Source organism: Pyrus communis, chromosome 14, assembly GCF_963583255.1.
Source record: "Pyrus communis chromosome 14, drPyrComm1.1, whole genome shotgun sequence".
Lineage (NCBI taxonomy): Eukaryota > Viridiplantae > Streptophyta > Magnoliopsida > Rosales > Rosaceae > Pyrus > Pyrus communis.
In genome coordinates this window covers 17641920-17783708 of record NC_084816.1, presented here as the reverse complement: position 1 = coordinate 17783708, position 141789 = coordinate 17641920, and the positions used below count along the sequence as shown (strand labels likewise).

At 36.7% G+C, this 141789-nt stretch overlaps 16 protein-coding genes, 1 long non-coding RNA gene and 3 pseudogenes across 20 annotated transcripts in view; 14 read left to right on the top strand and 6 right to left on the bottom strand.

Moving 5' to 3' along the window:
• The first annotated feature begins 3688 nt into the window (after window positions 1-3688).
• LOC137714481 (late embryogenesis abundant protein At1g64065-like) lies at window positions 3689-5457 on the top strand (annotated as a pseudogene).
• Window positions 5458-9273: 3816 nt separating this feature from the next.
• LOC137714480 (uncharacterized) lies at window positions 9274-10093 on the bottom strand. Its single transcript, XM_068453686.1, has 2 exons — window positions 9464-10093; window positions 9274-9327 (listed from the first exon to the last, which is right to left on the bottom strand). Exons 1-2 carry the CDS (start codon window positions 10091-10093, stop codon window positions 9274-9276), a joined length of 684 nt encoding a protein of 227 aa, XP_068309787.1.
• Window positions 10094-13271: 3178 nt separating this feature from the next.
• LOC137714479 (uncharacterized) lies at window positions 13272-14056 on the top strand. The gene is made up of 2 exons (XM_068453685.1): window positions 13272-13492; window positions 13594-14056. The coding sequence occupies exons 1-2, from the start codon at window positions 13272-13274 to the stop codon at window positions 14054-14056; spliced, it is 684 nt and encodes a 227-aa protein (XP_068309786.1).
• Window positions 14057-19640: 5584 nt separating this feature from the next.
• LOC137715518 (adenylyltransferase and sulfurtransferase MOCS3) lies at window positions 19641-24629 on the top strand. The gene is made up of 11 exons (XM_068454867.1): window positions 19641-20076; window positions 20834-20926; window positions 21063-21118; window positions 21352-21416; window positions 21907-21981; window positions 22129-22207; window positions 22410-22448; window positions 22582-22690; window positions 22970-23088; window positions 23775-23891; window positions 24035-24629. Exons 1-11 carry the CDS (start codon window positions 19671-19673, stop codon window positions 24425-24427), a joined length of 1551 nt encoding a protein of 516 aa, XP_068310968.1. The 5' UTR covers window positions 19641-19670; the 3' UTR covers window positions 24428-24629.
• A 2698-nt stretch (window positions 24630-27327) lies between these two features.
• On the top strand, window positions 27328-28480 carry LOC137716589 (uncharacterized). The gene is made up of 2 exons (XM_068456036.1): window positions 27328-27548; window positions 28065-28480. Exons 1-2 carry the CDS (start codon window positions 27453-27455, stop codon window positions 28329-28331), a joined length of 363 nt encoding a protein of 120 aa, XP_068312137.1. The 5' UTR covers window positions 27328-27452; the 3' UTR covers window positions 28332-28480.
• A 9587-nt stretch (window positions 28481-38067) lies between these two features.
• Window positions 38068-38509, top strand: LOC137714085 (histone H3.3-like). The gene has a single exon (XM_068453374.1). The coding sequence runs from the start codon at window positions 38068-38070 to the stop codon at window positions 38476-38478; it is 411 nt and encodes a 136-aa protein (XP_068309475.1). The 3' UTR covers window positions 38479-38509.
• A 3656-nt stretch (window positions 38510-42165) lies between these two features.
• On the bottom strand, window positions 42166-44682 carry LOC137716472 (endoglucanase 11-like). The gene is made up of 5 exons (XM_068455932.1): window positions 44467-44682; window positions 44093-44305; window positions 43737-43937; window positions 43286-43540; window positions 42166-42822 (listed from the first exon to the last, which is right to left on the bottom strand). The coding sequence occupies exons 1-5, from the start codon at window positions 44665-44667 to the stop codon at window positions 42166-42168; spliced, it is 1527 nt and encodes a 508-aa protein (XP_068312033.1). The 5' UTR covers window positions 44668-44682.
• Window positions 44683-48249: 3567 nt separating this feature from the next.
• Window positions 48250-115654, bottom strand: LOC137715753 (small ubiquitin-related modifier 1). Of its 2 annotated transcripts, XM_068455096.1 has the most exons (4): window positions 115650-115654; window positions 49307-49430; window positions 48625-48774; window positions 48250-48521 (listed from the first exon to the last, which is right to left on the bottom strand). In XM_068455096.1, exons 2-4 carry the CDS (start codon window positions 49385-49387, stop codon window positions 48456-48458), a joined length of 297 nt encoding a protein of 98 aa, XP_068311197.1. In that variant the 5' UTR covers window positions 49388-49430; window positions 115650-115654; the 3' UTR covers window positions 48250-48455. The 2 variants fall into 2 exon arrangements, with proteins under 2 accessions (XP_068311197.1, XP_068311196.1); XM_068455095.1 differs by lacking the exon at window positions 115650-115654 and having other exon boundaries at window positions 49307-49465.
• Window positions 69189-71347, top strand: LOC137715507 (glucan endo-1,3-beta-glucosidase 14-like). The gene is made up of 3 exons (XM_068454856.1): window positions 69189-69326; window positions 69579-70871; window positions 71109-71347. The coding sequence occupies exons 1-3, from the start codon at window positions 69257-69259 to the stop codon at window positions 71141-71143; spliced, it is 1398 nt and encodes a 465-aa protein (XP_068310957.1). The 5' UTR covers window positions 69189-69256; the 3' UTR covers window positions 71144-71347.
• LOC137715699 (ethylene-responsive transcription factor 3-like) lies at window positions 80383-81763 on the top strand. Of its 2 annotated transcripts, none has more exons than XM_068455039.1 (2): window positions 80383-81239; window positions 81463-81763. In XM_068455039.1, coding segments are annotated over exons 1-2 (675 nt in total). In that variant the 5' UTR covers window positions 80383-80566; the 3' UTR covers window positions 81465-81763. The 2 variants fall into 2 exon arrangements, with proteins under 2 accessions (XP_068311140.1, XP_068311141.1); XM_068455040.1 differs by having other exon boundaries at window positions 81473-81495.
• LOC137715588 (nascent polypeptide-associated complex subunit alpha-like protein) lies at window positions 89125-92868 on the top strand. Its single transcript, XM_068454930.1, has 5 exons — window positions 89125-89273; window positions 90060-90120; window positions 91512-91593; window positions 92106-92233; window positions 92346-92868. Exons 2-5 carry the CDS (start codon window positions 90061-90063, stop codon window positions 92676-92678), a joined length of 603 nt encoding a protein of 200 aa, XP_068311031.1. The 5' UTR covers window positions 89125-89273; window position 90060; the 3' UTR covers window positions 92679-92868.
• Window positions 93296-98599, top strand: LOC137715331 (EH domain-containing protein 1-like). The gene is made up of 16 exons (XM_068454617.1): window positions 93296-93495; window positions 93644-93723; window positions 94163-94231; window positions 94328-94385; window positions 94583-94641; window positions 94759-94801; window positions 94882-94943; window positions 95421-95534; window positions 95692-95794; window positions 95896-95945; window positions 96846-96974; window positions 97058-97309; window positions 97425-97504; window positions 97627-97753; window positions 97875-98018; window positions 98105-98599. The coding sequence occupies exons 1-16, from the start codon at window positions 93411-93413 to the stop codon at window positions 98288-98290; spliced, it is 1641 nt and encodes a 546-aa protein (XP_068310718.1). The 5' UTR covers window positions 93296-93410; the 3' UTR covers window positions 98291-98599.
• LOC137716165 (upstream activation factor subunit UAF30-like) lies at window positions 102424-103899 on the top strand. The gene is made up of 3 exons (XM_068455571.1): window positions 102424-102562; window positions 103159-103364; window positions 103630-103899. The coding sequence occupies exons 2-3, from the start codon at window positions 103191-103193 to the stop codon at window positions 103756-103758; spliced, it is 303 nt and encodes a 100-aa protein (XP_068311672.1). The 5' UTR covers window positions 102424-102562; window positions 103159-103190; the 3' UTR covers window positions 103759-103899.
• Window positions 103858-105077, bottom strand: LOC137714478 (GDSL esterase/lipase At4g26790-like; annotated as a pseudogene).
• LOC137715658 (mitochondrial pyruvate carrier 4-like) lies at window positions 107869-109916 on the top strand. Its single transcript, XM_068454995.1, has 5 exons — window positions 107869-108034; window positions 108752-108850; window positions 108940-108992; window positions 109431-109504; window positions 109688-109916. Exons 1-5 carry the CDS (start codon window positions 107980-107982, stop codon window positions 109731-109733), a joined length of 327 nt encoding a protein of 108 aa, XP_068311096.1. The 5' UTR covers window positions 107869-107979; the 3' UTR covers window positions 109734-109916.
• LOC137716150 (MATH domain and coiled-coil domain-containing protein At3g58370-like) lies at window positions 111871-114944 on the top strand (annotated as a pseudogene).
• Window positions 115655-117652: 1998 nt separating the features above from the next.
• LOC137715749 (grpE protein homolog 2, mitochondrial-like) lies at window positions 117653-120978 on the top strand. 2 transcript variants are annotated; one of them, XM_068455089.1, is made up of 6 exons: window positions 117654-118123; window positions 118811-119012; window positions 119100-119293; window positions 119434-119601; window positions 119969-120097; window positions 120602-120978. In XM_068455089.1, the coding sequence occupies exons 1-6, from the start codon at window positions 117986-117988 to the stop codon at window positions 120683-120685; spliced, it is 915 nt and encodes a 304-aa protein (XP_068311190.1). In that variant the 5' UTR covers window positions 117654-117985; the 3' UTR covers window positions 120686-120978. The 2 variants fall into 2 exon arrangements, with proteins under 2 accessions (XP_068311189.1, XP_068311190.1); XM_068455088.1 differs by having other exon boundaries at window positions 117653-118123; window positions 118811-119293.
• A 100-nt stretch (window positions 120979-121078) lies between these two features.
• LOC137715750 (uncharacterized) lies at window positions 121079-123513 on the bottom strand. Its single transcript, XM_068455090.1, has 3 exons — window positions 123046-123513; window positions 122421-122567; window positions 121079-121481 (listed from the first exon to the last, which is right to left on the bottom strand). Exons 1-3 carry the CDS (start codon window positions 123325-123327, stop codon window positions 121338-121340), a joined length of 573 nt encoding a protein of 190 aa, XP_068311191.1. The 5' UTR covers window positions 123328-123513; the 3' UTR covers window positions 121079-121337.
• Window positions 123514-123637: 124 nt separating this feature from the next.
• Window positions 123638-127940, bottom strand: LOC137716389 (uncharacterized). The gene is made up of 4 exons (XR_011065666.1): window positions 127729-127940; window positions 127474-127497; window positions 125039-126969; window positions 123638-124570 (listed from the first exon to the last, which is right to left on the bottom strand). It is a non-coding gene; the product is annotated as an uncharacterized lncRNA (long non-coding RNA).
• Window positions 127941-140098: 12158 nt separating this feature from the next.
• The window catches only part of LOC137715103 (65-kDa microtubule-associated protein 1-like), a 4469-nt gene continuing 2778 nt past the window's right edge, over window positions 140099-141789 (top strand). Inside the window, exons 1-4 of the mRNA XM_068454328.1 lie at window positions 140099-140234; window positions 141145-141238; window positions 141340-141543; window positions 141665-141789. The exon at window positions 141665-141789 is cut by the window's right edge and continues 124 nt beyond it. Coding sequence (XP_068310429.1) covers window positions 141167-141238; window positions 141340-141543; window positions 141665-141789 — 401 coding nt within the window. The 5' untranslated portion in view covers window positions 140099-140234; window positions 141145-141166. The remainder of the gene's footprint in view (window positions 140235-141144; window positions 141239-141339; window positions 141544-141664) is intronic.

Sequence of the window (141789 nt, the reverse complement as noted above, 5' to 3'; positions counted from 1 at the left end):
TTCTACTGCCACAATTTTTTCTCCATAACTAGCCCCACTAACAACCATTTACTGATGACAATAAGTGAGAGAAAATGCTAAAACAATTGTAACTCTTTGGGCAACCTTTATGCCCATTACTCCCACTTAATTTTCCATTTCCTCTGATATTTGAATACGTGTCAGCTGGCTTGTTCTTGGCTGCATCAGTTTTGGCTGCTAGTTTTATTGGATTTATTGCTTTCAATGCTTTCTTGTCAGTTACAAACTGCTCAGCCTCTTGGGAACCCTTCAGTGTTAAAACAGCCATAACTTCTTCTAGAAAAATGATATTAACAATCCGTGAATGCTCCAGAAAATAGACATCTGTAGCTTTCCAAGCATATAAGGCTCATTCTCTAATTCAGTTTGAGTTGTCCGCAACTTGCTTCCAAAGTCAGCTGACCTGCACAAGAAGTTTTGACGAATTTGTTACTTAAAATTCCACTTGTGCTATTTCTTTTTTCTTTGCTTGACAAATCCCACAAAACACAAAAAGAAAGTAAATAGCTCAAAAATATAAGGAACTAACTAAGAAAAGACAAGTGAATTTGATGTAAAATATATATAAATATAAGCTTATCATCAGGTTCTTATTCAAAATATGACAGAAAATCAAGTTACTCATAGGGAAAATAACAGTGAGGCTGCACATAATATGTCAATCTCTATGTCTAAACGTAGTGCTAATTCTGCTGGAAGATCATTATTTGGAATCAGCATTTGTCTCAGAACATTCATCACTTTCACAGGGTTCTTCATCAACTCGAGATTCCCATCCCCTCACTCTTAGTTCCCCTAGTGTATCACAAATGTTGCCTGTCCACAATGACACATAACTCGAGGTAATTCTTCCTCTTTCATCCCCTATATCATCAATCCTGGTGAATCAAGTAATGTTTCTTTTCATCCCCTATACATACTTTGGTGGAGGTTTCTCATCTTTTGTTGTTAATAGTGATGTTGCTGAACCATCTACATTTAGAAAAGTTGCTACAATACCAAAGTAGCAAAGTGCAATGCAAGAAGAGTATGACTATCTTAGGGCTTAAGGAACTGATAGGTCCATTATTGGCAGCAAATGGGTATACAAAATAAAAAAGAATCTAGATGGTAATGTTTCAAGGTATAAGGCAAGGTTAGTGGCACAAGGAATTTCCCAAGAGCAAGATGTTGACTATTCATAAACTTTTAGTCCAATAGTGAGGCATACCACAGTTAGAATTGTCTTGGCATTAGCTGCAACCAATCATTGGGACTTGAGACAACTAAATATTAAAAATGCATTCTTCCATGGTGAATTGCAAGAAGACATTTACATGAAACAACCTCAAGGTTTTGTAGATGTGACTAAGCCAACATATGTCTGCAAGCTAATTAAATTCCTATATGGACTTAAGCAAGCCCCAAGGGCTTAGAACTCTTAGTTCACAAGCTATCTACCTGCAATGGGATTTCAGGCTTCAACCTCTGATTCCAGTTATTTGTCAAACAGTGTGAGAGTGATATTGTTATATTACTTCTCTATGTAGATGACATTATTATCACTGGTTCTAATTCTAGTAAGTTAACATATTTTCTTGGTCTGCAAGTCAATTACAAACAGAATGGGGATATTTGTGTCAATCAATACAAGTATATTAAAGATCTTCTTCACAAAGCTAGTATGGACTCATGTAGACCAGTATCAACACCATGTCAACCTCATAATCCTTTGCTTGTTATTGAAGGAAATGCATTGTCAGATCCAAGTTCATATAGGAGCATTGTTGGATCATTGCAATATCTAACCTTTACAAGGCCATATATTGCATATGCAATGAATACTGTGTGTCAGTTTATGGCTACACCAACTGAGATACATTTTGGGCAGTTAAAAGAATATTAAGGTTTTTAAAAGGAACTATGCAACATGGAATCACCTTTTCAGCTAATACAGAAGTTGGAATTATTGCATTTAGTGATGTAGATTGGGTTGCAGACTTGAATACAAGGAGATCTGTCACTGGATATGTAGTTTACATTGGAAATAATCCAGTTTCATGGCAATCAAAGACATATGATTTAGTGTCAAGAAGCTCTACAGAAGCTGAGTATAAGGCCTTAGCTCACACAACTGCTGATGTGGCTTGGATAAGAAATATTTTGAAAGATATGGCAGTGGTGTTACATATTCCCCCTGTGATATAGTGTGATAATAAATCTGCCATTGCTCTTAATGCAAATCCAGTGTTTCACTCAAGAAGTAAGCACCTAAACACATATTATCATTTTGTAAGAGAGAGAGAGAGAGTCCAAAAATGAGATCTTCAAGTTCAATACCTGCCAACTGAGGATCAAACTGCTGATATATTAACTAAGGGACTCCATAGTCCCTCATTTCTCAAGCATTCTTTCAATCTCAAACTCAGGAACCCAGTTGAGATTGAGGGGGGATGTTGACATTAATACATAGTAATGATACACATCAGCAAGGTTGTTCATTCCGTGTAATGCAAACTTTCATTCAGTTTTCTCTCTATCTCTTTCTCTTTTAATTCTTCTGCAATAGTTCTTCATTCAATTCTTCTTCTTCGATTCATAGATTAGTGTTAATACAAATTTCACATATTTGATTCACTACTGAATTTCATCCTCGAGCTCTTTCCACAACGTCTTCTAGACCTTATTGATGCTCAATTTCAACTTCTATGGCTCTAGCCTCCACAAACTTTGTTCTAGCAATTATATTCGACAACTGATGTCCGACCACTCCTTCCCAAACCCCATCACCACCATTCGCTCCATGATCTTGTGGAGGTTGTTGATGTAACTAGAAGGAATTATGTCAATCATGATGTCATAAACACAAATGGACTGAGCATTTGAGATTTGGTCGTGCTACTTGCAACCATTAATGACCTCTTCTTTTTCATCACAGAGAAAGATAGGAGAGAGGAAGGAGAAAGAATGGGAGAGAGTGAAGAGAAAAACATGAGAGAAAGTCGTAGGGTGTAGATAAGAACAGAGAAAGGCAAAGAGAGAAGGCAATCAATAAATTAAAGTGAGAAAATGATAGAATAGCTATTTTCTAATAACCTAAACCCATCATCAAAGGCGAATTCGACTCACATTATTGTTCGCCCATTATGAGGCTAAGCCCACCCCCTCCCTTAGTGTAGAGAATATCGTTTGTTAAATAAAACTAACCTAAACTCATGTGGCCTGCTTCATTTACTTGTGTATAATTATTATAAATATTTTAATGACATATTCAAAACCAAAATTGACAGTTTGATTTCTGGCTAATTAGTAATTTTGACTTTTGGCTAAATAACCTTTTTTTTTGTCCGTGTGTAAGGTATGTCACATAGACGACTTCTTCCTAAAACCTCTGTAAGTTGTCACATAAAAGACTTCTTCCTAAAACCGTCTACATTGACTATAAGTCTATACACTACACACGCGTTTGGTTACATTATAGCCATTTCATTCTTATACCACTAAACATCATATGTCATCTTAAATCCTTATATATAACCCACTACTCTCCCATCATTTCCACAAACAAACTCCTTCCACTTACAAGCTTTCATTGCACATAAAAAGAAACCAACAAAAGCAAGCAGATAACTTTTGTTTCAAGTTTCAACTTTCAACTTTCATATCAAAAATAGAGAAGGATACTAACATGGCTAGGAAAAATAATGATGTCGAATCTTTGCAATCTAATGATGAGCTCAAACGCTAGAAGAGAATCAAATTAGCTATCTACATTGGTATTTTCATTGTGTTTCAGATCAGCGTCATAACAATGATTAGTCTCACTGTAATGAAAGTTAAGACCCCAAGGGTGCGTTTGTTGCACGAGATTGTCTCGGATTGGACTAGGTGCAGGGATTAAACTGGATTGGCTTAGACTAGACTAAACTGGACTAGCTTAGTGAAGTGTTTGGTGCAGTGTCGGACTAAAAAGCATGATTATGAAAGCCCATCCACAACAAAGCAACCCATCACAATTTTTCCCAAAAGAAATTAAATTCACACAAAAATAATCAATGTGGATTTTGCGAATAAGGATAGAAAGTGTACCAACAAGAACAAACAATGCTAAAGCTGTATACCAAATCAAGCAAAAATATACACATATATACAAACTCAGCCAAACATATATATATATATATATATGCAAACCCAGTATACCAAACGATGCAATTGATCATTTCATCTTAAATTAGAAAGAACCCACCATTTTAAACACCATCACACCAAACAAAAGATTTTCAAAAATCTGAAATTTCATATTATATTTACCAAAAAATAAGTAAATCTGAGAAAAATTAAGGAGGAGATTTGATGCATACAATTGTTGTGTCTTTTGAAAACGTGTCTTTTTATCAATTTTTGGTGCCTAGATGGCCTTGGCGACCAACATCATTTAAATGTCAGCCTCCTTCTGAGATAGCTGAGTCTGTGATGCGACGATGGTAGCCATCATTGAGACTTCGACAGAGAAAGTGGGAGATAACCTTTAGAAAAGGAACGGTGGCGCCGACAGCAATTTTAGCCTCAGATCGAGTAGACCCATTGGTGGGTAGTTATCGAATTTTGGAATTTAGGCGGTGGGTGAGACTGTCAATGCAAAGATAGAGCAAGGGAGAGAGAGAGGAAGATCCGTGCGGGGAAGGATCGTGAGGATTTGACGGCAAGGTCGTGGAGCAGGAAGAGGACACGATGCGAGCAGATGAAGCAGACGACGCGAAGAGCGAAGGTCTTAGCAGTCCTCTTCATTTTGGGGGGTCTCGCTAAGACCCTCTAGCGAGCTCTCTAGTCGGGACGAGTCCCCTGTAGTCCCACTTAACTTAGTCCCAGCACCTACCAAACATGGAACTGTAGTCCAGTCCAGTCCAGTCTCATTTAATGAGGCCAAACAAACGCACCCCGAAGGTCAGGCTAGGCAACATCAACGTCCAAGCCCTTAACTTCGTACCAGCAACATATTCATTCGACACTAAATTCACAACCCAAATCAAAGTCAAGAACACAAATTGGGGTCCATACAAGTTTGATGCAGGCACTGTCACGTTTTTATACCAAGGAGCGACTGTCAGACAAGTTGTTATTCCTAAGAGCAAGGCTAGAATGCTTTCCACCAAAAAGATTGATGTTGAGGTGAGTTTGAATTCAGATGCATTGCCAAGCCGTTCCGCTATTCGAACTGAATTGAGCAGATGGGTTCTTACGCTGAGCAGCCAAGCTACACTGACTGGAAAAGTAGAACTGATGTTTATCATGAAGAAAAAGAAATCTTCCACCATGGACTGCACCATGACATTTGATTTGTCAGCAAAGATGGTCCAAACTTTACATTGTGCAGGAGGAAGAATCGCGGTAAAGAGGAGCTCCAGGCATAAAACAAAGTTTGGATTAGTTTTAAATGTCGACTTGATTGAGGGATGAAAACCAGTTGCTTAGGTTAGGACTCCCATTCGATTCAATCTCTCAACAGGGAGATCAGAAAAGTTTAATAGAGGTGTATGAGGATTTAAATTGCAAGTGAACTACACAAGTTCTTGAATTTTTATTTTTTGTGCAACATATGACTTTGTATTTTATATGATATTTATTCATTCTTTAACCAGTTATATGCAAAAAAAAAAAAAAAAAAAAAAAAAAAAAAAAAAAAAAAACAAAATTGTTTGCCTCGCGTTTATATATGGGCCAATGAAAATTTGGGTCAAGCAACTGTAAAGCTAATTTTGGTCAAAATATTTCTGTATATACCCTAGAAACTATAGAAGCTTGGACGATATATTGATTAGAAAACAAAGTGAACAATTCTGACAAAACTATACCATTTAATGTCTTAGTCAATTGACTTGAATAACTACTACGTACCAATCAAAATATTGGTACTATGTGACTAGAAGTTCATAACTAATATCCAAGGTTATCCTTTTCCCTTTTCCTTTTTTTTTTTTTTTTTTTTTTTTTTTTTTTTTTTTTTTTTTTTTTGTGACATTTTTTTGATACAAAGAATCAAAAATGTATTTTTAGTTTTCATTTTCCACAACTTGCATTTACGATCCAAACTAATACTTATGTAATGAAACACAATAATTTATACTTGAACGTTGAAATTACCAAGAAAAAAAATATCTTATTGTTCATATAATCTTCTGATGAAGCCTAAACCATCAACCTTGTAAACCAAGAAGTAGAAGGTTGAATATAGAGATTTTAGAGACAGAAGCTGAGAGAAATTGAAGAGAGAGAGAGAGAGAGAGAGAGAGAATAGTTTTTTCTGATTTTCTTACATAATGAGGAAGTTATTACACTATGAGAGTATTTATACAAGAACCTTTATAGTTGCATATTCTAACAACTATAACTAACTCTCCTAATCTTATTACAAGTGTCACAATCCTATTTCATACAAGTTGTACATTATCTCTATCATCCCCCCTTAAACGCATGATTGGTGGAATAACCAAGCATGAGATTGTTGTAGTGAGTTCGAAACAATGGAACACTGAGACCCTTGGTAAGAATGTCTGCAAATTGCTCCCGAGAAGATACAAATTGCATAAACAACTTCATATGAGCAATCCTTTCACAAACAAAGTGAACATCAATTTCAATATGTTTGGTCTTTTGATGTTGAACTGGATTGAAAGAGAGAGCTATGGCTAACAGATTATCACATAAGAGCACAGGAGCGCAAGGCATTTGAATATTTAGAAAAGTCAAGAGTTGTTAAATCCAATCAAGTTCAGTTGCAGTGGATGACATGGCCTGATACTTTACCTTTGTGGATGAGCGTGAAACAGTTTATTGTTTCTTGGAGGACCAAGATATTGGATTTGATCCCAAGAAAACAATTAACCCTGTTGTAGACCTTTTGTCATTTGGGTCATCTACCCAATTTGCATCACTAAATGCCTTGAAACATACCTCACCAGCAGAATATGTAATCCTAGGAGACATTGTTCCTTTCAAATATCGTAAAATGCGTTTGACATCAGTGTAGTGAGATAACATAGGTTGTTTGCATAAACTGACACACTTGATGCACTGAGAAAGCAATATATGGGCGAGTAAAGGTTAGGTACTGCAAAGCACCAACTATACTTTTGTATGTACTAGGATTTGGATATGAAACTTCATCCCTCAGTGATCGATTATAGGGCAAACATGGAGTGTCACAAGGTTTGGAATCACTCATTTCTATCTTGTGCAACAAATCTTGGATGTACTTGGTTTGTGATAAAAACAAACCAGTAGCTGTTTGAGATATCTGAATGCCCAAAAAATAATGGAGGGTACCCAAATCTTTAATATCAAACTCATTAGTAAGAGAATGAATGACAAGTTGTATAGCAACTGTAGCACTCCTAGTTAAGATTATGTCATCAACATATAGAAGTAAAACCACTATCTCAGAACCAGCATGCTTCACAAAGAGAGGGGAACCTGAATATGTAGATTGAAAACCCAGAGAAGGAAGGAATTTTGTGAATCTTTCATTCCAAGCCCTTGGGGCTTACTTTAAGCCATACAAAGACTTATGTAACTTACAAACTAAATGAGGGTACTTGAGGTCTTCAAATCCAGGTGGTTGTGCCATGCAGACTTCTTCTTGCAAGATTCCATGCATAAATGCATTTTTAACATCAAGTTGCCTTAAAGGACAATTAAATTGAGCAACTAGTGCTAAAACTATTCTCATTGTTCTAGGTTTAACAACAAGAATGAATGTTTCTCCATAGTCCAATCTTATCTCTTGACTAAACCCATTTGCAACTAATCTAGCTTTGCACCTTGCAACTGAACCACCTGAATTCTTTTTTATCTTAAAAATCCATTTACATCCCACTAAGTTCTTCCGAGATGGAAGGGATACAAGAGACCAAGTACCTTGAGAATAAAGGGCATCAATCCCTTCCTTTATAGCAGTTAACCACACAGATGATTTTATAGCAGATTTATATGTAACTGGTTCAATGAGAGACATATCAACCTCACCAGATGTCCCTAGAGCACTTAAGAAAGCCTTGTGTTTTATTATACCACTTTTACTTCTGGTCTGCATCGGATGCATATTTAATGGTGCAACAGGTAACATAACTTGCAAACATTCTGGACTAAACTCAGGATCCATAGGGAGTTGAATATTTTCACTTGTTGCAACAATAATGGACTGAGACATATGTGATGATGAGGATTGTGGTGATGAACAATGTCTGAGGCATGAACAATATGACTAGGAATAAGTGCACTAGAGTTTGAAGCTTGAATAATAGGATTTGAGGATGGTGTATGGGGAAGAGAGATAGGCAACACCAATATATTGTTAGTATTGGGAATTGGTGTGGTGCATGGTTGTTGTGTAGAGACAGATTGAACACTGCTTTGTTTTGACAATTGAAGTAAACTGAGATAAGGAAACTCAGTTTCATCAAATACAACATGTCTAGAAACAAAAAATTTCCTTTTTAACACTTCATAACAGATGTAACCCTTACATTTGGAAGCATACCCTAGAAAAATACACTTGGTTGTGTTAGCTTAAAGTTTGGTTGTGTTCTATGACCTAAGTAAAGGATAACAAGAACAAACAAATGCCTTTAGGTGAGTAATGACAGGTTTATGCCCATATAATGCTTGAAAAGGTGATTGATTGTGTAACATTGGTGTTGGCATCCTATTTATTAAGTAAATGGCTGCTTGGCAAGCAAAGGTCCAAATCTGAAAAGGAAGTTTGGCATATTGTAACAATGTAACAGTAGTTTCAATAACATGTCTATGCTTCCTCTCAACTAACCTATTTTGTTCAGGTGTATAGAGACAAGATTTATGATGTACAATACCCTTGGATTGAAGAAAAGTTTGTAATTTATGACTGATGTATTTACCCCTATCACTTTGTAAGGTTTTCACAGAAGTATAGAATTGAGTGGATACAAAAGCACAAAATGTAACAAAAACATCATAAAATTATGATTTGTTGTATAAAGCAAACAATCAACAAAACTGGGTACACTCATCTATGAGAGTAACATAGTATTTATAACCATCAATTGATTTACATGGTGTAGGACCCAAATGTCACTGTGTACAGTATCAAATGGTATGACAAACTTGGTATGAGTGGATTGAAATGGTAACTTTGTAAACTTTCCCTCTAGATAGCTTTGACACACATTAGAGACTGTGTCTTTATTACATGTAATCTTTGCTTACTTAGTAATGAACCTATATGGTTGGTTGGATGTCTTAACCTAGTATGCCATAAGCTGGAACCAACAAGTTGTCCAAGATAAGCAACAACTGAAGATTTGGAACAATGGCGAAACTAGGAATTAACGGGGGGAGGGGCGAAGTTAAAAGATTGAAAGGTTATAGAAAATAGCAACAACCAAATCCTTTTATATAGTAATGTCTTCCATAATTTATCAATACAAACAAATTGCAATTGTTGCCGGCGAGGTTTCATATCATGAAAACGTCGCATAATAGGCTCATTATCAATAAAAGCAAATACATCACTCTCAATGTAAACAAGCATGCTATCACTCAACCATTGATATCCCATTTTGTTACGCAATAGTGTTTTCACAATCTTCATAGTAGAAAAAGCTCTCTCCACCGAAGCAGTTGCAACCAGTAACACCAAAGCCAATGTAAGAAGCTTATACACTAACATATAGCTTACACACCTCCCGGTCTTCACCAACTTCTTTGCAAGATCACCAATTCCTCTCAATGATGAAAACTCACTATGCATCTTCATATCGTGAATATAATTATCAAGTTGAATTGGAAGATTCATGAGGTCCATACGATCAAGATCTTGAGGATAAAGTTGGGGTAGACGAACAATTTTTGCCGTGTCAAAAGATGCAAAATTATTCACCGGACTCAAACATGTCATACAAAGAAGCAACTTGGTGTTTACCTCATTGAAACGATCATTCAATTCCTTTAATTGCATATCAATAACTTGAAAATAGAGGTCCACACGATAGTAATGGAAGTTTGTGAGTCTTGGAGCTTTACGCCTTGATTTTCTAGGTACAAAATACAAATCCTCCATGTTAGGAACGACAATATCATGCTCTTCACAAAAATTTTGTATATCATTAAGCAAGTTCCCAAAATCATCATCTCTCAAGGTTGAAAATTCAATTCCAATTAAAAAATATTTCTTTTGTTGCTGCTGGGACTTTAGGGGGCCACTTTGCTATGCTCTCTGGTAGAAAGGTTGAAAAAACAAAAGGGGGAGGGACACGGTAGCATTGAGAGTCTGAGAGGGATTGAGAGTGAAAGGGGGACACGAGGTCCCCCCCAATATAATATATATATATATATATATATATATATATATATATATATATATTATTTTGAAACGTACAAACGGTGCCGTTTCAGTTATTTTTTAATTTTTTTTATCAGTTTGGCCTGAATGTTAAAAAAAAATAGAAAATGCAGTATGCTGCGAGCAGAGAACATCAGACAGTAGGGGGAGCTGAACCAGTGAGTTTTCCGGCAAGGGGAGGCGCTGACCTATAGCTCCAGTCTTGTTTTCCGGCAAGGGGAGTGGTGGCTGCCACTCCTCGCCCTCACGTGGCTTCGCCACTGATTTGGAAGATTGGTATATAAGTAAACTAGTAGCAAGTGAGTGGACGAGATAGAGTCCATTACTGCAGAGTCCCTTGTACAAAATTCTCCATGTGGCCTTGTCTTGAATAAAAAAAAAAAAAAAAATGTATCAAAGATTAGCTAACAATTCTTATCCAAACAAATCCTATGAACTGACAATAAATTTGTGTCAGTTTAGGAACATAAAGCATGGAATTCAATTTGATAGGATTGATAGGAGTTATAAGTATGGAACTGCCAATATGAGAAACTCTCAAACCTTCACCATTAGTAGTTTGAACAACTTCATTGTTGGAATATGGAGAAGCTGTTGGAAATGTGCCCTAAAGCCAATCATATGATGACACTTTATAGGTATTTCACATGTTAAACTAATCTAGCCCAAATTTTAACAGATCATCGCCACACCCCAAAGATGGAACATTCTTCACAATCAAATACCTGCCACAAAATGAATATATAAATGAAACACAGAAACAAGTTTCTACTTTCTGAAAACATAAATAAGCACCATAAGGAGACCTTGATTCATCGCAAACTGAGTAAACGCCAACTATCGGAGGTTCATCTTTGTATCAAGGCATTTTGTTCTACAAAAATCCGAATGGAGTAACTACCAATTACTTGTGCTTATGAGCTGAAGACACTCTGGCTGCCATTAAGGTGCCTCTACATGCTCTTATTAGTTCTGCTCCTCAAAACATTTTTATGAGTGCCTAAATGCACACATACAATATCCAACTTGATCAAATATTATTATCCACATACTTCCGGCGGAAAACAATTAACTAAATTTCCAGTGGAAAACAATGAGATTGACCGAGTAACGTAGACAAAAAGCTTTTCACAATTCTATATTTCACGAGTTAGGATTGAGATAATTAACCAAACTCTGTATTTTTAAGGTGATGCAACATCTTCTGTATTTTTGCATGAAATCTTATTTCGATTAATTACTCTGCTAGAAAAATGCAAGTTACCTTCTGACAACAACCATTTAACTTCAAAAAATCACTAAAATTCATCTCCACATGTATAACACACCTATGCATACATACATAAATATTAACACCCCACATTCAAATTTGCACCGAAATCCCTTGCTTCTGATATTAAGAGGAGTTTTCACGAACACCTAATAGGCAAGTTGTTCAAACACCACAGAATACCCAGCACAACCAATTTTAACACAAAACTTCCTAATTTTTTTCTTTTTCTGGCAATTAAGAAATTTATAAAACCAAATTAACTCATTAGTATACAATCAATGGATGGTTCTCGGATGTTCTGTTGTGTTTGGACTTCACCGTTGTTGGGCTCATTTTCTGTGTTTTCTGTTGTAAACAGTGGGTATGCTTGCCCACATGTATACAGTAAAGATTCATATGCCAAATAGTAAAGTTTTTGTAAGTTTTCAAAGTAGTTACTCTATAAATAGAGCACTACAAGTGTTCAAAACATATGATACAAAAGCAATAAGAAAAGAAAGATAAGTTATAATATTTTCAGTATCCTCTTATTTCTCTCTGATCTGCAATCATTTTGTGTAATATTTTGCAACAGCCTCGCTCCTATCCCTAGCAAAAGGTCATTTCTTTAACTTTTGCCTATTTATAACACGTCAGCACGATTCTCTAACCCTAAAACATTTTCTCATTTCTCTTCGCCAAAAAGAAAAAAAAAATGCTTCCTCTAAGGTTTTTACTATTCTTCTTCTTCATCTGCCTCAATTGCTAGATATATCCTCGCGAAGAACCGTATGCACCATGGTTACTTCTAGTTCTCAACCTAACAGTTACTTATATCTTTGATTTCTTGTTTGGTGTAACTCTTGACTACTAACCCAATGTTTATTTATGCAATCCAAAATGGTGCGGTATCATTGCCTATCTTGGACTGTAGATTTAATTTTACTGCAAATTTTAGGTGGAGTGGTATAATCGCCCACCCTATCTTGCATATTTAAATTTGCCTGCTATTTAATTTTATTGCAATTTTAGGTGGTGTGGAATAATCACCCACCCTGCTCTGCATATTTAAATTTTATCGCAATTTTAGGTGGTGTGGTATAATAGTCCACTCTGCTCTGTATATTTAAATTTTCCTGTTGTTTAAAGTGGTGCGGAATTAATCGCCCATCCTATATTTGTTTAGATGAAAATGGTGCAGTACAATCGCCTTTCTCATTAATCATGTAAATCTTGAGCCTGAAGATTCAAGTACTTATCATTTTGGCCTAAAGATCAAAATTTGTAAGAACCAGAAATTCTAACAATATATTCCTCCAGAATACATATTATTGCAAGTTCTTACACACCTCATTTTTTCTTTCAGAAAAGAAAATGACGAACTTGGCAAAACTTGATTTTGTCGCCCTGGATATTACTGGAAAGAACTACCTTACTTGGGTAATGGATGCCAAGATCCATCTGGAGGCAGGAAATCTTGGGGATACCATCAAGGAGGATACCAGTGCATCCTCTCAAGATCAGGCGAAGCCCATGATCTTTATCCATCGCCACCTTGGTGAGGGACTAAAAAGCGAGTACCTCACAGTTGAAAATCCATTAACCCTCTAGAAGGCACTGAAAAATAGATATAATCACCAGAAAATGGTGATTCTTCCAATGGCTCGTTATGAATGGGCTCACCTAAGGATCCAAGATTTCAAGACGACGGCTGAATACAATTCTGCAATGTTCAAAATTAGTTCCCAGTTGAAGCTCTGTGGAGAAACAATAACTGAGGAAGATATGCTGGAAAAGACTGTCAGCACATTTCATGCCTCAAACGTGCTCATGCAGCAGCAGTATAGAGAAAAAGGCTTTACTGAGTACAACCAGCTGATATATGTACTCCTTGTAGCCGAGCAAAACAATAAGCTTCTGATGAAGAATCATTAGTCCCGGCCTACTGGATCTGCACCATTCCCAGAAGTGAATATTCTTCCCTTGAAGAGAATACCATATCCTTTCGTGGTAATAATTACAAACGAGGACACAGCCACAAGCGAGGTCGGTGGAATGGGAAAGGCAAGAACCATGGTGTCCAGTTTCACAACCAGGTTCCAAGGCATAATACAGGCCCGAGCTTTAAGAATGCAAATTGCCAGAAAGGCAAGGCTCATATGAACACTCCTAGAAATCCTAAAGGAGTTTGCTATAGGTGTGGTGGCAATGGGCACTGGGCGCGTAACTATCGTACCCCAAAATATCTGGTGGATCTATATCAAGCCTCCCTCAAGGAGAAAGGTATCAAGACCAATTTCCTCGACCAGGCTCAACCAATGGAAATACCTGATCCAATGTCCAATTTATCAGGACAATTGAATACAACCCACCTGGATGTTTCAGACTTTATTACTGAAAGAGGAAATGAAGTTTATGGGTCCGATTAAATCATTTATGTTTAATGTACTCTTGTTATTTGTACTTGTGGTTTAGTGCTCGCATTTTCAATTCAATAAAAGTAGTATTCCAGTATGAATAAACTATTTTTTAACTGTAATTTCTTTACTCAGAGAACATGGATAAAAATTATGGTTATTCTCAAAACAAGAACAATGGCAGAGATTTTTGTCTTACAGACTGCGCAACCATGCATTCAATACTTCGAGATCGAAAGTATTTCTCGAACTTGGTACTTGCAAAAGTAAAGGTAACAACAATATCAGGGCAATCAAATGTAATTGAAGGCTCAGGAAAAGCCCAGATTATGTTACCAAATGGAACAATATTGTTCATATAGAATGCGTTGTACGTTACTCAATCCAATCGAAATTTGTTGAGTTTTAAAGATATACGTCTAAATGGATACCACATTGAAACGAAAAGTGCAGAAAATGTGGAATATTTATGCATTACCTCTAATGATACCCAGAAGCGTATATTGGAGAAGTCGCATGGTTTATCGAGTGGATTGTATTATACATACATAAAGACAATTGAGGTACATGCTGTCATGAACCAGAAGTTCATAGATTCAAAAGTTTACATGCTTTGGCATGACCATCTGGGTCATCCAGGATCCACCATGATGCGTAGGATCATTACCAACTCTAATGGACATCCATTATTGAGAAGACACATTACTACCTCAAATGATATCCCTTGCAAAGCTTGTTCTCAAGGGAAGTTGGTAACTAGACCATCACAACTAAAGGTTGATGCTGAATCCCCATCATTTTTGCAAAGAATTCAAAGGGATATCTATGGGCCTATTCAACCAACTTGTGAACCATTTCGGTATTTTATGGTTTTGGTTGATGCATCTACCCGATGGTCACATGTTTGCCTATTGTCTACTCGAAACGTAGCTTTTGCGAAACTTCTTGCTCAAATATCTAAGTTGCGAGCACAATTCCTAAATCATCCTATTAAGTCAATCCGACTTGATAACGCTGGTGAATTTACATCTCAAACCTTTGATGATTACTGTATGGCACTAGGCATTGATGTTGAACACCCTATTCCTCATGTCCATACTTAAAATGGTTTAGCAGAGGCATTTATCAAGCGGCTTCAGTTAATAGCTCGCACTATGCTCATGAAAACAAAATTGTTAGTCTCTACATAGGGACATGCCATTTTACATGCTGCATCATTGGTTCGATTGAGACCTATAGCCAACCACCAATACTTATCAATACAACTCGTGTTTGGACATCAGCCAAACATTTCACATTTACGAGTTTTTGGTTATACTGTTTATGTGCCTGTTGCATTGCCACAACGTACTAAAATGGGACCTCAGCGAAAACTGGGAATTTATGTGGGTTTTGATTCACCATCTATTATTAGATATTTGGAACCCTTGAGAGGTGATATGTTTACAGCTCGTTTTGCTGATTGTCATTTTGATGAGGCAGTCTTCCCGTCGATAGGGGGAGAAAAAACTGTTCCAGAAGAACAGCAAGAGCTGACATGGGTTGTTCCCACCTTGTTTCATTTTGATCCGTGAAGCATTCAATGTCAAAATGAAGTGAAAATGATCGTTCATCTTCAAAGTATTGCTAATCAAATGCCAGATGCATTTAATGATGCTTCGAAAGTGACAAAGTCACATATACCAGCTGCAAATGCACCTGCAAGAATTGATGTCCCTATTGGACAAAATAAAGTAGCAGCGAATGATTCATCTAGTGCACACCTGAAGCTTGGTAAACCCCCAAGTTCAAAAGATTCAGCCCCTCAAAAAAGAAAGATAAGGGCACAGTTGAACCCAAATGGAATCATTCAGGAAAAGAAAATGAATGATAAATCCACAATTCATGATTCTATACCTCCAGAAAAAGAAAATGTCCTTGATGAGACATTTGTCCCTGAAGAGACAGAAGTACATGAAAGCAAAGAAATACCCATAACTTATGCATGTACTAATAAATTGTGGGATCGAAATGAAATAATCATCGACGACATGTTTGCATTTGCAATAGCCACTGAAATTATATTAAGCAATGACATTAAGCCCCGCTGTGTTGAAGAATGCAAACAGAGACAAGATTGGCCTAAGTGGAAAGATGCAATCCATGTAGAATTAAATTTTTTGGAAAGGCAAAGTGTTTTTAGACCAGTAGTCCAAACCCTGCCTGGTGTAAACCCCGTGGATTATAAATGGGTATTCACAAGGAAACGCAACGAGAAAAACAAGATTGCAAGGTATAAAGCACGACTCATTGCACAAGGTTTTTCACAAGGACCTGGAATTGATTATGAAGAGACATACTCTCCTGTAATAGACGCAATTACGTTCCGTTACCTAATAAGTTTGGTGGTTTCAGAAAAACTTGACATGCGACTTATGGATGTCATCACCGCGTATCTATATGGAGAATTAGATATTGACATATATATGAAAGTCAAAGAAAGACTTAAGTTGCCTTAAGCAACTAACAAACCACAAGGTATGTTCTCAATTAAATTAAGGCGATCATTATATGGGCTGAAACAATCTGGACGAATGTGGTATAATGGTCTCAGTGAGTATTTGATTAAAGAATGATATACCAATGATGTCATCTGCCCTTGTGTGTTCATTAAGAAATCAAATACTGGATTTGCTATAGTGGCAGTATATGTCGATGATATGAACCTCGTTGGAACCCCTGAAGAGCTCAATAAAACTACTGAATATCTGAAAAGCTAATTTGAAATGAAAGACCTTGGGAAAACAAAATATTGTCTTGGCCTGCTGATCAAGCATTGTGTTAATGGAATTTTGGTCCATCAATCAGCTTACATTGGAAAAATACTGAAGCGATTTGGCATGGACAAGGCTTATCCACTTAGCACCCCAATGGTTGTTCGTTCTTTGGACATTAAGAAAGATCCATTAGGTCCAAAGGAAGATGATGAACTGGTCGTTGGTCCAGAAGTACCATATTTGAGTGCAATAGGTGCTTTATTGTATTTAGCACAATGTACTAGACCAGATATAGCTTTTTCAGTCAACTTGTTAGCAAGGTATAGCTATGCTCCAACAATTCGTCATTGGAAGGGAATCAAAGATGTATTACGATACCTTCGTGGAACAACAGACATGGGTCTCTTCTACTCAGAGAAATCCACAAATGACCATATTCTTGTTGGATATGCAGATGCTAGTTTCCTCTTTGATTCGCACAAAGCCCGCTCACAAAATGGATATGTGTTCATAATGGAGATACTGCAATTTCACAGCGATCAACAAACCAAACATTAGTTGCTACATCTTCCAATCACTCGGAAATAATTGCTTTACATGAAGCAAGTCGTGAATGTTCTTGGTTAAGATCAATGATCCATCACATCCGGAATTCATGTGGTCTACCTTCAAAGACAGACAATCCAACTATCATCCATGAAGATAATGTAGTCTGTGTTGCCCAAATGAAGGAAAGATTCATCAAGGGCGATAAAACTAAACACATATCTTCAAGATTTTTCAGTGCACGTGAGCTTCAGAATGCCAAAGTGATTGAGGTCAGACAAATCCATTCCAATGAAAATTTGGCAAACTTGTTCACCAAATCTCTACCAAAGTGCACATTTCAGAAGTTAGTGCAGGGAATCGGATTAAGTTAGCTTACAAATTTGAAGAATGCGGAATCAGGGGGAGATACAATTCAGGGGGAACATCCATAATACATGCATGTTGTACTCTTTTTCCTTCAATTAGGATTTTTTCCACTGGGTTTTTCCTATCAAGGTTTTAACGAGGCAACATAAGCATGCTCAACACCATATCAACAAACTTGGTAAAGTTGTACTCTTTTTCCTTCGCTATGGTTTTTTCCCACTGGGTTTTTCCAAGCAAGGTTTTAACGAGGCAACTGATGTTGATATGTGGGCATCCAAGGGGGAGTGTTGTGAACAGTGGGTATGTTTGCCCCCATGTATACATTAAAGATTCATATGCTAAATAGTGAAGTTTTTGTAAGTTTTCAAAGTAGTTACTCTATAAATAGAGCACTACGAGTGTTCAAAATATATGATACAAAAGCAATAAGAAAAGAAAGATAAGTTGGAATATTTTCAGTATCCTCTTATTTCTCTCTAATCTGCAATCATTTTGTGTAATATTTTGCAACAACCTCGCTCATATCCCTAGCCAAAGGTTATTTCTTTAACTTTTGCCTATTTATAACATTTTCTTTGTTTTTAGGCCCGTACTTTGTTTGTTTATAGGAATAATTTGGGGCTTTGTTTGTTTTGTAAGTGTGTGTTTGTTTTAATAAAGAGTAAATTACACATAATTACCTCAACTATTGGGTCATTAACAGTTTCATACATCGTCTTTAAAACGTTTCAATGTCATAACGTATCTTTGAATTTGTTGCAATGTCATACCTTCCGCCAGTTGTCTGTCAATTCCTCCGTTAAATGTTGGTGTGGCTTGTGACGTGGCACATTTTCTATTAAAAAACTAAAAAAATATTTATTAAAAACTAAAAAAAAATCATTTAATATTTTTTAATTATTAAAATAATAATTAATTAAAGAAAAGTTATTAAACCACCCCCCCGGTCCAACCCTTTTCTCCCCCCCCACCCCCACCCCTGCAACCTAGAAAGAAAGAAGAAGAAGAAGAAAAAGAAAAAAAAAACCCACCCTATGTTCATCTTCCCCCCCCCCCCCCACCCCATGCAACCTAGAAAGAAAGAAGAAGAATAAGAAGAAGAAAAAACTCATCTTCATCTTCCCCGAGCCCCTTCCCTACAACCCACCCATTTCTTCCTCCTCCCATCTTCCCCTTCCCTCCTCCTCCGCACCTACCCTCGCATCCACTACCTGCAACCCAGGAAAGAAAAAAAAACCATCTTTATCTTCCCCGATCCCCCTTTTGCTGCACCCAAGATCCCGTCTTTTGCCGATTCTGCGGGTGGAGAAATTGGGCACAGAGAAAATGGGGGGAATGAGTGTGGATTTAAGGAGTGGGTGTGTAGAGGAGGGAAGAGGGTGGGTGCAAGGGTGGGTGCAAAGGAGGAGGGAAGGGGAAGACTAAAGGGGGAAGAAAGGGGTAGGTTGCAGATCCCGTCTTTTGCCGATTCTGCGGGTGGAGAAATCGGGCACAGAGAAAATGGGAGGAATGGGTGTGGATTTAAGGAGTGGTTTGTGTAGAGGAGGGAAGAGGGTGGGTGCAAGGGTGGGTGTGGAGGAGGAAGGAAGGGGAAGACAGGAGGGGGGAAGAAAGGGGTGGGTTGCAGGGAATGGGGGGTCAGGGAAGATGATGATGGATTTTTTTCTTCTTCTTCTTTCTTTTTTTCTAGGCTGCAGGAGGTGGGGGAGAAGGGGGTGGAGGTGGGGGAAGACAAAAATGGATGGGTTTTTTATTTTTATTTTTATTTTTATTATTTTAATATTTCAATTTTTTTTTTAATTTTTAATAATATTTTAACTGCGAATGAGCCAAATGACAAGATTGCCCTTTATAGGCGAAACCATACGCCACCCTTTGCACAATGGGAGAAAAGAGAACCAGAGAGAGAGGGCTTTTAAGTTTTAACGGCGTCAAGGACGTGACGGCTTGACCGAATGAGCCAAATGACAGGATTGCCCCTTATAAGTGAAACATCGACAAAACCCGCAGAGACTCGCGCGCAGCGACCGGCTCTTCCAAACCTCCAAAGCTCCCTGCTCAGCTCAGCTTTTACTCTCTGTGACTGCGAGTCCATGGATTCCGATCCCGGCGGCGAGGCCTCTGTGATTCTTCGCCAACTCCAAGACTTGAAGGCCAGTAAGAGCGAAATAGAGCGCCAAATATCGGCCCTCGAAGCTCAGCTCCGAGAGATTACCCTTCAGAAACCGAACGGCAGCGTTTCTAATGGCTCTTGTCCTCCCCATATACCGTCCGTTGATTCGGGCTATGGTCACGATTTGTCGCCTCAGATGATTCACCGCTACAGTCGCCACCTCTTGCTCCCATCTTTCGGAGTCCAAGGTAATTTTACAAGTCCCCATGTGTGTGTATGTGTAGTATGTATGTGTACATGTATGGCATGCATAAGTTACAAAGTTATAACCTTTCTAATGTAAGTAGGGTCTAGAATTATCCAAAAGTGTTCACTTCTAGTAGTAATTTTAGAGGCCGTTTGATAACCATTTCGTTTTCAGTTTTTGTTTTTAATTTTTTGAAAACTTAAATCTTGTTTAATAACTATTTTCAGTACTGAAAACTAAAAATCAAAAATAAAAAACTAAAAACTTAAAACGAAGTGATTGTCACAAAAGAACTTAGTTCTCGTTTGTGTTTAGAATTGAATTGGAATGGATAATCCACTATATTTATATGAAAGGTGGATTAAAGGGAGTGGTGAATGATTTTATATTTGTGGGATTTAAAGGGGTTAGACAGGAAGGAAACTTGTCCATTGTAATTCTACCATTTTGGGGGATTGAAATGGATAAGTTTACTTAATGAGTAATCTGTCTTCGACATTCAAGTTGGACACAGTTTTTTATTTCTTCCCTCAACATACTTGTTGAATTAGTGGGTTATGTATTTCAATCCAATCCTAGATGCCAAACGAGGCCTCATATTCTTGTAAAATAAATAAAAGTTGAGGCATTGAGATGAAAGAATGAATTTTGAGCTTTGTAATTAATTCATATAACATCTATGTAAACGATGAGATGATTTTTGCATCTTTTTTAATGGCTGGGATTTTCTAATTGGGCTTATATCCTAACTGGCTCAGGGCAGTCAAAGCTCTTGAAGTCATCGATTTTGGTGGTCGGAGCTGGAGGGTTAGGCTCGCCTGTCCTGCTGTATCTTGCAGCCTGTGGTGTTGGTAATGTTTCCAGATAATTGGGATTTTAACAATGGCTGCTATAGATACTGTATTTATGATGATTTGATACCATGAAACTGAAATTGAACTCTTATTATTTTCGGGAACTGTATACTTGTAATGGGACTGTATCTAGGCCGCTTGGGGATCGTTGATCATGATGTGGTTGAGCTCAATAATATGCACAGACAGGTACAAGTTGGAAATCATGTTCCTATTCTTGTTCTTCATATTGTTCACTAACTTTAATATCATGTATTTAATGGTATATAAGCTATAAATGCTGACTGGTAATGCTCAGTTAAATTACTGTTGGGAGCCACACTTAAGTGTGTTTTTTAGGCAGAGTTTGTGCGTGAGCGAATGTATGTGGATATTTTTTCACTTTATTAATGAATTTTTACTTTTTTTTTTTTTCTTATTAGATTATCCATACTGAAGGTTTTATTGGTCAGCCAAAAGTGAAATCTGCTGCAGCGGCTTGTCATTCGTATGTTTGTCTTTTGGTTATTTTTCAGCGTAAAAGAATGACCTATGTTGAATTAGTATTTCAAACGATACACTAACCTTTGTTTTCTATTAAAATTTCTGTTTGAGGGCTTCTGTTAACACTCAGAAGGTGAATGAGTAAACGAGCACTAAGTTTTTTCTTTTAGACTTCCAATTTTACCCTTCCCCCCTTCCCCCCCCCCCCCCCCCCCCCTTTTCTTCTCCCCTCCCCTCTTCTCTCTTCCCAAAAGAAAGCCAGAGAGGAAGAGAGGAGGGGGTATTTAGCAGTCGAGTTAACGGGAGGCGGCTGTGGACAGGGACAGGGGGTAATTTTTTTTCAATGAGTTGGAAGCTTGTTGGAAAGAAATTTGTGCTGTGTCCACTCATTCAATTGCTTCTAACAGGAAAACTCTTCTGTTTTTTATTTGGTTGAAACCCTCCTGTTTTAGCATAATTATTTTGCATCATTCTAACATGGATTCATATCCCAGGATTAACTCCACTATTCAGGTTCTGGAGTACCAAGAACCATTACGTACATCCAATGCTTTGGAAATTATAAGCAAGTATCCTTGAAAATTTCCACTTTTTTAATTCTCTTTTGTTTCTTTATCGTAATTCAGAGATACACTTTTACAAACAATCCTACATATTTATTTTTGGTCCCAAATTGCTGAAATATTGTATCATCCTTAACTGTTGACATCTCTAAGATATGATATAGTCGTAGATGCAACAGACAATGCTCCTAGTCGTTACATGATTAGCGATTGTTGTGTGGTGATAGGGAAGGTACATTGGCTCCTTGAGATGATGTTACAAAGGCACTATGTGTTACCTTTTTCATTACTAGCTCATGATTGCAACATATAAGTATATGTATATATAATTGTATGGATTTGTAGGCTGTTCTTGTATTGTTTTAACTTTCCATTTACTCATTTATTCAATTTTCTCCACTAAGTACTAATGGGTATCATATATACTCTTACAGCCTCTTGTATCTGGTGCTGCAGTGGGATTAGAAGGGCAGGTACATTGTGTAGAAATCTTATTTGGTCCTTTTGTAATATATGATTGTCTATAATGAGGTAGTATAAATTGTCATTTGCAGTATTTTATCATGTTAAAGATTCCAAGTATTTACTCCAAATATATTTGTGCAGCTCACAGTTTTCAATTTTAATGGTGGTCCGTGCTATCGATGCCTATTTCCAACTCCACCACCTACAACCGCATGCCAAAGATGTTCTGACGCTGGTGTCCTAGGCATTGGTATGTCAATAAATTGTTTATATTAAAAAATCATGGAATACAAAGTTATGAACTGCTGGAAAAATGCCTATTAATATTCCCAGTCTGCTGCAGTACAAAGTGAAATGTTTTATGAAGAGAGAGTAGTTTGATGACTTGCATGGTGGTTAGGAGGAAATTTGGTAATCAGGAGTTTAATCATCATTCATATCTTGTTTGATTTAAAGTATCTCACGTAGTATTTCATTCCTTACTTGAGAAACCAAGTCCTTCTTTCTTACTACTCCTCTATCATTCCAGTTCCAGGTGTCATCGGCTGTCTTCAAGCCCTAGAAGCTATTAAGATTGCAAGTGGAGTTGGCGAACCACTCTCAGAACGCATGCTTTTATTTGATGCATTTTCAGGACGGATACGAAATGTATGCTTCTTTGTCCTGTACCTGACATTACTTCCAGCTGTGATTCCTAGACTTTAATTTGCTTTGATTTTATGAATGCATTAGTCTTGGAACAAGAATTGTTGAAGCCAGAGTGGCTTTGTATTAGTGTAACCTCAGTATGTTAGTTATTTAAGACGTGTTTGGATGTGTTTTTAAAATGGCTAAAAGTGTTTTTAGAGAAAATGTTTTTGGGTTCCAAAAGCACTTTTAAGTGCTTTCAGCAAGAAGCACCAGTTATGTGCTTCTTCCAGGAAGCACTTTATGTGCTTTTTCAGGATTTACTTGCATTTTTACTAAGGATTGGTTCCAAAAACATTTGGTGAGCGCTTTCAGTTATTTTAAAAGCACATCCAAACGAACCCTTAGGCTTTTCGACCAATGGACCTCCTGCACAATGACCATTCGTCCTTCCTTCCCCTTACCACCTCTCAATTCTTTAAATATTAGATTACATGTTCAATTTCAAATCAAATTGTACCAAAGTCTTATAAGAAGATGGATATCATCCTACTACCTGGACTTGTTGCCTCCCTTTTTGGTATCTGGATTTGTTCTGTTCTTTTAGAACTGAAGATGAACTAGATTCACAGTTGAGTTCTCTCGCTCATCAGATATGGCACATTTTTCTGCTGGTGTGTGCTTTATTTATTTTATTTTCATTGCAGGTTAAGATTCGAGGAAGGTCACTGCAGTGCGTAGTGTGTGGTGAGAATGCACCATTCTCTAAGCAGCAGTTTCAAGAATTTGATTATGAAAACTTCACTCAGTCTCCACTGACTCCGGTATATATTTGTCTTATAATTTTTTTTCTTGAAGGATTTTGAAGTATCTGATTTTTAAATGTATAATTGGATTCTTCACCGTATAATGAGAACTGGTATATTTTTCTGGTCACAAACACAATATTGCTGTTTGCTCTATGCAGTTACCCTTGAAGTTAAACCTACTTGAGCCAGACTCCAGAATAAATAGTAAAGAGTACAAGGAGAAACTAGTTAGTGGCGAGGCACATGTTTTGGTTGACGTTCGTCCAGAACATCACTTCAAGATTGTTTCTCTGCCCAATTCCTTAAACATCCCGCTCCCACGTTTGGAAGCTCGGTTACCAGAAATAACTTCAGCCTTAAAGGAAAAGGAAGACCATAGGGGTACTGATTCTGGTTCAGGTGGGCAAGTATATGTAATATGTAGAAGGGGTAACGATTCTCAAAGGGCTGTTCAGTGTCTCCACAAGATGGGTTTCACATCGGCCAAAGACATCATCGGAGGACTGGAGGGCTGGGCGCATGAGGTCGATCCAAACGTCCCTACTTATTAGCAGGACTAAGTTCTGGAACTTGTGTGCACTCTATACCCTCTGTCTTTCCCCGTCCGAGTGTGCACGTATATTTCGTGATATACAGTATTTATATTGGGTATTAGTGTTGTATTTTCATGTATTGTACACATAAATTGGTAATTCGGTTGGAATTTTTTGTCCTTTTTCCTCGTAGACAAGCCATTTACTGGCATTGACGTTTCGTAGTGTTCTCTCTGCTTATGTGTAATTTTGCATGTTTTACTCTCATGGAATCTGTTTTTTGATACTTGTAATCGTGGCCTGAAGGGAATACAAAAATTAAAATGCAAATTAGACAAAAGAATCGAAACTTCATTCCCAAGTCTTGCGAGACTCCAAATGGTTAAAAATAAACCACTCACAGGATGCCATGTCAGCATGAGTTTGACCACTCACAGGATGCCATGTCAGCATGAGGGTAAGATTTCACACCGGACAAAATCTAAAAGGAATAGGTATTTATCCCTGTCTATGTAAACTCAACTCTATAAAGAGACATGTGTTTGAACATTTGAATTGCGACAGTCAAAGTTTAGTCATGCAAATCCAATCGTCCACTGTTAGAACCCGTAGCCCCAGTTTAGGCGACTTTTCACCTCATTTTGCAGGCCTTAACCAAAGAGGAGAGAAAAAGAGCTTCAAACTATCCACCATTATTGAATTATCAAAGTTCAGTCCTTAATTTAGAATTATTCTACACTAGTATGTTAATAAAAGCAGTAGAAGTGGTCAATAATTCCATGAATCATCAATTCAAGTAACATCAAATTAGCAAGGGAGGATTAATTTAGATTGAAGATCGGTCATATGGTACTTGGATTTCCATCAAACAAAAGATCTAGGGGGATTTCTAGAGTTTAATAAATAGTTTAATGGTTCCTCTTAGGATCTATTTAGTTCATAGAATGGGATATTTAGAAATAAATTCTTATGTACATTCCTAGTAGATTCTTAAACTTGGGGCTTAAATAGTGTAATTAAAAAACAAATACATATAGATCGCATGAAAGGAAATTGATCATCTATAATATGGGCTACGTGCATAGACAAATAAAATAAACTTACATGTGCATGGCATTGTTCGTACTCTTAACAGCATCGTCAAAACATGAAAGCCCCAGCTCCTGTTTCCATGCATGGAACTGCAAGTTGAGAACCAAATACTCCAAATAACCAAACTATCTCACATGGCACACAGGACTCTAGATTCTAGAAGAGAGAGGTGACCAAACTAAGACTACAAATTTACGCACGAACAATTCCAAAAATTAAGAACTCTACTACTCCACCAATGAGGAAACGGAGGACAAATCTGCCAGTTGATCCTCGCTTAGCAAACGGTGAACATATTAATCCAGGTTACAATTCTTCTTGGACAAAATGTCTATCTATTTTAACATGTTTAGGCTGATCGTGTTGAACTGGATTGTGAACAACATCAATCGCAACCCTTATACCACATTTCAATTGCGTAAGCTTTTGAGGTCCAAATCCCAACTGAATGTTGTACAATTATCAAAGAGACGGGCGAATGCCTACTTCCAACAACACCGATATTGCCTTTAACTTGGTAATTAATACATGCACAATCAGTTAGGTGTGAGGTTTTACCACAAAAAACCTCGGTGTTAGTTAGAATGGGGAAATCTATTTCAATTGCTTTTCTCCTTCCCCTCTAGCCGATGTGGGATTCAACACGCCCCCGTACGTGAGACCCCATTTTTGTGATCCACACATCGGCAACCACGTGGAGCCAAGGGGACTCACCCTACACGGGGGCCAAGAGACACCCCATCATCATGCGAGGCCAAGGGGGTCCACTCATGACGTGGCAGTAAGGGCTTGCTCCCTAGCTCTGATACCACGTTGAATTTTTCAAGTCGATGGTCCGAGGGCCCCACTCCATCAACACCGATATTGTCCCCAACCCAATTTTTGTGATCCACATATCGGCAACCACATGGAGCTAAGAGGACTCACCCTATAAGGGGGCCAAGGGCCCCACTCCATCAACACCGATACTATCCCCAACCCCATTTTTGTGATCCACACATCGGCAACCACGTGGAGCCAAAGGGCACACCATCATCGCGCAAGGCCAAGGGGACCACCCATCACATGGTAGTACGGGCTGCTCTTTGACTTAGATACCATGTTGAATTTTTCAAGTCGACAGGCCGAGGGCCCCACTCTATCAACACCGATAATATTCCCAACTTATTAATTACCACATGCACAATCAGTCAGGTGTGAGGTTTTACTACAAAAAACCTTGGTGTTAGTTAGAGTGAGATAATTTTATTTAAATTGCTTTTCTCCTTTTCCTCTGGTCGATGTGAGATTCAACAAATGTCAATTCCAAATCCCTTAAAGCTCAACCTCACCAATTTATCTAGCAATAATTTTTTATTTCTTGCCCCAACTACAAATGTGAAAATAATCTAAAGTTGAAAATCTATCAATAATTGAGCATGCCAAATTTTCATTTCTATATCGAAAAACATCTAAGTGAGGATGCTTTAAATACATAAACCATTTACACTTCTAGTGTCTCAAAAACAATCAACAAAACTATTATGTTTAATACTAACCACACTTTACGAAATATCTGGCCTCCACTTTCGAAATCCAAATTTTGTTCAAAATTGGGGATTGTGAATGTGGTGGGGTAATGCACGGTTAAGATATTTTCATACAAAGTGTTGTTAATCCTCTGATCACTAATCAACAGGGGGACCAAATTTCCACACATCCCAAGGGAAACAAAAGATGGTCACAATGTTTGCATGCCTCAAATGACATGGCAAATTTACACAGGACCACGTGTCTATATAAATCATTGACATGACTCAGAAGAGAAGACGCGTGTATTGGCATTTACCTCTGCATTATTGTCATTGCATTTCTGACCTTCATCCATATATTGGCACTTCCTTTCCTTCTCTTTGTATTGCAATCTGGAAAATTAGTACATCAAAAGCTAGTTAGTGCGTTCGACTTCAAGATGGCAGGCCGTATTTTTACTCTCCACACCTTCCCATCAAGGTCAAGATCCACGGTTTTGAAGTCATTAGCAGCATGTCATTACACAACCAAGCAGGTTAGTTTCGGTTCATCACTTGTTCATTTACTTCATAAATTATGAATGATTTACACACATGTTTTGCGTCAAAGTAACTAATTAATTGTGCTATAGTTTGTATTTTTTTAAGCAAATTACTTAATAAGGAAATGATTTGAACTTCGTGATTTCTTATTCTGCACTTTCCTCTTTATTTTTGTCGATTTTTCTAATTTGTTCAATCTATGTTAATTCTTCGTTGATTTTACATCTTTAAACAAACAAAAAAGTGCATGAGGCGACATGCAAAATCACTTGTACTATTTCAATATTCTCTGGTTTACTGTAGCAAGTTTTGAATTCAAATTTCATGAATTATGATACATTTCGAATCGAAAGAAAAATGATCTTTTGAATCAAAATAAGATAACATTCATTGAGTGGTGATATTTGTACTATATATGATTGAGTGAATCAGTTGGAATTGGAACTTTTCATTCTGGTCAGTGTTGGAATTGGGACTTGATTGCTATGCTATCTGAATTTTGAATTCAGAGATATAGCAGCCAAGGGAGCAAGGGAGAGCACCACCGCTACATAGATATAGAAGAGAGAGCATCTTCTACGGCTGAGGAGTTCAAGAGAATGGCCGAGGAGAAGCTGAAGGCGGCGGAGCAAGGTGTGGCCAGCCAGACAGTGGACAAGACATACGATGGGACAGAGGAAGCTACCGTGGGTGACTCTAACGTCGACTCTGTCAAGAATAGGTACAAGGATCATGAGCCCGGGGCTGACTACAAAAGGAGGCCACATGACGACTAAATTAAATCATATTCATGTATAATTTGCATCCGAAAAGAAACAGAGAGGCAGAGAGCGACCTTATTTGTGTTTCAAAACTATGTAATGTGGTAGGTTATTTACATAAGAAAGTCACCAAGCGCCTAGCATAGTTGTTTTTGTACACCTTGCTATAATTTGAGCAATAAAACGACGGGTTAAACGACAAAAAAGGGTTCAAGTACGAAAACTGTGATTTCAAATTGATCCTAAATTGAAAATCGTTTAAAATGTTTCACATAACTATCATACATTTTGAAAATCATCATACATTTACTAGGTCACGGACAAATATTAAAGTGGGCAATTTTAGGTGCGTGCAACTTGGCTGAATAACTAAATCGATTTGTCAAGCAATTTTGTTGGCTAAAAGGGGTTGGTTTAGGAACTTAGATCTTAAAAGATCACCATGAGTGAAAATTAGCTTCAATATTTGTTTTCGCTATAATAACATCCACTTAATGCTTGTGATTTCATGGATGTTTAATTTTTAAAACATTGGCTTCGTTATTATGGGAGCTTTATATAGAGAGACAAAAAATTCAAATATATTTCAATGAACTCTACTAGTTTTTAAACATATCAATGAAAGAAAAAAACATAAAAACTACTAAAGCCCAGCCTAAAAATATTTAAACAATATTTTAAAATACCAACCATACCCTCAAGGCTTTATGGTTGTAAATAAAAACTAACCCTCACAACTCCAATAAAATTAATATGTGCTAAAAACTCAACTTATCCTTGACTATTTCTGCATAATCAATTTTGAAACTATATGCAGATTCAGTTTATATCCTTTTATTACTAGAATCAATTCAACTCCTCCTCGACCATTTTTGCAGAATCAAGTCAATTAGTTCTGACAATTTTTGCAGAATCAGTTAAACCTCTACTCGACCGTTTTTGCAGAACCAGTTCAACCCATCCTCGACTATTTTTACAAAATCAGTTCAACCCATCCTCAATCATTTTTGCAAAATCAGTTCAACCCCTCAACCATTTTTGCAGAATCAGTTCAACCAGTCTTCGACTATTTTTGTAGAATCAGTTCAACCCGTCCTCAATCATTTTTGCTGAATCAGTTTAACCCCTCGACCATTTTTGCAGAATCAGTTCAACCTCACTTCGACTATTTTTGTAGAATTAGTTCAACTCGTCTTCGATCATTTTTGCATTTTATGCAGAATCAGTTCAACCCGTCTTCGACTATTTTTGCAAAATTAGTTCAACATGTCTTCGATCATTTTTGCATAATCATTATAACCTGTAAATATAAATATTTTGTTTTCATCACCGTAAATGTAAAAAAGAGAATTGCTAGCTAAACTCACTGCTATAGAGGGTCCTGCACAAGTCGCTGGACACCTGTTCCGCAACTTAAAGCATTTAATTGCAATACGGGGCCATTTTAAGAAAAGTAAAATAAAAGTACGAAAAACTGGAAAGCTATCCATTTTGGGCCCATTGTTTTCACCTCCATCACCCTTCACCGTCTTCATGCAAGATTGCAACAGAGTCTCCACCTTTAACCAAAGTGGTTCCACCTTCACCACCAAACTAACTCATTTTTTTCTTTCAATTTTCGTTTCTTAATTTTTCTTTCTTTGTCTAATTTACAGTTTAATTTTATAAACCAATTAAGATATTCCAATTAAAACAGCGTGTCTTGCTGCACATTTCAAACTTGGTTTTGATGTCTCCCAACACATTTAAAATTTGAAAGGTGGTGATAAGTAGTGACTTGAATCAAAACCTCTTATATGAACCTAGTGTGGAAGTTTAGACGGAGAGAGAAAGGGGCTTGGCAGGGTGAGGACTAATGAGATATGGGAGTGCGAGTGGTGGATTGGGTGGGGGGGAAGTTTTATTGACGGTTTGCCGACGGCGGAGCAAAGTGGGTTGGGTGGGTGGAAGTCTTATTGGCGGTTTGTTTCCTTCAAAATTCATAAAAAATTCTAATTCGATGAGATAACTGAGGAAAAAATGTTTGATCTTGAAATAAAGAATGTACGCAGAAATGGGATGACCAAATTGCCAGGCAAGAGACCTTTAACTACAGACTCGCTTTCATATCCTCCAACTGCTAATGGCAATTTTTAGTATAAACAATTTGTATAGGGTATTTGTGTAACTTACATTCTAGAGAAAAGAAATTAAAATTAAAAATTAAAATTTAAAAAAAATAAAAAATAAAAAAAAAGGAGGCAATGATGTCAATGTCATTTATCACATGTATTAACTTTTATCTCTCCTTGAAAGTTTAAAAAGTGTTGTCTCAATATAAAATTAAGTATTAAAAGTATGCTTTGTGTGTAATTTTTCCTTATTTAAAATGTTTTAAGAAAGGGGTTTTTTAACTTTAATCCTTGAAGAAGATTAAAATTCAATAAAAACTTGGTGTTAGATTGAATATTGATTTGAATCCTCTAATGTGTACTTAATCCAAATTCATATTATATTTTTGTTTTAATATTTAATATATATCTTATTTAATGTCATTACATTAAAATTTATAATTATTATACACATTTAATTCATTAATTTTATTTTACTTCCTTTAATTAGTGTACGTAAATGTCCGTGTCATAATATATTTTACTAAAGAGTGGTGATATGCCCACTCCAATGTCTTATTTTGCCACCTACCTTATATTTACACTCACCATAAAAAGTGAAAAAATACATCAACTCTTTTCCCACCCACCATTATTTCTAAAATAACCCTACATATTCCTTTTTTTCTTGCTTTAAAAAAATAATTGCAAATTAAAAAAAAAAAAAAAAAATATATATATATATATATATATATATATATATCACTAAATGAAAATACCCAAGAACTCCAAATATCACCAGTAGCAGCCCTCTCCCCAGAAAATTTACAGAATTGTCACTATCGACTCCCCAAATCCCCAACACCAAGCGCCCCTCCTCTATCGCCAACCATCGCAACACCATCACATCTCGAAAACCGCTCGACTACCTAATTTCTATTGTTTCCAATTTGAATTCAGACCACACAAGAGAGAGTGTGATTAAATTGGAAGAGCATCACTCATAGTTTGGTGCTGCACTAGCTTTCCTTAACATTAAATTCCTCCAAATTCAGTATATGGTAGGTATCCAAATTGTTCCAAAACACCAAATATGATCAGAGTTCAACAAGTGTCGGATCTGTCAGTACCCTAATGTAATCTGGACTATGAGCTTCTCTCCTCATCTATCTCAACATTATAATAGTCTTGAAGACTAACTTGCTCTGCTCTCTGGTGAAGCTTGATCACACCTTCCACAATATGCGCTTTATTGTGAGCCTCGAGGCTTTTCTTTATCAAGTCCAAATTCACCCTCTTCCTGATAAGTTTAATTTCTGAACTTCCTTCCCCAGGAAAGCTTGTGGGGTTCATGATATTTTTTTCTTTTTCTTATTTATGATATTTTAGTTTTTTTTTTATTTTTATCAGTATAACTAATAATTTGTTTAAAAAGAATCAATATAACTAATAATTATGTGGCAAGACATGATTGGTTGGTTTTAGGCCTTTAAATGCCATATTATACTAGGATAAATTTGTCATTAAGAGTATCAATTTATAGTGGGTGTGGAAATAACACAAATGGGGTGGGCTTAATAGCACTCTTACTAAATTAGTGTACCGAGATGTTTGTACCTAAATATATTGTAGTGAATTAGTGGCACATAAGAAAATATGCAAAAACGTAAGTGTACCGCAAAATTCTGTACCTAAATATATGATACTAAACTAGTGTACTAAAATGTCGATACCTAAATATATTATACTAAACTAGTGCACCAAAATGTTCATACCTAAACATATTATACTAACCTAGTGTACTGAAATGTTCGTACCTAAATATATTGTAGTGAATTAGTGGCACATAAGAAAATATGTAAAAACATATAGACCCAGCAGTTTCTGACACGATACGAAAACGACACGAAAATAACAGGTTTCGGGTCAACACAATAACTAATCAGATCATTATCGAATGACCTGTTAAAAACCCGTTAATAATGGGTTCTTAACAGGTATACACACGGGTAACACGTGGGTAACCCATTTTAACCCGTTAAGAAAAAAATTATTTTGATAATTTTAAAGTTTAATTACTAAAAGATTTAGTATAAAATACGATAGCCATATTAATATATACAATATATTCTGTATTAAATATATAGTTTTCTATTATTATTCTATATAAGTTTAAAAAAAAATTAGTCATTATTTATTTTTATTATGAGAGTTCCTTATTATCATTACTAGGATAAATTTTACTTAACATATTGTTGTCCAAAAGTATTGGTATAGGCAAGAACTAAGAAGACATACATACAAGTATGAAATAAGTGAAAGAATATATAAACACTCGTGATTCATCATTATTCCTCCACGAGTAGATAATGGTTACACTTACATAATCGTTTAGATTTTTAAAATGCCCTAAACCCTCATGAATAATGTTTTATATTTGAGGCCAAAATTAATAATAATTATTGTAGAAGTGTAAAAAAATGTAAAAAAAAAAAAAAAAAAAAAAAAAAAAAAAAAAAAAAAATTCAATCACTTATAGTGATAAGCTTTACAACTTTCATGAAGGGGTCAGCTTCAAAATCCAACACTATAATCTATAAACCTTAAATTTATATTTAACCGTCGATTGTCATTTACGCTTCATTCTTCTTACTGAATTTCATTTTTCAAATTTTCTTTTTTTGAAAACATGATCATCTGGCAGATGTAAGAAGATGAACGGTTCAGAGTTTTGAAACATGATCATCTAGCAGATGTAAGAAGATGAACGGTTCAGAGTTTTGAAACATGATCATCTGGCAGATGTAAGAAGATGAACGGTTCAAAGTTTTGATATCACGTTTCGATATTTACGGTTAACTGAAATATGAGTCGATGTCATATAGTTTGTAGAAACTTTATAAACATCAAGCAATATTTTCACTAACTGTAGAACTCTGAATATAATATCAACGATCCAAACCATTCATCTTCCTACATCATCTAATAGATCATGTTTTCAAAAAACAAAATCTAAAAAAACAAAATTTGATGAGAACAATGAAGCGTAAATGTAAACAACAATCAACGGTTAAATTTTGATATATGATTTATATGATTATAGTGGCGAATTTCGAAGTTAAGCTCTTCATGAAAGTTGTAAATTTTGTCATTACGACCCTTTATATATTTTTTCTATATTTTTTACATTTTTACATTAATTAAAAAACTATTAAAGACTTTACTTAAATAACAGCCGTAAGATAAATGAGAGTTAATCTGTACCGTTGGATTCTATTTCACTTATATTATTAGAACTTTTTTGGACGAAAAAACCCCTTCTCTATTCCAGTAGTTTCCAATTTTACCATTTGATCAATTTAGGTAAGCGAAAATATACTTAAAAGAAAAATGTGTTTTTATGTTTTGGATGTGACATTATGGTATGTATATACTTATTTAGTATTACATTTTTCATTTGATTATTTATTGGTTTAAAATATATTTTTCTTAACAGGTAACGGGTCGGGTCATAATACCTGTTAATATTATAGGGTCGATTTCGGGTCAGGTTATTTTACCCGTTTATTTTAACGGGTGTTACACGACACAACCCTTTAAGATATCGGATATGACACAAAAACAACACAAACACAGAAAACACGACACAAATGCCAGGTCTAAAAACATAAGTGTACCGAAAAATATCTACGAAATATTTTCTTATATAAGTTACTTACCATAATAAGAATTAAAATTGATAATATTTTCATAAAATTTAATTTGAACACCATAAAATTACAAGTAAAAAAGAAAGACATTAAATACATATGCTGGCATTAAATAGAGTCTAGGGACTAAAATCAATTTTTAATCTTCTATAAGACATTTTTCTAAACTTCATCTTATTTATGAATTAAAATCTACTTTTCTATTTAAGAAATTGAGATGCGTATAAAATCAACCCAAAAGGTTGGGAAGTTAAACTTGAGAAATTTTTCAATGTGACCGGAACACAGGTGGTACACTACGTGTTTTTATATAAGTGGTGAAAATTTTTATTTTTAAGTAATTAATTTTTTAACACACATATCTCATCATTTACATAGTGATACGTGGTGTACCACTTTGTGTTCTGGTCACAATGAAAAATCTCTTGTTAAACCTAAAACAAAAACCTAGAAATAACGAGTGCATTTTGTTTCTCAACTTGCTATATATATGTATGACACACCTTGACCTGGAATGTCCACTTAGACTCCGAATCGAGCTGTGATAGCCGGCACCTAGAAGGTGACGAAGCCTAAAGTGTAGTATGGTGGAAATGTTAATAAATTTGAACCTAAAAGTGCCTAAATACAAGAGTGCACTGTAAGTGGGAATGAACCCATTTCACACATGATGACAAAGCATAAATACATTACAGTAAAATAGGGTGAGAATTATACCATCGAAGGTAACCGTCTACCCTAAGATTTGCCAAGAATCCTTGTTGATATGAAAGCTCAGCTACTAAAACCTAGAAGGGCGAAAAATAAGGGTAAGTGGGCCTGAAAATAAAGTTTTAATAAAAACCTTTGAAAATGTCATAACTCTCGACGTAAAACATGTATAGTTTCCAAAATACACATACTACGTATAGTATGAAAATACTTACCATAGTCTGCAAAACGTAAATAAGGCATGACATCCCAAAATCACAAATCTCAACAATAATATAAGTAAAATCAGGTGCTCAACAACCTATGCTAGCACACCAGTCGAAGTCGACTAATGCGATCTGTACAACTGAACCTATTGCTCATCAATCTATGTTAGCACACGAGTCGAAGTCGCTAATACGACCTGTATGATAGGACTAGGTGTAATCATAATATACGCTCTAGTGCTACAATCACGTTGGCGATAATCGCAGTCACCTACGAGTCGGAGTCGCCTAATGCGACCTATATGACAGGACTGGCATCTACTTGGATCCAAGGCGAGCATGTTGTGCGGAGGTGAACATACACGTGAAGGACTGGCCCTAACCCGAGCCGAGCACTAATTCCGGGGTGCAACAATGATTAGTAGACTACATGAATATAACCATGCCATAATGATGCAATAATTCTAATCAAAATAATAAACTTACTTGCGCATGGCATTTCACAACAGGGCAACATTTCTTATAACATTATTTAATTATGGAATCAAAGATTATAAGTATACATGAGTCAATCACATCACCTTGCAGGATGCGCAAAGTAACCCCGACTCTTTATTTTTGTGCCTACTCACCCTTCTATTTTTCGCCCCTCCAAGTCCTAGATAGCTGACCTACTATGTGGCACACGAGGATCCCCCGACGATTCTAACATATCTCTATTTAATGTAGGAACTATTTCCAGTTGTGTACTAAGTACTTTTCTAGTTTCAATTGCACTATTTGTTATCTATGTAGTTTATGGGTTCTACCCACTACTGTGCACTCACTTTATTAGTTAAATAAGTTCTAGTTTCGGTTTTAATTTATTAACATTTTTACATCATTCACACTTTGATTACATCACCTTCGGGTGACGGCCAGCATGCCTCGACTCCGGTTGGGATGTGTCATGTAGGTGGCAAGCAGGTCGTGTTCGAGTTACTGCTTATATCTTATCTCGTATTCCTGTTGTGATCAACATGTAAATCAATTGCAAAATATCCATAAAAATAGAAAACTTATGTGAGTACGTTAATTGAGTTTAGTCATGTTATCATGTCTGTTCGGAATTGCCGCCCTACTTTCGTACTGGAATCTTCCTTCAGCACACCATGCAATGTACGCCACCTTCCTTAAAGTTACAGTTTCTTGCCTTTGTGTTTTTGGACGATTTAAATGGCGTGAGTAGGGAAAATTAACTCTGGGGTATAACCAGTTGTATACATAGATTTCTGAGCCAGGCTTGTCAAACTGATGGGGAGGAACCACGAGATTTCTGGAAATGGTTCACACATAAGCGATAAGCCGTGTCCACTCCAGGGTCAACTAGTAGTACATTATGATTCCTCAAACACAACCCTGCCTTTGGACATCCTCTTGCTTTTATATTTACCATCCTTATAACATTAGATGTCTTTAGTTAATCATTTACATCTGATTCCAGAAAGGGAGGGAGGGAGGAAGTTCAGACTTATACTTGCGTCGGCTTCCCACCATCCGAAGATATTATCTCCAAAGTACTCAAATTAGGCAATAATCTAAAAAGAGATACCACTGCCGGGACTAGGTTATCACGAAACAGATAATCTGCAAACACAAATAAGAAACATTCTCTGGTGCTGGCATGGAACCTCCCTTAGCCAGAACATACAAGTTATAAACACAAAACTTAATAGAATAAGGAAGAAACCCAAAAATCAATTCGAATGGTATAGTTATATTTTGGTAAATCCAGTCGATTGAATGATTCTTAATCATTATGGTTTACAGTTCAACCATGTTTGTCAGTTTCCTTAAGCTCTCAAAGTTTTGCAAAGCATTCCCGACAAACATTTCAAACCAAACTAAAAGCATAAACATGAATTTATTCTTCCTTAAGGTACATGAATTACCCAACTTTGATTGTTATGCAGTTAGAGATCGATGATAGTCCACCTAAAATACTAAATATTTTTCCAAAAGTAAAAAAATGAGCTACAAGAGTAATTTCGTTTTACCATGGCAATCTGTTGGTTTAGAGTAAGATGTTTAACCCTGCATATACTGCGAAGAACCTCAACCAAGCTCCCAGCGTCATCTACTTCACGTACCATAAGAAGATCAACTCTTTTTAAACAAATACATTTCCCCGGATTTAGGGGAAGTGCACACGTACATTTCTCCGGATTCAGGTACTGCAGAAGTGATCTTCATAGAAGCATTTGAAGGAAGATGACAACCATTTTGAGAAACCCCTTTCTTGTCTCGACATATCCCAAGTCCAAGCATTCCAGACTAGAGGAAAATGTGGAGGGCTTATTAGGAACTACAGAACTGAAGGTGCAACAGTAGAGTCCTTAGAGACGCACAACGAAAGACACAAAATGGTACTGACGGAATCTGGAAAAATTCTTCTTCATCTACATTGATATGAAGATCAAGCATTTCCTATTTACACCTCCCTGCAATTTCGACCCGTGTCATCAGCCGAAATTACTCGTTCCTGCAGATGTAGGATGATCTTCTATGAACACAATAGCTCTCTCTCATCATCCCAGCCCTTCATGCTTTCCTCGTCACATTGACACATCCATCTAATACGAAAGCGCTGTATCTTATTACCTTGGAGATGAATCTAGAACATCCAAAGAATCCAACAACCCAATTCGCTTTTAAACCACGTGGAGTCTTGTTAAACTTGGGTTGGATGGGGAGGGTGCATGGAAAGGTTGGACCAATAGGAGGCCTGTTTTAGTTTCACAATCCGTGGCACAGGCAAAAGATGACATCCCATTCGTTAATTAAGGGTCGTAAAAAACACAATAAGCGGATATAATGACCATCTGATCAGAAAGCGAGACAAAAATGTAAATGTGAAACCAGGCGACCCACAACTCCACCGCCTCTTTGAGCACTATATATAGTTTACGCACGGACGAAACACAGCGACAGGTGCGACCTAAGTTTATGAGAACAGAATCTCCTATCTTCTCCAAACCTAATTTCGGTTTTCGAGATGGCCCGTACAAAGCAAACTGCTCGCAAGTCCACCGGAGGCAAGGCTCCAAGGAAGCAACTTGCGGCCACGATATATAGGAAAGCAACCCCAACCACCGGAGGCGTGAAGAAGCCGCACAGATACCGCCCTGGAACCGTCGCTCTCCGTGAAATCCGCAAGTACCAGAAGAGCACAGAGCTTCTGATCAGGAAGCTGCCGTTCCAGAGGCTGGTTCGTGAGATAGCGCAGGACTTCAAGACGGATCTTCGTTTCCAGAGCCACGCTGTGTTTGCACTGCAGGAGGCTGCGGAGGCGTACCTTGTTGGGTTGTTTGAGGACAGTAACCTGTGCGCCATTCATGCCAAGCGCGTCACGATCATGCCCAAGGATGTCGAACTTGCCAGGAGAATCCAGAGAGAGAGGGCTTAAGGAAGGAAGAGATTGAAGCAAGATTTGATTTGATTTGAAGGAAGAGATTGAAGCAAGATTTGATTTGATTTGGACTAGAAGAATATGTTTTGTTTTTTAAGGTTAATAATTTGTTTGGTTAATTTGTAATCTTTAACAATTCAAGACTTGTTTTCTTTGGTTGCAATTGCAATTGTGGTTGAACCTCTTCCAAGTTCTAATCCACTTGATAAATGCAGTTGTGTGTGTGTGTGTGTGTGTGTGTGTGTGTGTGTGTTTTTAAAACAAAACCATAATCTCTTTAACCAGTTTCATCCCTATCCTCAAATACATTCTATTCAAATTCCTGTTATATAATTTAATTGAAAAATAATTGAAATTAGAAAACCGAAAGCCACCCCGCGGCGGCAGGCGATTGGTTCCTCTATCGTCGCCGGGAGCTCTTAGTGCGGAGACGTTTGAATAAGAAATAAAATAAAATGCTAAAGAAACTCAAAAACATTAAGGTCTCGTTTGGTTGAAATCCCTACATATGGTTTATCATGCTGCTCTGCTGCATGACGACGTTCTTTTCATTTTTGTCTAGAAAGATTGCATTAGTGGGTTAAACAGTTAGCAGTTAAGAGGGAGGAGAATTGGTTAGGATCAAACCCACTTCACAAATCATAAACATGGTCAATTTCCGCCACTAGGTAAAAACTCCACCTATTTTCGCATTTACATTCTCATAAGTTGGTACAAAATGGTCAGTAACTGACATAAAAAATTAAGACATATTAATTCGCTCAAATCAAATACACGAAGGCCAAATCAGTGAGGAAGCACAAGAAGAACAAAGACCAACCAAAATCTTGGAAGTTTGAGTTGAATCTAAAATCCGTTATATCATAAGTTATTCTCCAGCTTATTGAGTTTGTGCTATCATTACAACCACATTATCTTTGTTGTGAAGAAATGTTTGTTTCATTCAATTAACAACTAGATTGAGTAGCATTAGATCTAATATTAGTTGTCTCAATTTGGTAAAAGAAAGGCCTTAGATGTTGTGAAATGGCTTATTAAAAAATTTGGTTTATCTACAAATGTAGAACGGTTACAATGATATACCAGTTCATGAAATGATCAGTTCCTTTTGTTTTTTCAAAAAGGAATGAATTTGAATTGATGGATAGAATCCCATTATTTAAAATGGAAGATGGAATGGCTTCATGCCCAGACAAATCATGTCTTGATAGGGAAGATGCAAAACATTCCATATGATTTAACGAAGCCATATATGGGCTTGATATGCCAGGGTGATGTTTTTACAACACAAAATTCCATGAAAAGGCATTTGGTGGTGGAATGGATGTATATGTTGCCAAGCAGTATTGTACTTGTGGTGGCAAGTTTAGAAGTTTAAATTTTAGTTTGATTGATACTATGCCACTTGTTTCCAGTACATTTCAGGTAAGGATAAGCATGGCATACGCATAAATACTTGAATTTGTGCAAGAATATTTGAGAAGCATGTAGTGCTTGCATTTGTCCAAGTTGTTGATCATGAGAAAGATACAATATTAGTAAAATCGAATGGGCATGAGGGCCTGGAGGTTTTTTAATGTATTTCCTCTATCACCAGATGATGTTTGAGGTTGTTAAAAGGATGCACCACCTAGCAGAAGGCACTAGAACGCGGTGCCATAAACCACAGAGATGTAACCTTGTAGTGCAAGAATGATTATGGCCTAATGCTTCTGTCAAGACAAGTTATTTCATGGCAACTAAAAATCGGGTGTTGCCATAAGTCAAGAGTATAAGTTACTTGAGAAATCCAGAATTCATTTGAGATGAATTAATTAACATTGTTTTGGAAGGATGACGATTGAATTGTGGGGGCCAAGGCAAAAAGTGAGATAACATTCTTGTGTGGGGATTTGAGACCCGTGGCAATTTTGAAATCTTATAAGCTAAAGGATGAAAGCCAATAGGTGCTTTTCCAAAAACTGCTAGTGAGGCATTAAGGCCCTGATTATAAGAAGATATAGTCTTCATTGCTTCCTACTTAAAGTACGGAAAAAAAATGATCAATTGAGTGATAGCATTAAAACAACCACAATTATGAAAGAACACTTGGGGTTTGTTAGAAGTAATTTGCTAATTGAATGACATTTAAGATGTCATCTCTTGTAATGAGTAATTGTTTAAGGTATGGCAAGGTTAGAGACCTTCTGACAAATACCTTAAATGTGGGGGAGTTTACCCAAGTGTTAGCCAAACACTTAGTAATTAAGTCCTAATATAATTTTGAGGACTTGACATTTCAAACGACTACTCTCATATGAAATATGATTTCATAACAACATAGTGAAAGTCAACCTCGTGGATCCAATATTAAAGGATTGACTAGAGAGTAAGTTGATCATCGAGGGGAATGAGGCTAAAGCTAACATAACTAATCAATCAGCCAGGCGGAAACCTAACTTAGTTGATTGGAGATCCCATGGTCTAAGTTCAATAGGCAAACTGGTTGGGCATGATTCAAAGAAGTTAAACACTATATACGTCATTCCTATGATGGAAGAAGTGTGTTGTCTGCAGAAGTTTTAGGGTGTATATTTATACTTATAATGACAGTGATATCTTATAAATAAGAGGAATAGAGCAGACTATTCTTAATCAGTGGTCACCTATATGAGAGTAGAATTGGGGCGCTTCTATGAGTATGAGATGGCTAAATTCTTTAAAGCTCTCATGAATCCGGGATTTGTTCAGGACCAAAATGAACATAACCGTATGAATTGTAATATATTAGGATAAGAGATGTGTGTTGCTTATTGTCTTGGTTTACTGTTGTGGTGAACAGTTCAAGATCTTCCACATCCACTGCATCACCAAGTAAATCCAATAAGTATTCACTAGGGTAGGTTCAAGTCCAAAAGACACCTCTCCCGATGCATCTCTTGTCCGCCTGTATACTCTCAAATTCTTCCTGATTTTTCATTCATGTGGGGGATTGTTAGAAATTATATATTATAGTATAAAATATTGTAATATATAATTTTAATAATTGAATGAAAAATAGTGTTAACCATATTTCTTAGAAAGGTTATGTTATTTAGGTGCATTCCCTTGTCAAATGATGTATACTTATAGATGAAAAGTTACATCTCTTTAACAAGAAGTACTTGGGTTCTATATAAACTCATAAAACCATTATCATTAAGAATAGAAGAAAAAAAAAGTTAATTCTTACTCTTGAGAAATAGGGTTTCCCCGCTCTATTTCTCTCATTCTTCGTTTGTCTATTGAGTCATGTCTTGAGAGTACGGAATATATAAATTTCGCCAAAGTTCGAAGATTGAAGTGCTTTGACTTCGGATTATAGATTGTTGAATCATGTGAGACAGACGCCTACCGAACTACAATCAAGAGTGGGGACGAAATTCTGTCATTAAGATATTGCATTTATGCAGGCCTCAATCTCTAATTTTGTTAGTATTTCTAACTTTCTCTCTAGTTGTTTATATTAATCTCATATATAATTGATGTTGTGAATTTCTTTATGATTATTGCTATTGGAATTCTTGTGTCATTTCCATATTTTCTATTATTGTTCCATCATTTGCTTCTTTGTATATATAGATATAGCACTGTATGTTGAGTTGTTTATCAAAACTATGAGGCCAATTGAAAGACATTTTCATACATACACATCTTATTAACTAGCTAGCTTGAAGCTATTAATGGTTGATTAGGAGACAGATAATCACCTTCTAACCTATCCAATTTAGCAAGAACTCCCACTAATGTTGCAGTATTATAAGTGCATGCCTCAGTCTGCATGTAATTCCACCTTTCATCTCTGAATCCATCGTTGCCATCAGGCCCACCAACCAGTGCCCCAACAAGCACGTTAGGGTTTGGACCCCGCCTCCCATACCAGTTATCGTACCCCTGAGTGCACCCAATGAAACCCTTGTTCTTCTTATACGAATCAACGGATGCTCCTCTGTGATGCAGCCTTCGAGGGTATTTTGGTCCATACTCAACCAAGTAGCTCATGCCCATTGGATTGGACCCCAGAATGTAATCAACCTGTGATTTGGTAAAAGATAAGATTTCTTGTGGGCCCACCTGTCCTTTGTCGCAAGTAAGATTGTGATGAGAGGCTTGGATGTAATCAGAGTATATTGTGAGTAAAAACGCTGCGTTTGAAACGTATTGCATGTTGTTCCATTGGCGGATGTACAATAATCCTCCTGGGGTGCGTTGCACGTTGGTTACATCGTTTTTGTCAAGGCAAGCACACATGTAAAACTCTGCTTTAGAACGGTACTGTTGCAGTATGTGCATGTGTTGCTTGTTCTTCTCTTCCCTTAGAAACTAGAAAAGAAAACGTTTGTGAGAGTTAAGGAATTGAAACCATCAAGTTAAATATTTGTAAATATTACTAAGCACATGGTAAATCACATCTATAATAAAGGATCCCGAAGCTCGTCGGCGTAAGTAACTGGAGTCTTAGATGCAATATTTACGGTGAGGTATTGTTGCATTATGAGCCTCACAATACATAATTGGTTCATGAAAATCTATGCACATGAACTTATTATAATTTCTTTTAGCAAAAAAGAATTAGCAATACAACAAAAATTGACAATCGATTATTTTCACAAAATGCCTTGTGTAAAACCCCTACTATTTGCCAACCCATTAGCCACTGATATGCTTTTTACCCACTCTATTTGCTACTAGTACACAGTTTATAGCATAATGTACAACTAATATTAGCAATTATTGTCGGTTTTTCTTGTAGTATATAAACGTAGTAAAGGTTAAGTTTAGTTACCATTGAAGCAATGATTTGAACACCAGCATACTTGACATCCCAGCTGAACTCTTTCATGGCCCAAGTAGTGCCCCCAAGAGACTGAGCATTGTTCAAAACATAGTTCAAATAATCCTCATTGTTTGTAGCTTTGTACAACCACAAAGCTGCCCAAAGCAACTCATCCATGTAACCACTCCAAGATGTGTAGTGCCCTTTCACCACTTCAATACTCTCATCATACTTCCCTCTATATTTGTCACCAAATTCAAACAACTGCCAACAAATCCAATTCCCTGATTAGTTATTAATGTTAAATACATTGAATAAATTTGTAAAAGATATTTGAAAGTGCATATTTTGACCAATGCCATTATACTTTGGTAACCAGCACACCAACCCTTGCATAGATGTGTATCAACCTTGTATATTTTTGTATATAGGGCAGCATCACACTAATTAAATATGTTACCTGTTGTGCATGGTGTAGAAGTAGGCCAGAGTAATGTGGGTTGGTTTTCCTAAACACAACGGCAGCCGCTGCCGTAGCGGCCGCAGTCTCACCGGCAATATCTGATCCGGGATGATTCTCATCGACCTTGTAGGCTTGTCGAGAGGTCGTCATGTCCTCCGGCCGTTGCCAACAGTAGTGATCAGTAGATCCATCGCCAACCTAACAATCATATACGCAATAAATTTATTGAAGGACTCGAAGTTATTGATGGTTTGAAATATTATGTTGCAAACTGAATCTATACCACTTTTAATTTTAAATTCTAATAACAAGTCAGACTGTGAGATGTTTCCACAGTTTTATTTCATTATTACCTCAGCCCACAAAACATTTGGGTGAGTATGAGCCTTGATGAAATAATCAGTCCCCCATTTGATAGCTTCTAAGGCATGATTGTACTCTCCAGCATCCTCCATTTGTTTGCCGTACTCAATTACACCCCAGGAGAGCATTGTTATTGTAAAAGCCATTGGCAGACCAAATTTCACATTATCACCAGCATCATAGTACCCTCCCACCAAGTCTACCTGAAAAATATACATGAATACATACGCCAAACAAAATGCATCACACCAATCACGTATACACCTTATTTAAACGATAATTACGATTGATGAATGCTAACCAACTGAGCTACTAACATGTTGAATATGATTGATGAGTTGTAATGATAAAATGGATGACTGACCCCTTGTTCTAGGCCATCATTGAGGCCGGAATGGTGACGCCAGGTGACCCGTTGGTTGTGGGGCAAGCGGCCGGAACGTTGGGACTCAAAGTAGAGGAGACTCTTGGAGAGAGCTTCGCCGTAGTCGAAGGACTGAGACAAGGAAAAGAGTGTGAAAATGGAGAGTAGAGAAATCCATTGGAGGACAATACCTTGCTTCATGTCCTCCGTAATAATGTTGTGTTTCTCACTCTCTTTCCTTCCTACCCCTCCCACAGGATCCCCTATTTATACTCCTGCTCAATTCGTGTGAGGTCAAGACCACGCGAGCTTAAATGGATGCCCCCCATGGATTGGTTAAGTTAGCAAATCAACATGTTTTTTTTTTTTTTATACAACGATATATTTACAATAAGAAATAAGTGAATAATGGTCATAATTTATAAGCAATTGATTATGATGGCTTTATTTTTTAAGCAAGATTTCTATTTATTTTGGAACCCCAAACTTTATCCGGATGTCCTTTTTAAAGATTCTATTAGGATTAATCATGTCAATAAAATTCTACCGCTTCAACTAAAAAAAATGCATACTCAACAAATGAATAACATTATAGTTGTGTCCACAAATTGGTAGGTGATTCTGAATCACATATTAGAACATATCTTATAATATGAAACTCATTTCTATCAATAATTTACAGTCGTTAAAATATAATTAATTTAAATCAATAATAAATAAGAATTAGAAGCAAAAAATTCCACAAAATAAAAGACTCCTGATTGAGCTTTGAAATTGACTAAATACATATCAAGTGCTCCCACGCTAAATCAGGCTTACCTAATCAACGTTTTGACCAAATTCAGGAAATAATATCTGGCATAATTTTGCCCCAAATATTTTCTTAGCCAGATTTTAGTTGCATAACCTTTCTGTACATGGAAAGGTATCTGGAGGCAGTGCTGGTTTTATAAGACGTTGGTTGGGCATTTAAATTTGGAAAGCCAACGTATCCTACAAATATAATTTTTGAATAAATTTCACGAGTGTATTAATTATCAAATGCTAATTAAATTTACATTTTTTTTTTAATTTTTATACATCGATACATCTTTACTAGTCTCTAATCTCTAATCTCTAGTATTAAAAAATAAAAAAATTCAGTATCCCAGGACTTAAAATATTTGGACATAAAAGCCCCTCAAACAAAAAAAAATCAACTGAAGTGAAATTCCTGGGAAATGAAAATAAATCAACGTGAAAAAAAAAGTGGAAGGAGAGGGAGAAAACCAAACTGAAGGACATGGTTTATACATTGATACATTTGTATTTGTAAGTGTGAGATTTTAGATTATTTGACGAGTTTGAACAACATTATTACTAATTTATTATGAAGTTAAGCGTACACTCCTTAATATAAATAATATCATTTGTTCAAAAACAAAAAAAAAGATATAATTTTTAAGGGGGCATTTTTGTAAAATAGTAAGTCAAATAATCCAAGAACAAAAAAAGAATAGAACGATGGAATTGTTATTGACATTCCAAAAATCTCATTTTACATTTCAAACTTTTCATATTTAGAAAGAAAAATACACTGATGAAGAGTGTAGAATGAAATTTTTAAAGTGTCAAATAAAAGCCTGCAACTCCACAGGAGAGAAGTTGAACATGGCGTGGTTTGAAACTGCTACGTGCAGTTGCTTTTTTGGTTTATCGCTTTCTTCCACCAGGCAAAAACTGAATCCAAGGGGGGGGGCCGAACCAACTCCTCCTCCATTTTAGGAGAGAGAAGGGGTGAGAACAAAGGTAGAAGAAACTGACAGTTGCTGCCGTCAACTTTCAAAGCCTATCTATAGTCACAAGTCCCATCACAAGAATCTGACAGCAGTTTTCAAACCCCATCGATAATGACAAGGAAGATCACAAACTCTGCGTTTGGGGTTTCTCCATCTCTAGAGAAAGAAGCGGCTCTGGAATCGGAGGCTAAGACAGTAAGAGCGGGATTGACGGCATGCTTGGGGTTTCTCCACCTACAGGGTGCTTCAAAGGGGTGGTGGAGCTGGTGGTTTCTTTTGCAGTTTTAGTATAATCTAATGGCGGAGGCGGAGGTGGAGGCTGTTAGAGCGGGATTGACGGCATGCTTGGAACGAGGTTTTGCTAATGCGGTGGTTTTATATGGTTGTGCAATGGGAAGACAACGGAGATGGGTGGAAGGGATTATCGACATTCGTGTCCTTGCTTCCCATTTGCAAACCCTTGTGTTTGGCAGCTTGGCTTGGCTTCTATCCTCGAAGGTGCAGTAATCAAGCGGTGAACGCATAGTGTACCATCCGTGTTCCAGTTAATGATTATTGCGGATACGTGATATACCACCATATTTCAATCACAACAAAAATTTCTTCATGTAGCTACGTTTGGTTTTAAAGCAGAGAGTGTTATGAGTGGGATGCCTCTGAAGCCAATCCGACTCTTAAATATTTTTGTTGTTGATGTTAATAAATTACACTATCGTTTGACAAAAAGAACGCCGTACACAGCAATTTTTCATCCGCAATGGTCTATTCAAACTCAACTAAGAATTAGTCTCAATAGCATCACCAATTAATAAATGTTCGCCACAGCCTTTATGTAATCAGTAATAGGTGAACACATAGAACAAGAGATGAGAGTTGGATCAGAAAATTCCTTTTCACAGCAAAGAAAACTTGGTAGAGGATGGCACACGCTTTCGACATTTTGGTCCCCTGGTTTGGCAACAGGCCAAGGTCGTCCGACGGGATGTTGCAACCATCAACGTCGGTCCATCAGGTTAGATGCGGCCACCGTCAACCCCTTGATTTCTTGAAAACAATCCATGGTCGTAAGCTGGTAATCGCGGTGCAGAAGGAGTTGCAAGATGGAAGATCATAAAGTATTTCGTTGCTGAAAACAGAGTGTACTGTTCAAGTATTTCGATCGAACATCAAACAACTCAAATCTACCAAGCAAATGCAACAGGCAAAGCACTCTTTAACAATAAGTTGGTGTTGCCCCAAATTTCATCCAAAAATCAGAGAGTACTATGACAGCTATTGAAAGGTAAAATACTATTTCAATAAGTTTACCAAAAGAAGTACTAAAACACTCAAACTTAAGAGCTTGTTTGGTGTCTAGCAATGCAATGGATTAGCTAACTCACTGTATTCAAGGATGTCAACGGAAGAAATGAGATGGATTGTTTCTTTCATGTCTAATCACCTCCACCTTCAACATAGCTTGAATTTCACGAGTTATCCAATCCACTCCAAAGCTAGGTACCAAAGAAACCCCTAAATGATCCTACGATGACCTGACAGCAGAGAAGCTCAGACAGGACAAACTGCTTCCTAATGCAAAAGGGCGAAAAAAGTAAGCCGGGCTGGAAAACAAATGTGAAGCAGCAGCTAAGAACAAATTAAATGCTAACAACACTTCATCAAGTGTCAATGATGACAAAGTTTCGTGTCACAATGTCGTTGATTTTTTAAGTGATTCATGGTCTTGTATCCAAAACCAACACTAATCACCCACGATGATCATCCTCAAGATTCAACGAGCAATTGACAAGTCAAGCAACAATTTCATCTTGACAAGTCAATTGACAGCCAAGGATTTGTCACGCAGACCATCTCATGATGCATCCATCTGCTCCCTCATGATCAAACTTCAACCATTATTCACAAACCTGTAGACCACCATTGACATACGAAAAGAAATACAAGTCGCATGAAGAACAGCCAGATACTAGTGCCAAGAATACAAGCATAAGCCACAAAAAGAAAGTAGAGGAGAAACCATACCTCATATACTTTGAAACCATAAAACCGTACTTAATACACACACAATTGCCAAGTATTGACAATCATCTAGCAAGAAAGCTTAAATACGACTAGTAGCGTTGATAGATACTAAAAGTACAGACATCACCCTTCGAGATAGTCTACATATACTTAGCTCTTACTAGGAAAACAACCTTCCATATTCATTGATTAGGCAAAAGAACCTCCAGTTTGATGCAGCATTGCATCTATTTCATCCCCATCTTCCATTTCCAACTGCAGGAGAAGAAATAATAGTCAGTCAGAATTCGATAACCAAACATCAAAATCAACATTCACACACATACTGACATATCGGGAGAGCGAGAAAGAAACGAACCTCATCAGGGGTCTGCTCGGCTCTGAGACGACGGCCATCAAACAGGAATGCAATAGAGTTGAACTCCACCGACTGTCTGTCGCAGTAAGCATTCATAAGCTTCTTCAGCTGGGTACTTCTCTTGATCCTGAAAAACACTTCATTCCCATCCTACATAATCAAACCAAAATATTTTCCGCATTAGCAATAAATCACATACGAAGAGCACCAACGTATCCATTGTCACCAAACCTTAAGATCGCTTCGTAAAATTCCAAAAATTTGTAAAGTAAAAGGAGAAAACATTCAAGGCTGAAATCAAATTCCTCTTTCATAAAACAATCCCTAATCTCTAAAATATTAAGAAAATAAGGTCAGTTCAAGGTTTATTGAACAGCAATTTCAGGCACCACATCAAAAAATAAAGGGCACATGCAAAGAAATTAAAATATAAAAAAATCAAAATAGCAAACATCACAAAATTTCTAAAATTTAGGAAAAATAGCAAATCGTAACTCATATGGGAAAATTCTATCAAGGGAAAAAAAAAAACATAAAACATAGGAGAGACAAAACATGCTTGATGAAACATTCAAAACCAAAAACATACAAACAAAACAAAACTCAGTTTTCCAGGGTATATGTTGCTCAAGATTAACACAAATTTCCATAAACAGAAACAAAACCCTAAGAGAGAGAGGACCTGGCCCTTGACTTTGAGGTTGATGTGGGCGGCCTGATCGGTGGGCTTCTTGTCCTCCTCCTGGTTCGTGACGCCTGACATTTTTCTTTGATTCTTCTCCGTGTGATCCGAGTGCAGAGAGAGACACTGTGTTAATGAGATGGGAGACCTAGAGACCTACCACCACTTCCAAACACTCTTAAATTAAATCAAAACAAAGTTTGCGCCTGTCTCTCTCCACCCAACTGTCGTACATTATTCGGCCTATTTAGTTCGGCCTTACGTATTCATTTAAGCTAAGGCCCATTTAGATTAATCTCTCAAAGTGGGCTTCAGTTGGGTTTGAATTGGAATGCTTGTAGTCTCTAAGGGTGCATTTATTGAACCGGACTATCTCAAACTAAATTAGCTTCAAAGATTAAGTTGGACTGGCTTAGATTAGACTAAGCTGGATTAACTTAATGATGCATTTGGTGCAGTTTCGGACTAAAAAGCACGATAACGAAAAACCATCCCATTCGTCACCCAAAAGACCAACAAAGCAATTCAGAACAAAAATCATACATTTTTTTAATATAAAATTATAAAATTTTCATTTAATGAAGAATGATGTTAGGAGCTACACATATGATATGGAGTCATTGAATGAAGTACTTCGTTGTGTATACAAAATGTATATATACGTTCTATATGATTTCTATTTGGCATACAATCTCAACTCAGGATCTTCTCCCTTCTTCCAGTAACTAGTGGACTGGCGCACTCGAGTCTGGACTCTCAATATCTGTTCTTCGCATATCGCATACGAAGAGAGCTTAACCTCGTGGCCAAAGATAAGGACACGCCAACATCCATATATGCACCCAGCATGTGGAAATACACCTAAGGTGCCCCACCATCCAGCTGGTTTAGGAGAGGTAAGGACTGCTAGTAACAAATCGAAGCTATGACAATTCCTACAAGACCTCCGGCGAAGACGTCCTGCCAATGATTCAGTAATCATAACACGAGAGATTCCCACGAGTGCAGCACATAGTAATGGAAGAAATACAATGCAGAGCTTTGCGGAATAGCCTCTGTGATCAAACACTTTGATCTTCCCGGACAAATACCATGCAAGAAAACCAAGAACTACAAATAAAACTGAAGTATTTCAGCACAAGGAATCAAATAACAACAGTTTTCTGCATTTATTTACATAAGTGAGATTTAATGAACAATTGTAAAAAGCAATTGAAATATAATCGAAGTAGATACATAGACAAACAATTAATGAATTTGGCCCCAAGTTTCGAATTTTATTTATTAATAATTTACCAAAAACAACACCCAAACTCCAAAGCTCTGCATCTGCATCTCAATTCTTTGTCCTTAATACTAGGTTTCTAATCAAAAGCTTGCATCTACATCCAAAGCCTTGTATATACATCAAATTGTGGACATGATAAGAATAGACAAGAGCACCACATGCTGACGCACACAATTCTTTGTCCTTAATACTAATTTTCTAATCAAAATTTGCACCATAATTATCATTTTACTTTCCTCATATAACACCTAATTACTGATATTAATATGAACAAATGTACAGCCCCGTGCACCAGGCTACTGCCATTGCAGAGTATTGCAGAGTCATTGCAAAGTACATAGACAAACAATTTGAACGACGCTAATCACCTACCCGCCTCGGACCACTTAGCCACTACTGATTTATGAAATTCAACCCAAATCAAAAATATCCAAAACCACAAAATTCAAGAAAACTAAATTTATCTACAAAATTGACAATCTTTGATGTAAAAATTCCAAATTTTCACAGTTTTCAAACCCAAAACAACGAATCGATAAAAACCCAGTAATAATTTAACGATCTAAAACAAAATCAAAGAAATAAATCGTCAGATTCGAAATTTACCAGACTAGGAGTAGATGATGACGAGAGGGCGAGCAGTACGAGGATGACGGAGCAGGAAAAGGAGCAAGCAGACGAGGACGAGCGACGACTCTCTCTCGACAACGGGCTTAGGCAGTCCTGTGGTATTTGGGGGTCCTCGCGAAGAACTCCTAGCGAAGGAGATAGTCGAAGCGAGTGAGGACTAATCTCATTATACCTAGTCCCTTTGCCTACCAAACATGGGACTACACTAATAATTAGTGTAATCCAGTCCAATGAAACTTAGTGAGCCCAAACAAACACCCCCTAAGAGCATTATCACCTATTAAGGGAATTTGGATGTAGGACTAGACTTATGATAGTTACCATTCACTTAAAATAGTAAATTGCCGCCACTTGGTACTATAGTCTAGTGGTATTCTACCTTATTTATACATGAGAGGTATTAGATTCGATTCACGCCAAATGCGAAGTTGAATCACATTTTATGGCAAGCCCACAATAAGGTTTAACTCACTCTCTCACTTTCTTAGTTTAGATTGTCACATCCCGACCCGGGGGGGGACCACTTCCCGAGCCCGCTTCACCACCGTTGCACGATATTGTCCGCTTTGGGCCCCGACCACGCCCTCACAATTTTGTTTTTGGGAACTCACACGAGAACTTCCCGATGGGTCACCCATCCTGGGAATGCTCTCGTGCGTTACTAGCTTAACTTCGAAGTTGTCACATCCCGGCTCGGGCGGGACCACTTCCCAGGCCCGCTCCACCACCGTAGCACGATATTGTCCGCTTTAGGCCCCGACCACGCCCTCACGGTTTTTTTTTTTGGGAACTCACACGAGAACTTCCCGATGGGTCACCCATCCTGGGAATGCTCTCGCGCACTACTCGCTTAACTTCGGAGTTCCTATGAAACCCAAAGCCAGTGAGCTCCCAAAAGGCCTCGTGCTAGGTAGGGATGGGAATATACATATAAGGATCACTCCCCTGGGCAATGTGGGATCTTACAATCCACCCCCCTTAGGGGCCCGACGTCCTCGTCGGCACACTCGCGACCAGGGTTAGGCTCTGATACCAAATTGTCACATCCCGACCCGGGCGGGACCACTTCCCAGGCCCGCTCCACCACTGTAGCACGATATTGTCCGCTTTGGGCCCCGACCATGCCCTCACGGTTTTGTTTTTGGGAACTCACACGAGAACTTCCCGATGGGTCACCCATCCTGGGAATGCTCTCGCGCACTACTCGCTTAACTTCGGAGTTCCCATGGAACCCGAAGTCAGTGAGCTCCCAAAAGGCCTCGTGCTAGGTAGGGATGGGAATATACATATAAGGATCACTCCCCTGGGCGATGTGGGATCTTATAGGAGTTCCCATGGAACCCGAAACCAATGAGCTCTGAAAATGCCTCGTGCTAGGTAGGGATGGGAATATACATATAAGGATCACTCCCCTGGGCGATGTGGGATGTCACAATCCACCCCCCCTTAGGGGCCCGATGTCCTCGTCGGCATACCACGGCCAGGGTTAGGCTCTGATACCAAATTGTCACATCCCCGCCCGGGGGGGACCACTTCCCAGGCCCACTCCACCACCGTAGCACGATATTGTCCACTTTGGGCCCCGACCACGCCCTCACGGTTTTGTTTTTGGGAACTCACACGAGAACTTCCCGATGGGTCACCAATCCTGGGAATGCTCTCGCACACTTCTCACTTAACTTCGGAGTTCCCATGGAACCTGAAACCAATGAGCTCCCAAAATGCCTCGTGCTAGGTAGGGATGAGAATATACATATAAGGATCACTCTCCTGGACGATGTGGGATGTCACAATTTAGATACTATCGTTTGTTATAAAAAATAAAAGGTAAATTGTCATGGTTGGTACTATTCACTCTCAACCCATTATGAATAATGACATGGTTGTTACTATTCACAATTTTTTTAATGCATAATTCAATTATTTATTTAGTATTGACCGGATGAGATTAATTTTAAAAAGTGACTATGATTATACCACGTGTCCATGTCTATCAAAATTGTTGTTTAGAATTTCATACATGAATTTTCCTACATCTTAAAAACCTAGTAATTATATGTAACCGTTTGATTTTTTTTTTTATTTTATTTGATTTTTTCTGATTTTTTTCCCATTTTTTTTTAATATTTAAAATTTATTTTCACGTGTCCATGTCTATATTAATTATTGTTTCTAAGATAAATATTGTAATACTTTGACAATTTTTTTAAAATATGTGATTTAGTTATGAATTTCAAATTAATTGATGATTATGAAATTCAAATGAACGAAAATGTGAAATCATGTTCCTGGACTCTATTATTAATTACGTATTTTATAGTCATATTTAGAGTTACGACGTATTTATATCTACGAAGTATATTTGTTCGAAAAGTGATAAAAAGACAAAAATGCCCTTAGTTGGCTAAACATAATTATACGAGGACATATTTTATCCTTATATGTTTCACCGTATTTATTGGCATATTTGGATAGAGGTTGATCCTATGAGCACGTAGGCGAAAATTGTTCGTAAAACGATGTTATAACGAAGGAGATATAAATGAGCGAAGGTAAAGGTAAATTGGTCATTTGACCATTGATCTGGAAAGCTCCAGTTTTGCGGGAGCAGTAATATGGGCGCCACATATGAGCTAGGATGGAGAAAAGATAGGAGAAATGAGGGAAAATAGAGAAGGGCTGCCCAATCAGGAAGGGAGGAAATGACGGAAATGAGGGAACCAGATCCCCTTTTTGACCTGTTTCCCTACGTGACCTAACCCGGTTCTGGGTAGCAAATTCCAGCGATTTTATTGGTTTTTCTGATGAATTCCACCGAACCACCACCTGCACACTCCACCCCGACCTCCACTATCCCATTTCCATAAAAAATCTGAACCATTTTGGCCTTTGTTTCGCAAAAAACATCACCCATGGGTGCGATGGTTCCTCGCTGGCGATCGACAATTTCTAAAGTGTTTTCCTTCTACCACTACCACCACCAAAAGACTCCTCTTGAACCCAAGAACAAACCCCAAACAAGTTTCGAGGTGGCGGTGCAGCGGGGGAGTCGAATCGAAAAACACCCATTTTAGGGTTTCCGGCGGATCGAGGTGATTTCAGACATCTTCTTGGTCGAATTGGACTTCAGCCCAGGTTTGAAAAAAAAATTCCCTCATTGAGCTCTACATGTCTGTAAAATTTGGTAATTTTTGGAGTTAGTCAAAAAATTGGGTTTTCGTTCGCCGAAAAATGCCAATTGTGGCGGCGTGTGGCCAGTGGGCCGAGTTGCCTATTTAAGTTAAATTCGATATTCTGATTTCATATTTGATATTCTTTTGATGTGTTCCGATTGTTTGAATCTAGTATGGAACATACCCGCCACTTGAATGTTTTTAGTAAACAGTGAACTACGAACAGCTTAATCTCATTTAAGGGTACGTAGGCAATCTAACAGAGAAGTTAGATGTAGCCATAAAGTAACCGAAATAAATTTATAATAATTGTCAAGTAAAGAAATTTATTATGGTTAATAGCGTAAATGTTAACCATGTTATTGTTTTGGCCTATCACTGGATTTTGCTTCCAATTAAATTTTGGAACGTTACAAATATATATAAAGGTTATTTAACCAAAGGTTAGAATCTTTACTAATTAGCCATATCAATGGATTTTTTTTATTTTTTGAAAGAATCAATGAAATAATTGTAATAATTATGAATAGGTCAATAAAACATTGACATGTAGGTTTGGGCTAGTTCCATTCTCTCTCTTCGCACTCTCCCATCCCTTTATGCTCTTTTATTTCCATATTTCTTGTAATAATACATCTAGCATATTATTCAGTCTCTTTATGCAACCTAAATCTTCATAGAGTTAATTAAGAAAATTAGTTGTTGGAAAATTTAATAATAATATTATTACATTAATTTTATTAATTAAATGGAAATTAGAAGTAGAGCCTTTTGGTAGAAAGATGTGTTTGTTTAAATGAAGAATTGCAACTTTTTATTCTTCATGAATAATCACATGTTTTCCAAAGAGGTATCTAAAATTCTATAAATAGGGAAGCCCCCTATAAACATAAGATAACTTTTCATTGTTTTACATAATCATACATAGAGTGCACTAAATATTAAAGAGTCTCATTGAGTCCATATGAGAGAGTTTTCAACACAATCGTGGTTCATGGAGCCTTGTGATTTGGAGTACTACTATTACAAGGACGTGGTCGTTGTATCTTGGAAGACAAGCGCTAATCAACCATAAGCACTGTAGTTGGGCGTAAACTTGTCTTAAGGACAGAGTGTCTAACACTTTGCCTCGACCGAATTTTCAAGTTTTTCTAATCTATGTAATGTTCATTTAACATTAGTTACTCATGTGCATGCATTACTTTGATTTATAATTGCATGACTTATTTCTTAATTTTCTATGTGATTTAATGTAGCAATTAGACCTTATTTTCTTTCAACATTAGCAACATCACTAGTAGCTACTATTTTCTCGATTTCATCTATAAATCTTGAAGCCGTGGGAATTGTTGCATTTGAGAGTTCAAATGTCATTGCTTCTGACTCAATGGACCTTCATGTAAGTAGATTTAAGCAGTTGAGAGTTCAAATGCCATTGTTTCTGACTTAATGGACCTTCATGTAAGTAGAATTAAACTTTTTAACAGATACAATATCCAAACGGACATATATTCGATATTTGTAATTTTGCATTCGTCATTGTACATCTCATTTTCAGTTAATAAGGTTTGTTGTACCATATATTGGGCATCAGTATTTGGGCTTCATTACTTAGCCCATGATTCATGTAAGAAGGGAGGAAACCCTTATTATATAAAAGGGCTCCCTCGCACTCACTAGAGGAAGGAGGCAAACAGAATAGCAAAGAGAGCAAACACTGCCTCTACAGCCTCCATGTATATTCAACATTCATTTACATAGTGAAATAGAATCAACACCAATGTGGACGTAGCCTCAACTTGAGGTGAACCACGATACATCTTATGTTATTTGCTTCCCTATCTCTATTCATTTACATACTTATTCACACTAATGACCAGAGCAACCTAGCGAAGGTCATAAACTTCACACTTTCTGTTGTACCAAAGTCCTCGCCGATTTTGTGCATCAACATTTGGCACCGTCTGTGGGAATCGACACGAAAAGCTATGTCGGTTCTCTTTCATTTTTTTTCATCAAACCATCTATCTCCACCGTGGATCTGCAAAAAACCAAATTCCATAAATCCTAGAAAAACCCAAATCCCAGCCTCGTCATCTCCATGCAAATATCCGGCCATATTCAACTTCGGCAACTTAAACTTTGACAGCATCGGCTTGTCTGCAGTTTTCGGTGAGATGCAACCATATATTTAGTTTTGCAGGCTAGGGAATTGGATAAAATCAAAGTTTGCGGTTCGAAGAGTAATTTTATGCTTCTCAAACATAGGACCATTAAGGCAAAGGTAGCTGCCAAGAAAGCAAACGCATCGGGTTTGATCTTCGTGGCATCTTTGACAAGGCAGGTTGCCATCGACATCATCCCATCAGTCCATGTCAACCTTTAGCAGGGGACTAAAATCAAGCACTACCTTGCTCAATCTTCCACTTTTCGGTGAGATGCGTTTGCCCCACGGAGAGTCCTACTTCCACTGCCCTGCAAGCTATCATCCGTTACTGCAACTGACAGGCTCACATTACCGTATCTTAGCGCATATCTTGATTATGTGGGAAGCAACTTCACGCACGGAACCAACTTTGCCACGGCGGGCTTAACCATCTAGAGTGGGTATAGTCCCGTCTCCTTGGACGTTCAGCACAGCGAGTTCTGCAAGTTTCAATCAAGGTCCCAAACCGCTCGTAGTCGAGGGTGAAACTTTAATCATTCATGGCATGATACAATCAGAGAAGTCAGGTCCCTATTCCACTATCTGGAAAAACTCACGAAGAAGATAAAAGCATCTTTATCTTCCTTTACAGCTTATTGTTTATTATTTTAATATTATGTTGACTAAAAACATATCACATCACATACATTTTATTATTTTAATCCATTAGGCACATGGGTATCATTATTTAAATGATAAAGTGAAACTTTAATCATTCATGGCATGGTACAATCAAGTCTCTATTCCACTTTCTGAAAAAACCTACGGGAAAATCAGGAAGAAGATAAGCTTTCTTATAATAATTCTATTATTATCCCCTTTTGATATTGTCAGCCAGGCCTGAAAGAAACCCATCATTACGTTTTCCCAATATCATTGTCTATTAATATTTTATATTATTATTTAATGTTTATTACAAGACCACTTGTCTGACACACAATTTAGTCTTGCCAGCTTTATTATAATTATTTTCATACATGACTATTGACACATCCACCTAGAACCATCATTATTCTTTACACCCAAACTACACCATTTACATTATTTAATGATTTTATCACATGATTATACTACAACACATAACGCCTTATGATCAAACCATTTATTTTCATTGTTTGAATGTTAGGGCACAATACACAATACGGGGTTATGCACGTATATATATGTATAGTTATGCATGTATATATATGTGTGTATTATCCCTACATCCATCATGTTAAGATTATTATGCTAAGAATGCTTCCCAAATCCATAACTCTGATTTCACTAATCTTAGTCGCATCACACATGTTTAAATAGGCATTTATTTATGCAACCTTAAAGTGTTGCCTAGTGTCAGGTGATTGCCTTTAACCATGTCACTTATGCAACATGTGATTTACCACACAACTGAATAAATTATTTACTTATAGTAGGCACATAGTACAATATTTTACCTTGACAAACTTTGTCAATTTGATTTATTCATTATGCATTCATACTTATACTGTCATTTATTGTTAGGAATTATTAAGCAACTAGCTCTATTGATCAACAGTGTCACTGATTAAAGAAGCCTACCAACCTATAGATCGATGAGCCACATTCTTATGATGACAAAGATTTAGTCTGAACAGTAATCTCTTGTCTGACCGGACACCCACTTCCTCGGACACTCGCTCATTTGGACACCTATGTGTTTGGACACCCGCGAGCTTGGACACCCATTCGTTCGGGCACTTACGAGATTAGACATCGTCAAGCTTAGACACCCTTGAGCTCGAACCCCGACTCACGAACCCAACTTATGGACCCAACTCAAAGACCCTACGTATGACCCCGACTCAAAGACCCGACTTATGGACCTGACCGTGGATCCGACACATAGACCCAATATGTGAACCCGACAAGCAGACCCGAGTCATGTCAAGAGTTAACTCATAATGAGCTTACGCTGACGTCGAGTGCATACTCGCAATGAAGAACGCCACAAGCCGAGCCGCCTCGCAATGAGCACTGCCTCCAGCCGAGCAACCGCCTCGCCGCGAGTATTGCCTCTAGCCGAGTAGCCTCGCAACATGTGCTACTTCTAGCTGAGTATTGCTTTACGTTAAGCACCATTTCATGTTGAGTACTAGTTCTAGATGACATCTAGTCACTTCGACCCGCACATGGATTGAATTTGAAGTCTCTAGCCAAAAGACTCTCTTGACTAAAGACCTGGGGGACTCCTGTTATACCATATATTGGGCCTCAGTATTTGGGCTTCATTACTTAGCCCATGATTCATGTAAGAAATGAGGAAACCCTTATTCTATAAAAGGGCTCCCTCGTACTCACTAGAGGAGAGAGGCAAACAGAAGAGCAAAGAGAGCAAACACTGCCTCTACAACCTCCATGTATATTCAACATTCATTTACATAGTGAAATAGAATCAACACCAGTGTGGACGTAGCCTCAACTTGAGGTGAACCACGATACATCTTGTGTTATTTGCTTCCCTGTCTCTATTTATTTACATACGTATCCACACTAATGACCAGAGCAACCTAACGAAGGTCATAAACTTCACACTTTCTGTTGTACCACAGTCCTCGCCGATTTTGTGCATCAACAAAGTTCAATTCAAATATTTGTTTAATTTTAGTGCATGGCATGGTTGGGCATATTCAAATTTTTGTTCTCTTAGACTGGCTCATTCTCAGTTAATCAACGAATTGGATAGATATTAGAAGAACAAAAGGTCTTAGGTGGCTCGTACCTAGCCAACGGCTTAGCCAATTAGCAATTATGACATCATAATTCACACGATTCCTTCTAGAACCATCAACGACCTCCATGAGGTCATAAAATGGATGGTGGTAACAGGGTTCTAAAACGAGTGGTCACATGTGTACATTAGCCTTCGGAGAAATAGGAAATGGGCACTGCAACGCAGAGTCTGAATCTAAATGTAAAAAACAAAAGTCGTTTGAGGTGTGAAGCATAGGAGGCGTACGAGTGATGGAAAAAATCATAACCAGGAAACAAACACTGCAACATAATGTATGAATTCAAATTTAAAAATGGAATCAGGAAATGGAGACTGTGTTGAAGTTTCTGATTCCAAATGCAAAAAACAAGTGTCGCGCAAGGTCTGAAGTGTAGGAGGCATTTGAGGGATGGAAAAACGAACCAGAAAACAAACATTGAAACACAGCGTCTAAATCCATATGTAAAAAACAGAACTAGGATAAGGGACACTATGTTGAAGTGTTTGAATCCAAATGTAAAAAACAAAAATTGTGTGAGGTGTGAAGCGTAGAAGGCGTGTGAGTGATAAAATAAATAAATAAATAAATAATCCAGGAAATAGGCACTACAACGCAGCAGTTTAAATTCAAATGTAAAAAACAAAACCATGATACAGACATTGCGTTGAAGTGTGTAAATCCGTATTGACCTATTCCAACATATAAAAAATATGAGAAAAGAGGATCAGTTGAAGTGAGTGTCAGCTGTAGTAGCAAATTTTGTAATTTTTGTTTATTTTAAATACATTTAAGTATCACAATATATGATTGAACTATTTATCATTAACACAAATATTGTTAATATATTTTTTATAGTGAAACTTTTTTTTTTTTTTTTAATGAAGAAGAAATTTATTAAAGCTTAAAACCTCTAATACAACTGTTTCCTATACAATCAAAATCAAAAGCCCCCATGCCACATTCAGAAGACAAAAATCCCAAAAATGTGGGTTGGCTATAGTGAGTCCCACATGAGCTAATGCGTCCACCACAAAATTAGCCTCCCTATAAATATAGTTCTAACTGATGTGCTGAAATTCAGAAGCTAACCATTTGAGGTCCTCTATGACAGGTTTAAGATGACATGGGGGCATCCAAACACCTTGCACCACTTGGATAACAAGCTTAGAATCCCAATCCACCATCAGCTTCTTCACACATTTGTGCCAAGAGAACAAAAACCCTTCCTATAAAGCAACAACCTCTGCAACCGAAATGGTGGCTCCATCAAGGTTCAATGCCCCAGCACCAACAAGTTGCCCCTCCTCATTTCTAAGAACAAAAGCAACTGCAGATCGATCCAAACTAACCGACCCATCAAAGTTTAATTTCACATACCCATGGGGAAGAGGACGTCAGCAAATGGGGTGTTGGTGGCAAAGATCATCCCTAGAGATCTTCTTACAATTAACCTTAAAAAAAGATAAGCCTAAACTTGCGGCAATGGAGATACTCCTAGCCGGATTAGGAATCATACTTCTAAAAACTTTATTATTTCTATCATTCCATATTTGCCAACAATTCAAAATCACTTTACTAAGATCACTCAAATCATTGCATTCAACATTGTCAATTAGTTCCATCCAATCCAACACATTATTAAACTGAGTCAAATTATTCTTCCAAGGACTTACCTAAGAGAGGTTCCACATTTCTTTAGCATGCCTGCAATTAAGAAAAATGTGATTTTGAGTCTCATCCTTATTGCCACACATAGGGCACAATTTGTCGATATTTTGAATAAATTTACTCAATCTCATTCTAGCATGTAGCTTTTCATGAGTAAAAAGCCATGCAAAATTTTTTACCTTCGGAAGTATCAATAACTTCCATATCTTCTTAAGGAGCTTCTGCCTTTTAACTTCTTGATTATTATTACTCTAAATCCAAGTCGTTAACTTGATTGAAAACTCACCATTAGATGAGTATTCCCACACGAAATTGTCCCTTTTATTTTGAAGGGAAATAGGCATTAGACAGATTTTCCTCACAACATCCAATTCCAACATTGGGAGAGATGAACTCTATCCCAACTTTTATTATCAATAAACTCACTCACTTTAGTGTCCCAATTTATGTTCTATCGTTGATTTTTAGGAATTAGCTGGAACAATGGACAAGGAAATCCCCTTTGATGGGTCCAAAAAAGGATAACATGTCTACTATTCAAAATCCCTTTTCCAAGCCAAAGAGTGGTTCTGCTTGACTTTGCAACTAAAAAAAATTATCCTTCTTTAAATATTTTCTTTTAACAATTTGCACCCACCAATTGTTTTCATCCTTTAAAACTTTCCATCCTAACTTAGCCAAACATGCATTATTGAAATGATCTACTTTTCTTACACCTAACCCCCTCTGATCCTTAGAAGTACACACTTTTTTCCAAGCCATAGGTTTTAACTTCCTATCTCTCCCCCCAAAAGAAGTCCTTACACTCATTATTTAAGTTCTTAGTTACTCGAGTAGGACATTAAAGCAAGACATGATATGGTTCAGCATACAAGATAAGTTGGACTTAATGAGGGTTAGTCATCCTGCCTTAGTGAAAGTATTAGCTTTCCACCCAGCAAGCTTTTGCTTAACTCTTTTGATTAACTCACATTCATTCATTGGATCTTTCCAAAACACAATATTATGAATGCCCAGATATTTGCTAATGGTAGTTTTATGTTGAATATGTAAAACATTCACAATAGCATTTCTAGTTTGAGCATTAGTATTTTCTGAAAAAATAAAGCGAGAATTTGTGGAAATTTACCTTTTGACCCAAAGCTTTGGCAAACATATTAAGAACATGAAGTACATTCTTAGCACCTTTTGTAGTTGTCCTAGCAAATAACAAACAATCGTCTGCAAAAACTAGATATGATATTCTAAATCCACCAGGAAAGGAAAGAATACCAACATGCGATTTAGGGGTAGTAGCCATTTCATTAAAGTGTCTAATCAACGGTTCCATGCAAATAATGAAAATATAAGGTGATAAAGGATCCCCTTGCCTAATTCTTTTCTTAGGGTAAAAGTAACCATGAGTAGAACCATTATTTAAAATTGAGAAAGAAGTTGAAGTAATGCATTCCATAATTAAGCTCACCCATCTTTCCGCAAAACCAAATCTAAGGAGTACAGACCTGATATACTCCCAATTAAGATAATCATATGCTCTCTAAATCCAGCTTGATTCTCATTGCTCCAGTCCTTCATTTCTTACCTTTAAAACTAGAAAACATTTCATGCACAATCAAAATATTATCATGAATAGAACGCCCTGGAGCAAAGGCCCCTTGGTTTCTAGATATGCAATGGTCAAGAAGTGGCTTGAACCTTTTTATGATAATTTCGTGATTATTTTATAAATCACATTGCAAAGACTAATTGGTCTGTAATTACTTACCACCTCCGGATTTTCCACTTTTGGGATAAGGGCAATGTTGGTATGATAAATTAGCCTCTAGCTAGTATTATTTTCAAAGAAGTCCTTAACCATAGCACTTACCGAATCTTTGATTGTATCCCAGCATTTATGATAAAAACTTGCACCAATTCCATCAAGACCTGGTGCTTTTAGCGTACCAATACTCTTAACTGCATTCCAAATTTCTATATCTTCAACAGGCTTAAGTAAAAGTTCATCGTGATGATTGTCCATACAAGGATCAATAATATATGCAATAGAAGAGATATCCACGAGAGCATGGGGACTATCACAAGAAAACCACAGTTTAAACTCTTGCACAAAAACCTATTCTAGACCCTCACCCTCATCCCACCAAAACCCACAAGTATCCTTAATCTTTCTAATTTCATATCTCTTTTTTCTAACAGTTGCCACCATTTGGAAATATCTTGTGTTCTTATCACCTAATTGCAGCCAATTAACTTTAGGTTTCTTCTTGTCTTAGAATTGAATTAAGTTCCTCACTAAGCTTTATTTCTAAATCAATCTTTGAATCAACATTTTGGTTTTTCATGATGGTTTCTTGCACCTCAGCAAGGTCCCCAATTATTTTTTTTTCCTTACGTTCCTTTAAATTACCAAAAATTGTTTTATTCTAACCTTTAACCATATATTTGAATGTCCCAGCGCATGCCCTAAAAGTTTCAATAGGACCAAACACTCCATTGCATTGCCATGCATTCTTAACAAAATCCTTAAAATGAGGATGAAGAAGCCACATAGCTTCAAATCTAAAAGGTTAATTATTCTTATAACAATTTTTTAAGTTGTAGCTTAAGAGAATAGGTCCATGGTCAAACCCATAAATTGGGTAGTTATGCAAGTTATAATTCAAATTCTCATTTAACCAATATGTATTAGCTAATGCCCTATCAAATATCTCATAAATTCTATTGTTATCAACTTGGTTATTACACCAAGTAAAAGGAACATCATAAGCATTTAGAGATAAAAGGTTTCCTTTGTTTAAAAAATTGAGGAACTTGGTCATATAAGAAGTTGTAACTTGGCAACCACCCTTCTTCTCAGTTATGTCTACTATATTATTGAAATCCCCCATTAAGCACCACTGTTTATTCTTAGGGTCTAGTTTAAGAATATCCTCCCCCAATTCCAACTGTAACTTCTTTTTAGGAAAAGCATACACAAATGTTAAAAACTAATCTTGATTAGAACAAGGATCATTCACTAAACAATGCAAATAACGAGAAGTAGAAGCGATAACAGTAACTACAACCTTGCAAGAGTTCCAAATTAAACAAAGACCACCAGCCCTACGAGTAGGGCTACAATTAAACATCTTATAAAAAAACCTTCCATAAAAGTTTCCATATACCTTCTCCGCATCAATTTTAGTTTCCATTAAACAAAAAAGAACTCAATTTACCTTGGAAATTCTTCGAGAATTAAAAAGGACACATCCAGAGTGGAAAACCGAGCTTGAACAAAACAATCTAACTTTTCCCCAACCTAATTTAACAAGGCCAAGAAAACCCCAAATTTTCGAAAACCCTAACCCTAGAACTTGCAATTAATTCTAAAAAACCCAGCAAAACAAATCAAGAGCAATAAAACAACCTCAAAGATTATAGAAAAACAAATCAAAACCTAGAAATAAAGACCTAAACGGCAAAAAGAATTCGAAAATTTAAAGTGGGAAGCAGCGGTGAGAAGACAAGATTGATAGAAAGAAATTATCAAACCCCCAAATCATCAAACTAATTAGCACACTAATTAACCCGTAAATTAGCATAATTGGGTAGAAAACTACCTGCAATAAGAAGAAGGGATCCTGGATTTTGTTTGGCACCGGGATCCTGCTCGACTTCCACCCCTTTTGTACTCTTTTTATGGTTAGCAGTAGAACATGGAATTTGCTGCTGAGAAATTAGGCCAGTAAAATCATCCATAGTGAAACTTTTTATTGATTTTATACAAAATCACCTATATAATATATATATATATATATATATATATATATATATATATATATATATATATGTAGAGGTTAAAGAATGGCTTACTTGCAACTCTTTCTCACAGAAAGTAAAATTTATGGACTTGATGTATTAGAAAGTACTTTTTAATGATCAAATTACTGTATGATTATTCTTGTAAGTATTAATTTTTTAAAATGGTCCTAGTTTTTTAGTTGAAGGAAATACTAATGTGGTAAGGCAGGTAACTCGTTTACCATTGGGAACGATGGTGAATTCCTAATTTGAAATTACGGGTATGAAGGCGAGAATGAAGTGAAAATACTTGAGGGAGATAGAGATAAAGATGAGAATGGCATTACCCATCATCGCTTTGACTCATTGCCAATCCTGCACACATGTTTCCTAGGGTTTCAAGGCCTAAGCCTTGTCCAAATCCCAATCCCAAAACGCAACACACATACGAAATAATATCCAAAAACAAATAGTCTTCGCATCTCCAACAAATTCTTAGCGGAGAAGCAAAGAGATGTCCCAACGAAATATCCTGCATGCAATCAACAAATTGTAGTTAATTAAATGTGGGCAACTTACCACCGCATTAAAGTGACAAAGTATCCAAATAATCCCAAACACTTGGGGTGTATAATGTGTGTCGACATGCACCTCTGTATACGTTTTGGTAACCAGAAATTAATCTCTGGCAACCAACCAACCTAATGAATGTTGGGACCAAATAATAGCCCATGCACCTGCCTCTTTTAGCGTTTACTGCTGCCCTCTAAACAAGTTAAAGTAATGGAGTTAAATTTGTCTCCCTTTCCCAGCTGAACAAGTTTGAGCATGATTCACTAACTTCCACATTTCCTCCCAACTACACTACCTACTTCTAGCGTATTCAGTAAGAAAACCAAATTCCAAATATATATGTATAGAGCATGGGAAAGGGATGACCTCTACGCGCGTTGTTACCTCAGCACCACTTATGGTTTTTCCTTTCTTAATCGATGGGGATAGGAGAGATTTAGAGCCAAGATTGGAGAAAGAATGACCACACACTTGTACAAGAAGTACCACACATAAGGGTTATGCGAGATTAGCCTCTTTATCATTGTCTAAATGTGCGTAGCGCCAACCCTCTTCTGGAGAAAAGACGATCTGACCAAATCACCACAAAATCAAAACCTACATAGCCAGTTTGTAGTAGTTTCGTTAACAATATTTCATTACAAAGCATGTTCGTCGAAAAGATATTACTTATGAAAATGCACCTATAAAGTGTGTTTTAAAATGTCTCTTTGTTAGATCTAGGTCCCCAATGATACAAAAAGCGTTTTTGTGTGTTGGAAAGCATGCAATTTGATTCAACGTTATAAGTTAACAAAAAAAAAACCCCAAATAACTAATCATACTACTGAATTTGAGAGACTCTTGCATGGGCCTGGAGTTATATTCCTTTCTTCCATATCACTCATTATAATCACATGAGATTTAGGAAGAGGGGGACACACGCTTGGGGAAGACTGAAGTCTTTCCTCTTAATTAATTTGGAGATATCCAATTGGTAAATATTTGTTTGTGTTTTGGGAGAGTTAAGGTATCTTATGTATAGGCCTCAACTACTTAGGGGTTAGATTGATATGTCTCACAAAGTAACAAATCAATGATGACTACGAGAGACCAGCAGAGTACCTGGTTAATGAGCCGTTGTAAATGATAACGTTGTTGATTCTCTGATATTCTTTCAACCCTAAACCATAATTGGTAGGGTCTCTATCTAGCTAATCCAGCTACTTAAAAACAAATGAGTTGTTTGGTTTCACATGATCAAACCAGGGAAGGTAATTAACTAAAATAATACAAAATTAATGCTTTCGGGAAATTATTTTTAAGTAATACGACATGTAGTACAGTTGCGGAAAATACGAAATTGAGCAGTTTTGAGCACGCATGCATCTGGTCAGAATAAGCCATGCTTACAGCTTAATTAATTTGGATTTTCCAAACTAAACCAACCCAGAATTTGCATACATTATCCCTTGCCTTGAACTATTTGGAATTTTGGAGCAATGTGAACCAATCTACATACACCATAACAAAACTTGTGTCTTATGGCCTCATAATATTATAATTGATGGTTTTAATATTAAGTAAGAAGATATTTATATGGGCTCAATATTTATCTAATTCATTATTGTACAATTATATACTCTAGTTTTTTTTTTTTTTTTGGGACGTAATTATGTACTTTAGTTGTTTTGGACAATTGACATCACAATCTAGCCGCTATCGTTTGGACTAAGATTCTCTCTGGATTTCTTTCATTTGGATCCTTCAATTATGGAGCTAGAGAGAGAGAGATATGAAGAAAAGGGAAGCAGAGGGAAGAAAATGAACAAAAGAAGGTTAAAATGTAAGAAGATGAAAGGTGATAAACATGAGAAGGTGCAGATGGACGAAGATGAACAAGAGAAGATGAAGATGAACAGGAAATTAATTCTTGACCGTTTGATTTTCGGTTGAACGAAGATGAATAAAGAATCTAAAAGATCCGAATAGAAGAGATCTGGAGAATCATATTCTTTTGAGTTTATTTATTTTTGTGTCTCTTTTCCTTTGTGTCTTGCAAAATGAATAAATAACTCCATTAAGATTTAATTCTCTTCTAATACATGTGAATGTGGTTTATGATCGAGCACATTTGATATTCATTAATTAATTAGCTCAACAATCTGAACAATATACGTTATAACATAATACATATAGTTGGAGTACCGCATTAGAAAGAATCATACGAAATCTTCTTACATTCTTTTCTTGACAAAATGTTGTACGGCATTGACCCCAAAATATTATAAGGGATTATATTCACACACCTCAAATACTTCTCTCATACATTTTTAATTTTTTTAATATTTTCTACACACCACTAACACTTGATAGAACAATATTAAAAAATTAAAAAGATATGGAAGAAGTAATTGAGGTATGTGAATATAATCTCTTAATATTATATGATTCGTGATGATGATTCATTGATTGATAACAAAATAAAGGTATATATTAACATAGAGTTCCATCCATATGGCTGACTTCGATTACGGACCAAAGATTATTTTTGTTAAATGAGAGTAAGATATTTACGAGTTTTAAAATACCAAATACGGATCAAATAATATTTTGTTAAATGAGGGTGAGATATTTACGAATTCTAAAATTCCAAAAATCTCGTGTTAAACAGTTATACTACTAAGTGTTATTAACCCACGAGATCCATTATGTTTTAACACGAGTCAATTAGCTTTCGCAAGACCTTAAGGCCCTATTTGACAGATCAGATAAAAGATCGGATAGGATTAGTTATACGGACTCGAGTGTTTGGCGTTCACTCGTACTAAATAAGCGCCGGATTAATTTAACTGGTCGGATAGGATAACACGGTATACACCCGCTTAATAAAACCAACCAAAACGCCCGGATTATTTGGTCGGGGAAGAAGAATATGGGAGAGAAAGGGAGGGAGTTTGGGGGGTGTGGCAGAGAGAGCTGGGGAACAATTATTTGGGATTCTTATGTAGTCGGGGAAGAAGAAGGGACAGATAGAGGGAGGGTGTTTGGGGAGTGCGGAGAGATCTGGGAACAAAAAAATGATTTCACTTTTTTTTTTAAAAAAAATTTTAAGTTTGATTCCTCCTATCTAGTATAATACCAAACACAATATAAATAATACAGTCACTAGTCCAATATTGCACCAAACACCCAACTAATTTAGTCAGTACTATCCGGTGGCTATTTATTCTATCCGACAGAAATAATTAGTACAGTCCAAGCTACCAAACGAGGCCTAATACTTCGGAGAAAGCAAAGAAAACAAAGCATAGAAGACAAACCAACGTTCACATTTGGGACATGATTGAAACAACACTCATTTCCCCCTAAAACATCATAATTGCAATATCCGTGCAAGCTCCATGCAGCAAGCAAGCAATGGATCTGACGCATCGTGACACTGACAAGTCGGCCACCAAACGCACAACCCCTCAAACGAAAAACCACATATTCCATCCGTCTGATTCAATCAAGCGCCACGTGTACGGTCAAAACAAAGATAAACCCTGATCAGATGGGGTAGGAGACCCATACTAGAATTTATTCAAAAAACCAAACACCCAACACCAACAGCATGCAACAAACAACGGTCGTGTTGATATGTGCTTCCGCCCGTTGCGAAATGTGGGAGCGGAAATAGCCATTTTTCTGCCATTGGCAGATGTCTCTCTCTCACGTGGGTCCTACAAACTCAATCCCACCTCCTTCCCTCTCTTTTCCCACTAACCCCACTCCCTCCCTCCCTCAATCTCAATATCTCCACTCCACCACCTTGTAATATTTCAGTCTATAAATAAACCCTAAAATACTCATTAACAAAAACTCCCATCAACCCTAATCATTTCGTGCTCTGCTTCTCTCAGAAACCAGAGCATAGGCATGGCCACCTTCCCATTCCCTCTCTTCCTCTCTCTCCTCCTCCCAATCTTCGCCTTTGCAGCTTCCGCTGGTACGTAATATTTTTCATATATGCATATACGTTTGTTGAGATTTTCTAGCATGCACCGCTTTATAGTATATATATCAAAATCCTTGTATGTTATATATGCTTGTTTATTAATTTTTTGATCCTACGTTCAACTGTTCATTAGTCTATTGCATGTCATAGTACAATTTTTGTACATTTTCTGCTAATTAATTACCTTGATGTAAAATGAAACTCACTAAGTTTAATCGGTTTGTTTTTGTTTTTTATTTGCAGAAACAGGTACTGTTGGAATAAACTACGGCCGGATAGCCGACAACTTACCGCCGCCCGAAAAAGTGGTGGCACTCCTCAAATCCCAAGGCATCAACAAGGTGAAGCTCTACGACACCGACGCCACCGTCCTCACGGCCCTCGCTAACTCCGGCATTAGCGTCGTCGTCGCCCTCCCCAACGATCTCCTCTCTTCCGCCGCAAGCGACCCCTCGTTCGCCGACAAATGGGTCCAATCCAACATCTCCCACTACCACCCCAAAACCCAAATCGAAGCCATCGCCGTCGGCAATGAGGTCTTTGTCGACCCAAACAACACCACCCAATTCCTCGTCCCCGCCATTAAAAACATCCAGTCTTCCCTCGTCAAGTACAACCTCAGCTCCATCAAACTCTCTTCCCCAATTGCCCTCAGCGCCCTCAATTCCTCGTACCCGCCTTCAGCCGGAGCCTTCAAACCCGACTTAATCGAACCCGTCATCAAACCCCTTTTGGAATTTTTAACCAAGACGTCGTCGTATTTGATGATAAACGCCTACCCGTTTTTCGCGTACGAGTCCACCTCCGACAAGATTTCTCTCGACTACGCTCTGTTCCGGACCAACCCGGGAAATCCAGACTCGGGTAACGGCCTGAAATACTACAGTTTGCTAGAGGCCCAAATCGACGCCGTTTTCGCCGCCATGTCGGCTGTGGGACACGGCGACGTAAAGGTGGTGGTGACTGAGACCGGATGGCCCTCCAAAGGTGACGAGAACGAGATTGGCTCAGGGCAAGCCAATGCGGCGGCGTATAATGGAAACTTGGTGAGGAGAGTTTTGACGGGAGGTGGGACCCCCTTGAAGCCAAAGGACCCACTCAACGTCTATCTATTCGCCCTGTTTAACGAGGATCAGAAGCCCGGGCCCACATCGGAGAGGAACTACGGACTGTTTTATCCGGACGAGACGAAGGTTTACGGCATAACGTTTACGGCGGCCGGCCTGAGTGGGGACCAGTCATCTCCGGCCAATGAGAGTAAGGTTCTGGTCCCGACTGCGTCGCCTTCCGCCGGGAGCACGTGGTGCGTGGCGAATGCGAAGGCAGGGGAGGAGAAGCTTCAGGCCGCACTGGATTATGCTTGCGGGGAGGGAGGAGCTGACTGTCGTCCGATTCAGGAGGGGTCCACGTGTTTCACTCCTAACACGCTCGAGGCGCACGCTTCGTATGCGTTCAACAGTTTTTATCAGAAGAGAGCGCGCGGGACTGGCACGTGCAATTTCGGCGGAGCTGCCTACGTTGTTGCTCAACCTCCAAGTACGGAACACTTTCCTTTATTATTTCATCTCTAAATTTCATGATTTAATTAATTTAATTTTATATTATTTTACTTTTCTTACCATACCAAATTAATGGCCTGTACTAAAATTGATCAATTGTTACTCAAAACGGTGATGGATTTTGTTTTACGAGTAATAATCTAACACGCAATTCGACGTTAAAATGGCTCTATACTAAGCATACTAAATTTGTTTTGTTTTGTTTTGTTGACAGAGTATGGGACGTGCGAGTTTCCGACAGGTTACTGAAGGAAGAAATTAAGATGAGGGTTGTTTTAGTTTGATGAGTAATTATTCTGATAGGAGTCTGATGTTAGTTGGGACTTATCTTATATTTTAGTGCTACATTTATATGGATTATAGAGCAGTAGGCACCCATTTTATTACATTTGTATTTGCATTTATTTATTTATTGTTATCATCATTATTTAATGAATATAGTAATTTCGATTAGTTGTGTTTGGTTTGACATATTTCTCGATGTATTACGTCTCCAGTCTGCATTTCCATTGCCTTTTGTTTGTGTCAATGTCAATTATCTTATGGTAGGCTACAAAGCTTCTGTTCAAAATTAAAATATATGACATAATAGTCTTATTACTTATGTAGAATAATAAAAAAAATTAGATTGTTATGCATAAGTTTTAAGTTACTCAGGTGCAACATATTTATCAAGAAATGAATATGACAGATCTATTTGTGCATTTTCTCGTAATATTTTCATTAAGCTTTTGTAGATTGGGCTCAATGGGCTCGGTTGTTGTTCAAGATCAGGCAAACCTGGGTTGATCTTGCAAACCCAAAACGTTGTCCTCTCTCTTCTGCAATTAAATGTGATCGATCCCAATTAGGATTCCGGCAATTCTTGTGGGATTGAAGTATGTCTATGACGTTTTTTTTTTTTTTTTTTTTTTTTTTTTTTTTTTTTTTTTAACAAACGATATTATCTATATTAAATAAAAGGAGGGGGTTACAATGTGCTAGCAATAATGTGGTTCAAATTCACTTTTAACGAAAATGGAACCTGGGAGGTGTTTACATTGTGCTAGCAATAATGTGGTTCAAATTCTCTTTTAACGAGAATAGAACCTAACACCTCTCATTTACAAGTAAAGAAGAATACTACTAGACCATAGTACGAAGTGATAACTATGATGCTTTTAGGCTTCCAAACCCAATTTTTTGGTTCTATATGAAAAGAAAATACCTGCCAATTTAGTGGGCGAGGGTTGCAATTAGACATGAAAAAATTAGGCACGACACGAAAAGTTAGTGGTTTTTGGGTTAAGCAATAAAAAGTCGTGTTAATCGACACAACTTATGTGGGGAGCATGCTGAAAATCTAGGACCTAATTACGTTCTTTGGGAGTCTTAATTGAATGTGCGTATGTCAATATGTGGCTGAATAACTAAGAATATATTGCATTTTGGGTATGCATGATTTGAATTTGTCATTTAACGATTACAGCCAAGAAATGAGCCTTTTTGACATTGAAAACAAAGTCGTGACATTGAAAACAAATGCCTTATACCAAAATGTATTTTTGTATTAGGAAAAATGTATTACATACACATAATATGTTTTGTATAATTGAGGTATACGCAAGTTTAAATCCAAAGAAAATGTTTCTGGTACACCATGAAGAGAAATGTGAGATCTGAATTTGAAAGATGACTTCTTTGTACCAAAAAAATTAAAACAAAATAAATAAAGTTACCGCAAATTACTATTCCACCCTTTTAATCATTGCCTCCTTGCCTACACCCATTATTCGTTGGCCTTCAAGTTTTCAACCCCTCTCCTCATTCACCCAAACCAAATTCCCAACACAAAGCAGTGAATATAACTCACCAACAAATAAAGAAAATCATATGATAAAATAACAACCAAGAAAAAAAGAAGGGTAAAGTACAAAAAACTACCTTAACTATTGGTATCATGACACTTTCATACCTCATCTTTTGAAAACCCATCAAAACCCCCTGCGGAAGAAGAAGAAGGAGACGGAGAAGGAGAAGGAGGAAGAAGAAGAAGAAGAAGAAGAAGAAGAAGAGGAAAAACAGGAGAAGGAGGAAGAAAAGTTTTTTTTTTTTTTTTTTTTTTTGAAAACCCATCAAACCCCAAATCCACCACTCTCATCCATTCTCCACATCCTTTTCCGCACCCATCCTCCACCTTCTCTGCGCACCCATCTTCCCGCCGACGAGATCTGGGCTTTTTTTTTTTTTTTTTTTTTTTTTTTGGGTTGCAAAAGGGAGAAGAGGGGGTGGGGAGGGGGAAACTGAGTGTGGGTGTGCGGGAAGACAAATTGGATTTTTTTTTTTTTTTTTTTTTTTTTTTTTGGGGTTTGCAGGTGGGGGAAGAAGATGAAGATGGGGGAGGAGAGAGGAAGGGGAGGAGGGGGTAGGGAGGGACGAAATGAGGGTTTTTTTTTTTTTTTAAACTTTTTATTATTATTTTAATATTAAAAAAATATTAAAAAAAATTTAGTTTTTAATAATTTTTTTTAATAGAAAGTGGGTCCCGAATCAAGCCACGTCAGCATTTAATTGAAAAGTAAACGGCCAAGTAACATAAGGTATAACATTGGACCAAATTCTAAAGATGAGGTATGACATTGTCAATTTTAAAAGATAAGGTATGAAAGTGTCGTGACACCAATAGTTGAGATAGTTTTTTGTACTTTACCCAAAAAAGAAATGTACTTTTGTATTCACAAAGCAGTTAATAAAGGGGTGTGATATCCACACACCCCATTTTACTTCTCACACACCCTCCTAATTTTCGATCGTCGGATCGGATGAAACAAAGAAGATCAACGGACATAAATTAATAAGGGGTGTGTGAGGAGTAATTTGGGGTGTGTGGATAACACATCCCCTTAATTAAATGATGTAGGAGTAGTGAACTCGAACTTATGACATTTTTAACCTATAAATAAAGATAATTATTATTGAACCGTAGTTCTATATAACAAAGTATATTTATGCTTGAACACATTAGAAAAGTCAAAAGAACAAGGGTCATTTGGTAAATTTCAAATACAGTAAATTACACAAAACTACCTTAACTATTGGTCGAACAACACTTTCATACCTCATCTTTTAAAAGTGACAATGTCATACCTCATCTTACGAATTTGTGACAATATCAAACCTTTGTTAGTTTTTCTCTTAATTTTTCTGTTAAATACTGACGTGGCTTGAGACAGGACCCACTTCCTAATCAAGTGAATAAAATTAATAATAAATTAAAAATAAATTATTTTAATATTTTTATTTTAAAACATGTGGGACCACCCCCAATAATTCTCTTCCTTTCTCTCCTTTTTCTTCCTGATCCGAACCCATCTCTCCCTTTCGTCCCTTTCTCCCATGCGTTCCATCTCTCTCTTTCTCTCTCTCTTTCTTCTCTATCTCTCTCACCTTCACCTTCACCTTCATCCATTCTTCGTCTTCTTCCTTCGTCCATTCTTCACCTTTTTATTTTAAAAAAATTGGACCAAAAAAATCCAGTTTTTTTTTTTTTTTTTGGCAGCGGGTGCCTGGGACAAGAGCGGCGAGGCGACGAGAATGCAGGGCCTGATTTGGTGGGGCTCGACACGGAGGATCGACGGGTGGGGAGGAGGGGTGTGTTCGATTTGGGAGTGGGCTCAGGTGGGGAGAAGGGGGTGGGGAAGACGGGTGGGAAGGGTTTCTGGGTTTTGGGATTTTGGGGATGCAGGTGCCCAAAGAGAGAGAAGAGAAAGAGGCGAGAGAAAGAGAGAGGAGAGAGAGAGGGTGGTGGAGGAAGGTTAGGGGGGAGGGACGGGTGGGAAAGTTTCTGGGTTTGGGGGATGTAGGTGCACATAGAGGGAGAAGAGAGGCGAGAGAGAGAAGAGAGAGAGGTCCTACAATTTTATATTAAAATTTTTTTTTAATTTTTAATTTTTTTAATATTTTATTTTTTTTAATCCATTTGGATTAGTAAGTGGACCCGTCTCTAGCTACATCAGCACTTAATAGAGAAATTAACAGAAAAACTGACGGAAGTCTGACATTGGCACAAATTCGTAAGATGAGGTATGAAAGTGTCGTTAAACTTAAAGTTGAGGTAATTTTGTGTAATTTATCCTTTTAAATAATTTGATATTAAACTCGTAGTAAATTGACATTGAAAATTAAAAAAGAAAAACACTAAACAGTAGCACTAACGTTCACTTATAATTAAGGGAATTAATACTTAACTATAGTACTAAATATGACATGCTAATTAGATTTGAATGCAATGGAAAAGCTGAAAAAGGCATTTTTGAAAAGAATTTCATAATATACGAAATTTGAAAAGAACATTTGGGTGAACAAGAATGATAAAGGAAGGGGCAGAGCAATAGAGTCCGGGTCGGTTTGTGGGGGCAAGAGAGAGGTTGAGAAACCGAGAAAGGAAGAACCAAGGAAATAAGAAATTTTTAGGTGTACCGGGTACACCAAAAAAATTTGGTGTACCCTCACTCATTAGAATTTGATTTTATTTTTTTATTGAAAAATAAGTGAGGGTAGGGTCCACCATTATGAGTGAGGGTACACCAAATTTTTTTGGTGTACCCGGTACACCTAAAAATTTCTCTAAGGAAACCAACGAAAAAGAAACAACCGAAAAAGCTATTAATTTTGACCACATAAGGGCCAATTTCATCTCAGCCAGAGAACCCAGAACCTTGAAACAATTAAATTCAACACAATAAAATACAATATAAGATTAGAGAACTTAGGTTTTTTTTTTTTTTTTTTTTTTTTTTTTTTTTGGAAGAAAGGTAATAACATTACTAACAACACACCAATGTTACAAAGAAAGAGGTCCAATTACAAGAGAAACACAAAATAAGATATGGACCCCCAAAACAAAGCCCAAACAAAGGTTTTGAGCCCAAAAATAGAAAAACCAAACAACAAACCCTAAACACCCAAGTCGAAACTCTACGCACTTCTAGAAGGAATCGCGTCGCAACGCGTTGATAGATTGTGATTACAAATCCGAAAATATATGGGGTTGAAGAAAGCCAGAGCCAAATTCGAAGGGCAGGAAGAGGAAGGAAGAAAACCATGGAGGTGGAAGATGAGAGAAGGGAAAGATCGGAGACGATCAGTGGAAAATACGCAGGAAAACTGACCATAAGAGGAAAAGAAAACAGGGGAAACCGATAGCCACCAACCCTGGCCTGAGCTAGGGCCGGTGAAGAGAAGGGATGGTTGATTTGGAAAGTGCTACACACAGGTGATAAGAAACTCTCACACTAAAGGAGAGTATACCTCTAACGAAGGAGAGAAGTTTAAAAAAAAAAAAAAAAAAAAAAAAAAAGGGAGAAATTGGGTTTAGGAGCCTTAATACAAAGCTACCAATAAAACAAAGCCTATTTTAAATGGGGGGTTTTAACGAAACACTTTTGGTACTGTTCATTTTTAACGAAAATGATATTTTTACTCAAAAAAGTCACTCATAGTACTATTCACTTACAACACATTTTTGTCATTTTGATTAAAACTCAAAGTTTTCAAATCCTTTTCATTAATTTTCATTTTTCCAAATTAGCTAATTTGTACTTGTTCTCTTTTGTGCAAGCTATTAGCCTATTAAGCTAAGCATTCTACATAGTAACCAAAATGAGTGTTATCAGTTTATATCTCTGTTACTTTTTTTTTTTTTTTTTTTTGGACAAAGGTAACTTTCATTACCAAGAAAGAGAATTACAGACAAAAGGGCCCAAATACACAATAAACACAAAACAAAAAGTGAACCCCCAATACTAAACAAAAGCCCAACCCGAAAGAAGGGCCCAAAACAAAAAACCTTACAAGACTAGCTTCCTCCACCGCCGATCCAGCATCCCAGACCAGAGAGCTCACCAAACACATCCCCAAAGAAGAAGGCTCCATCGTCCTCCACCAAACGCCACACAAATCGAAACCACAACCACCAAAGAAAGAAGCCAGAAGGAAAGAACTTTCCCCCAGCAACAAAGCCGAAAACGGCATACAATTGGAAGGTGGTGGTGTGGACACCATATAAGCTGAAGCTCTGCACACCTGCCTAGAAAACAGCAAAACGCGGGTGGAAGAGATGGTTGTAGAATCAGACATGTGTGAGAACGATGTAGGACTGAAGCAAATGGAAAAGTCAAAAAATGGCGGGATTAGAGTCATGGAAGTGGAAAAACTTGATGGAGAAGAGGAAAAGGGAAGGTTGGAAGTGGGACTGTAGGAGCGAGACTGATGAAAGGTTAGATAAGAGGTCGCAAGGGGGATTACCAAAAAAGACGGTAAAAAAAAAACATGGAGAAAGCCAAGCTCACAAAGAAAGGAAGAGAGACAAAAGAAGAAAAAGAAAAAGGGAGGCCACCAACCCCTGGCCTCTGCTAAGGCCGGTGGCAGAGCAAGTGGATGGAATTGGGAGCACTCACACACAGGTGAGAAAGTCTCTCACACATAGAGAAGTTATCTCACGCAAAGAGAAGGATCAAGTAGTCTTCACTCAATGGATTAATTGATGAGAAGGAAAAGGAAATTCTAAGGAGATTCTCTCAAAAGTGAATTTTTTTAAGAAAAACTAATGAAAATAGCTTGAAAACTTTGAGTTTTAATTAAAAGGACAAAAAGGTGTTGTAAGTGAATAGTACCATGTGTGACTTTTTAGAGGAAAAATGTCATTTTTGTTAAAAATGAACAGTACTAGGAGTGTATCGGTAAAACTCCCTTTTTTTTTTAACTTCTCTCTACCGTGAGAGTTTTTCCCTTCTTTCTGTAAGAGTTTTCCCCTTTTTTGCTGTGTTCCCCCTCCTCTACGTCTTGATATGTCCTTCTCTTCTTATCTTTCTGGCATCCCATTACCACTTCTCTTTACCACTTCTCTTTCCTACTCGGAGAAGCTGTTCGGGTTTAGATGATGAGTTTGGTGAGGTGATGCTCGGTGATAGGGTGGATTGGTGCAGATCAAGATGTACTATTCCGATGAAGATGAGTGTAGTGGACTTCTCGATTTTGTGTTTTTACGTCGTTGGGCCTTAGCTGTTTGGCTGAACTTTTGTTGGATTGTCTGGTTGACCCCTTTTTTTGCTTGTTTATGTTTCTCTATTTGTGGTCCTTCTGTTTGTAATATGTATCTTTGGTGTTAATAAAATCTTCCTTGACCCAAAAGAAAAAGTGAATTTTTTTTATGGATTATCTATCACCTCATGTTTTTGGCATAATGTTTTATAAAGTTAAAACTAAAATTAACGTTAAACTTTGGTGGTTGAGAGTCCACGAAGAATTCTTTTTGAAAGAGTCCACTTAGCATTTCTTGTGAGCTAATACTTGACAACTTAAACTACTTTTCTCAGCAAACCTATAATACTGCACCCTGCATCTGTGCGTTTGCGCGAAGGTTAGTTTAAAAGCTTCAAGAAGTCATTGGAGCTTTAAACGCTGCCTTCTTTTGCTTCTATTTTTCAGTTGCTCAATTTAAAGTATGGTGAACTTCAAACCTTATTAGTTGCAATTGTGATGAAATGAAAGTTGTATAATCCAGTGCTCAATTGAATAATCATATTTTGCACCAGCTGTGGACAGTGCGATACATATTATGTCGATGCTATCTTCATCTTTTGTCATTATTACGTTCATATTCCACCCATGTCATTTGCATACTCCATCGACATCAGATACATATTCCCTCCAAATCATTATGTCGAGATCATCTATATTATAGCTCTGAACATGATAGTTTCGTTTTCAGCTCCTCATTAATACAATTTTTTTTTTTTTAAATAATGGGAATTATGACACTTCAAAAATGTAATTATGCATTCTTATAAGAGTTTTTTTTTTTTTTTCTTTCTTTCTCTCTTTCTTCCAAACATAGAAAGTTTGAGGTGCATAATTAGATTTTTTTTTATGTGAACATTTGGACAAATACATAAGTACTTATAGAGTTTTTGAGTGAATTTTGATTTCAATAATATTCGCCATTGGATTTAATTTGTGTTGTTAGATTTTTATTTTTTTATTTTTTAGATTTGATCATATTCGATCTCAATCGTTTGATTTAATGTATTTATAAATTTGATTTTTTTTTAAAACTGAATTTGGACCGTTGGTTGAACCTACAATCCGACCATGTCGGCCGTTAAAAAAAAAAATAATCATTAGTCTTTCTACAAGTGGTCGATAGCATTAGCAACTGGGTCTCAACGCTGGGTCGCAACCACTAATCTTAGCTCATTTTTAAGCTGAATTGGCCTAGAAAAAAGTTTTAACCCAAAATCTTTTTTTTAGCCCAATGATTAGAGAATTTTTGGACTGAGTTTAAAACTTAAATTTTGAATTTTAACCCAACCATTGAGTTGGTCTCAATATAAATAAAGGGGTGTGATATTCACACACATTTTTTTACTTACACACCCTTCTAATTTTTCTCTGTCGAATCGGATGAATTGAAGAAGATGAAATGATAGAAATCAACAAAGTGTGTGTGAGAAGTAAAAACGAGGGTGTGGATAACACACACCTAAATAAAAATATACTTTCCTAATCTCTAGGTTTGAAGTGACAACATATTTTGTAAATACAATATCTTCCCAATTCAAACAACAAACTTATCACCGAATTGAGTAAATATAGTGGAAATTCATCGTCCATGACCTACAAAAGATATCTATGCATGCTAACCATCATAAGCTAATACAAAAATGCTAAACCAAAATAATCATCATTCATAAGCATTGGGTAAGTTTGTCGAAAATAATACTTGGCTACTCAAATGATGAGTAAGAGTTTCTATTTAAAATAGTTCTTTGTCGATTTATAGATCTTTGTGTTTATGATCAGAACGGTTCATATTATAAATCACTCTATAAAAATCGTCTCTGCAAAAAAGCAATTAAAAACTAAGGTTGTTTAGTTATTGTGTATTGTTTATGTATTTGCTACAATAAATTAGCCAAATGACCTTATTTTTAATTTATTTTTTGCACAAATAATTTTTACAAAGTGATTCATAATATGAAAAGTTATGATCATGAACATAAAACTCTATAATTCGAACACAAAGAATTTTGATTAAGAGTAGCCAAGTATTGTTGTAATTGTTATGAGTGGTATTTAAGTGAAGGGCACTATCGTCAATGAGGGCTATCACTCAATACAGTTTTGAAGCTGGCTTTTTTTTTTTATGGAGGCAGATTGTCCACCCCTCTGCTCGGTGCTCTTTTTTTCTTTTTTTTATTTGTGCGGTTATAATTAAAATATGTTAATATTTTATATATTTATTGATTTTTGTTTTATTATTTATATAAAAAAATTAATATAAAATATAACGTAACTTAATTATGACCACACAAAATAGAAAAAGATGTGAATTGAAGGGCAGACAATCTGCTCATTTTTTTATTGGTGATTGTCCAAAGAAGGCTATTAAATAAACCCCCAAAAAAAAAAAATCACAAATATCATTATTATTTAACATATTTTTTGTGTAGAAGAGAAGGTGGTGCTGGTGCCCTCCAGTACTTCTCCCACCCATCCCTCAAAGAAAACCTACCCCCATATCCTCTCTCTCTCTCCTCCCTAAAACCCAAATTTCAATATCCCCAATCAATATCCCTCCGACGCCCAATTGTTTCTATGACCATCAGACTCTAAAAAGCCCGATTCTTGGCCATGAGGAGGGGCAGAGGAGCAGCCACGAGAGCCGCAGCGCCGCCGGCCGAACCCACCGGATACAGACCCAGTATTGGAAAAGAGGTCCGGTACCGAGGGGTGCGGAGAAGACCGTGGGGTCGGTTTGCTGCCGAGATCCGGGACCCGTGGAAGAAGACCCGGGTCTGGCTCGGCACCTTCGACTCGGCCGAAGACGCCGCCCGAGCTTATGATGCCGCCGCTCGGATCCTCCGCGGCCCCAAGGCCAAGACCAACTTCCCGATCTCCTGTGCTTACCCGCCCTTTTACAACAACCCTACCGACCCAGCTATCGAGGCAAAGCTTTTCGGGTCGGGTTACGGGTTTCAGGACAATCCGGTTGTACATCCTCAGAGACCCGCATCCAGCAGCCTGAGCTCCACCGTGGAGTCGTTCAGTGGGCCCCGGCCGCCGCCTCAATTTACGACGATGGCTGCCGAGTTGTCACGGCCTAAACGACAGCCGAGGACCCCGCCTATGGTTCCGGAGGACTGCCACAGCGACTGCGACTCATCGTCATCAGTGGTTGAGGACGACGAGGATTTCGTTGCGTCGTCGTCGTTTCGCAAGGCCCCGCTGCCCTTCGATCTTAATTTCCCACCGTTGGATGTGGATGGGGATTTGGGCGGTGGGGTGGACGGTCATGATCTTCGATGTACGGCTCTATGCCTTTGATTGTTTGTTGTTATTATTATGCTGTTGATCGTTTGATGAGCATGATGATCAATCATTCAATTTTCTTTTCACTTTTAAATATATAAATTTTCTCTCTTTTTGTTTTATGATTACAAGCATGGTGTTTGATGAGAATTGCTTAAAGATTTATTTTAAAAGACTTTTTCAAGTGAAAATCGGCAACTTTAATATGGATTTTTTAGGATTTTCGAGGAGAGGTTTGAATCTGGAACGCAATGAGATGAAAAGGCAAAAGGATTGAGTGTTCGATATGGGTTTTTTCGTTGTCACCAAGTTTTGAAAGGGATTCAATTTGCATGGACAGATTTGGGGAATGCAAGGAGAAAACAAACAATCTTTGCTAATTTTGGTATGTATCAATTTGTTTAGATGGTACATTTGTAAACAAACCTCATTTGCTCGTCATCTTGCTGTTTTGCTTATAATGGAGTAAAATAAATCATTGGCCTAACTTGTTTTTCCAATTAGTCCCTGGCTGTGTTATGTGATCAATTCTTTGTACCTCACTCGGCACGATAAAGCCGGCCTTGTTCAATGAGATAGAATCGACTCCACTCAGTGAGATAATGCTTGGTCCTCGTTGTTTTTTCGTTATGTGATAAACGTGAAAATTTGATGCTCACTTTCAGCTTGTGTTGGACGCATCTTCATGTTGACATGTCTTGGAGGGTAAACCAAAACTCATTACTAATGTAATGGCTTTAACTTAGTGCCAAATTGCACTAATAATCTACATAGTTCACTTAAAATTTTCGCTTTTGAGTAATGTATTGGCACTTTAAAAAAATTATTCTGCACATACAATCACAAAAATACGGGAGTGGTCTAAAATGATTTTTGTAGAGCGGTAATATCAACATCTTTTTAAGTTTTGTTATTATAATTGTTCCTTGGTTTCATTTGCACCGTTGTTTGATTCGTTTTCATTTTAGGTCAACTCGTCAATTAAGTTGATTTTTTCATTTAATTTTAATCTTCACATTTAAACAATTCAAGTTAGAAGAAATTTTACCTCATTTGAGACAGCCTGGACTAATAGTGCTAGCATAATGAAACAACAAACACAATAGTACAACAAAGAAACTACAAGGATGGATGAATGGTACAAAATTGAGTAAAGTAGAAGAAAAGGATGATATTACAAACTTGAGTAAACTTGAAGAATTATAAGTGCAATTTAGGATGTTGCTTAGTAAGAGGGGAAGGCACGGAAAGGGGTCAACAATTTCTGCACAATACATGCCATTCACTCCCTCAAAACTAGTGGAGGCCGATATCTTTGAACTTGGACTTTAGAAATTCAAATACCCTTGAACCTGGACTTAAGAATTTTACATGTACAAATAGTAATGGTGGGGACAGGGTCACTCCCATGTTTTATTCTCTTTGAATATTGATTGTTGTGGGGTTTGTTGCTGGAGAGGGGGGATTGTGATGCTGCTTCAGCTTGAGGGAGAAAGTCCCAATAAGATAGGCTTTTTTTTTTTTTTTTTTTTCTTTCCCCTGAGATGGCATCTCTCTGCTGCCTGCACTTTCAAATCTGAGTGAATGGAGAGATTTTTCAGGTTAAATCGCAATAAACTAAGATCTAGTGACAGTTCTCTTTATTTGTAATTAAGAAGTTTTATATTTGAATATGGTGAATTCGATACGAACTTAGATTGCTAATTGTGTGATTTAGCCGAATTCTCTCATTCCCTTAATATAAAATATATCGTTATAGTAAAAACAATCGTAATAAACAATTGTGTGACATTGAAAAGTATCTTTCTTCACTTTCTACTTGTATTAAAAGATATGATGTACGGTGCACCGCTTGTAATATAAAAGAATCTCTCAAGTTAATGATGTGATATTTTGAAATTCAACTTAATTTTGCATTGGGAGGCAGGCACAAGGCCTAGGCCAGCTAGTATGGGTAACGTAGATTTCGTGGGTAGCGCACTAGGCAATTAAATTACAAATACAATACAAGCAGTAGCAGACACTATTTTTTCCGGGATGTGCAATAACTTTGGGCCTCTCGTTGTCGGGTTTTCTTATTCAATTTTCTTCTCTTTTCATTTTGTTACTTTTTATGCGAGTAATGTCGATAAAAGAAGAACTAAATTCGAGATGTCGAGTGCATGATGAAAAAGTTCTTAACGAATTGAGTTATCAAATTTATGCTTTTTTTCTTTTGGTTTTCGGGCTGGTGGTTAAAAGTTAAAACGGTTCATTGACTTGGAAAGAAAAGGAAAGTGGAAAGGGTTCACATTGATCATCAATGCAAGGGAAATTCATGGTAAAGGCACCCGACAATATTTACTCAATCCATACAATTATTGCTCTTTCTTTACTTCCTCTCCGACATCGGACCAACCTTAGAGGCAAACCTTAGAGACAAATGAACAACTTACGAGCAAGGTTGTAAAAAATGCTAGGATGTAGTTGGACGGCGGGCTGGAGCCTAGCGCTTAGGCGGTTAGGCAGACTCCTAAGCGGGCTAGACGGATTTAAGTAAATCTATTATATTTGGTATAAATAAGTGTCTGCTTATACTTGAATATATATAACTTCATCCTAAACTATAAAATAGAATGACATATTTATTATGAAATATTGAAACATAATGAAAACATGGAGGACAAGCATAAAATATGTGTTCATTTAAGTATTCAACAAGTCTCTTATAATTTATTGAAAAAAAATAAAATGCAAAATTAAAGTTATCTATTTTCTATCAAAATGAGTCGCAACTTAGGCGGTTGCCTAGACGAGTCTAGGCAAGCTAGGCGGTTTAGGTGGGCGCCAGCAGATCTAGGCGCCAATTCTTAATTTATAAACGCCTAGGCATTAATCAGAGCGATGGCCAGCCGCCTAACGCCTAGGTGAGGATTTTTAGAATAGTGCTTAGGAGGACTAAAAATTGAAAGCAAATTTTGAAAAATTGAATAAAGTAGTTCCAGTTCTTAGTTTTTAAAAAAGTGAAAGTGAAGGAAGATTTGTGAAAAACAAGTTCATTTGAGCAACATCAACAACATGCAATTAACAATTAAAAGGCGGAATCATGTTTATATGCACTCAAAAACAAAACTTAACCCATGAACTTCAAAGCCTAGTAGATAGGTGAACCAAGACTCAACTCAAAACAAAGTAAGTTGAGAAATCAATACCTTTGTAGATTCCTCTTTGCATAAGCAAAGGCTAATCACCCAAAGAGAGGGCCTTCATTCCTTGCATCTTAGATCCATGGATTTGGATGGATGAAAAGGTTTCTCCAAGTTCCCAAAATTGAGAACCTCTAAGTCTCCACACCAAGGCATATTGTAGAAGAAATGAGTGACCTTGGAGGAGTTTGATTGCTAGATGATCCCTCCAAGGTGGCCGGCCTCTTTGAGAGCAAAGGGAGGTTTGTGTTCTCATCTTTACTCCTAAGAAAAACCCTAAGGATTAAATGGCTATAAAGATGTCTTTATACCACCTCACAATGGAGTGGCAAACTTGCAATTAAGCCAAGTTCACTACCCTCCTCTAAATGGCCGGCCTAAGGGGATTTATTGGGCTATTTGGGCCTTTGTGAATCATTATTCATTAAGTTGTCATACAACTTAAGTCAATGGACTTGACGTTCGAAGCCCATTGGGTCTTAAGGTCCAAAACTATCCCGAGGTCTTTAACGAACTTATTCGTTTGATTAATTAACATATTAATTAATCCTTGCCATAAATAATTAAATCATTTAATTATTCTTACTCATCTTCGTTGAATCTTCAATCTCTACCTTATACGGTGTACGATCCATTAGGTTCCTTTTAGCGAGGCAGTGGGCGATTCAAACTCTTTCAAATTGATTGTGAATTGAAACTTACTTTCAATTCTCCCGTTAGTGATAATACACTTTTAGGGCTTCCACAAACCATGGTTGACGCCTAGCAGCATGTCATGGTTACCCAAGCTAATCAGAAGAGGTGGAGAACCTATTCAGTTTTAGGATTACAAATGCAATACGGTCTTTCTCTAATACAATACTCTTGACCACATTGTTTGGTTTGATAGTTTATTCATATCTACTATCCAATGTGAGTCTTGTGCTTATATGATTACCTTGAATGTGATTTGGAACACATTCCTAAATCTCATTCATACTTTGGCCAAAGATTCTTAATCATATCATAGAGTATTCTCCCTCAAACAGTTTGAAGGTTAGAGATCCCTTGTTGCGCATTCACTTGCCTCCATGGCTAAGTGGCTTAACCCCAACGATGTCGTGGACACCCTCCTGATGGAGTGACTTTGACATAATCAAAGATTAAGGACCTAACCACAAGACAACTGTGATGCCTCAGGTCAAAAGACTAATTTGCATTATCTCAACCATGAGTTCTCATGTGACATGAATATGAGAACTCTTCGTTGATCGTGTTCAGTGAACTCATTCTCTATTGAGCACCTACGTACTTGTCTTGATGTCACACACACCAATGACTCGAGACTAGTCACTCTCCCTGAGAGAAGACATAGCACGTACTGATCTTAACGGACTGTCAATGCCCAATTGACAATCCTATGATCAGGAACGTTTAGGATGTGTCAACGAAAGAATGGTCTCATGAATCTAACTTCTTTAGATCGCATTCTTCCAATCACATATTCCTTGGACTTATCGTTTAAGCATATAACATTTATATGAGACGGCTCAAACAATAATGTTTGCCCTTAATATTAAACTATATTAGTTTAACATGTGAAATGTCCATAAAGTATCATCATATGATTGGTTTTAGGGCACATTTCCAACAGAAAGTAGTATGAGTTTTCTATTTAAAAAAAAAATGAAAACAAAAACTAAAATATGAAATGAAATATTATCAAACAACCCCTTAACAAGAGCATCTCCAATTTTTTTTTTTTTTCACTATCTCTCCCCTTCCAAAAATCCTAGTATGCTACCTTCATAGTCTTCACACTCCGGATATGGTTGGGGGCTAGTGGCAACTTCTCCCTTTCTTGTCCTTCCTCTCTTCCCCCTCTCCTCCATCATAGCCTTCTCTCCTTTCCTTTCCCATCCGCGACTCTACTTTCTAACCCTACATCGCCTGCCTTTCCTCGGCCTCATCTCCCCCTCGGTTCCATGGATTTCAATCTCATACCCAAATCCATCATCTTGCTCTTTATGGTCTTTAAGAGCAGTTCCAGTGTGTAAAGGCTCCCCATGTCAACAAGCAATTGAATCCCTCTAGTGAATAGTAACTACCTTTAATGAACAGTAATTGCCTTTTACATTTACACCCCTAAACTGGATAGCCTAGATAATTTGTATTAAAATATTAGTATTTTTTACTTATAAAATAATAAAAAATAATTTTATTTTAAAATTCGGATAGGATTTTAACCGATCTCGTTACGCCATGTGTCATTATCCTAAGTACAATTTTTGTGGATAAGTTTTGATAAGATTTTGAACCAATTTCGTTGCGTGAAGTATCCTTAATTGTTTAAAATCGTTGAAAATATTGAAATATGGTGTAAGGTGGGAGAAAACGGTAAGGTATTTATAGAATTTTTTTTGAAACTTTCGGATTTTTAATTATTTTAAAACTTTTTTTATTAACCTAATTAATCTGAACTGTTGGATTACAAAAAATTTGTAAGCCAATTGTCCAGATTGTGACAAGTGGCCTACCGTAACATTTTTTATTTTTTTATTTTTTATTTTTTGTAAAGCGGAAAAACGTGGATCGTTGATTTGGAAATCAAGCGGTTCAGATTCAACGACTACTGAGTGGGCTGCCACGCAAGCCCCATCGCCTGAAATCTTGTTGGTGACACGCCCCCCCCACGCATGTGTGGTTTGCACGCACCTAAGGTAAATTTTTTTATAATGTAGCTGATATCATGCTGACGTCAGCCTTGTATTAATCCCTCCTCAAGCGATTAGGCTTGGGACTTGCGCCTGAGCTCTCCCACGGGTTCCCCTTCAACCCAATTGCCCAAATGGGCTGACATCACTTTGGCATGGGATTGGATTGCAAATGGACTTGGTCTATAGAGCAAAAGAGCAATCTAGAGTTGCTCTAAGTGGAAGATGAACTAACTGATATGGTTTCAAGAATTGCCATGGAAGATTGTTGATTTGTTAATTAGAGATTGTCCTAATCTATGAATTAGTGCGAATTTTTTCTTAACCAAAGTCCATATAATATAAAAAGCACTCTATCCTTTAACATGTTTATTCATTCAAAATATATCAGTGTAAATGGTTTTTTTGGGTAAATTATACTTTACCACCTCAGGTTTGAGGTTTATTGCAACCTCATACAAGTTATTAAAAAAATTTCACTTTCATACCTTACGTACTATTTTATTTCAATATAATACATCTGTTATATTTTATATCTATTGGTCCATTAAGCGCTGACGTGACTATCAATTTTGTGCCACGTGTCAAAAAAATATTTTTTTATACATTTAAAATATTATAATAATTTACCATATTAAAACAAAAAATTTTGATACCCAGAAACTGAGAAACCCGTTCCCCACGACCCACCTCCCCCGCAACCCCTCACCCTACCCCCAGCAACGCCGCTACTGTCATCCTCCGGAAACCGGACAAGAACAATGGGACAAACGTAGTGATGAACACAATAATCGTTGACACTCTCAAGCATACCATCAGTCCCACGCTTGGTGGCGCCGACCCTCAGCTCCCCATGATCACAGCACTGAGCCCTAGCCTCTCAACCTCCAAGCAGAGCCGCTCCTTCATGTCATGGTCCTTGACGATGTGGATCTTGTACGGAATCTGCGCCTCCTTTAAGCGCTTGGAGAGATTGGCGACCTTGGAGCTAGTGAAGGCATCGAAGTCGTTCTTGAGTTTCTTCTGTTCGACGGAATCGTGCAAGGTGTGGTTGTCGACGAAATCGACATCGTCGTTGGTGTTGGTGGAGAGGTCGACTCAGCCCCAGTCGGAGCCGAAAAGGACGGAGGTGGGGCTGACGTGGAGGAGGATGACGGCATCACCGTCGTCGAATATCGGATTGGGGATGGGGGAAGGGGTTGCGGTTGATGGGGGATGAGGGAAGGGGTGGGCACGGGTGGGGATTCTGGGAAGACGAAGGGGATCTCAGTTTTTTTTTTTAAATTTTTCTGTAAATAATTATTTTAATATTTTAATTTTTTTACCAAGTGTTTAGCCATGTGGCATAAATATGTCAGTTACATCATCATAAATGTGATAGCCACGTCATCACTTAACAGACCAATAGATGAAAAATGTAACGGATGTATTGTATTGAAATAAAATAACATTTGAGGTATGAAAGTAAAATAGTTTAAAGAAGTTGTAAGGAATTGAAATCGATCCCAAACCGGGAGGTGGTAAAGTGTAATTTACCTTTTTTTTTTAATTATCGGAAAACTAATGAAAATGACTTGAAAACTTTGAGTTTTAAACAAAATAAATGGTAAAGTGAACAGTATCATGATTAACTTTTTGGTGTAAAGATGTGGTTTTTCGTTAAAGTGAATAGTACTGAAAGGTTTTCGTTAAAATTCTTTATTTATTTTATTTTTTTTTAATAAATGATATTATCTAAACTAAAAGGAAGATGTAGGCTTAGTATGACAATAAACTAAAAATAATGTAATTCAAATTTGTTTTTGACGAGTATAAATCTAATATCTATTACTTGCAGATAAAGAAAAATAACAATAAGTGGGTAAATGACCTATTTGATCTTTCTTTTTGTCGTAAATTGGTTTAGCTTATAATACACAGACAAGGAAAAAAAAAAAAAAAAAAAAAAAACTTAAAATGGATTCCTGGCCGCACGATCTGTGTGAACGGTCAAGACTAAACGGTCCAGGATTGAGATCTGAATCCCTAAACCCTAAAAAACACGCCCAACCCTGAAAACTTGGTTCGCCTCGCGCAGCTGCTTTTGCCTCCACAGTCCACCCTCTTCAGTCTTCCCTTTCACGCTGCTGCTTCCTCTGCTCCAACTCCAAGGTAACTCTTCCTTCTTCTCTCTCTCGTATCTCTCTCCATCGCTCTCGCGTTCTTTGTTTCTCCCTCTCAAGTTGTCCGTTCCCTTTGCAAATTGATTTCGTATCTTCCTTGATTTGTTTTCTGGATCTAATTAAGGTATTGTTCTCTCTGATATGATTAATTGATCTTATAATTTTTGGATTTTATGTTTTTTTTTTTTTTTTTTTTTTTTTATGTTCAAATTGAGAATATTTTCTATCATTTCGAAACTTCGGTACTGGAAAATTCATGTCCTCGCTGCTTGGCATGTTGTAGCTAAGTGCCCAGCTATATATATATATATATATATATATATATATATATATATATCATGTAGTTAAGTGCTGAATCGGGTTACCTTATAACTTTTTTTCTGAACCGAAATGTCTAGATTAGATTAAAAAAAAGTTTGGTTGATTAGATTTCTAATTTTTGAGGAAATTTTATTTTTAAAAACTTAAGTTGATTGTTGATAAATGGCAACACAGAACCTTTTATTTTCCTGAACTGAAATTTGATTTGATTGGTTTTCAATTTAAAATGTTATAGTTGATGTTGTTCTGTTTATTCTCTTGTTTTTGATATTTTATTTATATTCTAGATGCTTGATATTATGAAGATCAACCCTTTTTTTCTCATCTGAATAAGAATAATGTATCACCAAAACTTTGTTTAAACTAATTGTGATCAAGTCTGTAATCGCTGATTGCCAATTCGCTAGCAAACATGAATTACACATTATAAAATTTTGTTACCTAATTGTGACAGCATGACTGCCCCAACTCAAGAAGAGCTCCTTGCTGCCCAGCTTGAACAGGCAAAAGTTCATGTAATCTCTCTTTCTCTCTCTCTCTCTCTCTCTCTCTCTCTCTTATTCCTTCTTTCTCGTCGTTTTTAATGGGGTTCTCTTTCAATTGAGTTGAGGCATGCTTTATGTGATATTTTATTTAATTTGTCTTATGCATTCAGAGTTTCTTCTTGTTTTTATTTTTGAATGTTGATATGACTTGGACTTTATGAGTTTCTGCTAAAAGATACAGAAAATGTGTTGGAAAGATCTTTAAGGTTGAAAAGTGATTTTATTCGTTGTGTGTTTGCTGTTTAGCTGCATTGCTGTTTGATTTTTCGATACAGTTTTGCAGTGATGAGCGAATGTGAAATACATTCCTGCTAAGTGAAGTCAGCTATAACCACAAGAAGGGTTTAGCTTTTACGTTTGCTATTTTGTTGTCTGCCTTTAGAATTAGTATGGTGTGTTTCTTAGATGGATTCATATCCAGTTTACTTTGCATATCTATTTTGTTATGTTATAGATTAGGTTTAATGGAAACATTTCTTTACAGCATTGGAGAAAATAACTTTGTCATTTTTTCTGTATTGGTTTGGCTCGTGATGGTTACAAATTACAACATTTTAAGCTAGATAGCAGAGGCACTGGCAAGGGTTCTTTTCTTTATTCATTCATTTGTACTTTAACTAATCTTTATATCACTTTGGATGAGCAGTATACTCAAGTGAAATACTGCTACACTTTTCTTTGGCCATAGATAGAGCTACTTTGAATGGGCCAGTTGACCTGAAATTTTTTGTAAGGTGCTTTGTTGTTTCAATTTCTGCATCAGTCACTAAGTTTGTACCAACCTGGTCATATTTGTGTTTTCTTCCCTATTGGATCCATTACAAATTGTTATTTCAATATCTAATCAATTTTTATGGATGATTCTGATACCAGATCAAATAATCACACAGCATTACTCTTGTTTGAACGTTGAAGCTCACTCATTTGACTTTGTTACCTCATTGCTTGAATTTAATTAACTGGAGTATTTTACTTGAGTTCTCTGAAGCCATTATATTGTTTTTCTGGTTACATTTAATTAGAAGTGATTATTTTGTGCTGTCATCTGTTGACTGGGTTAGTGCCAAATATGTTGACTTAATTGGGTTTCGGCTACTATGGAAACAATCCTGAACTGCCAAACATATCATAACAACTCACTATTGTAAGTTGATTTTTCTATTTATGAGAGGTTAGTGGGAGAAAGAATGTGGCAAGTCCTTGGAGGTTCATAATGAAAGTGTGCAGGCTACGCCCTTCCTTAATATGTATTCTTCCTTGTATTTGTGTTGATGTTTAATTGTGGAGGATAGTGAATAAATATTTCAAGATGCTTCATCTTTTTCTTTTATGGTGCATGAAATTGGGTGAAATGGTTGTAGGATGATGAACCGATAGTCGAGGACGAAGATGATGACGATGATGATGATGATGAAGATGACGACCACGATGACGATGTTGAAGGTAAATTGCACTGTGAAGATTTAAATGTGATGCCAAACTGTTTTATGTTTTTTCCCCTCTAAATGCACCCACTCTTCTAAGCATGTAGTTTTCTTGAAGATCTTAGTGAATGTCATCTCTCCACTGACATAAAAGCCATAGGAAAAAGGTTGTGTTTCTTCTTCAATATGTTATGCAATGCTTATGTCTTCTTAGTTTAGCTCAGTTTGTCTCTGTTTCTGGTTCTTTTTGAGAAGCGGTATGCCTATTTATTATCTGGTTGTGTGACTGTAAGTGTCAAAAGTTAGAGATGAGATTTTGAGACAATTTTGGTAGAACTTTTTAACTGAATTCTTTTGTTTAGCCGTTAAGAACACCTTCAGATAATAATTTTGACTCATCCCTCCTGCTATATATATATATATATATATATATTGGGGGCGGTGGTTTGGAAGTTGTACATTATCTCTTGTATAGCCAATCTTTTTTGCTTATTATTGGTGTAATTTCTTGTCAAAATGGCATTGTGGCAGGACAAGGAGATGGAAGTGGTAGGTCTAAGCAGAGCAGAAGTGAAAAGAAGAGTCGCAAGGCGATGTTGAAACTTGGAATGAAAGCAATTCCAGGTGTCAGCCGTGTGACTGTCAAGAAGAGCAAGAATGTAAGTTTTGATTTGTTGCTTTGTTTCTTCTTTTGATTGCTATAACGCATTTTGTGTCAGCTTCTAGGAGATTTATTTTAAAGACTTAATGTAGTAATGTTTGTTCTTTCAGATTCTGTTTGTCATCTCAAAGCCTGATGTCTTTAAGAGCCCCGCTTCCGATACATATGTCATTTTTGGGGAAGCAAAGATTGAGGACTTGAGCTCACAACTTCAAACTCAGGCCGCGGAGCAGTTCAAGGCTCCTAACCTAAATACTGTGACAGCAAACCCCGAGCCATCAACTTTGGCTCAAGACGATGAAGATGTGGACGAAACTGGTGTAGAACCCAAGGACATTGAGTTGGTGATGACTCAAGCTGGGGTTTCAAGATCAAGAGCAGTTACGGCACTCAAAGCAGCAAATGGTGACATTGTTACTGCCATCATGGAATTAACAAACTGAGCTGCATTGTAGTGGTGGAACTTTACTTTCGATGAATTTTTCCTTTTTTACCTTTGCATCGTCGTGTCCACTTGAGAATTTGAAGTTCAAATTTCGGGTCTTTTTTTGTTTTTTTTTTAATGAAATATTTTATGTATGGGAATGAGATAACTATGTTGTGATGAATGGTTTACATTGTGTTTCATCTGAATTCGAATATAAATCTTTTTATAATCATACTATCGTGTATGGATTGTCAGAGAGAATGCATAGTCGATGATCATCTTCTGATCCTTTTCACCAAATCTATTAATTCGGATCTTTGAAATTTGATCTAGGTCTTCCCATCGCCAATAATTTGTAAGGTTTATTGTAAGGTTTATGAGATTTAAAACCAGTGAGTATCTCTATCACATAGTTACGTTGCATGTTACACATATTAGCAGTAGTCATCCTTCCAATTATTTCGCGTCCAAGTTGTGAAATATACAGGCTATACAGCCTACAGCTACGAAAACGAAATAAACGTCGCCATTTCACGCCTAAACGTTCCAAGGAACCCCGATTAAAAAGTTAACGTCCCGTCATGCCAACTAAAGCCCTAAACGACGCGGTCTAAAACAAGCGTTAAACTTAAACCCTTTCCGTCGGTACCAAGGACACCCTGCGGACAAACCCTCCAAAGAGCGTTTCCGTTTTCGAAATTTTGAAATCCCAGTTTTTCCATCAGATTATTCTCTCTGATTACGATTTATGGAAATTTCTTCAGTTCAGATCAGTTCGTGCTCGAAAGAGCATCAGAATATCTACCAGGAATGGTTTCGATTCGCTGATGCAGGTACATACTTGCACTTTACACTGTTCCGCACAAGCACGCATTTTTTTTTCTTCACATTTTTTTTTTCTGGGAAAATTTCTTAGTTTTCCGTTTGGTTCCTGAGAAAATTGAGCAACTGTAAGTTGAGTTTCGGTTTTGGTATGTTCAGACACTGATGGCCGCATTACCGGGAGCGATGCTATAAAGTTCTTCGGCATGTCCAATCTGAATCGGCAGGATCTCAAGCAGGTTAATTTGCGTTTTATTTTCTTTTACCAAGTTAGTGCGTCTCGTTTTCTTCTGTTTTTTGCTGTAATTCATTACCATTAGTATTCGGTGGATTTGTTTTTTATGCAGAGGTTAGTGTAAGCTCAGTTAATGCGTTGTCGTACTCATTTTCTAAATACATTTTGTTAGGATTGGGGGTTTGTATTTCTGTTGAGCAATACGGAGTTATTGTGACGCGTAATACGCTAGTAGAGCCGTTGAAGTTGGCATCGAGTTTTGCAGATTGCGTTACTTTGATATATTCAAGCTTAAGATTATGTTCTAGTAGATCTATGCCAAACATTTTACGTTACATTTGTAGCAGAAGCCCCTTCCTTTTTTCTTTGGTTAGACTATGTTACTTGAATTTTTCCAGCCTTATTTATAGAGGGTTTTTAATAAGTTCGTTCCTTTTCTTAAGGTTTGGGCCATGGCCGATTCTAAGAGGCAGGGATATCTTGGTTTCAGTGAGTTTGTTGCCGCTATGCAGGTTATTTTATAAACTGTTATTTTTCTTTTTCATAAATAGCAAAAAATCAAATATTTGGATTTATAGGAATCTGACATGTTACTTTTTCATTTCTAGCTAGTTTCTCTTGCACAAGCTGGACATGATATCACACACGGTTTATTGAATAGCAATGGTGGGTTTCCTTTGTTTAACTTTGTATTGGAATCCATGCTTGGATTGGTAGAATCTCAGTATAAGTTGAGGACTTGTAATACCTGCTTCTTCACAAATATGAATAGCGCACAAGTATTTTTTGTTTACTTATTTATTAGTTTTTAAATCTTGTTTGGCACACTCATTTAACTTAAAACTTTGAACGCTGTGTTTCAGTTGACTTGGAAAGTCTGAAACCTCCTGTTATGGAGGGTTTGGATGCATTACTATTAGCGGTACATGTGCTTTTTATACCTTTCTTATTTGTTTTACTCATTATTGTGGATTTATTTATTTTAATCAATTCATTGTATATGGTCAACGAATTTGATTTCGTTTACTTAATTATTCAGAAGAAAAAGCATTCGCACAAGTCAAATGAAAACAAAGTAAATGGTGAGGAGGTTCTCTAACTATGAGATGTGTACTGTCACTTTTGGTTTTGGCTGTCTATTTACAAATGATCTGTGACGCAGGAACTGCTGTGGTGCAACAAACACCTTCGGCACTTTGGTTTTCATCAAAATCATCAAAAAAGGTGTATGTTGTTTCTTATTTTTGGAGGCAATTGCCCTTTTGCTTTCATGATATTCAGAAAAAAAGATTTATCCTAAAACTGTTTCTATTGGATACTAACTTGAATTTTCTTATTTTGATAAGTTGACTTTATTTTTTCATTGTGAGAAATTTTTTATAGCATTGCATTCCAGTCTCTCCGAGTTGTTATACTTGAAGCTGATTGCAAAAATACTTATGTTTTTAGTAGGTTAAGTTTATCAGTGATCATGTGAAAGCGTTGAGTCAATTAAGACTGTGTCCACAACAAAGGCTAGAAGAGGTCATTTTACATAGTGAAAAAAAATGGAGAGAGCTTTTGCATACGTCATTTTTAGGAGTGTTTTTTTTATGCATGATATGTCGCAGCGTTGATAATAAATTCTCCTGTACATGTTGGGTAGACATGATTTGTGCACTCTGTTTAACACCTTACAAAAAGTATTTGGCATATGTCTAGGTACCACTTTCTTCTGTAACATCAATTATTGATGGGTTGAAGAGACTGTATGTTCAGAAGCTGAAGCCATTAGAAGTTACATACAAGTTCAACGATTTTGTATCCCCATTACTGGTGAGTGAGCATTACTCCTTGCTTCTAGTTCTTTCATCAGATTTAATGCCCAGTCACTCATAGTTTTATTTCATTTTTTCATTGGATCTTCTCAAACTTCTATCTAATCGTGGTATGCTATAGATATCAATTGATATTTATTTGCTTTATTTTGCAGAGAAATAGTGATTTTGATGCCAAACCCATGGTTATGCTTTTGGGTCAATACTCCACTGGGAAAACAACATTCATTAAACATTTGCTTAAAAGTAGTTATCCAGGCAAGTTATCCTCTGGGAAAGTGTCTCTGTGTAGTTGTTTTGTCTTGCACAGAAAGTTTGTTCATCCAATGCCATTCCTTATCTTATTTCACTTTTGACAGGAGCTCACATTGGTCCGGAGCCTACAACCGATAGATTTGTTGTTGTTATGGTAATTGCCAATCTATCTCCTTTTATGTTGTCATTAAGGCAGTCTTGAATTGCTTAGCAATTAAAAGTTAATATAAATGTTTTATACACTTGCAAGTTAAAAAGCCATATAATAAGAATAAGGCTTTACAGGACTCAGTAAGAATGTAGTAGAAATTAAACTTGTTAAACAGATAGCCATCCATGGCCTTGGCTTGCCTTAAACTTTTGTGTTTTGAATTTAAAAAAACTTTTCCTTTATATTTATGTGTCCCCCTTTTTATTAATTTTCAGTAGGGGTATATATCCTTTAACATTTTCATTAAAACTAAGGGGCTTTGGCACATTTTGTAAATGTAATCTTGCATTTTGGTCTATATATTAGGGATTTCAAATTTCAGTATAAAAAAAGACGGTTGTGTTTTGTCTGGTTTCTATTGGTTGAAATAGTCTCTCATAACCAGTCATGAGTCTGGAATTGGAAGGCAGATTGCAGAGCAGCGTGGCAGAATGCCAAGAGTCTGGATAGGGTAGTAAACTATTATTAGCCTAGTTCTAGGAATTTGGAGAGAAACTGAGGGACATTTTGTGTTTCTGGCCATTGTCAATAAAGCAATATTTCTTGCATCTCTCGGAAATGCTTCTGCGAGGCTTAGCAGTTGTACATGTGCATTTTCCTTTTTGCTTTTTGGGTGTCACTAATACAAAAAATGATGTTTTCTAGAAGATCCTAAGATTTTCTTCACTTGTTACCTTATATTTCTTAAGAAAGTTGTTTGGTTTAGTGTTAAGATATATTCTGTTGCTTTTTGTAGACATTAAAATTTTTTAAATTCCATTTGCAGTACTGTCTTTTGTTTTTTGTTTTCTGTTAAGTTTCTGAAATTAATATTGTTTACTAGCTAATCCTTCTTGCATGTAGTCTGGGCCTGATGAAAGAAGTGTTCCTGGGAATACTATTGCCGTCCAAGCTGACATGCCATTTAGCGGTCTCACAACTTTTGGAACAGCATTCTTGTCAAAGTTTGAGTGTTCTCAAATGCCACATTCAGTGAGTTATCTTTCAGAATCACCTTGACATTCTCCCAAATTGCCCATTGAAACACCCAAAGCTTACACATTTTTATATCCAAGCTGCTAGAACACATTACTTTTGTGGATACTCCTGGAGTTTTATCTGGAGAGAAGCAACGGACACATCGAGCCTATGATTTTACTGGAGTAACTTCGTGGTTTGCTGCAAAGTGTGACCTCATTCTACTTCTGTTTGATCCTCACAAACTCGATGTTAGTGATGAGTTCAAGCGTGTTATTTCATCTTTACGTGGCCATGATGATAAAATTCGTGTTGTTCTGAACAAGGCGGATCAAATTGATACTCAGCAAGTAAGATAGACAATATATGAATCTCTTTGATTATTTTCCTTCTACATATTTTTTTGGGGATTTAATTAGGTCATTGGATGTTGCGCTCAAATCATTTTTCATTCTTGGTATGCAGTTGATGAGAGTTTATGGAGCATTGATGTGGTCACTTGGGAAGGTTCTTAATACTCCTGAGGTCATGCGAGTTTATATCGGGTAGCCTCTCCATCCTTGCATCATTAATTCCTTGGAAGCAAACCTATAGTTTCAAATACATTCCAATGTGTCCTAGCAAATACCTTGGTTCGATCCTTGCAAGCTAATTTTCTCTTTTGCAGCTCATTCAATGACAAACCTGTAAATGAGGCTGCTACGGGTCCAGTCGGGAGAGAACTCTTTGAAAGGGAACAGGAGGATCTTCTTGCTGATTTAAAGGATATTCCAAAGAAGGCTTGTGATCGCAGAGTGAGTTTGTTATATTTATGTATCTCATATCTTTACTTACCAAGTTGCTCTCTTGTTAGAAAACTGAATGTTTCTTGCAGATTCCAACGGAATGGAATTTTACTGACCTTTTTTTTTGCAGATCAATGAATTTGTGAAGCGTGCCAGAGCTGCCAAGATACATGCTTACATAATTAGCCATTTAAGGAAGGAGATGCCTGCCATGTTGGGGAAATCTAAGGCTCAACGGAAGCTTATTGATAATTTGGAAAATGAATTTAAAAAGGTACCGTTCCCTCCCTCCCTCCCTCCCTCCCTCCCCTGCGTATGTGTACTCTTTACTCTATAATGCTCACACTAGACGCTGTACAGGTCCAAAGGGAGCACCATCTACCTCCAGGGGATTTCCCGAACGTTGACCACTACAGGGAGATCTTGACTGGTTACAGCATTGACAAATTGGAGAGGTTAAAGCCTAAGATGATAGATGCTGTCGATGAAATGCTGGGTTATGATATCCCGGAACTCTTGAAGAAATTCAGAAATCCATACGACTAATGGGTGCAAACAGTTTTGAGAAGTATCATGAACTATGGTGGCTTTGAAGTGTGCATGTTGATGGAGCATTGCTCTTCTTGAGCATCTTGGTGGTTGTTGTAAGTTTGTAACATAATATGGTTTCAACTCGTACATGTTCCGGGATTTAGATAGTGCCAATCGCTAGGCTCCTTATTTGTAATGTCAGTTTTGTTGGGAAATGATTTAGGACCAAGGTCAAGGCTAAAACATTTGCTCCTACTATCAAAGTTCGCAAGGATGGTAAATTGTATGTGAATGAAAATTTTATGTACATTATTATTCTTGAGAGCACTGTTCTAAAAATCCTTTGGTGGTGCTAGGCAATTGGCCACCGTCCCGATTAATCCTTAAGTGTTTGAAAATCAAGAAATGACATCTACACTTGCTTAGGCTTCCGTCTAGCCTGTGTAGACCTGCTTAGGTCGCAACTCTTACTTATACAGAGAATATTTTTTTGTCAAATAGGTAACCTCTATTTTGCATTTTATTATTTCGATAAAATGAAAGAGACTTTTTGAATACTCGAATAAACACTCGTTATATGATTATTCCCTATATTTTCAATAGGTTTTAATACTTTATAATTATGTTATTTTATTTTGTAATTTATGTATTACTATACAGTTATGTATTTTTGTAAATATAAATAGACATTTATTTAGACAATATATAATAAATTTACTTAAATCGGCATAGTTCGCCTAGGCCATGCTTAGCCACCTTGGCGCTAAGCCCAAGACCATCACTCGACTAGCGCCTAACGTCTTTTAGAATCTTGTTTAAGAGGTTTACAAGCTCTATTGTCTTGGTTGCAGGTTTGTGTATTTGTTGAATTCTTTGTCCAATTGTAGTTTCATAGAGCAACTAGGAATTCATCATATTCCTGTGCTCGACACTTGACGTACGTATAGCATTTAGGCGGTTTTTTCAAATATGTAAGATGGTTGTAAGGATTTTGTAGCACAAGTGGTTACTCATGAATAGAGGTGCACGACGGATCAAGTCGCCCAACACAGCACAAGTCAACTCGCTTAAAGTTGGCCTAGAACTCGCACAAAATTGTATTTTGTGCGAGTTGGGTCAAGTACAACATGCACCATGGCTCAGTTTGAGTCAAGGTTTTTCGACACCTTATGTAGATTATGTTAGAATTAAGGTGGATCATGTAGGACTATTTTATTAAATACTACAAGCAACAACGTATGGTAGATTATGATTCGAATTGGTTTTATTTTTATCTGATAACAAACTTCATTTGCTAATATTATTGATCATAACACTATGGAACAGATAAAATTAAAGATGTAGGAATGAAAGAGTGAGCTAAACCTTACAATAGGCTAGCAACAATGCGGTTTAAATTCGTCTTTAGCGAGAATCAAACCTAAGACCTATTACTTACAAGTAAAGATGAATACCACTACATCGTAGTACTAAGTGGCTCCTCCAGTCTAGTTCTAATTAAAAAAATAATATGATTGAAAGATATATTCCTATTCTTATTAGAACATTAATTCTGTGAAGATTCCTTCCGTTGACTGAACAAGAGCATAGAAAACGCCCAAAAAGATGTCATTGAAAAAATTAAGAAGCTCTTCAATGTCGTAGAAGGAAATTTCTCTCAAAAATGTCATCTTCAATACTTACAGCCCACACAAGCCTAAAAGGTCAATCTGCCAACATAGCACATCTACTTTCATTTAATTGCCACGATCAAACGGTTAAGAATTAAGGGTTGTAAATTTGATACAAACAACTTCACTCTCTAAGGAATCATCTCCAATGGAATTACTTCAAAATTCCTTTGTCTCGTCACTTTTTTAGCAAAGTGGATTCCACTTGTCCTACAATTAAAAAAAAATATATATATATAAAATCTCCAATATATATATATATAACATAACTAATAATATGGTAAAATATAGTATAACATTAACTCATCAGTTCCAAAAACAATAAGGAAGTTATCATCGCCTCTCGCACAATATATCGAGAATTTGTTGTGTGCATTAAAAACACCGTCACTTGCTACCTTTCCATGGGTTATTATATGAGTGAATTTTATGAATATGTCTCACTTCAAGGTTATATTCATATGTAACAAATATAGTATAATAATATCATGTATTGGTGTTTTGAATACATTAAAAAGATGGGATAATAAGAATCCCTGCAATTTTTTAACAACTTTTAGACCAAACATTTGTTTCTTTTTAAGATTTGATTAAGACGCTTTAACCAACAACCACGTCAGCATTTGTTGTTTATTTAAATTACATATTTTTATAAGCTAAAATTCTAATTATTGGTTTCCAAATATGTCATTTTAAGAGTTTTTTAATTTTTAGTTATTTTTATTTTTATGTGGCCCCTTTTTTAGGGGAATATTTTTTGCTTGTTGATAACGTTTCGAAATTAATCTTCACGTTTGAAATTTGTGATCTCCCATGTTAGAAATTCGAATGGAAATTTTCATTTTAATTAGTGGTTGTTTTTACAAATTGATCTTGTTTCCGTTTTGCAACAAGAGAGGATCTTGTGTTTGCTTAATTTCACATCGGTGTCATTGGAGTTTGATTTAAAGAGTGCAGTTAATATGAATAATGCGCATGGAGAATGTTTTTCTGTAGCAAGCTGTATTTTGGAAGAGATTGGTTTCGAAGTTTTAATTGTGCTTGGTAGGGATTAGATAGCAACCAAGCAACTAATCAGGTTGTGAAGAAAAGGAACTGTGACTTTCTCTTATGGATTGAGGATCCTCCAGTATGGGTGGTATATTTTCTTGATACATATATGGTTTTTCCTAAATGATTTTTTGAGAATGGAGTGCAAACTTGGTTCGTGTGCTACAAAAAACACAAACAATATTTGGTACGTTCCAAACTCACATTGCACAAACAATATTTAGTACGTTTTTAATTACAATAACAACACATTTGCTACGGTAATTACGTTACGTACCAAATGATTGGTACGTTCAAAATTAAATATTAGTTTACGTACCAAATAACTGGTACGTTCAAACTAATATTATTTTATGTACCAAATGACTGGTATGTTTAAAATTAATATTAGTTTACGTACCAAATAAGTGGTACGTTCAAAAGTAACATCACTTTATGTACCAAATGACAGGTAGGTTCAAAATTAATATTATTTAAGTACCAAATTAATGTCTGGTACGTCCAAAATAAATATTACTTTAAGTACAAAATAAGTGTTACGGACTAAAATATCCTTATGGATCGTGCAAAAAAACTACTACGTTACAAACTCGCTTTATATACCATACCAAATATATATACACATACCAAAATGTACATTAAATAACGTACCACAGCACAAGGCAAAGCGTACCTATATTCTGCGATCACGATTAACTAATAGTTCAATTGCGGCTACAAATTAAGAGGGTTAGAAGAGGAGTGGAAGACCTTTTTTTTTCATAAGAAAAACAAAATCATGCACGAGGGACATAAGTTGTCATGCAGGTGGAAAAAATTTCTGGTAGGAAATAATTATGATTAATATATATTATGAAATTCAAATGCTTCTTATCTGCAGGGAGGATATGTATTATGCAGTATTTGTTTTAATTCAAACTCTGAGATATAAGTTAGGCAAGAATTTAGGAAACTTTTTTTTTGTTATCGTGAAGAATTTAGGATTCTGGGCATCGGTGTTTTGGTTTGATAAAATCTATGGCAGGTTTTGTAATTTAAGTACTATGAAATGGGCAAATAAAAATTATGTGGCACCAAAATTGTAGAAAAATGTTTAATTAAATTTCTAAAGTGAACAGATGTTTAGTCTAAAATATTAAAAAAGCAGACGCCTATATCAAAATACCCAAAGAAGATTTCTCCAATATTGCTTGTATAAAAGAAAAACTATGTAAGATTTATCGTCAATAGGCTGGACTATTCAGTAGTACAAGAAATAAACGATCAAATTGAATTTAGAAAACACTATTTTTACTTAATTGCCGATGTATTGAATATAAAGCTGGACTACTCGGAACTATAGAAAACTTATCTAATAAAGTTCATATATTCCAATACGAGCATACCAACTTGAAATTTCATATCTTCCAATGAAGTTGCCTAATTTACCCAAAAATTAGCCTAATTCCCAATCATAAATTATCAATTGCAAGCCTGGGTCGATTAAGGTCAAGGTACTGCAGCCTATCAATCAGGATTTACAGAGAGCAAGCAGCTAGAGATCCTCTGTTCGTCTCTGCACCATTAGGTGAATTATTACCTTGCAATTTCTAGATACCAACATCTCACGAAATTAATCATTGCTATGATCATTGTTATTTTTAACTCTACGATCCCTTTAATACCAAATTTTTTAAATTAGCTATTATTTTTATCCATTGAGCTATTGCGGAAGCTGGTGTTTATAGCACACCAGGTGTTTGATAAAATTCCTCTTAAGCTCTGTTTCTGTTTTTGACAACGGAAATCGCCCCTTTTTAAGTGCAATTCTACGCTTTTTTCTAGGTAAACTTAGAGTTCATTTGAATGTGCTTTTAAAATGGCTTAAAGCATTTTTGGTGAAAATGTTTTTAGAATCATTTTAAAGTGCTTCTTACAGAAAACACGTGCTTTTGGAACCAAAAACATTTTCTCTAAAAGCGTTTTCAGTCATTTTAAAAGGACATCCAAATGAACATTTATATAGTATGCATTGTTTTAACGGTTTAGTGTAATATGCAGTTTATGTTCAACTTAAAGACACTTGTTTGAACTGGGTAACAGAAGTGGTGGGAAATCTGTGTATATGATTAATGTAGAAGTTTACTGGTCATTGACTCAATGGTTCCTGATTTTCATTTTTAGAAAGAAAGTTGAGGCAGGAGTGAGTGATAAAAATGTTGCCGCCGATGATGAAGAAGGCCATTACAGATAACCCAAAGAAGCTGGCCAACTTGATTGACCTCGTAAATCTTCCTTCTACACTGCGAGAGTTCACGGGTCAGTCTCAGATTTCTCGTCTTGGATGTTTCATGCGTGTCTGGTCATACATCAAGGACAACAATCTCCAGGTTCCTTAAATTTATCTATTTGTTTGTTGGTGATAAGTACTCCATGTGTTCTTGCAAATTAAAGTGCGATCAGTTGTATTTAATCATATGAAGTAAAATATGGTGCTGTATTAGTCTTTCTGTGTTGCTTTGTCTTAGTTATAGCGCTCAATGTTTGCTGTTCAATTGCAATTAAGAGGCAGTTCTTAGTTTTGCTCATCGAAATCTGTTTTAGTGCTTTCATGGTATAGATTTTTTTAAATACTGAAGTGGTGTGCTTGCATAGGATCCGAACAACAAGAATGTGGTCAATTGTGACGAAAAGTTGAAGAGCGTTTTGTTGGGCAAGCCTCAAGTTGAGTTATCTGAACTTCCTACACTGATCAAGCTCCATTTCCCCAAAGAGCCAAAGTAAAATTCCCAATTCAAGTTGAGGTGCACATTTTCTCCCCCATGGTAATCTTTTCTCTAAGAAGCATTTTACAATTCTTGGTACCTTATGTCGTAAGAAACTATTTCAGGAGTAATAGCAGCCTCAGTCAGCCATTTTACGTTACGTTCTATTTTCAAGTCATGCCCTTTTACTTGCTATTCAGTATGGTTTTGTAAGACCTTAACGGTAGTTTTAAAAGGTAATATATGTTTTTGTTTAAATACTCAGCTTATCTGTATGGCCTCTCTGTTGGTGTCAAATTCAGATTCGGAATCTGTAAGTGACATTACAATTGAAATTATAGTGAAAGCATGACAACAAAACTCAACGAAAAACACTGGGTTTCGGATGATTTCTGAGAGAATATCATATGGGTTTGAAAGAACAAGTTGAAATATAACTAGTTCCGTGTTGAGCTTCTCACCCAATTCCTGCAACTTCACATTGAAACTTTTGGCCTCATCAATGTACTCCTCAATACAAACACTCCTAAAAAGGATATCTGTAGTTCTCTCCAGTGGCAGGCAGCTCATTGGAGGACGGCCGCCCGAGACATCTTCCGACCTCCAAGATGGTAAAGTGCCCTGTTGAAATTTCCAGCAATTCCTAGTAGAAAGTTTTGGTGCTCCTCAATGGAAAACTCCGACGCTCTGCCTGAAAATACAAAGTAATTTTCTAGAAATCATTAGTTCCTATACTCTTCAGGTAAAATGCTTCTCCCAGGACCTCGTTAGCTTTATCGTTGCCTAGGTAGCTTCGCAGGTTCTTCTGATATTCCTTATAGTACTCCAATTCCTTCCAAAAAGATATCACAAACTGCACAACCAGTATAGCAGCTGTAAATAAAACAAGCCTGTATTTCTTGACTTTAACTTAGTATAACTATTTTGATTTGAAACAACACGAAAGCAATATGATTGAAATGATTAGAACTCAGAATTAACTGAGATTCTGGAAATTGTTGGAAACAACTGTTTTGTCTTTGTATTAGTTTTCATTTTCTCTTTTGACTTGGTAGACTCACTCATGCATCATTGACGCTAATTAGGCGTACTAGGTTGAGTCATAATGCGACTTAAAAGCACATCAGAAGGAGTTTGTGATATCTGGTTGTTGGAAAACCGGCCAGTAGGGCCAGCCTCCATAGAAATCGCGACCGTAGGGTTCAAAGTCTTATCTTTAAAACTGTTGATATCTGGTTGTTGTTCCCTGTATCCACAGTAGTCTCCAAACACAATGATTGCTGGAACTTTCGCACACACCATAGAATCTGCACTAGGAGATGAGCAAGCAGGAGCCATTGAATGGCCTTAACTGTCATTTTTAGCTTCTCTTGAACTCACCAGTTTAGAGTATAAAAATGCAGTAGGCTGTTGGTAGGGATGATATGAATTTATACGAAATAGAAGAAGCTGATGGAAATGGAGGTTTATGAAGTTTGTTGAGACTTTAATTTCTGTTGGTGTTTTGTATGTGAGAGAGTCAATGGTGGAGGAACAGGTAAGGAAAATCGGAGTGGCCTAATTTGTAGCTGAATCTGAACCTAATAATAATTAGTCATGCGAGATTCTGGTTTAGGGATAATAAAAAAGTGAAGGAAGCTAAACCTGGCTTTGTATCGAGGTTTTAAATTTTTTTTATTTGACTCTAGTAGATGTGGAAGTCACACTTGCACTTACACCTTCATGATGCCTTTTTGTTCTTCAGTGTACGTGTGACTTCCACATCAATTCAAAAATGGTCACATATTTGTCATGTCATCAATTTAGCAAGGGTTATGCACACATTCATTTTTACCTCTTATATATCATTGTTAATTTTTGTCCATTAATCTTCTTCAATTCATTCGATCCATGGCCGGAAATTGAAAGGGGTGTGAGACGTAAAAATTGGTATGCGGGTAGCACCACCCTTTAACGAAAGACCATACAATCACAGCTACATAGGCAAAAATAATAAATTGATACGATTTCAAAACTTTAATGAGCAATATGAGAAAATTGAAGCCTCGTAAACTCACTTTTACTATAGGTAGCACTCCACCAAACCAAAGAGGCCTCGCAAATCATAATTATATAAACTCTCTCAAAGAATTAGTTAATCTCTTAAATCACATAAAATTATGTGACTGCATTGAATTGGCTCATGACTAATGAGAGTTTGCCCTTTACAAAAAGATGTGTCTATTTATGGAGACAAAAGTTTCATCTTATGATTTAAGATACTTATCATGGACTCTCCACCACTTTATATTTTTGACATAATTTTCATGCCAACATTATAAATCATTGTGTAAAAAAACAAGAGGTGGTGAAGATTTCAAGAAGAGACCTACTTTTGAAAGAGTCTCCTTAGCATTTCTCTTTATTTAAAACATAAATAAAAAGTTGTATCATTTCACTTCAAATAAAGCGTATACATTTTTTTTTTTTTTTTTAGTACATCGATATTTTTACACATAAGGAAATTGGGAGTTTGGCTAAGCCACATAATGGGCAACCTAATTTGGTATCGAATTCATCATCCATGAGATTCGAACCTAAGACATCTCACTTCCAAGTGGAGGAATATTATTAGACTGTAGTATCGAGTGGCAACGTAGACATCTTGTTAGTTATATACAATTACCATTCGACCTGACAATAATTTAATATCGAACTCGTTATTTCATGCGAGTTGAATTAATGGTAGTGGTAAGAAAAAGCATGATTGAAGAAAGAAAATGTTGTAGTTAGAGTGAGCATGTATGATGGTGTAATTTCTAGTAGATTTTATTTAGGATTCTTATGTAATATAATAGATCTTAGGCTTTCTTACTTTTAGAACAAGTAAGCCCGTTATGTTTACTATAAATAAAGGCACGATGTAACTATATATATATATATAAAGTTCCTGAAGGACTTACATTGCACTGAATTCTTTTTCTTACATCAGCAACAAGAGCTTTAGAAAATTGAAGTTAAGTAGACCCAAACCAAGAAAAATCATGATTGAAGAAAGAAAATGTTGTAGTTAGAGTGAGCATGTATGATGGTGTAATTTCTAGTATATTGTATTTAGTATTCTTATGTAATATAAAAGATCGTAGGCTTTCTTACTTTTAGGATAAGTAAGCCCGTTATATTTATTACCATATATTCCTATAAGGATCTTAATACACAAATATATATATATATATATATATATATATATATATATATGAAGTTCCTAAAGGACTTACATTGTACTGATTCTTTTTCTCACATCAGCAACAAGAGCTTTAATTAGATTTGAACCAAGACAAACTTGCCGACCTCTTTATGAAGTCATTGTCGAAACCTACTTTTTAGAAGCTTATTCAAGGAATTAGTATGCGTAAATTGTTTGATTTGCAATGCTTATAGTTCTCATTAAGAGTTTTGTCAAACTCAGGGGAAGTATTCTAAAGTATACTCATTTGACCTTAATGTACTATTTCTCCTGCAATCAAGATCATTTTATCCCATTGAGTTATTGTAGCCTGACGAGGTTTTAATAAGGCAACTACTCTAGTTGGTCATACCTTCTTTTGCGTTTTACTTACGTTCTGAAGATGTTAGTCTTTTACTCATTATATTTACTCACTTTTCTCCTTAGACTATTGATGGATTTTGTCCCATGTTGAATTTTACTTTAGCCAGATTTTGTGAGGTTTATCCATAAATGCATTCTTCCTTATTCTGAAACTTGCATTCGCTACTTGTGCCACTAGACGAGACGATTCATCAACTGCTTTTACATCATCCATGAGGATCTGATGCGTCATTTACTTGAGTAAACCCACTCAAGAGGGAGTATTATAGTTAGAATTGTAGCACAAATGTAATTATGTAATTCCTAATAGATTGTATTCAGAATTCTTATGTAATCTAGAAAATCTTAAGCTTTCTTACTTGTAGAAAAAATAAGTCCGTATGTTTACTATAAATTAAGACACAAAGTAGGAGAGAAAATAGGCAAAAGAAAGTTCATTCTTTGGTTGGGTTGCCCAATATTTCTGTCAACGGCCCAACTTCGTTGACCGACTTGATAAACTTGATAAATAAAAAGTGTATTATAAACAATGGCTTCAGAGCTTACAATCTTGCACTTGCTCGAAGTCCCGAAGTAGGTGGCACGAGACGAGGTGGTAACTGAAACCTCACTCTGTTTTTCCGGAATCTCACAGAGACAGCGCTCGATCCCATGGCAGCTTCCAAGGTCCAAGCTTTCTGGAACCACCCCGCAGGCCCTAAAACAAGTTTGTTCTTTCATCTTTTTTTGCCTCTTTCAGTTTTCTCCAATAGCTCTTATATGTCTTCGAGGGTTTTACAAATAATTATGTTGTAAAAGATTTAATCCTTCAAAAGATTGAATTTTGGCATCTTGGTTTTGGTTAATCAGGCAGATAATCAGGTTTTGAAAACGGAATACGCAATTTTTTTACTACAATTTTTGAAACGGAAGGGCAGGATTTGTCAGTTTTGACTGTTTACTAGGATTATAGTTAATTTCAGAGAAAGCTAGTCAATATAACCTGACAATTTAATGTCATAAAAACCTTGGGGAATTGACCAAAATGATCATTTTGATCAAATCTCAATTGCTGAAATGATCAGTTTTTCAATTTGTCTTTAGATATCTGATTGCTATGTCGTCGATTTGATTTTGATCAGTTCAGCAATTGGGGGATTTGTATTCCGATCATTTTAGCCAATTTTCCTAAAAGTTAAAACCCCTATTTTGGAGATGAATAATTTCTTTTAGTCTCAAGAACTCCCAATTAGAGATAATATCAGTAGTAAGTCTCTGCTCTAATCCTTAATAGAAGTCTCTGGCCTACTCAAAAGTACAAATATTTGGGAAGCAGAAAAAATTCAGCATTACAAATCTGGAAATGTGTCATGATAAAACTGAGGTGTCTAGGTGGGGCTATTGAGCCATGTTATTTTAGTGACTCATATTTCTCATGATACAGTTCACTTCTGGGCTCCAACTTTTAAATGGGGTATTAGCATAGCAAATATTGCTGATTTCTCAAAGCCACCGGAGACGCTGTCTTATCCTCAGCAACTAGGTACGCGCCTTTTAGGAAATAGCTTTTCAAGCAGTCCATTTGATCTGTGCTTAGAATTGTGTAGTCATAGCTCAAGTATCATTGTGCAGCTGTTACATGCACTGGACTTATTTGGTCTCGTTACAGTATGGTGATTACTCCGGTATGTTTTGTTTCTAGCTCTGAAGGATGTTATCGTTCAACACTTAGCTTTCGTTTATAACGATTAAGTCTGAATTTCATGATTTAAAAAAATACCGATTGCTTGACAAAGCTGTAAATCCTGCTAAATAACCACCAACATCACAAATTATCATCGCTATGCACGGTACAGTAATAATGAGATACGAAAGAGGAGTAAATCTTCTGAAAATGAAGGTAAGTGGAGATTCTTCTGTTCGGTGGAGAATCCTCCAATCTAAAATGTGTACTATAAGTTTATAACCACTTCATTCTGCACTGAGTATTTCCTTCTAAGTTTAGAATTTAGATTCACTTTAATATATTCTTCTGTTTGTAATGCTTAAGAAAACTACTTCTTGATGCTTCTGACAACTTTACTTGCAGCTAAAGCTTTCGTAATATTATTCTGAAACTGCAGAAAAACTGGAATCTGTTTAGTGTCAATGTTGCAATGGCAGGGACAGGCTTGTATCAACTTTCCCGCAAAATCACGTAAGCTGGATTCTAGTAAAATATATATTCATATGGTTAATAATAAATGGTTTGGGAATTAATTTTATCTTTGGTGGAAAGTAGCATTTATGAGGAAAGGGAGATTTTCTTGCAAAATTATCAGAACATGCTCACATTTGCAATTTTTTTCATGGTTTTAATTGCCTTTCCTACTACTTACAGGCACGACTACTCTTCCGACACTGAAACAGCTGTAGCAAAAGAGTAAATCACAAACCTTTCAGCAGGTACATGCTGCAAGCTTTTCTATATGTGAAATATATGAAAGAAACTGTGCATCCGCTGTAGTTTCGGTTATCTTTAGCTTGTAATTTTGGACCGAATATTTTCAATCGCCTACCTAAGAATTAATTTTAGCTTTGATGGACTTAATGTCCAGAAGTTTTTCGGAGTTCATGCTTCCTAAGAATTCTTCAGTTTTTATTACTTTTGTCCTTGATTGCTGTTTTTTGTGCAATAATTGATTTACACTAATATGTTGTTACTGCTTGACCATTGATGATATTTTGCGATTTACAGTCTCGTTTTAAATTTAATGATGTACATGTTAGACAAGTACATTATCAAAATAAACCGCAATTTATTATTTTCTTTGATACAAACGATATTGGGGGAGGGAACCGAACTCGGGAGCTCAAGCATAAGGGTGAATGTTTTAACGCAATTTTTTTTGTTCACGTCAAGAAAACATAACCTTGGTCTTGCCCTTTCAACCAATTTACATCTTTACCAAATCCACTAGCAAACCCAAATTCACCGGGCAATGAAGGAGTGTGTAAACAACTTATTCCTTTTGCATAGGATACACAATTGAGGCGACAAGGAAGAAGAAGGATGCCTTCTATGAACCATGTCAAAAGTATTGAGGAAGAGAGAGTTAAAAGAGAGGGAGAAGAAGTGAGGTGGCAGCAAGAGAGAGGTTCGAGAGTTTTGGAAGGGGACAAGAGACAGACGAAAAGGACTGGTGTGGGTCCCAATGGCTCACAAAACAAAACACAAAATATCTCCCAACAGGAAATTACCAATTTGTCCTCTATATTTGGTGTTTTGTAAAATTGTAATTGTAGCTCCAAATTTAGTTCCGTTTGCGCCCACTTGTTCATATTGTCGAGTACTCCGAGAATATGTGTGTGTGTGTGTGACTTTGGGTCAAGCCCAGTAATAATTAAATAGGTACGAGACTTAATTAATAAAATATTAACGTAAACGGCCTACTTGCCCACTTGCTTAACGAATCCAACAAATAAACCATCGATATTACGGTATGCAACCTGCATACCGACAACTCACTATTGTCTCGATAAACAAGTAATAAATTCACAAGAGTGCAAAATTATCATTTTACCCCTCATTGGGAAACATGTATAAATCGTTCGACTTACGCCCATTCGTGCTCATGTGTTCGAAAGAACACATACCACCTAGAGGTATGTGCAAAAGAATAGAGTGATAAGGACTCGAATGTCCACGAAGGTTTTCCACCCGTCAAGGGCATTTTAGTAATTTTCGAAGGCTCAGGAATAAAATAATATTAAACTCGGGACGGAATGTCACAGATGATATGGTTGTAGATGATTGGATTATTAATTAAGTTTTGGTTAACGTGCTTATCTCTTATTGGTGACACATCATTTGGTTTGCAAATTTGATTTAAAAATTTGGTCTTCCTAACATTATCCTTAGTATATAACAGCATCATACAACCGGTTCGTATAATTTATCTTGTACGAGCCGCTTTAGGCCTAGTTTGGTATTATTGTGTTTTAAAAGAAAACTACTTTTGCTATGTCGTGAAAATAAACAGTTGTAAAATAAAGTTGAGTTTTTGATAAATTTTTTTTTTTTTTTTTTGGTAAAAGTGCTTTTAACAAAAAAAAAAAAAAAAACAATATCAAGTATTTGATAAACTTTTATATAAATTGTTGTAAATATATTAAATGACTAAAAATAGTATGATATTTAATGTAATATAATAATTGTCAAAGAAAACAATGTCCATGCAAAGATTTTAATTTTGTAACATATGTAGAGGTATACTTGTTACTTGAAAATTTCATTAAATAACACTGATTTCTATGCTTTGAAAAAAAAAACACTTTTTTTTTAAATGCATGATAGACCCAACTTCTGCCTTTCTATGTTTTTTTGCTGTCATTGACAACAGTTTTTAAAAAAGTAGATTTTTTTTTTTTTTATGTTTTATCAAACACATTTTATGTTTCAGATTTCTTTTAATAAACTGTTTTTTCAAAGAAAAAAAAAAAAAAATCACAATCCAATCTAGCCCTTAAATAAATAAATAAAAAGCCGGTCGGGTAAAGTAGTAATCGCATTCGTCACTGAGAATGAGAGTAACTCTCACTTTAGCTCAGCAGCTCTCGTCAGGGTTTGCTTTCCAGTTTCCGTTTCCAGGTCTGAGCTGAGCTTTTGCCAGATATTCGGAGTCCATCTTTTTGCTTGCGGCTCTCTGGTTCCATGGAAACGTAGGTCTCCCCTCTCCTCCGATGCTTTTAATTCTTCAGATTCATTTGGTCTCTTTGTTGCTGCTTGCTTTCTTATGGGTTTGAATTGAAATGGTAGATTGAAGGGTCAGAAGAAGATGACGGACGACCTTGTATCCTTGGATTTCTCATGGAAAGTTGAAAACTTCTCCAAGTTGAATAACTTCAAGCATTACTCTGATATTTTCTCAGTTGGAGATTATAAATGGTATTATTTTCCTACTATATCTTGCTAATTAACATGATTCCGTAAAGCCTTTACGATTTGATTGGATTGGATTGGATATCTCACTAACTTCAAGATGTGTTGGAGGGAGGAAGAAATTGAGGCCAAAGTTCTCAGCTTTTTGTTTAAGCTGAAGGTAAAAGATGGAAGGGATTGGAAAGGATAAGTTTCCTTCATGACTAGTCAGTCTGATTCCTTCAACTTGGACAAAATTTGGAACTAGTGAGTTATCAGATCTAACCCAATCCTAAGCACCAAACATGGCGGTATGCCGTAACTTTGTGACATGTAATGGTTTTGAGTTTGAACTTTGCATTGTTTGGTTTGGTCAGGCAAATCCTTTTGTATCCAAGGGGGAACAATGTAGACTTCTTGTCGGTGTATTTGGTTGTCGCAGAGTCTTCAAAATTGCCGCCTGGGTGGTCGAGATATGCTGCTTTCAGCTTGACTTTGGTCAATCAACTTCACCCCAGCAACTCAAAAACATTGGGTACTTTTGTTTTTCTGTTTTCGTTGTTCACTTCGCATTTGTTTTTGTTTGTTTTCTTGTTATCCTATCTATTTTATGGCAGATATAATTGATTACAATCCAATGGAGCTAGTGATTATTGCATCATTTTGTGGACATTTTGTTATGATTCGGATTCAGTTATACGCTCACTACAAAGGAATAATTTTCTATGTGACTGCAAATTCATTCCTGATTGCGTCTTTAACACAGTGTATTAAAAGTGTGAGGCATGGGCGAGGCGTCTGAGGGATAGCCTGGTCTAAGCGTGAGGCGAGAGGTGAAGACTCACGGGACCTAAATTTTTTAATATATACACTGAGCGTACACATATATTATATTAAAAAAAGAAGATTATTAACCAATAATCATCCTGAGCATACACATATATTATAAATATATACACACACATATTTAGACATATATATATATATATATATATATATATATATATATATATATATATAAAATAGAGGATGAAAAGCACAATGAGCACACATATAACAATGCACGCAGACAACACACACATCCATTATATAAAAAATAAAAATCAGAAAAAAAGGCAGAGAGACGATAGTGCAAGGAGGAGGTATGAGGCAGTTAAAACCCTATCTAAAATTTGGATTTGGGAGTTATAAAAAAAAAAAAAAAAAAAAAAAAAAAAGAGAAGCCCTGAGGCGCGCATTATGCTCACTCCCTCAAAATAGGGGCGGCAACCCTCAAGCCCAGCCTCAGAGGGCGCCTAGGCGTGCCCTGAGGCGAGCCTTTTAAAACATATACAAGATACTGCGCAAAGACATGAAATTTGTGAATTTGTTTCTCTTGTTTGTTCTGAAGAAAGCTATAACTAGACATGAAGTAGAATGGTAGTGGTACTTATATCTATTTCTCTTGTTTGTTCTGAACCATTTTATCTCTTTCTATGGAACTAAGTTCGTGATTAAGAGACTCTAATTTGGAGTATTCTGATCTTTGACCATGCTTACTGTGGAAAGATTTGGACCTTGAATCTGGTTGTATGGTTAGCAAATTTAACCACTTACTAGAGCCTTATTGTGGGTGTGTGTACATGAAAATTTGTTTATTATGGTCTCTGTTGATCGATGAAAACTTAATTGAGTTTGTATATGAAAAGTAATAATTTGCTACAGGCTTCACTTGTCATTATTTCTTTATGACGTAGTAATCAGCTGTGTCTATTTTTAACGTTTTCTTATTACTTTTATCTTTGTTGTTTTGATTTTGCAGACACCGAGCATTTGTTCAATAAAAGGGTAAGTGACTGGGGCTTCCCGTCATTAACTCCTCTAAACGACTTTTGTAACCCTAGTAAGGGGTATCTTGTGGATGATATGTGTATCATTAGGGCCAAAGTTGCTGTCCATAAAGCTAAATTAAGATCTTAGAACGCCAAGCAAGTAGTTCTGCACCTATTAAGCCCTCAGACAAAAAACGTAAAGAGCTGGAAAGTGTGGAGGCCATCCTAACCATCCCCGACCTTACTCATGTTCCTCCTGGCCCTCCCATAGTCAAGGAACCTGAGGATCTGTCTTCGCCCCCACTTGGAAAGCTTGAGGATTTTAGGGGTTTAGGGAAAATAGAGAAAGCTTTTGTTCCACTACTAGATGAGGTTTGTTCATGGCATCCTTCACTGATTGAATGCCAACGCAAGAGAAGTCGCATGTTTACTGAGTGGGCGTTCACAGCCTTGAGCCGGCTTTTGCATTTTATGAAGACGAAAAAGGTCGAGGACATGACAGACGAGGCATGTGAGGAACTGAAACTTTTGTGGGAGGAGCTTGAGGCCTTCAAATTTGACTTGGCTTGGCTGGAGCCTAGTGTTCAAAGGGCCTTGGGTATGAAGAAGATTGTGGAAAGTTCAGGGAAGTTGAAAAGACTGAGAAAGGATGTGGACGCTTTACAAACACAAACGAAGAGGCTGAGGGCTGAGCTAGCTGTTGCGGAGGTAAATCTTGAGGCAGCGGTAAGAGATTTAAACAAGACTCAAGAAGGCTTGGACGAGATAGACATCAACGGGGAACTAGGTTACGGTAGGGGTTAGCCTTATTTTATGATTCTCTGTTGACATGCATCCCAACTTTGTTTATGTAGGATTTTCAGGTTGTACGAATAAACAAATAAACTTGTAAGTTTGTTTATGCAGGATTCTCTTTTTCCTCTTGATTATATTTTTATTCAATTCAATCAGTAAAATAATGAGTGTATCGGAAGCAAAGAAGGGTGCGGAGATTAGTAGACATATCAAATTTGAACTGCCATAGCTTAGTTTGTTACATATGTTTGTTGAAGAATTCATATGTTTCAACTGAAGTGAGTAATTGGATGGTCTAGATTGGCCGATGTAGAGAGAATGTGAAGGTGATATTGTTTTGCGCCTTGGATTTGATTCTAATCAAACGAATGTAAATGAAATAGAAATACAAGTGCTGAAGGAAATTGCATAAGAATAATATAAACTAGGGTGCTTGAATTTAAATGAAATAGAAATACAAGTGCGGGAAGTAAATTGCATAAGAATAACATAAACTAGGGCTACGTTATGCTACTCCTAAGATAGGAATTGAAGAGAAGATAAAACAACAATTTGTGTGTTGGTCGGGGATTTTTTCTCTTCTTCGAAGCTTGTGTTTAGAGCACTTCCATCGGGGGTGGGATAGGCCGGCAGACAACCAAAAAAATGGCCCGGCACCTAGGGAAGTCTCTCCAGCCCATGGGTTTGCCTGGCACCCAACCCAAGATGGTCTCCAGGCCAGCCCAAAATTGACAGACCTTGGGACCGGCCCTTATGACACCATGCTGATGTCAGGGATGGAATCGGCGACTTGGATCTACGGATGCGATGCAGCCGTGAAGTGTGAGTCCATCGCGGAGAGAGAGACAGAGAGAGCGTTCGAACCTGGAGAGGGATTCGAATTGCTAAGAGAGATCTAGCAGCACCGAAACCCTTGGACCCGCAAAAGCGAACAAAGGGAGAGAGATCTAAGGAAAGCTCAAGCTCTCGACTTCAATGGTAGGACCTCACACCATGCACCAATGCCGCATGCAAGGCCATGGTTGGGTTCCTTGAGCTCCAGGTATTACAAAAATAATATTTTGTGTTTGATTTGTTTAAGGTTTTGAAGAGGAAGGAGAAGGAGAGCTCACGGGAGTGAGCTGGAAAAGAGAGAGAGGGAGAGAAAATAGATAGAGAGAGAGAGAGGGAAAGAGAGAGAACCGATCAAATGATTGGGTAACGAAATAGGTTTTTAAAATCTATTAAAATCATTATTTTAAAGGTCCAATTGGAGATTCATTTTATTTAATCATATTTTAATATAATGGACTAGGCTATTTTTTGTTAGGGGTGGAGATGCATTTGGCCTATTACTGTTTAGTGCTGGCGCAAAGTCTTTAAGAGTAAAATTGCTTTTATAGGTGAGTCCAATCATGGCTGGCAATTAATTGGCTTGTGATTATGACAATGAGCGAAACTCTTCCTCAATTAGTGATAATTGAAATTGACTAGCTTGAAGCCACTTGCAAAAGAGAGAGATCTTCACCAGATCCTCTTTGTGCGAAGATCCTCCAATCACATCCGTTTATTGTACATCGTACGATCAATTTTTGTCAAGTACTGTTTATATTTAATTTTAAATTAAAAAATTTACAATGATTTCTGATTGCACAATGTATAATGAACGAATGTGATTGAAAAATTTTCAAAACCCTTACAAAAAGGATCCGGCGAGGATCCTCCTTATTGCGAAAACCTTCAATAAGTTGCCTTAGTCACCTTCAAGTAGGGATAGCAACGGTTCGGTTTGAGGACGGAAATGCTATATCCATCCCCATAACCACGAAAATTAACCATACTCATAACCGCAAAATAACCATCGGGGATTATCCATAACCATATCCACGGGGTAACGGATTTTCAATCGGTTATTGGTTATATTCATCTTCGTAAAAAAAAAAAAAAAATATTCATCCAATTAACGCACTATAAATTTTAGTAGATACTAATTTTGCCATTAAATAGTCACATCCAATTACAAAAAATATAACAATATATGAAGTTGTTCATGATAAGCCAATATGATAAATTGGTCCAATAAAAAAGAAAAAGAGGACAAAAACAAATACGAATGGAAGATAAAACATGTAAACTAAATATATAACAACAAACAAGAAGACAATTATTGATTTAATTTTGCATAATTCTATGGGCTCATAACATATGCAATAAACTCAAAAACTGACGCTAATTGATAATTTGCATGAATCAAATAACATGAAAAAAATGAAAGATTACCTATTGAGCTGACAACATGCACCAATTTCTTGACAATGAGACTCTTGAAGAGAGATGAATTTGATAAACTTGGAACATTTGATAATTGATATATGAAATGATTCAATGAATTAATTTGGTTGAGTATAACAATAAGAGTATTGAATTGATGAGGTTGTTGGTATGCCTCATGTATGATGCTTGGTGCATAATAAAGATAGTATAGGGTTTGATGCATTCATAATGAATTAGTACTATGGGGATATGAATAATTGAATACGTTGTGTGCATAATTCCAAGACTTCCAAAGGCCTAATTGAATATAAAAAAATATATATATATATCAAATATATATATATATATATATATATATATATATATATATATATATAATATTCGGATCGAATTCGGGTACAGATATAGATTGGGTACCCCTATAACCATATCTAAAACCATAACCAAATAAAGTTCACGGTTTTTCCCCATATCCAAACCATACCTGAATTTTCATATCTAAATCCAATCCATTCGAACGATTATCCACAATTATCAGATTTAACGGTTATAATTGTCATCCCTACCTTCAAGCCACTTACGAAGTTGCGACCGAATATCGGGAGCGCCACCCGAAAAGCTTCTGGAGTCTTCTAAACCCGAAAGCAAAAGCCTCTCCTCAAGAACCCAATTGGTGTTCTGACGGAAACACCCTCCCCAAGACGACCAAAATATTCCCATCCGGAAGGGTAATTTCGTCACCCGGAAAATCCCACCGGCAACAACCTTTGTTTCGTGTCTCTGTTTTTCTTTCTCTCCAAGCACAACATTTTTCACTCACTTCCCTTCACAAACCCCTCCCCCTACAAGGCCACCGCAGTCTCTTTCTCTCTAGATTCCCAAATTTTGATTCCCATTTTGCCCCTCGAATTCCCCAGCCATGTTCGTGCCCAGGGTTTTAGCTCGGGCCTCGAGGACCCTCCCGAGGAGCGCAATGCTCGTGGCTGCTCCACAGAATCATCACTTGCCAATCCTGTGCAATCAGTCCCATTCTCTGATCCACGATTTTTCCTCCAAGGTGCTGTAAAATTCCCCTTTTTGTTCAATTTTTCTCACTAGGGTTTTGCTAGGGTTTTAGGTTTTCTGCAAATTTCACCAATTTAATTTGGTTCCAATTCCCGTTCCTTGTTATCTAGCGCCAGGGTTTTATTTAATTCATTGTTCTTAGTCATGATGATGGTTGTATGATTTTGGATTCCAAGTTTTTTTTTTTTTTTTTTTTTTTTGAATTTATTTTTTTATTCTGTTAATATTTGGTTTGTGATATATAGTTAAATAGTTTCAAATTTTTGTATGAGAAATTAATATAGGCTGTTTTTGCTAGTGGATTTTGAATTAGTTGATTAGTTCATTTGTTCTGTATAATTGGCACCAGATGATATTTTTTTCAACAACATAATTTGACTTCAAATGATAATTAATATCATATAACCTATGATATAGATATCCAAACCTAAGTTTGTGTCACCTTAATTTCTATGCTTATTTTCAAATCTGTTAACTTTAACCAACAATGTTAATTTTTTGTAGTTTTGCCCTTCAGTCATAGTTATTTTGACTTTCTGCTGGCCGCTGAGTATGAGGTTTCGTTTACACTGAGGGTTGAAGCAAACAATTTTGTATTCTGTTGGAAGAGCTTAAAGCATACATAGTTTGCTCAAAGTGGTTTATTTGATTATGTTTCTCATTTGTTGTCAAACAACAGATTGTTCCGAGGCAGGTGTCCCTATTGCATCATGCAACCCCAACTTCTTCTATGTCTCAAATATTTGGGTTCTCTTCTTCTGCATCGCCACAGCCTGAAAAGGAACATGGAACTGCTGTAGAGAATGGTGGTGCTTCAACAAATGGAGAGCCAGAAAAAGCAAGTGGAGATGCGAAAGTTGCTGATCAAACGAAAGAGTCAGGTTATATTTCAGATTCCCAGTCTACCATGTCTCCGCCTGTCAAAAGAAGGAGAGGAGGTACTAAACGAACTGCATTTTCTGATTCAGATTCAGAGAGTGAGGGTGATTTAACTATGGATGACCTGGTAAAACTTGTGACTGAGAAGGAAGATCTTCTGAAGGAGAAACATGAAGAATTTAAGAAAATGCAAGATAAATTCCTCCGAAGTTACGCAGAGATTGAAAACGTCATGGAGAGAACAAAGCGTGAAGCAGAGAATTCAAAGAAATTTGCCATACAGGTCCTGGTTCCTGTCCTCAGAAACTTGTTATCTGCTTCTCTTTTTACCTCGTTCTTGTTTGCACGCTTGGTCCTTTTTTTTATCGAGAAAAAAATTTGTCTGAGGTCCAACTCTGAAGAGTTTCCATAAACATGTTGCAGAATTTTGCAAAGAGTTTACTAGATGTTTCAGACAATCTGGCCAGAGCTTCTTCAGTTGTCAAAGAAAGTTTCTCAAAACTTGACGAGTCCAAGGACTCTGGTGGAGCATTCCCACTTCTGAAAACACTTCTAGAAGGTGTTGAAATGACCGAGAAACAACTTTTAGAGGTACACTGTTTTCATCACTAATCATAATCACTCATTGTATTCCTTCAAGATTTGGGTGGCTTTATAAAGCTGAGATAACATTGTTTTAAAGGTGTTGGATGCGCATTCTGTTTCTCATATAGTCAAAACTCGAAAGTGAAAATTATGTCAGCATGTTTTGCTGTTTTCTTTTCATCGCAAATAGATTATACCGTTTCCTGTTAGTCTCATATGTTTTGTGTCAATCACGCTCATTCTCGCATGTTGTATTTTCTATTTCATGTTCCATTTTGTGTAGTTGTGTACTGGACCTACTGGTTAATGGTTTTGTTAGCAAGAGTGGAAATTAAATACAGAGTTATAACGTATAAATGCATTTTGCCTTCAGGTATTTAGAAAGTACGGAGTAGAAAAGTATGATCCTACAAATGAAGCATTTGACCCAAACAGGCATAACGCAGTATTCAGTTTACAAGATGCTTCCAAGCCTCCAGGCACTGTTGCGGTGGTTCTCAAGGTACAAAATATATAATCAATTCTTTTGCATTTCTTTTCAAATGAGAAGGAAATTTACTACTGCTTGGCATTAGTAGTAGTACTATAAGTTTACAAGTTGGAAGCCCTGGGGTGACACTTTATGTGCTGCGATTGAAACTCCAATGGACATCGTGACATCTTACAAGTTTGAGATAAAAAATTTTGGAATTTAATAAATATGTCCTGTTTCTCTCTACTAGAGTAAATCCTCAGTTGAAAAAATGGCATGAGCTTGATGTTGTTAGAAAACCAGCCATATTCAAAATTTACTTTCGGAACATAGCTTTTGGAGGCACATCAGGAATGTGACTATTGAAAGAATCCAAACAGTTGCTTGACTCTTTAGGTTATACTATATTGTTCAAGTAAATAGGCTTTTCCTTACAAGTCTGTGGGTAGAATTTAATTAACGTTTGTTAAAATGATTAAGTTACTAGAGCACTAAATGCACAAGTAAATACCCTGATGCGATTGTGTATTGCAGGCGGGATACATGCTTCATGAACGAGTTGTTCGGCCAGCTGAAGTTGGTGTAACTACGGAAGCGGAGAACAACGCAGACAATTAAATGGCAGCTAACAAAATTTTCCAAGTTACGGCTTCGCAGTGCACCAGATAAAGTTACAATTTTTTTTTTTTCCGCATATGTTTGAGAAACTTGAATAAGATTAAATCTTATTCCTGTGACTTAAAAAGAGTCCATAAACTTTATTTTCCAGCTTGACAATTTTTTCCACCCAATCATTTATATTAGTTTTGTAATATATTCTTCTTGTTATGAGTTTTCGAGAGGTTCAACTTTTGAGCTTGTTGATGGTAACCAAGATTAAACATTTGCTTCTGCTTTCCGTTTTCGTTGTACTGCTGGAGCAGTGTGGTTAGTTTTTCATGTTGCAGCTTCTGGATTCTGCCGGAGCAAGAGTTTTTAAGAAACCGTGTATTCTTTGTATGTACAGAATCAAAACGACCACTTAAACCACGAAACCTTAAACCACCCTCTCTTAAACCACCACTTAGACCCATACAGAGAGTGGCTCATAGCTACATGGGGAATCTTTACAAACAGTCGAGTCGAACACTCAGAAACATCATGTGCTCGTTGATCATGTACTACTACTTACTAACCATATATGAGATGGGATAATCCACAAACTAATCCTACGGCTTAGTTACATACATCATAAGCAGTATCGTACTAAATAGAAATCACACGCTGAGCATCAATCCAACCAAAATCTCTCTGAGCTTCCTTTCTTCATCTGAACCATTAAATCAAGATTGGAACTGTGACCTTTCAAGCCCAAATCTAAATCCAGATGGCTTCTGTTTGAATCCTGCACGCCAGATTGGTTCTCGTCCAACTCCTGCAGCGCGGACATCATCAGGTTAATAACTTATTGCATAGTAAATTACTTTACATTTTCTCCACTACAGCAAGAGCACCCAAAAGTATCCTGGCCTTGTTTGCTTGATGCGGACAAGACAATAACATTATCTTCATCTTCACATTGCTTTGAGAGAGTATCATAGTTGCTAATGGTGTTGGTTCCTAAAGTAGTTTCATATAAAACCTCGCATGCTTATATAACCCATAAGAGTTGAAAGAGTTGAAAGATATTTGATTAGTGGCGAGAACCATGACATTAAAGTTTATCAAATCGAAAAACATATGAGCAGGGAGTTTGATATGATTTTGGATGGCGACTATCAGCTCTCAGGGGTCAGCTTCCCCTATTTCACCACTCAAAAAGGAGCATCTTGCATCAATGAAGGTCTTGACTTAAGTGCTATAAAGCATCTTGCAGCAACAAAGATACTGAATTTCTAGCGACGCACAGTACAAGATGGGTCATTCTTCCCAGAAAATTTAACCACTATTTGTGTTTGTCTTTTTGTGTGCGTGTGTGGATACGTACCCTGCAAGAAAGAATAGTATACAATACCTGCTCCTCCTAGACCAACACCACGGCCAGATGTTGCAGACCTCATGGCCATAGCACCATGGCCAGTGACTGGTGGTGGGTGTTTATTTTATGCTTTATTTTTATCTTATAATTTCATTTGCAAAAGAACTTCACTGGGAATACTGCGTGATTTCATAGAATGACCCACAAATAATACTCATGGGCTGAAGAAACCAAGTGACAGCCAATACCACCACCCACATGCTCATTCTGCAACGCTAAATATTATTTCAACCTCTAGGAAAGGGCACGAGAACACAAAAAGACATCCAAATGAACAAAAAAAAAAAGAAAAAAAAAAAAAAAAGGATAACTGAGCAGGAGTGCAATAAATCTCACCTCATCTTGTTCCTTCATAATTTGATCAATGTTTGGTTTCCCATGCATGTCATCACTCGGGGTAACTGATTCATCAACCTCACTAGTTTTCTCAGCATCTCCAACCTTTTTCTGAATTCCCATTTTCTGTTCCTCTACCACAGAAAGCTGCACAATGAACCAATCATATGCAATTAACAAAGACCATTCAACAGCATCAAACTTCTATTGTAGGGAATGCGGGAGTCGAGAACTCATATTTCAAAATAGTTCTATTCATGGGATCACGCAAGTTAAACTTTGATGAATGCAAGAAAGCATAACATTAGTCCTCAATTGCAGTGCCATAATACATTGGCAAACAACTCATAGCGATCACACTTTAACAAAATTAAAGCCAGTACACTGTAAACTCATACAAGTTCTTTTCACAAAAATAGCAGCTACAATTCCTATCTAGGTGAATCATAAAAATCCAAACTTGGAAACGCACTATACAGCACAGTCCATTGAAACCTTCAAAGACATCCTCCAAAATAATCAAAAAACCAAAAACAAAAACTCACAATTTCCCATAAACCCTAAGAACAAACACACAGCAATTGAAACACAGATATGCATGTATGCATGTTGGTGATGTACTTACGGGCGTGTAGCGGAACTTCCGGCACGGGGGCTCATCCGGAGCGGCGGCAGGTTCGGCGGGGGAGTTGGCGGGAGAGATTGGGGTCCAGCGGCAGAGGACGAGGCGAGAGCTATTGCCGTTGTTGTTGGATTGGGAGTGAGGGTTTTGGTAAGTAAGGGAAGGGGATGAAGAGGACACGTGGACCCACCTCTTCTTCCACCTCCGGACGGGGCCGTTGAAGACGGTGGTTGTCTGGCCATACCTAGAGGACGCCCTGCCCAATCTCGACCCGAGTCCTTCCATTTTCGACCCGCTTTTTCCTTCTTCGGCTCTCGAGAGTGACTGAGCCAGTGTGGGTGACTATTTCAGGTACGAGGTAAAGAGATGGAGATGGTTTGTTGCCTCGTACGACCTCGTTTCCATGTTCTGTTACAACGTTTTGTTGTCAAACACACGCGACGGGCGACACCGTTCTGCTGACGGTTAGCAACCGTATTACTCCCCCCTCTCATTTGAAAAAAAGGTACGCTTAGTGTACCATTATTTGTACTATCCTCTAATAGAAGAAAGGTCCGTCAATGCATATGAATCATTTTTCTATTAAAAAGATAATACAAATAGATGGTAAGTATAATATTTTTGTTTGAAAAATGATCACCACACTTCTTTTTTTGTTTCTTCATTTCTGTTTAATTTTGTTCGTTATTTTTACTAAATTTATGGAGTAGGATTCTCCTCCATCCAAATCCCTCTTCCTTTCTTCTCCTCCTATTTGAACAGTTACGGTTAACTCACGTCAACATTTTGTGTTAATTTTTAATAGCCAGAAAAAGACAAAAAACAGTTTGTGAAAAGAGGGGAAGAAAGTGGATGAGAATATGATGGGAGAAAATTCTACTCTTAAATTTATAAGTATAGTTACGGTGAAAAGTCAAGGACCAATTATGAGTCTCGTTGATAAATCTTATGTCATGCGACGTAATTAAATTGATTGAAAATCTCATGGAATGATCAAATATTGCAATGCTTTGTTAAGGTTATAGATCCTAATTGACAAATTTTAGTTTATAACTAGCTATAAATACCGTGCGTTACTACAAGTTTTAAAACACGATTAAATTGTGTTGAAAGACTTGAAAAATGAATTTGGAAAATAGCAACAATATTGATAACAAATAAATTGGAAAAGCTTTGCAAACAAAAGGTTAAATTTTGTGAAATTAGGGACAAACATAAAAGTTTTCAATTGCATTATAGCAGTTAGAACTATGTTTGGATCAGCACCATCATATTTACATACAAAAATGAGCAGATACTTTCACTTAGAGATACAAAAAATATGACAGTTATATATGATGCCTTAATAGTTCCATATGTCCTAAAAACTAAACTAGCTTCTGTACACAAAAAATTAACAAATGCTGGTATATGGAGGTCTGGGAAATATTGTTGAAGATATGGTAGCAAAAAATGCAAAATATCCTTCAACAGAGCAGGAAAAGTGTTGTTGCAGCAGTTTCATGACTGTTAACATTGACAAACCAAGCTGTACAGACAGAAAAAAGAATGAAAAGCATTTAAATAGTGGTTAGAGTTATAGTGATGCAGATGTGAAGGAAAAAAATGACCAAAATGAATGCATACTTAGTCCTTTTTTGAAACGATGGTATCTGTTTTTGCAAGAGTTGGATGTGAAATTTTTTTTTTTTTTTTTTTTAAGTGATTTGACAGGGATTTCATCAAATTCATTTAGGTCAACTTCTGAAACTTCTTCTGCTTCACTGTTTTAAATGTGTATACCAAATGAGTACATTTGATTGAACAAAAAAGAGAAAATGTTGCCTAAACGTAATTAATTGTATTGTTCATTTGGAAAAATTTTCTTTTTAAAAAAAAGATGTCCAAGAGGTATATTTCAAACAAATCAAGATCAGTAGAAGATATAAATTTTTGAAGACACAGAAGCAAAAAGAAAGCATCAGATTTGATGATAGCATGGACGTCGAATGCAAACCTCTGTTCACTGCCAGTAAAAAGGGATATTTTCACAGATTCCCTTTTTTGTTTATGTGATTGATCGCTTGTTTCAGGTGGTAAGGTCAAAGATGATACAGTAGTGGATGATATTGTGCTTTCTCTTGCTAGCATTTGTATTGGTTTGATAGCTGAATTGTCAAAGACATTAAAAATTAGCAAATCGCTCGAGTTGAAACTGTTCCTTCGATTTCCAAATCACAAGTGAAAGATCTTCTTTTGATCAATCAATCTCAAAAACTCATTCGGCAACTGCTGTTGATCAATCAATCTTTGGTTCAAGACTAAATCTTTGCAAGGCATACCAAACAGTTTTTCTCCAGACTTGCCAATTTTCAAAGCATTGATTTCATTAGTGCTATCTTCAAGAATTAAATTAACTTTACACCTACATTTAAAAATTGAATTGCATCAGTTTTTCATGCTTTATAACTCGTTGGTCACAAGTAGAGTAATAAATTTGAAACAATAGAGGTTACATATCTGAACCAATCTTTGATTTGTAAAGAAAGGGCACAGTGCCAAAAATGAAAAAAAAAAAAAAAAAAAAAAATTGGGAAAACAATATACTTGTATATTAAACATTACCAAGGTGTTGGTATCTGGTTAGGGTGTTTCTGACAAATGAGTTGTCCAGTTGTTGGATCTTTTTGCATTTGCTTGACACAATTTGGTCAAGCATTATACCACCAATTATAACGTGTGTCAAAATGTTTGACTGATGCCTGACACAGGAATGTATCATTCTGTAAAATGTTTTGTAACACATGTCGAGCAGAACATTTTACAGAATGATACATTCCTGTACTTTGCCAAGTGTATATAAAAGTACTTTGCCAAATCAGTGAACATATTACTATGAAATTAGCAATGGTGTTGCGAAGATCATTCGTTAATTCCCTTAAAAATAGATTTTTGTATGAGAAACTCCATGTTGTTACAGAAACAGAACACCATCATATGCGACTTTCATTCCAAAATTTTCAATGTTGGACATCGCAGACAGAACACCGTCAGAAGCCCTAACTACCAACTTACATAAACATAAAAAACACCTCACCCAACCTGAGGCATAAATTCTGAAGGACCCACCCCTATATACGAACTTAAAATTTCATTTTTTTAAGCTTTAACCAAAACCCATAACTCATGCGTCTCTTTCCTACAAATAATTTGAAACCCATTATTTTTAACCTTAAACATTTATCGTGCTGAAAAATATCACTTAAGCATCTTAAGCCAAAAATGAAAAAGATAGGCCAACACCAAGAGATCAAACTACACTATACACCACGATAAATCCATAATAGGTCCTACGTGCAACACAAATTTTCAAGTCAAAGTTCCTTAGGCTTTTGATAAAGCCAAATTAAGCTGTTCCAATTAGTGGTAAAAACATATTAAGCACACAATTCCCAATATTACCAAGAGCAAGCAACTCTGGTAAAATTGAGAAAAAGAAAAAAAAAAACCCCAAATTCTAGAAACTAAGAAGAATTCGAACTTTATATGGAAATTGAAGGTTTACATGTAGATAGGCAGCAGCAAAAATAAACGGAATGAGGAGAGGCGAGTTGAATATCATTAACCACGATTTGATTCCAATTAACAAACAAAGAAAAACAATCAAATTTCAATGGTAATCACATGACATTCTCCATCAATTGAATATCATTAACCAAGATTTGATTCCAATTAACAAACAAAGAAAAACAATCAATAACATCTTTCATACCTCTAATAATGTGACACATCCTCAAAAGGCGCTTGCCTGGGTTTGAAATAGGCACACCTTGTTTTCTAGCTTATTCGTATACTTCACTTTTCTCTCATTTTACCTCAGAGTAAATTGCCTATTAGTTAAACACCATTCAAGCATATAAAATCCACAAAAAGTAACCCAAAGAATTCCTACACAGATCAAAAGAAATCCACAAAATTTAGCCAAATGTAATCTCTAAAGATTTTGGAGAACACAGACCAATTTCTCCTAGTTTAATTTTGATAAATGCAAAATAAACACAAACAAGCCGAAAACAGCAAAGCAAAAAAACTTTAAAACAACAGGATCCAAACCTCAAAATCTCTTAAAAGGTAGAAAACGTAAACAAAAACATGAATACACACATATCTCAATTTTAAAAACAAACAAAAAATCATTATTCACCAAGCTCTTCCTATCAAGAAGAAAAACATATCATGGATTCCCAATATAAAACTTCATTCTCCATATATAAATTCAGGGTGTGTGTAAAGCTTGTCACTTTAGATCTTTCATAAAAAAATTTATTATCAATCACATTTTATAGTGTTCAATCAAGACTTAAAACACACACAAAAAAAAAAAAAAAAAAAAAAAAAAAAAAAAAATCTACCTGTGAAAAACCCGCAAAGGGAGAAAGCAAAAACACTCACCTTTACCATACACAGTTTTCAAATCTGTACACAAAAGCACAACACAACCAAAGGTCAGTTTCCAATGAAACGAAGAACAAAACCATAGAAAAATTCCACACGGAACAAAACTGAAATCTCATAACAAAAAACTGAGGACAACAACAAAACCCCCAAATTTTGAAAACACATGTCTAAATAAGAAACCCATTGGTAGAATCGAAAATCAGAGAAAATAAAACCAAACTAATGCACTAAGAAAAGCAAAGAACTCACTAGGAGAATTTAGGTTTTGCAAGTTCAAGATCCATAGAACCCAACCCACCAACCCAAATAAGGTACACCGGCAGACAAATTTTTCCCCAGCAAAGTGACTCCACACCGGCAAAGACAAAGATCAGCAAAAGAAAAGGCACCAAGGGTTCAAAAATGGCAGAAAGCGATACGAAAGAGTGGAAGAAGTTGAGAAAAGGAACAAAGAAAAATGAAACAACAAGGGAAAAAGAAAACAAAAGTAGAAAGAGGTTGACCAGCCGGATGATCGACATGCGTCTAACATGGACAAAATCGGGATTTTACCACCCTAAACACCATAGAGAAGAACAACATGAGGAAAAAGCGAGGGGCAAAAACGTCCACGCATTGGTCATCCACAGTGACCACCTGAACTGGGTTTTAGTATACATGATTTGTACTTTTTTCTTGAATACGAAATAATATTGATACTAAAGAGTTGGGGTTGAGCTCAATCATACAATGAGCTTACTATAATAATTTGATATAAAATTCATCCTATTTGAGCATCGAACTTACGACTTTTCCTTGCAAATTAAAAAAAAAAAATTACAATTGACACACCCCGACCCAGAAAGTCCACTTGGACCCTGAATCGAGTTGTGATGGCCGACACCTGGACGGTGGCGAAGCCATAAAATGTGATAGAGTGTAGAAAAAGTGAATAAATTTGAATCTAAAAGTGTCCAAGTACCAGAGTGCGCTATGAGTGGGAGCGAACCCATTTCACACGCGATGTCGGAGCATAAGTAAGGTACAGTAGTGTGGGTAAGAATCATACCCTCAGAAATATCCATCAATACTAAGATTCGCCACAGATTCTTGTCGATACAAACTCAGCAGCTAAAACCTGGAGGGCACCAAACAGAAGGTGTGAGTAAGCAATAAAACCAAGCTTCCCAAAGTTATTACCTCTCTAAAAGTAATGCCCCTAAATGTAAAACCCATATCGTTTTCCATAAGACAGTACAACATATATACATATATCCAAACCATACTCAGAAATGACTAAAACCACGGTTTGCCATCAACTCCACCATACATTAATAAGTAGGCCAAATGAACTAAATCAATACAAAGTGATATATCAGTCAGAGTCATCTAGAATGACATGTACAACTTATCCATATCTCATCAATCATGGCTAGCATATAAGTCGGAGTCACCTACAGTGACATGTACGACTTATCCATATCTCATCAATCCTGGCTAGCATATAAGTCGGAGTCACCTAGAGTAACCTGTACGACTTATCCATATCTCATCAATCCTGGCTAGCATATAAGTCGGAGTCACCTAGAGTAACATGTACGACTTATCCATATCTCATCAATCCTGGCTAGCATATAAGTCGGAGTCACCTATAGTGACCTGTACGACTTATCCATATCTCATCAATCCTGGCTAGCCAATAGCTCAATAAGTATACCTGCACACGAGTCGGAACCACCTAAAGTGGTCTGTACGACAGGACTGGGTGTAAATAAATACGCTCAAGTGCTACGATCACATGAAGACTGGGCGAATAATCGCGGGTCACCTACGAGTCGGAACCACCTAAAGTGGTCTGTACGACAGGACTGTGCACCTACCTTGAATCCAAGGTGAGCGTAAGGTGCGGGAGGTGAACATCATGTGAAGGACTGTGCCCTGGCCACGGGTGGGAGCACTAACACCGGGGTGCAGGTTTATGAGCTATACTATATCTCAACACAATCGTACTCACTACCATCACTAACATCAACATGTACTCACCTGAAGCTTACCTGGGTGTCCTGCGTCCACCTTTACACTTGAAAGCATTCCCAATAATTATATGCAAGTATAATACATATGGATATACCATGATGCAATCTAACACTCAACCATGTTGTAGCATTTTCAATTATAAACTATACAGTGAAATGTACAATCAATAACGCTCTACTCCCGAACTACTTATTTTCAGGGATAATTATCCATAATAACCCAATTAACACTAATTAACTAACTAATTCACAAAACTAAAACTTGTCTTTATCAATTTCCTTCGCATTACTCAATTTCCCAAATAAGGCTTTTGTCTCAAATATTTTATGGCTGCATCTAACGTCTCGTTAGACTGCCTACGTACCCTAGACAGGGATCAAGCCATTCGTAGTTCATATAGGTACTTCAAGCATTCACAATAATTATACGAAGGTAATATACCTAATCAACTTAAAAGTGTCAATAAAACTCTCAACAGTATGTACGATAAAAAGGAAAAGATCCACTCACCTGGAGTCCACGCTATGATTTTCTAGCACACGCATCGAGGCGTCCTGAATGATTGGTCCCTGTGACCAATTATCAAATCACATCTCAGAACTCTTATCCGTAGAATATGTAATTCACATAAAACACAACCTCAACGACATTCTAAAATAGTTTGAGACCCATTGACCACAAGTCAACCGTCGATCAAAGATCGACGGTAGGGTTTACAACCCTGTATAACTTGACCCGGAAGATCCGCATATCAGATTTCCAATCCGCAACTCCCAACGATCCACAATATGTTTCTAGAATAACATATTAAATTTTCATTACGATCCAATGGTCAGATCTCCGCCAATTGCCTAAAACAAGTGGCCGTGAACATTTATTTTACTAACTTACAAATCCAATTCGGGAAGATCCGTAAGTCGGATTCCCGATCCATAAATTCCTATGATCTTTAAATATTACGTATTATAATGTATCCAATTTTGGTGACGATCCAACGGTCAGATCATCGATTCACATTTTTATCAAGTAACGTATCGTAACGAATTTAGGTTCCAACTATCAACCTACGTCATTCAAATGACAAAACTGAATTCAAGACATTTGACATAGCCTAAAAATAGCATTGGCGGCCCACTGGCCACGCGCCGCCGCACGCGCCGCCACGGGTGGCGGTCGGCCGCCCCGACTCGCCGGAAAATTCAACTATTTCCAAAAATTCTCAAACTTCACATAAATTAAGATCTCAGTGAGTGGAGCAACTTTCATACCTGCCACGAAGTCCAAAAGTGGACGGAAAATGGTCAATTTTACCCACAAAGCCGGCGGGTGCCTAAAACTTCCCGACGTCGATTCGTCGTCTACGGTGGTCCAACAGGGTCAAGGTTGGTTGGGTTTTGCTCCTGGGATGATGGGATACAAAGCCCAAGTGGTGGCATCGGCCATCGCTTTGCCGATTTGCCGGAAAATAGAAAAGGGTGGCCGGAGCACCATTGATTTTCGTCAACTTTCGTGGCCTCAAACCGCCCCATACCATGGTTAATCAAGGTGGTTCTTGGGTGGGTTTTGTAGAGAGGAATGAGAGCTTCAAGATGGTGGTGGTGGCATCCAAAAACTCCACCGGAGTTGGCCGGAATCGGCCTTGGAAGATGGACCCGCGGTGGGTGCGGGTGGACGGAAACCACCTCCTTTTCTTCTTTCTTTTTTTTTTTTTTTTTTTTTTCTTTCTTTCCTCCCTCCATTTCTGATTTTGGGTTTCTCCCACCAAGTGGGGATTTAATTTAAATAAACACTAAACCTTGAATAACCAATTTCGAACGTCCGTAACTATACCATTATAATCCGGACTCGCAAACAGCTTTCGCCTATACGTTCGTACCAATGAGTACTACGAGGATATGCTAAAAGAATAAGTCACACATCCCTCAAGTCGATGGTCAACGGAAGTCAAAGTCCTTGCCTCTAGGGCAATTTCGTAAATTCACGCTTTTAAAATAAAATAAAAACGTAAATTCTGGAACGGGTTGTCACAACAATTAAAAAGGAATGTATTAGACCATAGCATTAAGTGACAATTCAAATAACTAATGCCATTGTGAAAATTAGGGAATGGGGTGGGTATATTTGGTGAAAGCTTTAGTGTACATAAAATAAAATGGATTAATTACATTTTACACTGTTGAAATCTAAAATAATTTTTAGAGTTTTAATTTTTTTATTTTATTTTACAGCATAAGGTAATAAATTGTATCAATTAATGTCTTTATTTGATCATTTCATTAAATTGATGACATATTAACATGAGACTCTTATATGGGGTAACATGTAAGTTACATTTCTATCATATTGACAAAAAAATTCATCAATTTAATGAAAAATATTATAAATTGACATAATTTAAAAACTTTATGGTGTAAAACGAGAAAAATAAAATCTTATAATTTATTTTAAAATTCACCTCAAGCCTAAAAGTCTAAAATGCAAGTTATTAGAAATAAAATTAACATTGATAAAAAGAAAGAAATAAAATTAACAAATGCAAGAGAGCATTTGTTATATTTAAACATTATTTTCTCTTATATTGCACTTTTATTTGGGTTTTTCAATTGAAGTTTTATTTTTTGGAAATTTGTTAACTTTTATTTCATCTCCCTCTAGTGTGTCTGCAGGGATGAAGGAATGATAAAAGATGTATGCATTTGGGTTTTTGGAGGCTGAAGATTGGGTTTTTGACTAGATATAAGTTTTGTACTATATTATGGGCTAAATTTGTACTTCTTCCTCTTTCATGTATTCCCTATAAACATTGCATATCGAAGATTTAACATTAGTAAAGAAGTTTATTTCTTTAACTGGGACTAAAGTTTTGATTATCTGTTATTAATGCATAGGTCTAATTTTATCGGATCTCCTCAAGGGGAGAAAATCATGAATTTTTATTGACAATTAAGTATAAAAATCTCCGGTAAGTGAGAGGTCTTAGGTTCGATTCTCGCCAAAGGCCAAAGGCGATTTGAACCACATTATTGTTAGCTCATTATGAGGTTAAGCCTACTGTGACATCCCACATCGGCCAGGGAAGTGATCCTTAAATGCATATTCTCATCCTTACCTAGCACGAGGCCTTTTGGGAGCTCACTGACTTCGGGTTCCGTAGGAACTCCAAAGTTAAGCGAGAAGGGGGCTAGAGCAATCCTATGATGGGTGACCCACTGGAAAGTTGCTCGTGAGTTCCCAAAAATAAAACCATGAGGGAATGGTAAGCCCAAAGCGGACAATATCATGTTACGGTGGTGGAGCATGCCCGGGAAGTGACATTTGGTATCAGAGGCTAACCCTGGTCGTGGTGTGCCGACGAGGACGTCGGGCCCCTAAGGGGGGTGGATTGTGACATCCCACATCGCCCAGGGGAGTGATCCTTAAATGTATATTCTCATCCCTACCTAGTGCGAGGCCTTTTGGGAGTTCACTGGCTTCGGGTTCCGTAGGAACTCCGAAGTTAAGCGAGAAGGGGGCTAGAGCAATCCCATGATGGGTGACCCACTGGGAAGTTGCTCGTGAGTTCCCAAAAACAAAACCGTGAGGGAATGGTAAGCCCAAAGCGGACAATATCGTGCTACGGTAGTGGAGTCGGGCCCGGGAAGTGGTCTCACCCCGGTCAGGATGTGACAATTGGTATCGGAGCCTATCCCTGGCTGGAAATGTGCCGACGAGGACGTCGGGCCCCTAAGGGGGGTGGATTGTGACATCCCACATCGGCCAGGGAAGTGATCCTTAAATGCATATTCTCATCCTTACCTAGCACGAGACCTTTTGGGAGCTCACTGACTTCGGGTTCCGTAGGAACTCCAAAGTTAAGCGAGAAGGGGGCTAGAGCAATCCCATGATGGGTGACCCACTGGGAAGTTGCTCGTGAGTTCCCAAAAATAAAACCGTGAGGGAATGGTAAGCCCAAAGCGGACAATATCGTGCTATGGTGGTGGAGCGGGCCCGAGAAGTGGTCCGTCCCGGGCCGGGATGTGACACCTACCCCCTCCCCCTTAGTATAAATAATATCGTTTATTAAAAAAAAAGTATTCCACACATATTCCATGGACAAAGACAATCTATCTACTGTTGGAGCAATAATAGAAAATATGAAAAAATAACAATATAATTCCAATGATAATAATCATAAAGAAATTCACAACATCAATGATACATGAGATTAATATAAACAACTAGAGAAAAAGTTAGAATAACTGACAAACTTGGAGATTGAGGCTTGCATAAATATAATGTCCTAAAGATAGAATTTTGCCCCTACTCTTGTGCTTGTAGTTTGGTAGGCGTCCATCTCTCAGGATTCAACAATCTATAATCCGAAGTCAAAGCACTTCAATCTTCGGACTCTAGCGAACTTTATATATTTCATACTCTCAAGACACGACTCGGAATTTGACAAACGAAGCATGAGAGAAATAAAGTGGGGAAACCCTATTTCTCAAGAGTAAAAATTAACTCTAATTTTCTATATGTAATACCAATGGTTTCATGGATTTATATAGAATCAAATTTCTACTTATTAAAGAGATGTAACTTTTCATCTATAAGTATACATCACTTATCAAGGGAACACACCTAAACAACGTAACCCTTCTAAGAAATTGGTTAACAATATTTTTCATTCAATTATTAAAATTATATATTACAATATTTTATATTATAATATATAATTTCCAACAATCCCCCATATGAATGAAAAATTAGGAAGAATTTGAGAGTACAGGTGGACAAGAGATGCATCGGGAGAGGTGCCTTTTGGATTTGAACCTACCTTAGTGAATATTTATCAGATTTACTTGGTGACGCAGTGAATATAGAATCTTGAACTGTTCACCGTAGTAGTAAACCGAGACAATAAGCAACGCACACCACTAATCTTAATATATTCTGGTTTATACAGTTGTGTTCATTTTGGTCCTGAACAAATTCCGGATTCATGAGAGCTTTAGAGAATTTAGTCATCTCATACTCATAGAAGCGACCCACTTCTACTCTCACATAGTTGACCACTGATTCAGAATAGTCTGCTCTATTCCTCTTATTTATAAGATATCACTGTCATTAAGTATAAATATACATCCTAAAACTTCTGCAGACAACACACTTCTTCCACCATAGGAATGAGATATATAGTGTGTTAACTTCTTTGAATCATGCCCAACCAGTTTGCCTATTGAACTTAGACCATGGGATCTCCAATCAACCAAGTTAGGTTTTCACTTGACTGATTCATTAGTTATGTTGGCTTTAGCCTCATTCTCTTCGATGATCAACTTACTCTCTAGTCAAACCTTTAATAATTGGTATCAATAAGGTTGACTACTCTTATGGTGTGCACTTCCATATTATGAAATTATATTTCATACAAGAGTAGTTGTTTGACATTGTTTGAAATGTCAAGTCCTCAAAATTTATATTAGGACTTAATTACTAAGTAATTTGCTAACAATAAGCACTTGGGTAAACTCCCCCACATTTAAGGTATTTGTAAGAAGATCTCTAAGCTTGCCATACCTTAAACAATTACTCATTACAAGAGATGACAACTTAAATGTCATTCAATTAGTAAACTACTCGTAACCAAACCCTACAATTCTTTCATAATTGTAGTTTCTTTTAATGCTATCATTAAATTGATCACATTTTCCACTTTAAGAAGTAAGGAACAACTAAGATAGGCTTTATTTATCTTTTTAGGCCTTCATGCCTCACTAGAAATTATGAGAAAATCACTTCTTTGCTTTTATTCTTTCCTTGCTCTTACTAACATGCATGACGCAATGGTCATGTCCATTCATATGCGTACTTAATAAGCATCATTATGTCGAATTCAAATCTGCGAAATGTCTTTCGCATTTTCAGTATGGTCTTGTCCTTTCTAAAAGACCCCCACACTTTCATGATTATTTCTTTATATTAATATCACTTTAAATGACACTTAATATCATCTTGGGCTTCTTGTAATTTATAAATATATCACTTCGAAGAAAGCATATTAATGATTTTGCAACATTATTATCACTATACGATAATAATCCAGTCGGTATGTAGAAGTTTACATACTAGCCCATGAACAAATTTAAATATGTCAATGACTAGTTGGAAAGGTCGTATCCTTTCACTGTCAAAAGCAGCACTTCAAATGGAATGCTTTTTCTTTGAATCTCACATGGCAGATTTCAATTTTCAATTCCACCACATTACAAAACCATCCATTTATTAAATAGTTGCATCTTTCTGCGACTTAACCGCCACATGGTTCAATATAAGTCTTGGACCTTCACCCCATAATTAAATAAGCATTTTTTGACGTTGATAGATAACTCATCTAAAATGAGTTCAGTTTATCAGTTTATTTTTGTTGCTTCTCAAAGCCAAATTAATCCACCTTCTGGGTTCTTATCATGACTGAACATGACTTAAGACTAAACCCAATTTTGCATATGCACACATATGCCTGAGTAATTGTTCAATGTCCTTCATATGTATTCCATTCTTTCCATGAATAAATATGAATAATCTGCACTTATCTTATATTCTATGATACCATGGAAGTTGGATTCATATCTTCTACTGGAGTTTTCCAAACTGTTTCAATACAAATTTAAAACAACGCCATTTTATTTGGGTAGTCACTCTTCATCAAGAGCTTTCGCTGACATCTTTATGAATATAAGGGTTTTCTCAACAAAACCCGATTAATCATCCTCATGCCCAATCAAATATTGATTTCAATTGTCCCAAGAAAGAACATTATTGCCCTTTTAGATTTGAAAATAATGTAAATTTTTGAATCAAGCCATTTCACTTAACCTTAACCGTCACCTCCTTTCTAATAAAAAAGTCAATGCCAAACATACTTGCCAGATATTCATGAATGATGCAATTGAATCATGAGAATCGCATATGTGAAACAAAAGATTCATGATTGCAGTGTAACATATATTATCAATATATCCATGTTTTCTCTGAAAGAAACACTTTGTGCATCAGCCCATATGACAATTCAAATTTTAACATGGTGGTAAATAGCCAGAGACATCAATACCCTATCACTGTCATATGTAGAAATATCTATTTATTAATTTTCTTATAATCTCATACGCATGGCAGATTCATTTTAGTGAGAATAACCAGGTCAAGAAGCCATATATGCTGTAACATACTTATGCAGACAATGAAAGCACACATATAATGCCAGATGAAAACCGAAAAATATCTTCCAGTATATACACAATGCAATTACCACTAGTGTGGCAACATACAATCATTATTGTATATATCAAGCACATCAAAAAAACTAATACACATCAATATGCACATAAAATCCAGCCCCATAAATTTTCCAAAGCAAAATAAGAGTTTCTTCTACTTAGCATTTAGGGATGTGTTCAATGTTATTGATTTTAACTTCTTCTATTATGTACTCAGACTCATACTCTCTAATATTGCACGAGAAAAAAAAATTCTATCTTTAGATTGTTGGAGCAATAATAGAAAATATGAAAAAATAACAATATAATTCCAATGATAATAATCATAAAGAAATTCACAACATCAATTATACATGAGATTAATATAAACATCTAGAGAAAAAGTTAGAATAACTGACAAATTTAGAGATTGAGGCTTGCATACATGCAATGTCCTAAAGATAGAATTTCACCCCTACTCTTGTGCTTGTAGTTCGGTAGGCGTCCACCTTCCATGATTCAACAATCTATAATTCGAAGTCAAAACACTTCAATCTTCGAACTCTAGCGAACTTTATATATTTCATACTCTCAAGACACGACTCGGAATTTGACAAACGAAGCATAAGAGAAATAAAGTGGGGAAACTCTATTTCTCAAGAGTAAAAATTAACTCTAATTTTCTATATGTAATACCAATGGTTTCATGGATTTATATAGAATCCAATTTCTACTTATTAAAGAGATGTAACTTTTCATCTATAAGTATACATCACTTATCAAGGGAATACACCTAAACAAGATAACCTTTCTAAGAAATTGGTTAACAATATTTTTCATTCAATTATTAAAATTATATATTACATTATTTCATATTATAATATATAATTTCCAACCGCTACCACACTTCGTAAAGTTTTTATTTTCATTTTCTTACAGAGAAGATCGGACTTTTGATAGGATTATTGTAAATAACACTTACAATAGCACTGAACAACAACGATTGCGTAGGAATTCCTTGTTCCCAATGCTCTAGTCAAATTGTTCAAGCATTTTACTGTTTTAGGCAAGCATCTATGAGCATATATGTTTGTAGATAATCTTCATCTCTTGTCTCAAATATATGTCAACTACGAATGACTAGATTTTGTTTTTAGAGTACGTAGGCAGTCTAACACAGAGGTTAGATGCAGTCATGATATAAGGAAAAATTACAGAGTTGTTGAACCATCAACTTGTTTCGGTCATGTCTCGGAGATGGGGCATGATATATGAACAGTTACTCAGTGACGTCACATGTCGATCTTAGATGTATCTCGGGATTGGAGCGTGATAGGGGTGTAGTCAATCCAAAATTTAATAGACATTTTTAGAGTCCACCCAAATCTAGGTGTATTAAAAAATTACAATTTTGTAGGATTTCATTAAGTTGTGTGGATTTTGTGGGATATGTTCAAATATTTATTTTGTAATTTTTTATTGAAAAGTTGAATGGAGACTTGGTGGGTAATGGTGAATTTGTAATGGTTGGCGATGGTGGTGGGAGAGTGGAAGTGGTGAAGAGCAACGACTCTCGACTATCTGTTGGGTTACCAACTCCATCGTCTTAAAAATCTAACAAAATCATAAACCAAGTCCACATAAATCCTTAAAATCCATACGTAATTTGCAGGAGTTTTCAAATCCTATCAAATCTACTATTTTTGAAGTCTTTCAAATTCTTCTTAAATTTTAGGTTGACTACACCTCCTTGATGAATTTGGTGTAAATTGACTATTTCTAAACAATTTAGAGGCTACATTGACGAGAGGGAAACAATTACTAAATATAAAAAATTTCTACCACCTAGTTCTTAGTTTATTTTTTCTTGAAAATGAGATTAACTTGTGGATTCGCCACGACAGTCCATTCTTTCGGGGGTGAGAAGACTCACAGAGACATTTTAGCCTCCCATGCCCACCATTATGTGATTCACGAGCCCTAGAAATTAAACTCAAGACTTGTCGTGTGGTTTACAGGCCTGAAAATTTTTCCCAACTACTTATTGTAATTTTACTTCCACATTATGTTCAAATATTTCTGTTATAAGAATCTATTGGATCTTCGCAACAGTGTTGACTACAATTAGTGTGAGACTTAGTATTCTATAATTACAAAGAAAAATATACATTTGAAGAATGTAAAATGAAAATTTTAAAATATTAATAATAATTCCCAAAAAATATCCAAAATTAAAATCTTGAGTTCATCTCATCTCTCAACATATACACCTTGCATTGCATGCAGGTAATTGGATTACAAATGCTCATCAAGATTGAGACCACTGGGATTCGTGATGACACCTAACCCATGGCCAGTGACCACCCCCAATCAATGCCATTATTCTTCAACTCAATCACAGAAATGCCACTTCCTTTTTCTTTTTATATAAATGAAAAAAATCCCTTTGGAATTGAACATTTGATGTATTTTAGCAATTTGACTGTACTTAGGGGTGGCCCAGTGGGCTGAATGCTTTTAGTCTTTTTAAACTAACTAGAAATTAATCATACTCCTCGAAGTGTGTGATACCTCAGACTTCGGCAGAAAACAAGACAAACATTTGATGTATTATTAGGTTTTTGTGACCCTTCAGTACAAGTTTAGAATCTTAGGGCATTTTCTATGTATTTTTTCCTTCTTTTGAAGTATTATAACTGGAATACAGATTGTGATTTGAAACCAAAGCGTTTGCAAATACAGATGAGTTTTAAAAGTTACTAAGGTGAAATTTTCTCATTTATATAATTATTTTAATAATTTTGGTAGAATTAAAAAGTTAATAATATTAAAGGTACAAAACTATCACGATCCGAAGTGAATCATTTTTAAAAATAAAATTTTATAATTTTTTATGCCACGTCAATATGACGTGACACATTATACATGATACGTAAAATTCGTTTATTCACTCTCTCAAGTGATTGCCAAATTCTAAGCGCATGTGCAAGTGCCAGTGGCATGTGCTGTAGTTTTTCTAATTTCCGTGGCCTTGGCAAAATTGTGAAGGGGTGTGAGATATCCACACACTTTATTTTACTTCTCACATATTTTTTTAATTTTCAACCGTCAAATAAGATGAATTAAAGAATATAACCAGACAGAAATTACACCCCAATTGTGAAATTGTTCCAAGTTGTCATTGACCATCCGAGACCCAGACAAAAAACCAGTCAAACAAGCAAACACCCCTACTCTCACTCTACCGCAGTCCCAAATTCGTAATTAACCACAGAATCCAGGGCATGAGAAATCAGAATTTTCGGAACAATTAGATTATGGTACCTAAGGGCCCCACCTTTGTCTCATCATCTGCACACTGTTTTTTTCTTTCCTTCTCTGTCCTTTGGTAGCTTCCATCTCTCTCTCTCTCTCAAATGTTGCACTGAGGAAGAACACCCACTCAGTCTTTCAGATCTGAAAAACCCCAAACCCCAGAAATACCTAACCTTCAAGGACAATCTGGTAAGCTTTTTCTCTGCTACTCTCTCTCAGCTTTTCTGTGTTTTTCTTGGTTTTTGGGGGTTTGTTCAAGTTCTCGAGGGATCTGAAGTTTTTGGGTTCTTGATTGAATGTGGGGCTTAATGGGTTTTTGGTGGGTAATGCATTTTTTATGAGGGTAATTTCTTGGTGGGTTTTGTGTTTACTGTAGTGAATTTTAGGTGATTAGGTTAGTGGGGTTTGTATTTGGGTTTGGGCATGATGTGTTTTGTTCTTGATGATTGGTTGTTGGTTATGAACTTGGAATCTTGGATTTTTTTTCTTCTTATTTGGTTAATTAAGTGGGATTTTATGTAATGCACTACTAATATTAGTGCTTTGTTTTTGGGTGGTGAGAAAATGGGAGGAAAACAAGTTAGCTGTTTTGGTTGTTGTCTTCTTTGGTAAGATTTATAAGATTTGGGAATCTTTATGGAAGAAACTAATGATATATGGTTCGATTGTTTGTGGTTCTTTGATTTGGTACTTCGATTGAAATTCTTGTTTGGTCTGTGACATGATGTGATCAGTGTGATTTGTGTTTGTAACTTCATCTTGTACCAAAATATAGTTCTGGGATTAAGATATTCGTCGTTGATAGATGTGATTCCAGAACCCAGAAGAAATATAGATGGTATCTCTGTAATAATGTTTAGAGGTACCATGTTTTGATTTCTAATACCCCAATTAATGGTTGGGCTACTCAGTATTTCCGTCGTCTTCTGAGGTTCTTTCATGCTTGTGATCTTTTCTTATGCTTGAGTCCTTTTACAGATTAGTTATCGTCTTATATGGCTGAAGACGTGGTATTTATGCATTATTTTTCTGGTTAAGTTCTCTCTTGCTGTTTTTTGAAAAAGCTTTAAATGCCTTCCGAAAATTTTCGATGATGCAGTTAACGTAGTGATTTCACAAAAATGGCTGTAGTGGATGCTCAAAACCCTCGTGTTGGAGAAACCACTTGCGGTTCTTTGCTGCAGAAACTGCAGGTGACTTACATTTTTTACCTTTGTTTGTCTGTCCTTTTCTACCCCACCGCTTCTTTGTATGTACTTTAAAGATTGGCTGAACTAATCCATGATTAATGCAGGAAATTTGGAATGAAGTTGGCGAGAGTGATGAAGAGCGAGACAAAATGCTTCTTCAGTTAGACCAAGAGTGCCTAGACGTATACAAGAGGAAGGTCGAGCTGGCAGCAAAGTCAAGGGCACAGCTTCTTCAGGCATTGTCTGATTCCAGACTTGAACTTTCCAGTCTTCTATCAGCTCTTGGAGAAAAAACTTTTACTGGAGTTGTGAGTACTTGCATACATATTCCTCATATGTACAGATTATTAGTTATTGCTACGTTAAAGCATGTTAATAGTACTATCAAAGTATATGGTAAGTAATAGTGAACTGTTAATTTGATTACAGCCTGAGGAGACTTCAGGGACAATCAAGGAACAGCTTGCGGCTATAGCACCACTACTGGAACAGCTGTGGAAACAGAAAGAGGAGAGAGTAAAGGAGTTTACTGATGTTCAGTTACAAATTCAAAA

Excerpts from the sequence above, each read along its gene's own strand:
- LOC137714480 (XM_068453686.1), bottom strand. The coding sequence starts at position 10,093 with ATGGAGGATTTGTATTTTGTACCTAGAAAATCAAGGCGTAAAGCTCCA. Across the intron at positions 9,328-9,463 it reads GCCGGCAACAATTGCAATTT|TTGTTGCTTATCTTGGACAA; the intron begins GTTTGTATTGAT and ends CCAAATCTTCAG.
- LOC137714479 (XM_068453685.1), top strand. The coding sequence starts at position 13,272 with ATGGTGATTCTTCCAATGGCTCGTTATGAATGGGCTCACCTAAGGATC. Across the intron at positions 13,493-13,593 it reads AGAGAAAAAGGCTTTACTGA|AAGTGAATATTCTTCCCTTG; the intron begins GTACAACCAGCT and ends CACCATTCCCAG.
- LOC137715518 (XM_068454867.1), top strand. The coding sequence starts at position 19,671 with ATGAGCCAAATGACAGGATTGCCCCTTATAAGTGAAACATCGACAAAA. Across the intron at positions 21,119-21,351 it reads TCAATAATATGCACAGACAG|ATTATCCATACTGAAGGTTT; the intron begins GTACAAGTTGGA and ends TTTTCTTATTAG. Across the intron at positions 22,208-22,409 it reads GTTGTGTGGTGATAGGGAAG|CCTCTTGTATCTGGTGCTGC; the intron begins GTACATTGGCTC and ends ATACTCTTACAG.
- LOC137716589 (XM_068456036.1), top strand. The coding sequence starts at position 27,453 with ATGGCAGGCCGTATTTTTACTCTCCACACCTTCCCATCAAGGTCAAGA. Across the intron at positions 27,549-28,064 it reads GTCATTACACAACCAAGCAG|AGATATAGCAGCCAAGGGAG; the intron begins GTTAGTTTCGGT and ends TTTTGAATTCAG.
- LOC137714085 (XM_068453374.1), top strand. The coding sequence starts at position 38,068 with ATGGCCCGTACAAAGCAAACTGCTCGCAAGTCCACCGGAGGCAAGGCT.
- LOC137716472 (XM_068455932.1), bottom strand. The coding sequence starts at position 44,667 with ATGAAGCAAGGTATTGTCCTCCAATGGATTTCTCTACTCTCCATTTTC. Across the intron at positions 44,306-44,466 it reads ATGATGGCCTAGAACAAGGG|GTAGACTTGGTGGGAGGGTA; the intron begins GTCAGTCATCCA and ends TATATTTTTCAG. Across the intron at positions 43,938-44,092 it reads CAAATGTTTTGTGGGCTGAG|GTTGGCGATGGATCTACTGA; the intron begins GTAATAATGAAA and ends TATGATTGTTAG.
- LOC137715753 (XM_068455096.1), bottom strand. The coding sequence starts at position 49,387 with ATGTCAGGCGTCACGAACCAGGAGGAGGACAAGAAGCCCACCGATCAG. Across the intron at positions 48,775-49,306 it reads ACCTCAAAGTCAAGGGCCAG|GATGGGAATGAAGTGTTTTT; the intron begins GTCCTCTCTCTC and ends TTGATTATGTAG. Across the intron at positions 48,522-48,624 it reads CCGAGCAGACCCCTGATGAG|TTGGAAATGGAAGATGGGGA; the intron begins GTTCGTTTCTTT and ends CTTCTCCTGCAG.
- LOC137715507 (XM_068454856.1), top strand. The coding sequence starts at position 69,257 with ATGGCCACCTTCCCATTCCCTCTCTTCCTCTCTCTCCTCCTCCCAATC. Across the intron at positions 69,327-69,578 it reads CGCCTTTGCAGCTTCCGCTG|AAACAGGTACTGTTGGAATA; the intron begins GTACGTAATATT and ends TTTTATTTGCAG. Across the intron at positions 70,872-71,108 it reads CGTTGTTGCTCAACCTCCAA|AGTATGGGACGTGCGAGTTT; the intron begins GTACGGAACACT and ends TTTTGTTGACAG.
- LOC137715699 (XM_068455039.1), top strand. The coding sequence starts at position 80,567 with ATGAGGAGGGGCAGAGGAGCAGCCACGAGAGCCGCAGCGCCGCCGGCC.
- LOC137715588 (XM_068454930.1), top strand. The coding sequence starts at position 90,061 with ATGACTGCCCCAACTCAAGAAGAGCTCCTTGCTGCCCAGCTTGAACAG. Across the intron at positions 90,121-91,511 it reads TTGAACAGGCAAAAGTTCAT|GATGATGAACCGATAGTCGA; the intron begins GTAATCTCTCTT and ends AAATGGTTGTAG. Across the intron at positions 91,594-92,105 it reads CCACGATGACGATGTTGAAG|GACAAGGAGATGGAAGTGGT; the intron begins GTAAATTGCACT and ends GCATTGTGGCAG.
- LOC137715331 (XM_068454617.1), top strand. The coding sequence starts at position 93,411 with ATGGAAATTTCTTCAGTTCAGATCAGTTCGTGCTCGAAAGAGCATCAG. Across the intron at positions 97,505-97,626 it reads GTCATGCGAGTTTATATCGG|CTCATTCAATGACAAACCTG; the intron begins GTAGCCTCTCCA and ends TCTCTTTTGCAG. Across the intron at positions 97,754-97,874 it reads AGAAGGCTTGTGATCGCAGA|ATCAATGAATTTGTGAAGCG; the intron begins GTGAGTTTGTTA and ends TTTTTTTTGCAG.
- LOC137716165 (XM_068455571.1), top strand. The coding sequence starts at position 103,191 with ATGTTGCCGCCGATGATGAAGAAGGCCATTACAGATAACCCAAAGAAG. Across the intron at positions 103,365-103,629 it reads TCAAGGACAACAATCTCCAG|GATCCGAACAACAAGAATGT; the intron begins GTTCCTTAAATT and ends GTGCTTGCATAG.
- LOC137715658 (XM_068454995.1), top strand. The coding sequence starts at position 107,980 with ATGGCAGCTTCCAAGGTCCAAGCTTTCTGGAACCACCCCGCAGGCCCT. Across the intron at positions 108,851-108,939 it reads GTCTTATCCTCAGCAACTAG|CTGTTACATGCACTGGACTT; the intron begins GTACGCGCCTTT and ends ATCATTGTGCAG. Across the intron at positions 108,993-109,430 it reads ACAGTATGGTGATTACTCCG|AAAAACTGGAATCTGTTTAG; the intron begins GTATGTTTTGTT and ends CTGAAACTGCAG.
- LOC137715749 (XM_068455088.1), top strand. The coding sequence starts at position 117,986 with ATGTTCGTGCCCAGGGTTTTAGCTCGGGCCTCGAGGACCCTCCCGAGG. Across the intron at positions 119,294-119,433 it reads CAAAGAAATTTGCCATACAG|AATTTTGCAAAGAGTTTACT; the intron begins GTCCTGGTTCCT and ends AACATGTTGCAG. Across the intron at positions 119,602-119,968 it reads CCGAGAAACAACTTTTAGAG|GTATTTAGAAAGTACGGAGT; the intron begins GTACACTGTTTT and ends TTTTGCCTTCAG.
- LOC137715750 (XM_068455090.1), bottom strand. The coding sequence starts at position 123,327 with ATGGAAGGACTCGGGTCGAGATTGGGCAGGGCGTCCTCTAGGTATGGC. Across the intron at positions 122,568-123,045 it reads GGAAGTTCCGCTACACGCCC|CTTTCTGTGGTAGAGGAACA; the intron begins GTAAGTACATCA and ends TTCATTGTGCAG. Across the intron at positions 121,482-122,420 it reads TTATGAAGGAACAAGATGAG|GAGTTGGACGAGAACCAATC; the intron begins GTGAGATTTATT and ends TCCGCGCTGCAG.